The sequence below is a fragment of the Muntiacus reevesi genome, chromosome 3, assembly GCF_963930625.1.
Source record: "Muntiacus reevesi chromosome 3, mMunRee1.1, whole genome shotgun sequence".
NCBI lineage: Eukaryota > Metazoa > Chordata > Mammalia > Artiodactyla > Cervidae > Muntiacus > Muntiacus reevesi.
The window spans coordinates 108,718,957-108,859,290 of NC_089251.1; the positions used below are offsets into that span (position 1 = coordinate 108,718,957).

The window sequence follows — 140,334 nt, forward strand, 5'->3', positions numbered from 1 at the left end:
TCCTTGAAGTGGAAGCTTCTGAAGCTGTATCCCTCCTCTAAGTAGCCTCCTATCTGCTCATACCTTATTCATACCTACATTGTCTTATACAGACCCTCCTCCTCTCATCATTCAAGTTCACTCATTTATGGATTCACCAAACAATTAATTAGCACCTCCACTGGGGATACAGAAACAGCGTAGTCACTAACCCTGCCGTCAAGGAGCTCTCAGTCTAGTGAGGGTGCCAGAGAGTGAAATGGGCCATGACAACTGTAGGTACAGAGCTGAGTGCATTGCTAATCTGGGCAGATCTGGGGGTGGGGTTTGGTAGAAGCTTCTCAGAGGAAGTGGTTCTCAAACAGAGCCCCAACTAGGCCAGGAGGCTGGGGCCTAGATTTTTGGGTACAGAGAGTGGCATGTTCATAGGCCCTGAAGCTGTAGTGGGCAAATTTGGGGAATCCCAAATCAGACAAGATGACTAGAACAAAGAGTGGGAGGAGGGAGGAGGCAGAACAAAGGCTTAAAATACTAAGAGCCTCAGGTTAACCCTGATAGACCATAGGCTTCATGAGGAGCACATGTTATTCTTCACTTAGCCTCCGTGCCAGTGAGGCATCTAGTACATAGCTGGTGCTCAGTATTTGCTGGAAGACTGAATGACTTGGAGTTCCTGAACACTGTCCAGAGGAGCCTGGAGGCCAGCAGGTTTCAGCCCTGGCTGCACATTCAAATCACTTGGGGAAGCTCCCCCCCACCCCCCGCCCCCCTCACCAGGGATCGGACTCCTGCCCCCTCCTAGTGGAAGTCCGGAGTCTTAACCATTGAACCGCCAGGGAAGTCCCTGGGGGAGCTTTAAAAACTAAAAATCTGTAGTTTTTAGGGCCCGACCCTAAACCAATTTAGTCTGAATCTCAGGATGTGGGCACTTGGTGCATTGAAATCACCTAAAAAATTCCCTGGGTGATTTAAATGTGCAGTCCAGGCTAAGAATCAGGGCTATGGGCCACACACCATTGAAATGTTCTACCCAGATCATACTAGCAGTCTGGAAATGCTTTGAATTGACAACTCCACGGGAAATGAGTGAAATTGGGTTTAGAGGTGGAAGTATTGACAATTTAACGATCCAGGTGAGAGACAATGAGAGCCCCAGCTAGCGTGATGTGAGAAGTAAATGGGTTTGGAGAGAGTTTAGGAAGATACAGTCAAGATCTGGTGGCTGGGGTGGACAGATGAGAATCTAGGATGGCCTCCTTTCTTCAGGTTTAAAAAACTTAGGTGAATACTGGGGCTGTTTCCTGGAATCTGAAATACTGGCACGCGCAGGTTTAGGAAGGGCTTCCCTTGTGGCTCAGCTGGTAAAGAATCCTCCTGCAATGCTGGAAACCTGGGTTCGAGCCCTGGGTTGGGAAGATCCCCTGAAGAAGGGAAAGGCTACCCACTCCAGTATTCTGACATGGAGAATTCTTATGGGCTGTATAGTCCATGGAGTCACAAAGAGTTGGACACGACTGAGCAACTTCACTCGAAAAAGCAAGAGAGTTCCAGAAAAACGTCTATTTCTGCTTTATTGACTACGCCAAAGCCTTCGACTGTGTGGATCACAATAAACTGTGGAAAATTCTGAAAGAGATGGGAATACCAGACCACCTGACCTGCCTCTTGAGAAACCTGTATGCAGGTCAGGAAGCAACAGTTAGAACTGGACATGGAACAACAGACTGGTTCCAAATAGGAAAAGGAGTAGTCAAGGCTGAATATTGTCACCCTGATTATTTAACTTTTATGCAGAGTACATCATGAGAAACGCTGGGCTGGAAGAAGCACAAGCTGGAATGAAGATTGCCGGGAGAAATATCAATAACCTCAGATATGCAGATGACACAACACTTATGGCAGAGAGTGAAGAGGAACTGAAAAGCCTCTTGATGAAAGTGAAAGAGGAGAGTGAAAAAGTTGGCTTAAAGCCTAACATTCAGAAAACTAAGATCATGGCATCTGGTCCCATCACCTCATGGGAAATAGATGGGGAGACAGTGGAAACAGTGTCAGACTTTATTTTTTTGGGCTCCAAAATCACTGTGGATGGTGACTGCAGCCATGAAATTAAAAGACATTTACTCCTTGGAAGGAAAGTTATGACCAACCTAGACAGCATATTAAAAAGCAGAGACAATACTTTGCCAACAAAGGTCTTGTCTGGTCAAGGCTATGGTTTTTCCAGTGGTCATGTATGGATGTGAGAGTTGGACTGTGAAGAAAGCTGAGCGCCGAAAAACTGATGCTTTTGAACTGTGGTGTTGGAGAAGACTCTTCAGAGTCCTTTGGACTGCAAGGAGATCCAACCAGTCCATCTTAAAGGAGCTCAGTCCTGGGTGTTCATTGGAAGGACTGATGTTGAAGCTGAAACTCCAATACTTTGGCCACCTCATGCGAAGAGTTGACTCACTGGAAAAGACCCTGATGCTGGGAGGAATTGAGGGCAGGAGAAGGGGATGACAGAGGATGAGATGGCTGGATGGCATCACCGACTTGATGGGCATGAGTTTGAGTAAACTCCAGGAGTTGGTGATGGACAGGGAGGCCTGGCGTGCTGCGATCCATGGGGTCGCAGAGTCGGACACGACTGAGCGACTGAACTGAACTGAACTGAGCAACTTCACTTTCACTTTCTTGGCCTTGTAAACCTAACGGGCCTCTATAAATAGCTGTCTGCTCCTTTACTGGCCTTCTGACTGTTAAGTCCCGAGGCTTCCCTAATCTCCTCGCATCTTGCCTCAGGCCGTGAGGAATTCTAGCTACTTTCTTCTTTCCCACCTTCACTGTCCACCTGAGCTTGCAAGGAGGGGTGGACCATACTTCTTCCACAAAATCTGACTGCTGGCATGTCTCTTTAGTTCCTCTCCTCCATGCTGCCCCAAAGACGTAATCTAGGCCTAAAAAAACTTTAAAAATTAGAGTGGAGCATGGTACAAGAATAGGGGAGAGGTTTTCCCTTACTACTATCAAAGTAACACTCATTTAAGAACATTTGGAAAAAATTTAATCATGCCCATATAGATCCAGTCACTGCCATCATTGGGGTGTTTCCTGCCCCCTCCCCCTTTTTTGGCTAGACATAGATTATTTTGTTATGTTCTTTATATAGTTGTAATCACACTGGTTCATAAACTGATTCGTAAAAATTATGAAGCAGCTTAAGGGAGCCAGCTTGAGAATGGTGCACAGAAAGCAGTAGAAAAAATACACCCAGTGGAGGGAAGGCCGTGGAAAACAGGCCTGCTGGTGTGGTGTTGGGAGTGTGCGCTAATCGAGCCTCTCTGGAGGGCAACTTGACAACATCTATCTAAATCTTACACATGCATGCCCTGAGCCCGGTAACTCTACTCAGAATGCACAAATTTAGGTGAACAAGGATATTTGCTATATCACTTTTTGAAGTAAGGAAAAACCGGAGACTGATGCTTATAGGGAGATAAATGAAGCGAACCATGGCATGTCCACAGACATGGGAGACCATGCTCATTTGGAAAGAGCTCCATGGTGTGCTGTTAAGTGGGGGGAATACTTGACAGGATGGTATGTGGTATTCCATTTTCTTGTTAAAGGCCAGCACTAAATGTTTGTCTCAAAAGGGGAGGCCCTGAACTGTGCGTTGGTGAGGCCCAGATCTGGGAGGTGAGGACTTGTTCTGACGGTGCTCCAGAGGCCTGTCAGCCTCGCCCTGAGACTCAGGCTCTTCAGTGAAGGACCAGGTTCAAACCCCTGTTCTGCCTCTTACTACCTGTGTGGCCTTTGACAAGCCATTGCCTTCCTGTGCCTCCATTTTCTCTTAAGTAAAATGGAAATAATAACTGTTCCTATTTCATAGGGTTGCAGTGAGAATTATTAGTTCATGTACAACCCTTAAAATTGCTTAAGTAATCAAGTATGCTTAATCAATACTAGCTAAATCAGAGATTCCTGAGTTTCCATTCCTGCTTCGCCACCCTTTGGGCGAGTTTCTTCACTTCTCCGAGTCCTGGTTTCTGGCAGGGTGGGAAGGATTTGGGTTGGGTTGTGTTTTAGTCTCTCAGCATATCCAGCTCTTTGCAGCTCCATTAGATGTAGGCTGCCAGGCTCCTCTATCCATGGAATTCTCCAGGGAAGAATACTGGAATGGGTTGCCATTCCCTTCAGTAGATCTTCCCAAGCCAGGGTTCAAACCTGGGTCTTCCGCACTGCAGGAAGATTTTTTACTGTCTGAGCCATCAAGGCTTTAGATTAATGGTATGTAAATATCTTGCTGAGGAAATTGTCTCTGGATGTGGATCCTGGCCCTGTTGCAGAGTTGGTAATACCAGTTGCTGGATCTTCTGCCTGGGCATGTGTCTCCTTCGATATTCAGTTGAGGGGGAGCATGCTTCGGGGCTTGAAGTGATGGAAGCGGGTGCAGCAGCGCCCGTGGGAGAGTGGGGGTATGCAGTGGGAGGTGGGGTTCAGCTGCTGCTTGGCCCCAGCCGCATATTGCCCTGTGGACTGGCCAAGCACTGTTAGCTGTTAACCAGTTTTCGAGAGAAGTTGTGAAATCTCTGATTTTTAACTCTTGGCAATTAGCTCAATTTTGTAAACACTACGAGGGCAAACAAAACATGGCAGCAGACTAGATGTACCCCACGAGCTGCCGCTCTGCTCTGTCTGCTCCAGCTCTTCTGTTCTTGGATTAGCAAAACTTACTGAACGCCTGCTCCACCTGTGCTCCTCAGCACCTGGTCACGCGTACTGTTCTGCAACCTCAGGTCTGTTGGCCTCGTATCGCTGTGGAGAAGGGCATGGCAACCCACTCCGGTGTCCTTGCCTGGAGAATCCCATGGACAGAGAAGCCTGGTGGACTACAGTCCATGGGGGTGTTGCTGTCAGGTACTAATTCGATCTGGTGGGTTTGAAATGGTATTTCATTGTGGCTTTAATTTGCATTTCCCTGATTACTACTGAGGTTGAACATCTCTTTATGTATCTATAGAAGTGTTTTCTTTCTCAGAATTGTTGTTTCAAGTTTTCAGATCATGCTCTAGTCACTGATCATTTTAGGGCTTCCCTAATGGAATCTTGCTCTTGAATAACATCACGCCCACTAGACTGGACTCCTTCTAGCTTTGAGGCTGTCTGCACATCTTGAGGGCCCGGCAGCAAGCACGCTGCCTGCTACACACAGGGTAGGAACTCAGTAAATATTTGAATGAATCAGGCCCCGTTTCAAGCGTATGATGTTTCTTTCTTTTTATTTTGCAGTTCCAGGCACAAATAATATTGATTTAGCTATCAACTTGTTCAACAGGCACACCTCCCCCAGTCTGGTGAGAAGACAGATGAAGAGATTTGTCTGTGTCTTGCCCCTTTAAAACCAGGAAGTAAAAAGAGGAACTTGGAAACAAGTAAAAAGACTTGCCTTAAGGGAACAGTGATTCTTGTAGGTGATTAGGGTAGTGTTTGCTGAAGGAGGTACTGGAGCTTAAAAGAGGGAGAGATTGGAACTCTGATAGCCAACTGCTTAGAAATTATCCTGACCGGAGGCTGAGGACGATAAGCCTTCGGTAGAGTGCTCACTTGGTAGCACGGCGTATTAACATGTGGAATTGAACATACCCTTTTCCCCATGTCGTAGAGGGTCCGCCCCCCTTTACTGGTTTCAGTTTTGAAGTGAAGCCTCTTGTGTTCAAGTGGGAAGGGCACTGTTTTCATAGTCCGAGACCTGGATTTCAGTCCCAGTGGTTCTCATTACTTCACCAAACCTCAGCTTCTTTTTCTGTTAATTGGCACAGTAATTTAAAAAAAGGCTGTCCTTTAAATGAGAAAATACTTAAAACATTCATTTCTCCTAACAATACTAAGATTCCCATTTGGTTTTCGTTGTGATTACCATAACTAGTCTGCCTTCCTGCTAGGTGAAGGGATGTCTTATCTGGTGGTTAGGGATCTAACGCATGTTTGTCTCTGAATCAATCTGCCTGTCTTGGGCAACGCTGTTCCCAGGAGTGGTCTTCCTGTGGATTTGCACATTGAGTCTGGTCTCTGTGGTGGCGGTCTCTCTGATTCTTGGGTACACAGCTGCTTTTCTAGAGAGTAAGTTCCTTGAGGGCTGCAGGGCGGTCATGCTGGTTTGAACAGGGTGGTTCTGCATGGATGGTTCTGCCTCTGTACTCCGATGATCTTTTCTGTCTTCAAGGTAGAGAAATGCGCCAGCCTCATACCCCTTTAAGCAACAGCCGCGGGAAGAACTGGTGGATGTGTTTATCAGTTTGGGGTACCTTGACCAAAACCGGGTGCGGGGATATACACACTCTGAGTTCCGCCTGTTCCCTCGTCTCCTTCCTTTTCACCCTCCGCCTGAGCCATCCCTCCATCTCCTCCAGAACTGCAGACCCCCTCAGACCTCCAGCCCCTTTGCGCCTGCTGCTGCCTCACCTGCAGTGTCTCTGCATTCACTCCTCACCTAGCAGATTCCTTCCTTTTCATCCTTCAAGGAGGTCTAGGTCAAATGATTCCTCTCTGAAGCTTTTTTTGGTCTTCTAGGCAGAATCAGGCCTCCCTTCTTTATAGATCTCCATTTACTCACTCACTTGGTTGGCTGCAGATTAATTGAGGGGCTACTGTGTGCCAGGCAGAGGCTACAGAGATTCATTTAAAAAGAGTCCTTGCTCTAAAGGAGTTTATAGGCTAGCTGGAGAGACAGACACACGTGCTGACTGCATTAGGGAAGCCTGAGGGGCAGTGCCTCCCTTGCTTCAGGGGACGGATGGCAAGGAAGGTTCCTGAAGGTGGTGACACCGGAGCCCTAAGAGTGTGGGGGTGTCCAGGGGGAAGGACTGGCTTGGGCAGAGGCACAGAGTTGAGAAATGACTTGGTGTGTGCAGAACAGTGGCAAGCAGTTGGTTATGTCGGAACACAGGCAGGGGCTAGAAAGCATAATGCTTTCTCGGGTTATTTTTGTTTGTTTTTAGCTCTGCACTGTTTGTGGAATCTTAATTCCCTGACTAGAGATCGAACACCTGCCTTGGCAGTAAAAGCCTGGAGCCCTAACCACTGGACTACCAGGGAACTCCTAGGACTTTGTAGGCTGAGCCATATGAAACTGTCATTTTCATAGGTCAAAACAAAAATAGCTATCATCAGTTTCATATGGCTCCAGCTGATATGTTCCCTCTAGGGTTCTGGATCTTAGGGTTTCCCACACTTCTGTCATTCCTAAACCACCTTCATGATTTTTACTGCTGTGTGTGTTCAGTCACTCAGTTGTGTCCAACTCTTTTTGACCTTATGGACGGTAACCCGCCAGGTTCCTCTGTACTTGGGATTCTCCAGGCAAGAATGCTGGAGTGGGTTGCTATTTCCTCCTCCAGGGGATCTTCCCAACCCAGGGATTGAAACTGTGTCTCCTGTATCTCCTGCATTGGCAGGCGGATTCTTTACCACTGAGCCACTTGTGAAGCCCAAGTGGGTACTACTGAATACCCAGTTAATTTTTATGTAAAGAGGTTCACTCTTTTTTTTTTTTTTTTACTTAAGTAAATTTATTTAGAAGGAAATGAAACTTCATATCAAAATTAAAAATTGTTACTTGACATAAGAAGTTAGCTGTACAAAGAAACTCAATGAAAATAAAACTCTTGCTAGGTCCTTGCTCTGTGTAAAAATGTCCCCTTCCACAAATAAAAGGAGTCTAGGCAATTGTTAGAGAAGTGTTCAGAGAGTCTGAGAGAGCAGATGTCTTTTAAGAGCCCGGAAGGGTTCAGGGCAATAGAATTTTAGAGGAGTAGACGGAATCAAAAGATATTGGGGAATGAAAATCACCAGGATTAATTAAATGTGACAGGAGAGAAAAGAAGAGAAAAGAATGACTTTTAGGTTTCTATCCTGGAAACTAGGTGATGGCACCAGATATGGATGTGGGAAAGAATGACTGAGGAAGAAAGGATGATGAGGTCGGTTTTGCACATTTTGCATTTGCGATGCCCTTGGGGCCACCTAGATGGAAATGCCCACAAACAGCCAGGATGAGGGCTCAGAGCAGAGCCTCTGGGCACAGGCAGTCCTCGAGACTGAGGACATGAGCCTCTAACAGACCAGCCACGGGGCAGCTGTCTTGGTGTTGGTGCTTCCCCAAATTTCCTCCCAGGCTAAAAACCCACCTTTGCCCTCCTCTAGGAAGGAGTAAATGGAAGTCCGGGGCATCAGTGTTCTCAGTCACCTTGGTCTCAGCAGCTCCTAGCTCACCAGAGGAAAGGAGGAGATGTCAAGTTCTGTCTTGAATCTGCCGAGCCATGGGGCCACGGGGGACATCAATGGGGAATGTCCGTCCAGATAGATCCTGCTCTCCATTCAGGCAGTCTAAAGTCTGGGACTGTATTTGGGAATAACCAGTCAATAGCTGGTGATGGAAACCCTGAGAACAGATGAGAATGCCCAAAGACAATATAGTACCATAATAGTAGTGGGCCCAGGACTAAACCTGAGAGAAGAGTGGTGGGAGAGGAAGCCATTACAGAGACAGAGGAGGAGCAGTCAGAAACCTTCAGAGTGAATCAGGAGAGGAGTGTCAAGGAAGCCAACAAGTGGAGTTGCCCAGAGAGGAGAAATCACCATGTCAGAAACAGCAGAGAGGTCTGCCATGGGGAAGACACCTTCAGGTGTTGCAGTTGGGATTTTACGGATGACCTTGGAAAAGTTATTTTCAGTAAAGTGGTGAGAATAGAAACCAACATTCATATTGATTGAGGAAATGAACAAGCATAGACAGCAAACGTAGACTGTTCTCTGCAGGGGGCACATGACATACCTTTGTTATTTGTTCATGCAATAAATATCTACTGACTGCCTGCTGTGTGCAGGCACTGTGGTAGGTGATGATGAATAAAACAGTGAGCAAAAACATGGGCTTTATATTCTAGGGATGGAGCGGCAGACACTGTATAAAATAGAGTTGAGCCTTGAACATAGAGGGTGTGAACTGCGTGGGTCCACTTAGAGACAGACTTTTCCCAGACTTGTACTACCCTGTTTACCATGCAAGGTTGTTTGAGTTCACAAATGGGGAACCATGGATACAGAGGGCTGACTGGAAAGCTATACAGAGATTTTTGAGGGATGTTGGCACCCCTAACCTTCCAGTGTTGTTTAAGGATCAACTGTCTATTAGGTCTTGATAAGTGCCTTGAAGAAAAGCAAAGGGGTCTGGGTGTGTGTGCATGTGTGTGTGTGCTATTTTACATAAAGCGATGAAAGTCTCTCTGATCAAATGGCTGTTATAAGGCATTGTTGAGTTTATGGGTTTTTTTGTTGTTGAGTTTGTTTTAAAGCACAGTATCAAATAAATTATAGTCCTTAATTCTTGATATATTGTCTATAGTGTTAAAATAATTAATTGATAGGTTTTACCACCCCTCTACCCAACAATAAAATACACAGTCCTTACCATGGTCTCTAAAACCCTCCATAATCTGCCCTCTGCCTTCCTCACAAAATTCATCTAGTACTGTCTTTCCCCTTTCTGGGTCCATTCCAGCACCAAAGCTGAAGTGAAGGAATGAGTGAAGTGTGTCACTTGGATGGTGTCCTCCCAAATGGCCTCTTTGGCAAGGGAAAGCCGGTAGCTTAGGGTCAAAGAGCTTAAGCTTTGGTGCTGGGCACACCTGGCTTTGATTCCTAGCTGTGCCGCTTACAGGTTCTCTGACTTTGGGTAGGTCACACATTCTCAGTTTCCTTATCTGTGAGATGGAGATGATGTGATATCCATATTGCAAGACTGTTTTTAGGTAGCATTGATAGTTAATGCAAATTGCTTAGCATAATACATGGTACACTGTAAGCACCAAGAAATGGGAGTAATGTTACCATCCCTGCTGTTACCATTACTTTACTACATCAGGCCTCTCAGTTAACAGGTGAGGAAGCAGGTCTCACCAGAGGTAAGCAGTGAGTCAGAGAAGGGGGAGCGGTGACCGGCACCCAGTTGATTAGGCATGGCATGTAAGTCAGTATGAGCTTCTAAGCCGAGGAGACCTTGGTTCACGTTTTGGGTTTATCATTAACTGTTTGAACTAGTTGCTTGACCTCTCTGAACCTTGGGTTCTCCATCCTTAAAATGCCGCATGAGATGGTTGGAAAGTGGAGCGAGGACACATGTACAGGCAGTGGAGAGCAGGGCCACTTCGAAAGCGCTCAGCAAGCAGCGGTTCTCCCCACCTCGGCGGCGCTGCTGCTTTCTTCTGTACTTAACAGGTGGTTAGTTTGTTTTCTCAAAGAGATAAGGGAGACATGGACCCCTTTGAGAATCTGTGGATACCCAAACTCAGAAGGTTCCTGAACCTTTGCTAATAGTGGGGGTGAAAATGTAATAGGGCCAGACTGAATCCAATCAATCTCTCCTCCTTCTCGCTCCCTCTTCTCTTTTCCTTCTCTTTATTGTACAGCCCTATGTGTTCTGGGCAAGATGCCTTTATTTATCTCACACTTTTTCTAACAACTTCCTTCCAAGGGCATTCTCAGATCTTACAACTTCCTTCCAAGGGCATTCTCAGATCTTACAACTTCCTTCCAAGGGCATTTTGAGCAAAGACTGCACCCACACTCTCAGTTTCTGGGGCTAAGGGCATGGTGTCCATTAAGTTTCCAAAGCATGAATTTCCTTATCTGTAAAATGGAATTGTTGTTGTTCAGTTGCTCAGTTGTGTCTGACTCTTTGCAATCTCATGGACTACAGCATGCCAGGCTTCCCTGTCCTGCACTATCTCCTGAAGTTTGTTTAAACTCATGTCCATTGAGTCGGTGATTCCATCCAACCATCTCATCCTCTGTCATCCCCTTCTCCTCCTGCCTTCAATCTTTCCCAGCATCGGGACCTTTTCCAATGAGTTGGCTCTTCACATCAGGTGGCCAGAGTATTGGAGCTTCAGCATCAGTCCTTCCAATGAATATTCAAGACTGATTGCCTTTAGGATTGACTGGTTTGATCTCCTTGCAGTCCAAGGACTCTCAAGAGTCTTCTCCAACACTGCAGTTCAAAAGCATTGAACAAAAGTAAAATGGTGAGGGTTAATTAAGAAAACATTGTTGGTTGATAGCACTTTGCCAGGTATGTTCACACATAGTCTCATTAAGTCCAAACAATAATTTCATGAAGTAGATCTTTCATTCAACTCAGTCAACATTGAATGCCTACTATGTTCTAGGTAGTTTTAACCACAGTGATGTCTTATGGAGCTTACATAGTGGGAAGAGACTATAAAAACATGAATCACTAAATAAGGCAGTTTCAAATTGTGATAGACGATGTAACAAATGTGAAACAAGAGCTAAGGGAAGGTGATTAGGTTTCTACATGGATATAGCTTGTATAAATTCATAGTATAAGAGTATCAAAGTATATCCTTGTTACTTTTTAATTAAAAAAATTTTTTTTAATTTTTATGGTAGCTTTTTTCCCCTGTTAAATACAGATTCTCAGTGGACTGCTCTTAAAGGGCATTATAGAATGCTTGAGCTTGCCCTCTTAGACAAGAGGGCCTCAGTTAATAGCCTTAGTTAATAGAGAGTTTAATCAAATCGGATTTCAAGGCAAGTCTATGAAAGGTGTGGACTGTGGATCTCAGACACCATTCCCTGGAGCTGGCGGTCTTCGCTTGCATCACCAATTTGAGGAGGGCAAATCCAGTCTGTTAAACTCAGAAAGATGCCATGCCTAAGTAAAATCACCAGCTGAACATGTCTGAAGGATGTGAAACAAAGGTGAATGTAGTCAGTTGAGAAACATGAGCCCACTGAGGAAGAGAACCGTGGCTACAGCTGTGCAGAGCAAAACTGCCAAGAGGGAGGTTTGATGTAACATTCTTTTTACCAAGGCCATGATTTTTCTCTAACAATTTCTGCTTAAGAAAATACCTTCTTTATGTCAGTTACTTAATATGACATATTAATAAGAAAATCTATAAGGAAACAATTTCAGTCAGTTTAAGTAACTTGACTACAGTCAGCATTGGTAGTGGTGGGGATTGGAACTCAGATTGTCACTGAGCCCCAGCCCAGTGTCCTTTACACCCACCACCCACAAACCTCAGACGCTGCCCACTTGGTAAGACAGAGGAATGGCAGAGCCCAGGCCAGAAGAGGTCCAAGGGGAAAGCCCTCCATCCACCAGGATTCTTCACCCAACATGCAAGTCCAGCCCAGAGAATCCCACTGGACCTTTTTCCATGAAAGGCAAGAGCTCCTTTCTGCTATTGAAGACAAACTGGTTGGTTTTTATTTTTTGTTTTTGGGTTTTTTTTTTTCTTTTCTTTTCTGTTTTCCTCTTGTCATTCAGTGTTTTAAATGACTCTACTGCCAACCAGCCTGAAATTGTTCTTTTCCAAAATTAAAAGACTTTTAAATTGTGTTTGTTATAAAAGTAGAACATATTTGTTACAAAAAGTCAAGTGTGCATAGCAGAAGATGAGCCTGTCTGTGACCATTCCGCACCCCCCACTATAGCTTTAAACATGCCTTCAGAACATGTTTTGTTGTTGTTTTAAAAGATGGGTCTTTTACATTCTCTCACAAAGGTGTCTAACCTGAATGCTCTAACCCCCTCAGGTTTTCAGATGACACTCTGGACTGGCCTTAAGTTGAATAGTAATTAGCTCAATTTACAGGGACGTCACCTGTATGCTAGGTGTTGCTGATCCAAGATGGGCAAAACAACGGCAGACTTTAAGGAACTCACTCTGTTCCTTAAACCAAGGATGAGATGGTAATCCCCCAGTGAACATATACAGAGTAGCATTTTTAAAACAGGTTGAAAACCTTCTTTTTAATCAGAATGACAACATAATTAACTGATGTGAGAAGTAGGCCAGTATTCAAGTGCAGGAGTCCTTTACTTTGCAGGTGACCCTGCCTCCTGCGGGGACAGATGGGTCGGGGGCACTCTCTGCAGCAGCATGCTCCCATCCTGGTTGTTGAGCTCTCTCCCTGGGTAGATCCTGTGCCAGTGCCCTAAGTGTATGCCAGGTCAGTTAGTCAGCAATTCTGCCTCAGGAATGGGCCCATGTATCCATCATACCAATGTTACATTTTCAAAATGGAATGCATTTAAAATATAAATATAAATTAAGCATTTCCTGTGCAGGAGAGGGAGATTTTAGGCCTGGGACTAGAATGCAAGGCTCCTCACCGCGTTTGATGAGTTTTTCCTTTCACCCTGTGATTGAGTTCTAGAGTGCCGAATGAGTATTAATCTTCATGGGCTTTTTATCCATTGCTGACTATGGGGACTGGCTGGTGCTGGGCAACAGAGATTTAAAGTTGGGTAGCTCAGGGAGTCCCCGCGTTCGGGGTCCAGTGGTTAAGGCTGTGCACTGTCACTGCCAGGAGCCTGGGTTCAGTCCCAGGTTGGGGCTCTAAGATCCCTCAAGCTGCATGTTGCGGCTTAAGTAAAGTTGGTCAGGTCAGTCACCTGCACTTTGTGCTGAATAAACAGCCCAGTGACAAAACAGAAGAATAAATTGACAATTTACACCCAAAAAGGGTTAGTTGCAGAGGAAAGGGCCTGGAGCAGAGGGGTGGATGGCTTCTCAATTTAGTGAATCAAAGCTCATTGGAAGAAACAACTTATGTCATTTCTTTTACTTTTCCTGGAGCAGAGACCTGAAGAGCCGCTAGGCTTTCCCAGGTTGGGTGAGGAGTCAGGCTGGGTACATTGGGGAATTGCTGGTGGTGATCAGATTAGTTTGTAACCTGATCTGATCTAATCAAACAAGACATAATCAATGCTGGTATTTTAAACCAATTTTCAACTGTTTGAAGTGAAAGTCCCTCAGCCGTGTCCGACTCTTTTCGATCCCGTGGACTGTAGCCTGCCAGATTCCTCTGTGGAATTCTCCAGGTCAGAATACTGGAGTGGGTAGCCTATCACTTCTCCAGGGGATCTTCCTGGCTCACAAATCAAATCAGGGTCTCCTGCATTGCAGGCAGATTCTCTACCAGCTAAACTACAAGGGAAGCCCCTTCAACTGTACGTTGCTGCTGCTAAGTCGCTTCAGTCGTGTCCGACTCTGTGCGACCTCATAGACGGCAGCCCACCAGGCTCCCCCGTCCCTGGGATTCTCCAGGCAAGCACATTGGAGTGGGTTGCCATTTCCTTCTCCAGTGCATGAAAGTGAAAAGTGAAAGTGAAGTCGCTCAGTCCTGTGTCGGACTCTTAGCGACCCCATGGATTGGAGCCTACCAGGCTCCTCCGCCCATGGGATTTTCCAGGCAAGAGTACTGGAGTGGGTTGCCATTGACCCTCCCTTCAACTGTTTAGTAGCTCTTTTTAGCCATGATAATAGTTTATTAATAGTTAAATTTAGTGCTTCTGGGATGAGGGTAAGAACCCTCAGGGATGGTGTCTTGGACTGGTCTGATTCACGCCCTACTGGTTTAGAGGAAATAGCCATTGGTTCATTCAAGAAGTATTTATTTGGTACTGGGGTACCAGGCACTGTTTTGGGGTGAAAGTGAGACATGGCCTGTTGTTACCTCTTGTAGCTAAATTGTTTGACTTTTAACGAATCCCTTTCACACTCTGGGCCTCAGATCCTTGACCTATTCAGAGATATGCGTTCACAGTGAACCTAGACTGTTTAGATTCAAATTGCAGCATCACTTTTTTGCTGTTATGTGACCACGGGCAAGTTAACTTCATCCCCCGGAGCTACGGGTTCCACATCTGTAAAGTGGGGATAACGTGACTCGTTTCATTGGGTTGTACTGAGAGTGAAATGAAGCTAACTCAATCACTGGGCTTCAGTGCGCCCAATCAAGAGTGGTCACTAGAGTTAATCCTCGCTGATTTCATTAGCTGCAGACCCACTCAGGAACTACACACAGGTGCTACTTAGGGCGTGCCTAACCGCAAGTACGGGCCCGGGTTTATAAAACCAGGGTCCGGGGCTGCGGTCTACATTCCGCCTCGGCTGGACATCGCGGCGTGGTCTTTCCGGGGACTTGGCTCCGCGCTCCCGAGGACCAGAAGCGGGGCTGCCCAGCGGCGACCAGTGCGGAGCGCCCGGCGCGCCGGGACCAAGCGACCCGCCCCTCCACGCCGGCTCCCGGAGCGCTCGGCCCCGCGGGCGCGCGCAGTGGACCCCGGTCCCGGGCCGCGGGGGCGGGGCCTGCGGCCGAACGGCGCCCCCGACGCACCTCCCCGCCCCCCGCCCCCCACCTCGCTGAGGCCCGGAAGGGACCGGTCGCGCTTCCGTCTCCGCCGGGATGCACGGAGGGCGGAGCCGCAGCCCGAGGACGCGACGCGAGCCCAGTTCCGGCGAGGAGGCCGCGCCAGTGACAGCGATGGCGGCGGAGTCGGCGCTGCAAGTTGTGGAGAAGCTGCAGGCGCGCCTGGCCACGAACGCAGACCCGAAGAAGGTGAGCGAGCGGGCGGGCGGGCGGGAGCGGCGCGGGGCGGGCGTTGGGCGCGGCGCGGCCCGGTAACGGTCGCGGGCCCGGGCGCGGCCGCGGGGGGCTCGGACCCGCGGCGCGGTCCCCGCCGGGCTGCGGCCTGCGGCGGGGAACTTCGTGGCCGTCCGGCAGCTGCCCACGCGGTGGAGCCCGTAGGGCGGCCGGCCTCGGCGGGCCCGGGCCGGCTTGTGCCGGGCCCGGGAGCCCGAGGGCTGCGGAGGGCCAGGGGCGCGCTCCGCGCGGACGCCGCGTGCCGGCGGGGCTCGCGGAGCCCTCCCCCGGGCGTCCCGGGCCAGCTGTTTTCCTGTCGGGAGAGCTCCCCGCCCGGAGTTAACTCCTGCCCGCTCAGCTCCTAGCTCTGCGCGATCCGTCCCCTGATTTCTTCCCGTCTTTTTGGTGTTTGTTGGGGAGAAAGGGGTAGCGGGTCGTGGTTCTCTGCCTGCGCCTGATGGAACCTAGGCTCGGTGTGTGGTCTCTGCGTCTTTAAGACATTTTTAAATTTCTTTCCGCCTTGATAATTAGAACGTGGACCCTTTTTTTTTTTTTTTTTTTTGCTTTCTCAGTAAATCTCTTTCAAAGCAAAAATAAACCTCATGTCACCCTAACAAAAAACTTAGGTTGTAATAGGAAGGGGGGCGGGGGGAACAGGGTTAGAAGTTGCAGCTAAATTTTCCTTTTTCTTCTGGCATTGCTAGAAAGGTAAGGGCTACCGTTTCTGGCAGCTACGAATGATGGGCAACCATTTTTAATTGTGCTTGGCTAGTTTTAGTCCCTCTCCTTAACTGTTTCCATAAGTTAAATGCGTTTTTTTTTTTTTTTTTCCCTCCGACTTTTCTTCTCATCCAGCTTCTCAGTGTCTGGGTGAGGGTCCGTTGGATGTTAGGTTGGTTTTTTTTTTTTTTTAATTGAAATACAGTGATGGAAACACTCAAGGTGTTTGACATTTCTGTCAGCATTGTAGCTGCTGTGTACAGTCCTTAAGAGTTGGATCTGTAAATCCCAGAGTGCCTTTTAAAGAGGAAATAATCCAGGGAGTCATTAGAGATAAAATGGTGAGATTTGAGTTCTCATTTATTTGCTAGCCATAGACATTTGTGGGGGGGGGGGGGGTTGGAATGTTCCTTGCTAAGCCACTTTCCTCACCTGCTTCTTCTAGGACAGTACCAAAGGCGGAAGTGCTCCCTAGGGGTTAATCTCCACTCTGTACAGTTTTTCTTGATGGGTCCCTTTCTCTTCACCTTGTTGTCAGTCTGTCATAAGTGGGTTTTTTTTCTGTTTCTGAAGGCTGTATCTCATTATCAGACCACTTGCCTCATGCATACCTAACTCAAAGATCCACTTCTTCAGGACGACATTTGAGCTTTAAGTCTTGTGAAAACTGAAATGCTTTCACTTGTTTTGTGTTATATTTTCTCTCCTGGCTTCAGTATCTAGTGGACAGGCATATTTACAAGTTTCTTTTTACAATAACCCTTTGTGGGCTTCTAATCAATGGTCATTATTTCTGAGTACTAGCTTGTTTTCCCCGACACTGTAGGTTTGTTACTGACTTTTTCAAACCTTAAAACATTATGTAAATCCCCTTATCTCCCCAGTTTCATCTTCCATTGGATTTAAAAAAAAAAAAAGAAGGCATCATGTTAGTATCTATAGCCATTTTCCCACTAGAACTTAAATTTTGAAGTAGCTTTTCTAGTTGTTGACGTGAATGAAATTTCAAAGTAAGAAAAGGTTTGTTTGACTTCTCAACCTATTCCAACTAGGAGTGATTGTGAGTGTCTGGGCATAGACACCCTAAACTTCTGACTTTGCATTATGAAGATCATTTTTGCAAAGGGCACAATAGTTGGCATTCACAAATGAGCTAATGCAGAGGGAAAACTGCAAGCTGGCACACTGGCCTTCTCAACCTTCTGTTAACCCAACAAGCTCCCACAGGTTGTTCTTGAAATTGCAAGATGATTATATAGCAGTATTGAAATTTGAAACTAAATCTTGATTTCAAAACCATTATTAGCCAAAGGGTTGATTCCACACCTCTGTGCATGGATTTTCCAGTGTTAAACATTTAGATGTTTGACTATAACTCTGTTTTCACTTTAAGCCCATGTATAATCTAGCTTACCAGGGGGAAATGTATCAGACAAACCAGGGTCACTCGGTTCCTATTGTTTAAGTGGAAACCGTTTTCATGGCTGGTCAAGTTACTTGTCACATGTTATCCTTTGAACATGGAAACTACCAGGAACAAATTTGAAGGCAAGTGGGGAGCAAGGGGTCAACACTACGAACATCTCTAGCTCTTTGGGATGAAGTAGTATGCAAAGGACAACTGAGATTCCTAAGCATGGACTGTGCAAATGTTTTCCGTTTCTTAATGACTCCTTATCAATTCTTGCAAACTACAACTGGTCCCTCAGTTTGGTTACAGCAAGTTTCCACCTACCTGAGGATGCCCCAAGAGCTTTACCTTTTTAATGCTTTGTTCTTCTTTGAACCTCATTGAAAATAGAGAGGCTCTGAAGCCATGTTTCCCTTGGCTTGGGCTAAATTGGTTTGAATGTCTCCAGGGTTTTAGTTTTGTCTGCTTTTAAGTGGCCCCTTCTAACCGAAAATGAAGCAGAAAGACAGACAGGATTTACACTTCGAGTTAGTGCTAGCCTTCAAGATGAACACACCTTCAGTGACTTCTAGCCCCATTCTTATATGTGGCCTTTACAGAGGTCCTCGTAGTGACCTCCTTTCCTCTGCAGACTCTAAACTGTCTGACATTGTTAACACTAGGGAGGGACTCTTCTGCTCTGTGTCAAGTGTGCTAAGAGGCAGGTTTTCTTTTCCTATCTTCTAAGGACAGTGTTTTTTTTTTTTTAATGGGGCTTTGTAGTATTGAGTTGGCCAAAGGGGTTTTTCTGTAACATTTTACCAACCCAGTGCCTGCTGTGTTAAACACATTTGACTGACTTGCTTGTTAGGCAAGTCAGCTTAATCTCACTGAGCTTAGTTTCAATATCTGTAAAATGGGGAACATAAAGTCCATTTTATAGGGTTGGTTAATGAGAGTGAAATGAGTGAACAGGTGTAAGAACTTAACATGGTAGTCAATGCATAACAAATAGTATTCAATATATAAATGCCTTCCAGAGAATGGTGTTAGAGGAGACAATCTCTTTTTGATCCCTTCAGATATTCTAAATTTTCCTTTTTAAGAAAAGGATTTGGCAGGAATCTTTGCACCCATCACTTGGGTGACAAGAAATACACGTACACTTTGTCCTGAGTTGGACGGTGGTGGTGATTGAATTGGAAGTAGAGCATAGTTCGCTCAGCTATGAAGGTGAAACTCCATAGATGCACTTGGCTTCTCAGTTATTCCCAGTCAAACAAGATGATCACATGTGATCCAGTTGCTCTGCCTAGCAACTCTGTTCAGTAATTATTGAAGTAGAATGACCAGAAAAACATACTTGCTACTCCACCTAGTAGCAACATGGCATACTAATTATAGCTTGGGCTACACATGTAAAAAGAACAGATCCTGTTATCAGATATTTAAATATAAAGGCAGTCATAGTTAGTCTATTTTGAACAACGTGTACTTTTCAGCACTCCTTGAATGTAAATTTATTTATATATACATAAACCTTGCCTAGAGAATGGCATAGCAGTCATGACTTTGGGTAGAAGCCGAGCAAGTAGGAACTGGCTGAGAATGTCTGGTAGAAGATTAAGGGTAGCTGTCTAACGAATGGTCAGTTGATGAATGAAATGATTAATAAGCATTTATTGAGCTCTATAGCATTCCAGGCACTAGGGCTACAGACATGGTTTGAATCCTCACAACCTGTGAAGTAGAGACAGGATTCAGTTCCTGGATTCAGTTCCTGTTTTGCAGATGAAGTAACTGAGGCTCAGAGAGGTCAGTGACTTGCACAAGATCACCCCGAAAGAAACTGGCAGGGGCACACTGAAGCCTGTCTTTGCCTGAGATTCTATCTCAACAGCTCTGCTATCCTGATTGTGATCAAGTTCAGGAGACTATACTATAGAAGGGATATGCGGCCGAACCCAGATTGCCTCTCCAGTCTACCCAGACGTTTTCGTTCACCATTTGCAATGCAAAGCTCCGATTCTAGCAACTTGAAATTGGTCTTAGCTTCCCACTTAACATCAAAAAGCAAACAAACAAAAACCCCAATTCTGTTAAACACACTTTCTCTGGAAATGTGATTACCTTTTCCTGTAGAGACCTCTTTTTACTTTCCTCCATGAGTAATTTCCTACATTCGGCACCTTTCTCAGAAATTCTAGCTGGGGCAGAACAGTAGTTGTTGATGACTTATGTTAGAACTGATAGGTCTTCCCTTGGTGTTGCGTAGTGGTTGAAAGCACAGAATCTAAAGCCACAGACCTGAGTGAATCTTGCCCTACATGCATCCTGGGACAAGTAATTTTACTTTATTGAGTCTGTTTTCACTCTTGTAAATAGGATAATAACCATACTTCATACTGTATAACAGAGTAAGCACTTTGCCATTAGATATTATTCTTTGATATTCAGGGAATAATTATGATTTTATAAAAATTAATGTGTATTTAATTTCTCTCTGCAGCTACTGAAATATTTGAAGAAACTCTCCGCCTTGCCCATTACAGTAGATATTCTTGCGGTAAGAGCTGTGTAATTTTAGGTATTATGCAACTGTATCCCATCCCCTTCGCAATCGGAGAGATTATACAGTAAGATTAAGACCATGGGCTCTAGAAGTGAAGGAAACCAGACACAAGGTTACGTATTGTGTGGTTTTATTGATAGGAAATGTCCAGAGTAGGCAAATCCACAGACAGAAAGTAGTTTAGTGATTACCAGGGGTGGGAGGAACTGGGTTTCTTTTTTGGGTGATGAAAATGTCCTAAAGTATTAATTCAGGGAGTTCCTTGATGGACCAGTGGTTAGAACTCTGTGCTTCCACTGCCATGGGCCTGGGTTCAATCCCTAGTTTGGGAAATTAAGTTTCCACAAGTCGCACAGTGTGGCCGAAAAAAGTATTAACTCAGACACCAGATGCAGTACTCTTAGGGCAGGGTCTGACACCTGCCATGATCACTCTTGTTATTATCTGTAAAGTTCTAGAAGTGCCTTTTGTCTTATAATCCATGGGCTTGACTTTTTTTTTTTTAACTATTTATTTTTGGCTGTGCTGGGTCTTTATTGCTGTGCACAGGCTTTTTTAGTTGCTACGAGCAGGCTTCTCATCACAGTGGCTTTTCTTGTTGTGAAGCACAGACTCCAGGGCGAGTGGGCTTCAGGAGTTGTGACACATGGGCTGAGTTGCCCTGAGGCATGTGGAATCTTTGGGACCAGGAATCGAACCTGTGTCCCCTGCACCAGCAGGCAGATTCTTAACCACTGGACTACCAGGGAAGTCCCTCCAGAAGTGTTCTAATTTTGTGTTTTCCTCTTCTGAATTTACTTTGCTTTGCTACTGTGTATTTTTAGAGGTTTGGCGCGTTGACACGAACTAATTTTGTACTGAGACTTGTATGTTTTTTGGAATGAAGTATTGGTTTGTTGGAAAGTAGGAGGCTTTATTTCTTTAGAAAATTGTGAGCCTAGTTCCACAACCTTCTAACAATTCCTTTGTCAACTTTGTAGGAGACTGGAGTTGGAAAAACGGTAAACAGCTTGCGAAAACACGAGCACGTTGGAAACTTTGCCAGGGACCTAGTGGCCCAGTGGAAGAAGCTGGTTCCTGTAGAACGGTAGGAAAAGTGTTTTATTCCTTCTCTGCCTTCTTATTTAAAATATTTATTCTGCCTCAATTATAAAAAACAACCCATGATCATTAAAGAATATTATAAAATATTTAAAAAATAGAAGAATAAATTTCTCTTTTTGGTACTGCCTCATGGCTTATGGGATCTCAGTTCCCTGACCAAGGATTGAACCTTGGGCCACGGTAGTGAAAGCCCAGAATCCTCACCACTAGGCCACCAGGGAACTCGAAAGAATAAAAATTTCTAAATTGTACCTTCCAGAGATCAGCGTTATTGACATTTTGGAATGTTTCTTTCTAAGCTGGTCTTAAAAGTCATTTTTATACACTTGTGAATAAACTGACATATTTTACTGCCCCATTTTAATGTAACAAATAAAATATTTCCCTGTGTTGAAAAGCTTTTTAAGCATTTTCATGTACACAAAATACTTGATCTTCTTTGTAGCCTGTAGTTAAATTCATCATATCCCATTTATGGAATATTTGAGTTTTCTCAGTTTTAAAACCTAGTTGGTAGAGAAGGAAATGGCAACCCACTCCAGTACCTTTGCCTGGAAAATCCCATGGATGGAGGAGCCTGGTATGCTGCAGTCCACAGGGTCGCAAAGAATCAGACACAACTGAGCGACTTCACTTTCATCATATTATCTAGTAATTCCACTCTTAGGTATAGAAAAAATGAAAATGTATCCACACATTGTAAACAGGTGTTTATAGTGGCATTATTCGTAACAGCCAGAAATCAAAACAAGTCAAATACCCATCAAATAATAAACAAAATGTGGCATATCCAGACAATGGAATATTATTCAGCAGCTAAAAAGAAACTGGGTACTGATACATGCCATGACGTGGGTAAACTTCAAGTGAAAGAAGCCAGGCAGGAAAAGCCACATGTTGTGTGATTTCATTTGTATGGAATGTCCAGAATTGTCAAATCTCTATATGGAGAACGTAGATTAGTGGTTGCCTAGGACTGGGGGGTGTTGGGAAGAAGTGGGAGTGACTGCTAATGAATTTGGGGTTTTGGGGAGGAGATGATGAAAATGTTATAGAATTGATTTTGTGGTAATGGAGGTACTACTCCCTGACTATACTAAAAACCACCGAATTGGTGCACTTTGTGTGAATTGTATGGGGTGAGAATTATTTATCAAGTTGTACAAATAAAACTTTATTTTTCTCCTTGAAAAAAAAAAAATCAACCTAGTTGGGTATCTTTAAGCAGAACCTTCTTTCCAAGCCCTTGTTTCTAACTATGTAAATTCTTCATCTCTTTTGTGAGTTCAGGTTCTGTGACTTTGTCCTGTGACCAAGGATTACCCTGAACGTTTTCTCTGTTTTTTTTTTGTTTTGTTTTAGAACCACAGAGCCGGAGGAACAGGACTTTGAGAAGAGCAGTTCTCGGAAGCGCCCCAGGGATGCCCTGAGGGAGGAGGCGGAGATACAGGGGGACTACCCGGAAAGCTGGAAAGCCTCCAGCAGCCAGTCTTACAGTCCTGATAATAGACAGAAGAAGCACAGAAAACCCCCAGAGCTCGAGCGGCCTCACAAAGTATCTCACAGTCATGAGAGGAGAGATGAAAGAAAGAGGTACCACAGAGCTTCTCCAGTTTACTCTTCAGACCATGAGTCTTCCGACTATGGCCATGTTCAGTCCCCTCCACCATCCACCAGCCCTCGTCAGATGTCTTTGGACCATTACAGATCCCTGGAGGAGGACCATGAGCCCTTTGTTCCCCACCAGAAGCCTGGCAAAGGCCATAGTAACGCCTTTCAGGACAGACTGGGGGTCAATCAAGAACGACACCTGGGGGAAGCCCAGGGGAGAGAGAGCATGAGTCAGAGCAAGGAGCACAGATCTTCCCATAAAGAAAAACGTCTGGCAGATGCCAAAGGAGACGAGAAGTCTCTGAGCAAAGAAAAATCACACAGGGTCTCCAAAGAGGAAAACCGGAGGCCGCCCTCCGGGGACAGCACGAAGGAGAAGCTGCCCTCTGGCGCCAGGAAAGAGAAGGAGAAGGAGGGCAGCACCAAGAGGAAGAGCTTACCCCACCTGGAGCTGGCCTCAGACAACCACCTTAAAAAGCCAAAACCTAGAGACTCCGAGAAAACCAAATCAGACAAAAACAAGCAGAGTCTGGAAAACTCAGACGTAGGCAAGGGGGCAGGAGACCTGTTGCCCAAGGCAAAAGAGAAGGTTTCTAACAACCTGAAGACTCAAGAAGGGAAAGCCAGACCTTCGCATTCAGATAGAAAGTCGGTGGGTGCCTTCCCTAAAAGTGAGGAGGCAGATACGGATGATGAATTCGAGAAGCCCACCATGTCTTTTGAGTCATACCTTAGCTATGACCAGCCCCGGAAGAAAAAGAAAAAGATTGTGAAAACTTCAACCACGACTCCCAGAGAAAAAGGACTTAAAAAAAATGACTCAAAAAGCACTAGTAAAAACTTGGACTCAGTTCAGAAATTACCTAAGGTGAATGAAAACAAGCCCGAGAAGCTTCCGCCAGTTGGAGCCGACTCAGCCAAGCTGAAAAAGGTAACCCCTGCGGCCCCTTCCACCCAGAGCACCTGGGCCTGCAACCCCACTGCTGATTTGCTTGGCTGGCTTTTCCGTGACTTGCTGAATTTCAGTCTGAAATAATGTCCTCCTGGCCTCTCTGGTCACCAGGGTCGGTAGAAGCCGAGAAAAGTCTTTTCTGAGGCATTCCATCGCGCTGGGCCCATCTCTGTGTCTCCTGACTTAGGTGGTGTCAGGCATGGCTGCTGCCTCTCCTCCGGCTGCCTGTGAAGTTACTGCCACGTCAGCACCGCTGGGCATCGAGTGCGGGAACGAGCTGTGCTGGCAGAAAGGGGCTCTCCAGTCACTGGTCTCTTCTCTGCAGGTCCCCAGCGATGTGTTGCCAGTATTACCTGACCTCCCATTACCTGTGATCCAGGCCAATTACCGTCCACTTCCTTCCCCTGAATTGATGTCATCCTTCCAACCAAAGCGAAAAGGTAGTTTGCTTTGTCTTTTGTTGTTGTTGTTGTTAAGGAAAAAGTGATATAAAAAATTCATGATCTGACCTCATGAATGGTGCATTTTCTAAGAGCGCAGGTTCTGGAGTTGAATGGCTTGGGTTTGAATCCCAGATCTGGCCTCAACTACAAGTTATATGATTTTGGGTAATAACTTAATTTCTTTGGACTTCAGTTTTATACTCTGTAAATGGATGTAATAATGATATCTGCCTATGAGGTGGATTGAAAGTGATAATGCTTATAAAGCTCTGAGCTCTGCGTTTTTGCACAGAGTAAGTGTTTATTAAATCTTAGCTGCTGCTACTAGCAGCCTTCTGTTCTGTACATTCCACAGGGGCTTAAAAAAAAAGTCTAGGTTTTTTCTGTTTTTGTCTTTCTTTTTAAGGTTAGTTTCAATAGCAAAAGAATTAGATGCTACCTAGGTGTTCCTTAGTAAGATACTAACAGGTGGATCATAGTTCATCCATACAGTGGCATCATATGCCATGGTTTTTGTTTTTTATTTATTTATTTTTTTGGGGGTTTTGTTTTTTAAAGTGGAAAATCTATATATTGAGGTGATTTTCTAAAATTCAGTAAATGACAAAATGATAGTATGTTATTAAAAGGAATAAAATAAATATTAGCTTGTTTTTGCATAGACTTTCTGGAAGGACATAAGAAACTGGTGGCATTGGTTGCCTCTAAGAAAGGGAACTGGGAGGCTGAAGAATGGGGTGGAGGGAGAGTTTACAATGATGAGCCAGTACCTTTTTTTCTTTTTTTTTTTAAATCTTTTGATGGCACCATATGGCATGTGAGGTCTTAGTTCCCTGACCAGGGATTGAACCTGCGCCCCCTGCATTGGCAGCTCAGAGTCTTAACCACTGGACCACTAGGGAGGTCCAGCTTAGTGCCTTTTATAACTTCCATTCCTGTTTTTCTTGCCTTACAGCACTCTCCTCACCCCAGGAAGAGGAGGAAGCTGGATTCACCGGAAGAAGAATGAATTCTAAGATGCAGGTCTATTCTGGCTCCAAGTGTGCCTATCTCCCCAAAATGATGACCTTGCATGAGCAGTGCATCCGGGTGCTTAAAAACAACATCGACTGTAAGTCACATGCTCCGCTCCTGCTCTTAGGCACGTTGGGTCACTGGGTGACTTGACTGCTACTCAGTCCCTTTTTCCCTCGATTCTCTTCAGCGATCTTTGAAGTGGGAGGTGTCCCATATTCTGTCCTTGAACCTGTTTTGGAGAGGTGTACACCTGATCAGTTGTATCGAATAGAAGAGTACAATCACGTGAGTATCCTGCTTGGATGGCAAGAGGGCAGTTTGCTGGCTTGTCTGAAAAAACAGGTTTGTCTCTGATTTGCCACGGTGATGGGCAGGCAGCGGTCGTAGCACTGTTCTGGGTTTGCGTATGGGCCTTTAAACAAGCAGAATGTCAGCCCCTGCCCCTAGCATCTTAAGTAGGCCTCTTAGGCTAGAATCAAGGTGGGATTAAAAGGTGGGAGCGGGGAGAGGTGGACCATTTCCCACATGTCCCTTGAGCTTTCCTAGATACAGAAATCAAGGGAAGATTCTAGAAGCACAGCCCTTGGGATCCAAGGCAGGGATAGAGCTATGTTCACCAGACATCTGAGTGTCAACACGTAAGATTGAGTGTCTTCTAGAGGCAGAGATCTATCCCCAAATCCTCCTAAGGCTGGAGATACTCATTTGATTGCATGAGCTATCCCTCTTTGATCGAAAGGATCTGTGACATCTCCTAAGGTGGCCCCTGGCCATGGCAGTTCAGTGTAGCGCTGGGGGAATGCTTGGACTGCACTTCACCTCAGTTCCTTCCCTGCACAGGAAAAGACTGATCTTAAACTAATTTTGATGTTGTCTTCTCTCCTAGCCCCACAACCCCCGGCTGCAGTTAGTAGTGCCTTGTACTTAATATTTTAATTCAGTGATTCTGTTTTTTCTTAGAACTATGGTGTTTTACTGTACTACTACTGTTACTGTGAGGACCAAAATATTGTTAGGAAACTGGTCACCCTGGGTGATTAAGGATGGAAGAGGTATATAAGAGTGCATGCATGTAAATGATGTCTTGGTTCTGATTTTAGGTATTAATTGAAGAAACGGATCAATTATGGAAAGTTCACTGTCACCGAGACTTTAAGGATGAGAGGCCGGAAGAGTACGAGTCATGGCGGGAGATGTATCTGCGGCTCCAGGATGCACGAGAGCAGCGGCTCCGAGTCCTCACAAAGAACATCCGATCTGCACACGCCAACAAGCCCAAAGGTACGGCTGCAGGCCGGATCCGGCAGGAGAGCGAGCCCTGTGCTCCGGTCATGTCAGGGCTGTGGCGGGCTCAGCCAGGGTGGAACCTCTGGCCCCTAGCTCTCTCGAATTTGCAGAAGTGGGCAGAGGGTAAGGTGTTTGTTCTGCCACTACCCATGCTACCCTCCAGAGGGCTTTCCAGGGTTGTTTGATTATCCCCTACTCTTGGAGGCCCTTGAAAAGCCTTTGTCTCTTAATAGCATAGATTATTAACAGTAGCGTCTCAGCTCAAGAAGGAAGGTATTAACCTCCATTTATCCACAGGCCGACAAGCAAAAATGGCCTTTGTCAACTCTGTGGCCAAGCCACCTCGTGATGTTCGAAGGAGGCAGGAGAAATTTGGAACAGGAGGAGCAGCTGTGCCTGAAAAAATCAGGTAAGATCTCTGCTCCTCTGTGGTTCTGCCTGCTCAGGGAGAGAGCTTGAGGGGCAGCCCCAGGGCAGGAAGCAGTTCATTTTGGAGGTGGGGGAAACGTGAGGCCAGAGTGGGTTCTGGAGGCTGACTTTGCCCCATTGGGCCCTAGCTCCCTGAGCCTCAGCTTCCGTGGCTGCACTGTGGCCTGGATGATGATCCCCTGCCCCTCAGAGAGGTCAGGATTACATGGAGAACAGGGCCTGCCTCTGGGACACATTCCCTAAGGCTTTCCCTTTGTCTGTTTAAACAGAAAACGTATCACTGCAGTGACTATGTTATCTAAGTACGTTTGCATTTTCAAAATACAGATTTACACCGAAACAGTGAAAAGTTAGTCAAGATTATCATTCACCCTGAAGGACTACCATGTCACTTCCAAGCCATGAGCAAAATCTAGGTACCAGGTCCACTGGTCAGAGCCACAGAACTGAGTCCGCGGACCAGCCCACCTCAGGCTGTTTGTGCCGAGGGTTGGTTTCTCCTGCTTTTGACTCTCAGCTTTGCTCTGTGTCGCAGGATCAAGCCAGCGCCGTACCCCACAGGAAGCAGCCGGGCTTCCTTCAGCGGTGGCAGCAGCAACAGCTTTAACGCCAGCCCCGAGGAGCCAGCCTACGACGGCCCGAGTACCAGCGGTACCCACCCGGCTCCGGTGCTCAGCAGCACGGTTTCCTATGATCCGAGGAAACCGGCCGTGAAGAGTGAGTGACCGGGGCTCCCGCTCAGACATCTCAGAACTGGCTGTGGCTCATGCTAGTGTCGGAGCCCCTTTCACGTCGCTAGTGCCGCACCACCACTGCGGCTTCTGTGTGAGCTGCAGCATGCGTGACACCTTGCACGTGGCTGGTCTAAACGTCAGCGCCTCCTTCCCCTGCCTTTGTTCATAGGCGTGTTGTGTGTGTTAAGTTCTGAGCGTAGTGCATATTCATTTTGGTGCTCTGCTTGTTTTTTTTTTTCAGCCTAAATGTGAACTTGTTTCTCTAGGCAGCAACATGGAGTTAAGAGCTGAATGATTTTGTTGAAGTTTTATAATCTCAGCTTCCAAGTATTTATTTTTTATATCTAACTGAATCTAGTTCATGTTTTACTAACTTTACTACCATAGATGATCCTAAGTATTCTACAGGAGTGCCTGACTTAAGCATTATTCTGCACTGACTTCAGGGCCCACAGGAGGGTGGGAGCTCTGGCAGGGCTCAGGCTAACCGGTTCAGAAGCAGGCTCGTCCTTCTTAGGTGGTGTTTGCACTTAGCTCATCTCAGGCCTGTTGCTGCCCAGGACAGACAGGTATGAGAGGGGGCTTTCTGCTGGTTTGGGTGTTGGTGAAGCAGAGTTAAATTGCGGCTCAGAATGGCCTGGCAGGGATTGAACCCCAGTTCCTCCACTTACTGTAGAGGGGCCAGCCTGAGCCTTGGTGAGTTGTGAGACTTAGAGGGAGTGATTGCCGCGGCCCTGGCAGGTGCTCGGGAACCATTCGCTTTGGGCTGCTCCTTGCATCCGTTCGTCTGGCTGTGCAGCGCCATGAGTAGCAGGCCTCTGGTTTGCTTAAACCACTGGTGTCTGGTGTCCAAACTGCCACGGATCTGAAACAACTGCCTTGTCTCTCTTTTCACAGAAATCGCCCCAATGATGGCCAAGACGATTAAAGCTTTCAAGAACAGGTTCTCCCGGCGATAAACCGAGGACTTACCTTGGAAATGAAATCTGGGGGGAGGAATACAAGGACGGTGGGGGTTGGGGAATGGAACTTCGAGAGGAGACCAGAGCCTTTCACTCCGTGGAAGCTTTCAGTCCCCGAGACCTGCGCCGTCAACGGGCGTGTGCCTGAGCCGGTGTCCGCAGCCGCTGCCTCCTTGCTGGCGAGCACTTCAGCGTTCTGAAGACGTGAAGCTTCGCTCTCACTGAGGATTCTAAGGTCAACTGTACCTTCGTTGTTAATTAGCTTCTTTGTAAACTATAAGACATAGTTTTAATTAATAAATATTGCCCCCAGATTGTATTTATATTACCTCCCCCCTGCCCCCAAGTTTTCTGTTCTGCTTTGTTTCAGTCCTCTTCCACACACTTAGCCTTTTATTTTTAGGGTTCTTTGTTAGAAGCCTAGTGGAAGTCTTTCTCCTTTCCCGGTTCATCTCTCCTGAGCGGACTCCGGTCCAGAGAGAGACCTGGGCGTCCCCGGAGTCTGTGTGGGGCCCGCTCCGCTGCGGGCTGCCTGTGCTGGAAGGGGAGCCCCGGCCTGGAGACCGGACGTGTGCAGGGCGGCCCCCCTCCCTCTGGGACCTATTTCAGTGTCGCGCTGCAGTCCTGCCCCTCCTCATCACATAGTATTTATTAAGGGACATTCTAGAGTCTCCCCCCCTCCTTTTTGCCAGGTCCCGCTTCTTATGAGGCTTGAGGACACAGAACCCCAGTATTTTTACAGTTTCCAGTTTCTAATTCAAAACTTTAGACTCCTTTTTCCTCCCTTATTTTTCCTTCTCCCCACTGGCATGGGGCAAAACGCAAACACCTGGCTGGGCTTTTGTGGGCCCCCAAATGCAACTTAAGAGTTTTTAAAAACCAGCACTTTAATCTCTTACTCCCTGTGAATTGCTGAATGGTTTTAAAAAGTAATGCTGTGTTGGAAATCGGTTTTGTTTTTGCCTTTCTTTAAGATCATGTGATTGAAAGAGCACAATTTGCTATGTATTGTAGAAAACTTTGCAGCTTGAAACTCTCTACTTTTTGAGTCTTTAAGCTAGAATTTGGAGGAAAGGACCAGTTTAAGGAAAGGGTCTGAGCCACGGGGCATCGACAGGTTTGGAAAGGGAGAATCTCACTTTGGAGTTGACATAGGAGGAAAGATTAGAACTAGGAGGACAGTCAGTGTTCTTGGCTGTTGAAGGGCAGTGGCCTGTAGGAGCCCCATCGGTCGTGGCCCTGGTAGAAGTAGATCCTGCAAGTCGGAGATGCCCGTCCTTTAGCAATCTGAGAAGCAGGTTGAGGGTGTGGTTGGTGTGGCAGCCCTTGGAGCTTGGCAGTGGCTGGTCCCTTTGACAAGGTCGCTCAAAGCTCAGAGTATGGAGTCCACGGTTTTTAACCATCCTGTAGACCTCAGGCTCATGCTGAAGATTGCAGAGCAACACAGCAAGAAGTCTGCGGCAGAAGCCGCATTGTTCAGCGTGCACTGCTGCGCAAGGTGCCTGAGGGACGCACGTGTTGCTGTGTTTTAATTTGATGTATTTTTGAACTGGGTAAAAGCACCCTTTCTCTTGATCATACGTATTACCATTCCACCAGTCCCCCAGCCCACTCCCCAAATGTGACACTAGGAAGCCTCTTCTTTAAAACCACATGAGCACCTGAGTCAGGTGCCAGACATCTGTCGCCTGGGATAGCTTCCTCTCCGTGTCCACACCTTGAATTTGTCTCTTTACCTGCGTGTTGAAGTCTCTGCCACTGAAACCAGTTTTCCATATTTGATTCAGTTGTGTGTGATTTGATTTCCTTCATTAGGAGTCTTTGGGCAGAGAGGGAATAAAAGACACACCCCAACATCACTTTGGATCACCCCTGTTTACACAGAGCCAGATCTTCCTCCCGCCCCCTCTAAGAGTGTCTGTATCAGGGATGTGACTTGGTGGGAATGGTGAGGGAAGAGGAGAAACCGAGTTTCCAGACGCTCGCCTCTCCTGGGTTGTTGAAATGGCCGCAGAGCAGACACAGGTTGATGTTGAACCTTTGGTCTCATTTGTGGAAACTTGTGCAATTCCTTTTTTCTGTGCTACACTACACACAAATCACCAAATTGCAAATTAACCCATTGTGGTCCTTGGTGTAATGAACAGTTTCTTTGGGGCTTTTTCTTTCTTTCCGGGAAGTGGGAGGGAAAGGAGCAAGGTATTATCTTGCTCTTCATTTGTATTTTGGTCCCAAAATGTAAATACAATTTTCTATGTTACTTTTTTGTGGTAACTACCAAGATGAATATTTTAATTAGATAAGTTATATGAAAAGAAAGGAAAATTCCATGTCTAAATAAAAAAAAAACAGACAGACACCCATGTTCTGTTGTCTTTCTTCCGTTCTCCCTCATCGTGTCAGAATGGTAGTCCGTCACAGTGTCTGGTTCCTGGGCTGCAGGCAGAGATCTTAATACCTGGGCTGGGCCTTAAAGGACGTTGGATTTCTGTCTGAACTGTAGCACAGCTCTTCTGGGAGAGGGGTCTCCCAGCGGGGAGAACCCTATGAGCAAAAGCAGGCAACTCAGATAAAAGTGAGCACTTAGTTCAGAAGCTCTTCGCTGGGCTGGGGAACTTGCATATTCAGTCACACAGCAAATACTTCTATTGCCCCCATTCTGTCACTGCGTAAGACAGACACGGCCTGCCTTCATGCAGCATTCATCTAATAGGGGAGAGAGTAATGAAATAACACCACAAATTGTATTTTTCTTTTTTCTGGCCACACCACACAGCTTGCAGGATCCCAGTTCCCTAGCCAGGGATTGAACCCAGCCCCTCAGCAGTTAAAAGTGCAGAGTCCCAACCACTCGTCTGCCCGGGAATTCCCCAAATCATTGTTGAAAATACAGATTTCTGACCCCGCTACAGAAACCTGAATTGGCCAGAAGTATGATCTGGGAAAAGGTACTTTTTCATAGGCCTCCCTCGAGTTGTATGAGTAGCCTGGTCTGGGAATGCCTAGTACAATGGGAAGACAATGCATGAACTTTGGAATAAATCAGATTCTGGTTTAAATCTGGCTCCACCACTCTAGCTTTGTGAAATCTCTTTGAGCCTCAGTTTCCTCATCTATGAAATGGGAATAGTGACCCCTCGCAGGAATTCTTATAAGGATTAAATGAGCAGTAGAGCTCAATAAATTTTGGTGTCCGTCCTTCATTCTCTCTAAAGGTGGAATGAAAGGCAAAGTTTTCTTTCCAGTTGACAGGAATTAAAGTTTTAGGGTCACAAGCTAAGCACTATTCTGAGGTCAGTTAGTCCTTCCTGATAATTGAAATCTTAGCCCCTGCTGCTCCAGATAGATTAGTTCAACTTCTCTGTTTCGGACTCCTGTCTCTTCCAGATCCCTTAAACCATAGCCCCCACTAACCACCAAGAAGGCAGACACTACCTAATTTCTTGTTATCTCAGGAATCAAATACCAGGAGTTTGTAAGACAGAAGTGGTGGGAACAGAAGGAAAATGAGCTGTTAACCCAGCTCCACTTGATTGTTTCCAGGTAGAAGGCAGGGTCCTGTGTTGCCACATCTTACAAGTTTTAAATAAAAGACAGAAATCTAGATATCTATGTAAAATTTCCCAGTTTCTAAAACCCTGTGTCACAACTAACTATATGCAATACTTCAGAAAACCTATATATGAAATACAACTTTCTGTTTAGAAATGGCAAATCTAAACAGACAAATTACCGTAGAAGAAATAGGGAAAGTGGTTGCAGTATTTGCCCCATAAAAAAAGCTCCAGACCCACGATGTCATAGGGGAATTCTTTCAGCTTTAAAGATCAGATAATACCAAGGTCACTGAAACTACTGCAAAGCAAAGAGAAGAGCTCCCCAAGAACTTGGGGCTTGGCTATAGTACAGTAACAACTAAAATCCCAGTGACTCAAAACAACCAAGCTTTGGGGACTTCCCTGGTGGTCCTGTGCTTAAGAATCTGCCTTGCAATGCAGGGGGCGCTGGTTTGATCCCTGGTCTGGGAACTAAGATCCCACATGCCCTGGGGCAACTAAGCCCATGGGCTGTGACCACTGAAGCCCTCATACCACAACTCGAGAGTCCATGCACCACAATGAAAGATCTTGCATGACAAAATGAAGGTCCTATGTGCTGAAACTAAGATCTGAGGCAGAAAAATAAATATTAAAAAGTTTGTTACTCAGTGTCCCTTAGGGAGGCCTTTCAAAGTAAGTGAGGAATACTGCACTGGACCCTAAGCTGTGTCCAGAGGATACATCCGTCGTTTCCATCACATTTCACTGGCTGCACCGGAACTCAGGGGTACAAGGAAGTGCAATCCGTCCGTACACCTTGATGCAGAGCACCAGAAATATCTGCTGACTCCAAAGGCAGTCATAGTAGCCTGGACTCGGGTGATCCACAAGCCCACCAAACTTTGGGTCCCACACTTCTGAGCTTCAGCAGGTCAGGTAAGCTCTGTGTGTCTCAATATTTTCCTCCAAAAATGAGGAAAATACACCAACCTAATAGAGCTGTCGTATAGTGACTTAATGAGATAAAAACATGTCAAGTGCTTCGAATAGGACCTGGCACATAAAAAGAGCTCAAAGCATGTCAGCCAGGACATGGATGATGAATTAGGGGGAGTACCCAACACGGAAGGACTTCCCACCTGGCGCAGTGGTGAAAGAGTCGCCTGCCAACGCAGGAGACCATCCCTGGGTCAGGAAGATCTTCTGGAGGAGGAAATGGCAACCCACTCCAGTATCCTTTCCTGGGAAATTCCATGGAGAGAGGACCCTGGCAGGGTACAGTCCATGGGGTCAGAAAGAGTCGGACACAACTTGGCAACCGAGCACGCACACGTTCACATACACACACAGCTAGACTTTCAGCTCAGCGCCCCCGCCTGGTCCAATGGGAAATTGCGATTGCTAAGCGGGGTGGCTTAGGAGGAAACCAGCTCTTGCAGGGAGGGGTAGCCTAGCTCTGAACTGCCTTTTGCTTTGGCAAGCAGATTATTTACCATTGGGCACCTGGGAAGCCTGAAAGTCTGGTTAGCAATAAGCAATCAACACTATTTAACCTTTTCCTACCTAGCAGATGTTGTTTCGAACCTTTCTCATACATCATTTTATAAAGCCCTCATAATAAAACACTATAAGGTAGGCACTCTTATTATTCCCTTTCTATATATGAGATTTAAAGAAGCTAAGCGACTTGCCCAGCAGGCCATACCCAATATTTGTAGGACTGGGGCAAGAGGACAAATAAGGAAGCTTTGCAGCAGAACAGCTTCAAAGTCAATGGGGGTGGAGTAGCCAGTACAGGACGGTAGTGCGTCTGAGGCTGGCTACGGATTTCAATGCAATCATTTGCCTTCACTTGTTCATTGTCTGGCTTTTGCTTCTACAGATGCTGCTTTTTATCTGATTCAGACAGACTGTGAACATATCTTTTAAAAATACTTTTCAAATTCTTCATAAGGTATAATTTTGATGACTGCAGATTTTCCTGTAGTTTGTCAAATTAATAAAGACCATATGACTTCCCCCCAAAAAGTTATAAATGGAAGTAATGAGCTGTTCAATAAAATACAGCCTAGGGAATTCCCTGGCAGTCCATTGGTTAAGGTTCCAAGCTTTTACTGCTGCGGGTCTGGGTTTGATCCCTGGTGAGGGTCCTATGATCCCACAGACTGCATGGCCTGGCCCCAAACAGCCAAACAAACCAAAAATACAGCCTATTGTGCCACCTTGACAAATAAATACCTTAACGATGACCTGGGGGCCACATTTAGATCTCTGAGCCTTTGGAACTCTGCACTAGAAGGTCATAGAATGGGAAAAGGCAAGGCCCTAGCCCCACCCCTCTTTTCATACCCCTAAATCTGTTTCCCTGCAAGGCGGCTTGAGCACAGATGTACAGGTGTCCTAATCTGCATGCTCACATTCTATGGTAGCGTTTCTAAATTGAAAAGGTCCATCAGGTATCCAGCACAGCATCACATCAGAATACTAGGGACCAAGAGGAGATCTTAAGAGCTTCCAGGGAGGAAACGCAGGAAATATACACAAAGAATCAGAATGACACTGTATTTCTCAAAGCTAGGAGAAAACAGAATAATAGCTTCAAAATCTTAAGATTCCATCCTCATCCAAATTACCAACTAAATATAAGGGAAGTTTAAAGACATTTTCAGGGGTCACTTCCTATGTATGGTAGCGTGGTAGCCACCTACAAGAGGGCCTCTAATAGGTTCTACCTCTTGGTATTCACACCCTTACGGTGTTTCCTCCCACATGGAATATGGCTGACCTATGGAACCATGGAATACTGCAGAATGAACAATATGTGATTTCTAAGGTGAGGTCACAAAAGACACTGTATTTTCTCTTGGATCACTTGCTGTGGTGAGAGCCAGCCACCATTTCAGGAGAACACTCAAGCAGTCCTATGGAGTGGTCCATAGGAAGAACTGAGGTCTTGTGCCAACAGCCTGCACCAGCTGGCCAGCCGTGCAAGTGCACCATCTTGGAAGTGTATCCTCCAGCCCCGGCCAAGCCTTCAGAAGACTTGAGTTTCATGAGAGAAGAGACAGACCCCCTCCCCACACCAAGCAAAGCCACTCCCAAGTTCCTGACTTGCAGAAACTGTGAGATGGAGGTTAATTGTTGCCTTAAGATTAAATTTGGCAGTGATTTGTTACATAACAAAAGGTGAACAGGAGTATACTGGGGGCAGAGGAGGAGGGAGCCACAGTATTTTGCAGTTCTTCCAATTAAAAGGTAAAGTCTATATCTCAACTCTTGAATTTGGATTTGGCCAATAAAACTTGTTTTTGCTGATGGAACTTTAACAAAAACGATAGAAGCCGGAGGTTATGGAATGCTTGTGTAATTGGCTCTTCCCTCCTGTGCTCCTGGAATTCAGTAACTGCAGCAATGTGAGTGAGCTCAGGTAGCCTGCTGGAGACCCCTGGTCATCACCTCAGCTAACAGCTCATGTCAACAAGAGATGTGAGTGAGGCCATTCCGAACTAATCAGCCCAGCCAGCTTGCCCAGAAAACAACTGCCCTGGTGATCTGCAGAACTATGAAAAACAGTAAATATTGTTGTTTAAAGCTTTTAGGTTTTGGGGTGATTTGTTACACAGTATAAGCTAATTGATACATGTTTGTTTATGTATACCTTTTTGTTTCAGGAAACCAAAGGAGGCTCAAAGCCTAGTTTCTTCTCAAACTTATCTGATCTTGGGCAAATTAGTTCATCTCTTTCAGCCTCAATTTTCCTCACCTTCAAACTGTAGAAAATACCGGGCAACACTCCCTATGTCTTAAAGATCATGTGACAAATAATTAAGATGAACCACCTGAACTACCCTGGTCCCTCAGCTGGTAAAGAATCTGCCTGCAATGTGGGAGACCTGGGTTCGATCCCTGGGTTGGGAAGATCCCCAGGAGAAGGGAAAGGCTACCTACTCTAGTATTCTGGCCTGGAGAATCCCATAGATTGTAAAGTCTATGGGGTCGCAAACAGTCAGACATGACAGACCAACCTTCATTTCACATGAACTACATGGGCTTCCCAGGGGGCGCTAGTGGTAAAGAACCCAATATTCACTGGAAAGATTGATGCTGAAGCTGAAGCTCCAATACTTTGGCCACCTGATTCAAAGAGCTGATTCCTTGGAAAAGACCTTGATGCTGAGAAAGATTGAAGGCAGGAGGAGAAGTGGACAACAGAGGATGAGATGGTTGGATGGCATCACCGACTCAATGGACATGAGTTTGAAAAAACTCAGGTTGATGGTGAAGGACAGGAAAGCCTGGCGTGCTGCAGTCCACAGGGTCACAAAGAGTCGGGCACGACTGAGCAATTGAACAGCAGCAGCAGCCAAGGCAGGAGATGGAGGAGACCTGGGTTCGATCCCTAGATTGGGGAGATCCCCTGGAGGAGGGCATGGCAACCCACTCCAGTATTGTTGCCTGGAGAATCCCCACGGACAGAGGAGCCTGGAGGGTTACAGTCCATGGGGTCACAAAGTGTCGGGCATGAGTGAAGCAACTTGACACACACGCATACAAACTACATAATGTGCTTAGCATGGCACAGGGTGCATGATAAATCGGTAAAGGATGACAAAGATGCAAATGACAGCAAAGAAGACAAAAATGGGCAGAAGGGCAGGGTAAGGCCTGGGTTAGTCCTGCAGTGGGACACAGTCTTTCCGAAGAAGGACTACAGAATGTATCATTCAGTTAAACAAGTATTTGCTAAGTGTTTAGCACATGCTGGGCCCATCCCTGACATTGTAATATAAAAGCAGGAATAGGTCATGACATTGAGCTACCTGAATCAGAGTCAAGCTTGCCTTCACAAAGAATTGAACTAGGACATCAAAATATTTCTGAATGGAACTTGAGGAGATGGATATTTGGTGGCTGCCCTCAGTCTCGTCTGGATGCTTCAGAGCCAGAAGTGAAGGGCAGGGGATATTCACAGGATCCCTTAACTCTCCCTGCATCCTATCTTTCCCTGTCTCCACCAAGGAATAAGAATGCATTTCACCCCAAAACCAGAATTACTCCAGCTCTAAACAGTGCTTTCCACTCTTGATTTCAACCTGAAACAGAGCAGGACTACAGTCCTTGCCCCCTGCCATGTCCTCAGCCTGCCTTTTGTCTGTGGAAAAAAACTTTAGCCAAAGAATAAGTTTAATCAGAGAAGTGAGAAAATGCAGAAACATAGAACAGTCAAAGAAGACCAAATAATGTAGTCGTGAAGCATATTCAAGGACCTTTACTTCCTTCTCAAGAGCTATAGATAATATCCTGAGTCATATCCTATGAACTGTCTTATAGATACTGAAACCCTCACCAGGTGGAAGAAGTTGACTACACGATGTCATGACATAAGTGGCCATAATTCCAAGAAATGGCCTCAAGAAATGCAAACAAACTGACCTTGGAACTGAAGATTAACTGTACCTAAAACAATCAAGATGACACTGGTTGGACTAACAATGACCAATTTGAAGATGACTGTCAGAGCTGACTGTGCTGTTTCTGCATGTAGCCCCCTCCCTCAGTCTAGAAAAACTCTTGTCCTTTGACTGTCCAGGGAGCTGGGGAGTCAGCCTTTGGATAGACATTTGCTAAAACCCAGCGCCTTCCATTTCAGGCATCCAAAATAAAGCAAACTTTCCTTTCCACCAACCTATATAATGACTTCTAAGCAGCAATCAGCCGGACCTGGGTTCAGTAACAAACCCACAAGATGAAGAACATTTTAACTTGCACCTGAGTATACAAATCTGAAACTGAAACAAAAGTTCCATAAACTTAGACTAAAATGTGTAATACATTCTGAGTTTTCAATTCTATTCTATTTAGTTTTTAAAATGCTGGTCACAATCCTCCTAAATGGATTTTAAGACATTAATGGGTCATAACAAGCAGTTTGAAAAAACTGCTCTGAAATGTCATATGAGGAGGGGACTTAAAGGTCATCTAGCCCAATCCTTTTACTTCACAGTGGGTAAACTGATACTCAAGAGAGGTTAAATTAATTGCCCCAGGTCCCACAGCTAGTAAGTGGTACAGCTTGGATGTGAACCAAGATTTGACCCGACTACTGAATTCTTACCATGTGTCAGCAACTGCGCTGGGTTCTTGAAGTGCAGTATTTCATTTAATGCTCACTGTGATCGTATGAAACAGATATTACTATTGCCACTTTACAGATGAGAAACGAAGTCTCAGGATGGGGAATGTGACTCACTCAGGCTTTCACACGGTCAATAACAGGCCCGGGACTTGTTTCAGATTCAGCTGTCCATAAAGCCTGTGGTCTCCAACACGAAGCCCACTGTGAGGAAAGTGATCATGTAGGTTCGAGAGCTCTAAGCGCCTAAGCCTGTACATGTGAGGCAGTGATAACGTTGGATTCCCTACTCTTCAGGGCCTTAGCACTGCCATCACCAGCTCCTCCAAAAAACGCTGGTGGGTAAAACGAAAAGAGAACAGGTTGTAGCCTATGGAGGAGGATTCGAAACCCGGCCTCACCATTTACTCGGAACACCAGCGTAATCTCTCTGCCTTTCCCCCACCCCCCCCCCTCCCCAAGTTTCCACATCTGTGAAGCTGGGAGAGCAATAGCATCCATCTTCAGGACTGAAAGAGTCAACGTGAAATTCCCAGGCTTGGGAAGCGCTTTAAGCGAACGTCCACTCCCTCCGAGCCCCGCCCCCTCCGAGCCCCGCCCCCTCCGAGCCCCGCCCTCTTTTACCCACGCGCAAGCGCCGCACAGGGGGCGCCTTTTACGACGCGTCGGCAGCGGCGCGCTTGGCGGCCAGAGCGAAAAGAGCGAATCGCGGGGAGCGCCGGCGCCGGCGGCTGGCAGGGCCGAGGGGACGCGCGGGCGGTGGCGTCGCCATGTCGCACGGCCACAGCCACGGCGGGGGCGGCTGCCGCTGCGCCGCCGAACGGGAGGAGCCGCCCGAGCAGCGCGGCCTGGCCTACGGCCTGTACCTGCGCATCGACCTGGAGCGACTGCAGTGCCTCAACGAGAGCCGAGAGGGCAGCGGCCGCGGCGTCTTCAAGCCGTGGGAGGAGCGGACGGACCGCTCCAAGGTGGGCCTTTGGGGGCCTGGGCGGGCGGCCGAGGCGAGGCAGGGACCTGCGCGGGGGCTCAGGCCACCCGGCTGCTCTTTCAGCCTAGTTCCTGAAGTTAAAAATAACCGCGGCCCGATTGCCAGGCGCTTTCCCGTGCCCTTCTTCCAGCCCTTTGAGAGGCGAACAGGGTTGAATCTCCCCATCTTGCAGGTCGGGGAACTGAGGCCCAGAGACGGGAAGGGGCGCTTTGCTTTTACATGGCCAGCATGCAGTTCCAGGGCTTAGGAAGGGGTTAGTGAGGGAGCATGTCCACGAGGGCGTGTTCCCTACCGTTTGCCCACTGGTCCCGATGGCTGCCTGATCGACTTAATCACCTGATGAAGACCAAAGACCAGTCTTTGGGAGATGAAGCACGTGATCCTATCTAGAGCATTTACCACTGTGGGGTTGCAGAGCCATTTGAAAGCTGTGGACCGCAGAGGTACAGATCTTTGCACACAATTTCAGGAGCCTGTTCGGCCCTGGAATTTAGTATGTGCTGGAGAACAGAGGGAGGATGACTATTTATTTGCATTGCACGCCAGTTGTAGAACAGGGTGGAAGATGCCTGGAATTGTGGGCGCTCAGCAAATATTTGTTGCTTTCTCCTCCTTCTCCCCTGCAGTTTGTTGAAAGTGATGCTGATGAAGAGCTTCTGTTTAATATTCCGTGAGTATCTCCTTGCCTCAGGCTAAATAGGCTGAACCCAGTTGCCTTATCAGGATTCATTCAGTGGTTATATCCAGAACACACATCTGTTTCTAGAAATGGGCTAAATTACTGAGGTGGGTGTGTGAGTAGGAAAGGATCAAAACTTTTCCTGGTGCAAAAAAAGACACATCTGTTAAATCATAACTGAGAGGTCAAGGTAAATTTCTTAGAACTGCAGAATGCCAGAGGCAGACAGGATCTTAGAAATTATTTAGTACAAGTCTGACATGTGAGTAAACTGAAGCCCAGAAAGGGGAAGGGTCTTGCCCAGGGTCACACAGCTCAGCAGAGACTCAAACTCAGGTTGACAACCCTCTTTTTTTGCATTCTGGCAGATTTACAGGCAATGTCAAGCTAAAAGGCATCATTATAATGGGAGAAGATGATGACTCACACCCCTCTGAGATGAGACTGTAAGTGGCAAGGGTCTTGGCCCTCAAGAAGCTCCTGTCCCTTTTTCTCTGGTCTCTGATAGCACTTTATTCTAGATTGGCTAAATTTTTTCTTTTTACTGGGCTAAATATCCCCTCCTCCTCTTAAAGTCGTGTATTTGTTCTGCATCAGAATACACTAATCTCTTCCTGAATTAACGACACTTTTAGATTAGGTATCTTTTGGACCAGCAGCTTGTCTCTCTTCCCAGTAGTTGTTGCGGCACCATTCATTCAGAGAGCATCCTCTAAATGCCAACTGTTGATGACTTTGCAATTTTCTTAATAACCCAGCTGCAGATCTCAAATTATCTTTAAGGACTCTACTCTTGGGGTTAGCTTCAACGTTTTCCCTTACTGTTTCGGACAATTACAATCTTTCTGTGTGTTTTGTTGAGATGCAATGACTCCATCTGAGTTTGCATAGCCTTTAGTTAGCAAAGTTCAGTATGTCTTTTGTAGCAGCTTCCCACGTGGCATAGTGGTAAAGAATCTGCCCTCCAGTGCAGCAGACACATGGGTTCGATCCCTGGGTTGGGAGGATCCCCCTGGAGTAGGAAAATGGCAACCCACTCCAGTATTCTTGCCTGGAAAATTCCGTGGACAGAGGAGCCTGGTGGGATACAGTCCATGGCGTTGCGAAGAGTCGGACAGGACTGAGCAAATGAGGTATACACACACGCATACCTCGTTATAACACTGAATCAGGTGATACCAGAGCTGGTACTCCCTCCTGACAAATTGCCTTATTTCAGTGCAGGCTTTCTAGAAGAAGGGGGACACCACTTGTGCTGGAGAAACAGAAAGCAGAAGAACTTTACATAAAAAGTTCTGAAAAATCGATCAATTTAAGTGAAAGATTTAAGAAATGGACCTTATTTTTGAATGTTAGAAACATGAATTGGAAAACAAACCCACATATTTAATGATTTTAAGGAAATGAAGTAGGTTTGAGTTGATGCTTTTTGAGACTCATTTACTTGGGAGATGGATTGGCTGGACAAGACTAAACATCCGTGCTGCATTCTGGTTAAGTGTGGGCTCTGGAATAAACTGGAGTTCAGATTCTGGCTGTACCACTTGCTAGCTGCTTGTATGCTAGGGCAGTATGCTTTTCTATATCTCGATTTTTTCATATGTAAAATGGTAATAATAGTCTGAACCTCTTAAGATTGTGGAGAAATGAGCTGTAACATATAAGAACTTAGAAGAAATCTGGAAGGTAGTATGTGCCTGGTTTTGTTTCTGGTGTGTGTGGGGGGGGTATTTGGCGGCTCCATTGCACAGCTTGTGGAATCTTAGATTGAACCCAGGCCTTCAGCAGTGAAAGTGCAGAATCCTAACCACTGGACCACCAGGGAATTCCCTAGTATGTCCCCAGATTTGCACCCGAGGTGCAAATACTTACATAGCCCTCCATTCTAAGCACTTTGTACTTTATTAAATCTAAGATATCTTTGATTATAAAATGTACCATTATTTTGTGAACCAATGATAAAGAAATACGTAGCATCTGTTCAACTATGACATGTCATTGACACATCCAGGAAAGTTAAATTGAAGCTTAAATCAGTGAAATTTGAACACAGACTAGTTGTTAGATGATATTAAAGAATTATTGCTAATTGCTAAATTGTTAATTGTAAAATAGTATCATAGGTTTTTTAAGAAGTCCTTACTCTATAAAGATATATACAAAAATATTTATGAGTGAAATAATATGTTTGGGATTGCTTTAAAATATCAAACATAGGGATTTTCTTGGTGGTGGAGTGGTTAAGAATCGGTGCTTCCGCTGCATGGAGCATGCGTTCGATCCTGGTCAGGGAACCAAGATCCCACATGCCACTTAGTGAAGCCAAAAATAAATAAGTTGGAAAAAACAACAATAACAAAAAAGCCCCACCAAAAAACAGTCATCTGACAGTTTACCCCCTCCCCCCCCAAAAAAGGATCAAGCACAAACAAAATGGGGGTGATAGGCAAAATTGGCATAATGTTGGTTATTGAAACTTGGTAAAAAGTATATGGAGATTCATTATATTTTTCTCTTATTTTTGTGTATGTTTGAAATTTTCAGTAGTAAAAAATTTTAACAAGTGTGTCTCTTAGAATTGGTCCAGTTTAACAATCCACATCAGCTGTATGGGATATGTACTATCACTATTCCCGTTTTACAGGTGAGGATCTAAGAGAGAGGTTAAATCACTTGCCCAAAATTACACAGCTGGTCAGTGACTCAGGCTTTAAACTTAGGAAGTCTGGCTTCAGAGCACTGCCTCCCGTAATGCTGCTCATAAATGCTTACTGTTGGTAGTAGTACTATGCTGTGCATCATTCTTAGAAACACTTCTAAGCAAACATTTGCTTTCTTATATTACATGCGTTTTGCTGTAGCTAATATCTAGACCCATCCCATGTGGGTGTGTTAATAAAACACTATAGAGACTGGGGTGTATGGCTCAGTCTTTTAGAATTTGGGAGTTATAGAGGAGACTGTTCTTTCTTAGATATGTCTTTGAAAAAAAATTTTTTTTCCTCAGCAGTTTTACTTGACTTTCCAAAGCCCATTGTGAGTTAATGGCCTTGTATACCCTTTTCAGAATGGAAATCCCCTGGCTGTATTTTTTTAAGAATTGTAAGGTGACTCGGTATATAGGATAATTTTGGACAGAGAGAAAAGAGTGAATGTTGGATTGCCTGATCTTATCTCCTAGCTGTATTTAATATGTTTCTGCCCAAGTATTTTTCCCCGTGAGTAAGCTGTTTTATTGAACGTCCTCAGCGTGGTCTGAATGTGCTGAGCTGCTTATTTTCTCCATGCATTTGCTGCCTGTGGCCAGTTTGAGCTGTCTCTTTGTGTTTTGCTTCTCATGTGATCCTAACCCACTCAAAGATGTTATTGGCTTGTGTTGCAGTTCTCAGCTCTTTTCTTGCTGGGTTAAAGATATTTGTATATAAATGCCAGTAAAATGTCATTTCCAAAATTTTATCTCCTTTCGATAGAACTGAGGGGAGTCAGTAGGAAGTTTAGAGAACCTGACAAATGTGATAGTGCACATTTCTGATTTTTCTCCCCTTTCCTTTCTCAGGTACAAGAACATTCCACAGATGTCCTTTGATGATACAGACAGGGAGCCAGATCAGACCTTTAGTCTGAACCGGGATCTTACAGGGGAATTAGAGTATGCTACAAAGTAAGCACTGGGCCTCTCTTCCACTCTCTGGCTTCTCCTGAGAATAGCAGGCACTCCCTTGTTTGTAGTGAGCATCTGTGCCTTAGCGCTTACTAGGCTTGCAACTTGGTTTTGGCCGGTCTCCTGCTGTCTTAGCATCAGAAACAAGTTAAAACAGTGGAGAATCCTGATCCTAGGCTTGGTCACATTTTGGCAGAGTTTCAGTGCAAGCCATAGACTTGTTAACCTGGAATCAATAGACAGATATGAATGAGCAACTAGCGGGGTCTTAGGCAAGATGTTTTCAGAATTGCTCTTCGCATAGTGGGCTTACAGCAGCCAAGTTACATGTGACCACATATCTCTTCACTGATTTCTCTCTTTTTGGGGCTTGCTTGCTTTCTTTCTTTCTTTTTTTTAAATTTTTTTTTATTAGTTGGAGGCTAATTACTTCACAACATTTCAGTGGGTTTTGTCATACATTGACATGAATCAGCCATAGAGTTATTGAGCTTGCTTTCAAATCCCTGTGTAGCCGCACAGTGGGGGCAGTATTATTTTTCGTCCCTATTGCCTTGGACAAGATCTGGCCGATTTCAGTAAATGTTCACTGTAAAATTGCTTGTCCAGAGGAGAAGAAAGACGTTGAAACCCCACGATTATTCTCTGACATTTGCCTGAGTTTTACCACAAGATGGAGCTGGAATTGACATTTTTAACATGGTGGCGAGCAGGCTCATTGACCTCTAATTGTTGTCTTCTCTCTCTGATCCTTCATCCTCTAGAATTTCTCGTTTTTCAAATGTCTATCATCTCTCAATTCATATTTCAAAAAACTTTGGAGCCGATACCACAAAGGTCTTTTATATTGGCCTGAGAGGAGAATGGACTGAGGTAAGATGGGGTTGGAAATGTTTTTGCCCTTCCATAATGTGCACATTTGTAGCTATAGGCTGTGTTAGTAGGAGCTTGAAGGAAAGGAAAAAGAGCAATTGAAACATTGATTACTTTGAGTCTCTATAATATTTCATGGTTTCATCACTGTAAACTATGTCATTTGACAGGCTATAGGAATTTTAAGAGGGTTGAAATAATACAGTTGATATTGATTTGGTTTTTCACCTTAAAATTCTTTCCTTAACATAATAACTTTCCTTGTTCCATGCACCAGAGATATGGTGATAAACAAGATAGACAAGTTCTTCTCATGGTGCCTCCATTATAATGGAGAAATGAATCTTCTAAGTTACAGGGTGAATCATTGATTTGATCTTACTCAGGCTTCTCACGGGCTTCCCAGGTGGCTTAGTGGTAAAGAATCCACCTGCCAAAGTAGGAGCTTCAGGAGACGTGAGTTCAGTCCTTGAGTCGGAAGATCCCCTGGAGGAGGAAATGGCAACCACTCCAGTATTCTTGCCTGGGAAATCCCATGGACAGAGGAGCCTGGTGGGATGAAACAGTCCATAGGGTCACAAAGAGTCAGATGCAACTGAGCACACAGTGCAGGCTTCTCAGGATAAAAAGCATCAGAATGGGGAAGAAATTAGAGGATGGTGTCTAGAAATGAACCTGAATAAGGACTACTCCGGTGTGTGGTCTGGGAAGTGGCCAGCTGACCCAGCCTCTTAATTTTCTTGCAGCTTCGCCGACATGAGGTGACCATCTGCAATTATGAAGCATCAGCCAACCCAGCTGACCACAAGGTCCATCAGGTTACCCCACAGACACACTTTATTTCCTAAGGGCTGGCCAAGACTCCCACAGAGGTGTTGTGTTGGTGAAGAAGTATGACATCCTGTTGGGAAGGACAAAGAGAGATGGGGCTCCAAAGAGAGTTGGCTGCCACAGCCTCTGCCAAGCTGTCTTTGGGGCTTGCTGCAGAAACCTGGCCTATGGAAGACCTCACACCCCAGGAATGGTTGTGTGGGTGCCAAGGGACAATCGTGGTTCTCTAGGGCCCTACAGAAATTGGGTCTTGGGCTGGTCAGTACCTGGCAGCCGTGGATAATGCCTGCCTTCCCAGTTTATGTGGCCATGGGATCCCAAGTGTCTTGTTGCTTTGTGGCAGGATTATTGTGTGACTTGTTTTTAAAATGGAAACTGTTCCTGGGCTGCAGTAAACTTTCTGAAGCCTCAGCATTGTGTTTGCATTAACCATCAGGAGGGCCTCCAGCTAGAAATACTTGTCCCTGCTTGCTCCTTCTCCCTGTCATCTTTCAACATTATTGTCAAGTTGCCCAGCTTGGAGTTGTCTGTCATGCACCAGTGTCCCATGTTATAGCTTGAAGAGCAGAAATCTGATGTTGCTTAATAACTTGAGAGGGTCTTTTTTTCCCATTGCCCAGGTAAGCAGTCTGAGGAGAGCATTGTTGCCGTGTTTGTGGGTATCCTGGTCGGGGTAAGATTGGGACTCTGATATGCTTCTCTTTGGGACATCCTTAATGTTTATCAGCTTTTAACTAGTGTTGTAAGCCCAATGGCAGAATTTGGAAATCTCAGTTCTTCTGTTCATGGCTTTTTATTCACTGTGACTAATCAGCTTCCTAATAAATCCTTGCCAGACTTAATGTTTGTATATTCTTTTGTGTTCTTGGTAGTAATTATGAAACCTTTGTTGAGAACTGTATGAAATTTTGAAATCTGTTGTGATTCTGGACTAGGTAGATCATAAGTGCCACAGTTGTATCAACACTAGATTAGTGTCTCCAGGAAAGGTCAGGCCGCGTTCTGTATAGTAGGGTGAAAACACTCCTACACCCACTAACCCACATTTTGTAAAGAAGCTGAGGTTAAAACCTTTACATTTAATTTCTCACGTAAGGAAGTAACTTGTGGGGTGAAGTTTACAAAAATAAGGGAGAACAGATTCTCAAGCTCATCAGAAGAAATGATGGTGAGGAAATTAAGTGAGCAGCAGATACGGTCTGAAAGTGTCTAAGTTTTGGACTTAAGTTTTGAAAGTCAGTACAGCAGTTGGACTTAAGTATCTTAAAAGAGATTTGAAGTAGTATTTTCTCCCTTGCAGAAAATAGAAACACTTGATAATGGGAATTAGTGTTGAATTTGATTCTCTTGAGAGAATTCCTCTGAATTGGCCCACACAGTTGTTAGCCTGTCCTGGGGAAAGTCTGCTACCACCAAGCCTGTCAAGCCTCAGAATTTCTAAATATGCAGTCTGAAATCAACCTGAATGCAAACATTATTCTTAATGCACTGAGTGTAGTACTCTACCACAGGCTCTCTATGTCACTTGGGTCATTTGGAGATAAAAAAGAGTGGGTATGTTTAATTTGGAGTAGGGGGAAAATAAATGTTAGAGCAGACTAGCCCTTCATTAATCCCACTGATTAAAGCACTATTCATAGGTAGCCTCTGGGGCAAGGCCTCTGAATTTGAGCTTCCCTTTACACGACTGAAGTGACTTAGCAGCAATAGCAGTTGAAGAGTTTGCTCTAATTGCCACAGTGTCTCAAGTGATTGGGGTGCAGGAGGAATTGTTTATTTTTCCACAAGCAGACCCAACCAGGAGTCTGGGAGAAGGGGCAGCTGTGTTGTCTTCATCCACTCATTCCCCTTCCAGTCCTGGGCCCTTGGCCTGCTGTGGACCTCTGGACCCAAAGTTTTCCTGTTCAGGGCCATCTCTGACCTGCTGAGTGCCTAAGACCAAAGCCCCTCTTAACTTGGGAAAAGTGCTTTGCTGAGCTTCCAGATACTGTTTTCTTTCAGTTCAAAGAAAAACCAGTGTAGGTTACACTGGGCAAGTGAGTCCTGAGCTGCTGAGGGCTGACTCATTTACTGTGTGCGGATGTCCACAGGCTCCGTCGGGGACGTGGTCCTTCAAATTAGCTTGCCTCCCCTTCCAGCCTTTATGTGGCCCCTGAGTCCTGCTCCATCTTACCAGTGCAACAAGGAGCAAAGAGTGACCTCGGTGGTCCCCACTGAAACCCCTTTCGCTAACAACGAGCTCACCCACGCGAGTATTTCGGGCACTGTCTGCATGCCATAGCTTGCCGAGGGCAGAGCTCAGAGAACACTTCCGATTGCTGACCAGTGGTCCCGGACACTGCTGATGCCAGTGTTCTTTTCCCAGGGTCCTTTTTAGAGTCATTAAGTCCTCACACTGTGATTTTACGCTGTATAAAGCATTGCCACACGACCTCATTTGAGCCTTAACAGCAAAGCTGTGAAGCAAGCAGGGTGGTTATTACCGCCGTTTTATAGCTGAGGAAGCAGATGCAGAGGCAGCAAAAGAGTAATCCTGAGATTGCTGTTTACTTCCCTCCCCTGAGCCTGTTTCCTTATCTTTAAAAGTAAGACCGGAAGACCAGACACTCTCAAAGGGTCTTGTCAGCTGGAGTGTATGACTCCATGATCCTGGGATAGGACCAGTGGTGAGTACCCCAAGACCATAATGGATGGGAAGGTGGGAAACGACGCTTGAGAATGCCTTTAGCCTCAGGAAGACTGCCTCTCCTTCAAAAAGGTTTCCTTTAGGAGACCGACGCATGGGTGGTGGTAGCAAGTGGGAATCACGGGTGCGTCGTCTAGACCCTGAGGAAACTCCGTGGCCTAATCACGGAGAATAGTCCCACCGTATTCAACATGGCAGCCCTCATTCGAGGAAACCCTGACGCCCACTTCCGGGTTCCGTAGCGCTGGCCAGGCTACTTCCGGCAGCGCGATGGCTGGGTTCCCGGGACTCGAACGGAAGTTCCGGCGGGGGCGGCCGAGGGGGGGAAGAGTGTGTGTGTCTGTGCTGGAGAAAGAGGAGAAAATCGCCCGAGAGGTCTTGAAACCCCCCAGGGAGTGGAGGTACCCTGATCCGGGGCCAGCAGGCAGGGGAAGGGCACTGGGGTGGCCTCGGCTTCACCACGAGGGTCTTGGCGAGAGAGGAGGGGCAACCGCAATTGTGAGGGATGGGGGTGGGGAGTGAGGTGCGAAGAGGCGCCGGCCGGTCTTGGGGAGTTTCGGGGTAGAGACGGGGAAGAAGGTGGGGTCCGGATATGACGAGAGGGGCTTCAGGGTCGGAAGTTGGAGAATCCCACTGTGGGGCGGGGTGGGGGGGGCGCTCTCCAGGGTTAAAAGTGGAACGCCCCTGTGTGGGCAGAAGCGGGTCCGGCATCCGGATACAAAATGTCACTGTGAGGCTGGCGACCCTCGGTCAGAACAGAAGTTCCCATTGTGGGGAGTGGGAGACCCTGAATCAGGGTGGAAGTTTTTACTGTGGGGAGGAAGACCCCAGGTCGCGGGGGTTGGGGGGAGGGAAGGCACCACTCTGAGAGGAAGGACCTAGGGTGAGAGGTGGAAGTTGCTCAGTGGGGGAAGGAAGGGAATCCCAGCTTGGGGCAAAAGATGAGTTCCTGTGTGGGAAGAGGGACCCCGGGGTCAGAGGTGAGGAGGGATCCTCCTGTGAAGAGGGTCCGAGGGGTCCGAGGGGCAAGGTGGAAGCCCTTTGGTAGGGTGGGAGGGGTGGACACAGCCAGGAAGGGTAGGCACTTAGGCTCCGGTAGCAGAAGCTCCCGGGGAGTTTGGAGGATGCTGAGGATGGGGAGGAGCCCGCCAGCTTGACATTCTTTTGTGTGTTTGGGCATCCCGGAGCGTGGTCGAGCTGTGGGGAGACCTGTTTGGGAGTGGTGGGCAGCAGCAGGTAGCCTCTTTCGGGGCGGGGAGGTGTGGGGGCGCGTGGAGGGCGTCATTAAGGGGGTGGGTGGTGGATCAAAGTGTGTGTTCCTCCTGCGGACACGGGCAGCCCGAGGGGCTCTCAGAATGGTTGAGGAGGACTGGATGGGAGGGGAGTTGGACAAAATTGTGTGGAGTTGAGGGTGGGGGCCTGAAGCCTCTTTCCCTGGCATTTTTCTCCCCTTCATTTCCCAGTAGGGCTGGGAGGAGGGGATCAAGGGCTCTAGAGAAGGGAGGTGACTGTAGAGCAAGGAGAGGAGGCAGTCACCTGCTGAGGGCTGTCCGGTGGGGAGAAGGCTGCAGGGAGCCCTTGGCTCCCCTCCCACCAAGGCTCCTGAGCCCAGCCTCTGCCCACCTCCAGCCCAAGCTCCGGCTATGTGGGGGGCCAGACCTAGGGCTGCCAGGGTGGCTGCCTCTGCTGTTCTGCCCTGGAACGAAGGCACACTTCCTCCCCACTCAGCCCCAGGACTGTGTGGCCTGCCTTCCCTTTGTGCCCAGGAGATAGAACCTAGGGGGACTGAGGGGCTCATGGCCCGGGTGTGTGTTTCTGCTGCTGGGTCAGGATGCTCTCCCCTGCCTGGCCTTGCCCTTGACCACTGCCCGGCATTTACACAGGCCCCAGCCGTGGAGCCCTGCAGTGTATGTGTGGTAACACCATGTCTGTGCCCCTGCTCACCGACGCTGCCACCGTGTCTGGAGCTGAGCGGGAAACAGCTGCGGTAAGGGTCCTCTCCTACCCCACGCAGCCCCCGGGCCGCCTGGGGAGCTGCCTGGAGTGGGTGTGGGGAGGATGGAGGTGGCTGTGATGAGGGGGGGCGGCCCTGCAGCCAGGAGGCAGGGGGCTGCTCCCTCAGGACCCCTGCCCCCAGGTCCTCGGGGGTGAGGGAGGGGTGACCAGAAGCTGGAGGACAGAGAGCGATGGCAGGATGATGACTGCCCTCTTCCCCTTCTCTGACCCTCTTCCAGGTTATCTTTTTACATGGACTTGGAGACACAGGGTGAGTGAGCTGGGGAGGGGGTGTTTCCGGGGAGGCCCGCACCCTCCTCCTTCCCTCTCCACATCGGCGCCTTTTCTCCCTTCCCTCCTACAGGCACAGCTGGGCTGACGCCCTCTCCACCATCCGGCTCCCTCACGTCAAGTACATCTGTCCCCATGCGTGAGTGTCACCCCAGCAAGGCAGGGACTAAGGAAGGGGGGTGGTCCTGTGGTCCCAGGCCTCTTCTCTGCTGACAGCTGCATGCTGGGGCTTGAGGCCCAGAGCGGTCCGAAGGGCCCTTTTCAGCCTTCATTCCTGTGGAACCCCCTGGGAATGGGGCGTTCAGCCCCAGCCCCCAGCCCAAGGCCTCCTAGACCCAAGACTCCTAGGACCAGGATCCCCCATGTCCCCCCTTCCTCAAGTACTCACCCACTGAGCTGGAACCCCTTCACACCGAGTGCTGGGCTCTGCTTCTCCATCGCCACTGCCGATGCCCCAACCACAGCCTCCGGCCCCACGTGGCAGGTTGCCTGGCAACACCTTAAACACAGGCCCTGCCCGCTGGGAGGTTCCCCAGGGGCTGCCCTGCCCCCTCTCAGGCTGTCTGCTGTGGCTGCCTCATCCCTCCTGCACATGACGGTCCTCCTTGCTGTCCCTTCGCAGGCCTCGGATCCCTGTGACACTCAACATGAAGATGGTGATGCCCTCCTGGTGAGCCTGGGGAGGAGCCGAGGGAGCTGCCCCGGGACCAGCCCAGGCCTCCCAGTGGCTGCCAACGCCTCTACTCCTCCAGGTTTGACCTGATGGGGCTGAGTCCAGATGCGCCAGAGGACGAGGCTGGCATCAAGAAAGCAGCAGAGAACAGTAAGGCCCCAGCCCCTCCTCGGCATCCTCCCTGTCCCCCTCGGCCCCCCAGGAAAGTGCTGGGCAGAACCTCTTGTCTGGCTCCCTTCCTGGAGTCCCTCCAGCAGCTTTCCCCCCACCCGGTTATGCCCCCTCCCCCCAGTCAAGGCCTTGATTGAGCATGAGATGAAGAACGGGATCCCTGCCAATCGGATTGTCCTGGGAGGCTTTTCACAGGTGAGGGGAGAGAGAGGGGTGGGTGGGTAATGGGTGCTGAGCTGTGCCCTCGTGACCCCCTCATTCCCTCCTTTCGCCAGGGTGGAGCTCTGTCCCTCTACACAGCGCTCACCTGCCCCCACCCTCTGGCTGGCATTGTGGCATTGAGCTGTTGGCTGCCTCTGCATCGGGCCTTCCCCCAGGTGAGCGTCTCCATGACCCTGCTCCTGCCCTCTGTCTCCTCGGGGCTGGGGGGATCATGCCCAAGCCCCGGGCTTTGCCCTCTTAAGTCCGGTTTGGCCCATAGGCAGCCAACGGCAGTGCCAAGGACCTGACTATCCTTCAGTGCCATGGGGAGCTGGACCCCATGGTTCCTGTACGGTTTGGGGCCCTGACAGCCGAGAAGCTACGGTCTGTTGTCACACCTGCCAGGGTCCAGTTCAAGACATACCCAGGTGTCATGCACAGCTCCTGTCCCCAGGTCAGTGTGGAGGGACTCCTTCCTTTCCCTGCCCTCCTCCCTCCGGCCAGGCGCATCTCACAGTCCTCCTCACCCCCAGGAGATGGCAGCTGTGAAGGAGTTTCTTGAGAAGCTGCTGCCTCCTGTCTAACCAGAGTTGCTGTCCCCCAGCACAGTCCCCCCGCTTACAGGGGGTACTTGGCACGCGTGGCACCATCTTGGATCTGAGCCGGTCGAGCCCCTTTCTCACCTTCCTGGACCCATCCCCTCTTCCCACAGGCCTCTGGGGCAGACAGGTCAAAGCCTGGCCAGGCCCTCCTTCCTGGCTTCAGCCCCCTGTCTGCTACAGGGGGTGGGCTGCTTTCTTATCCCATTTCCCTGGAGGTGGGGGCTACCCCCCTGGCAGCAGTATTGGAGGGGCTGTAGGCAGCGGGAGAAAGGGGCCCAGCCGCTGACCCACTCACTCAGGACCTCACTCACTAGCCCCGCTTTGGGCCCCCTCCGGTGACCTCAGGGTTTGGCCCATGGGGCCCTCCCAGGCCCCACCTCCTCCCACCTCCCCCAACTGATTCTGCCCAGATAATCGTGTGTCTCCTGCCTCCACTCCAGCTGCTTCTCAATCATGAATGTGTCCATGGCCCGACCCCTGGCCGCTGTGGGCTCCCTGCCCCTGCGCAGGAGTGTGGGTGACGGGGCCAAGCCTTTCGAGGGGGCCTCCCCTCGGCCGTTCTGATGTGGGGGCTGGGCCCTGCCTCCCCATTGCCCCTGCCTCCCGCGGGCCTGGAGCCTGCCGGGCTGGACTGGGGCTCAAGGTCTCCCCCAGCCGCCTCACCCCACGTTGTCCCCACGCTAGGTCTTGGGGGAGCTGGGGAGGAGTCTTGTGTCTCGTCTTCTGTCTCCATGTAGTTTTGGGTGTTTTTCTTGTCGTGTCCTGGATTCCGATAAAATTAAAGAAATTGCTTCAACTCTCAGGCCTCGGCGATTCTATCCAAGGGGTAGAATGTGACCATGTGCAAGTATCTGTTCCAGTGTAGGAAAATTGTTTATTTTAAATACTCTGGGATGCTCCTTCATAGCCGTATAAATTAGTGCCTGGGAGGAGGGGCTTGGTGTCTTCAGGCCCTGCTGACACCACTCAGCCTTGGTGGTCCACATGGGTTCCTGGCCCCTGTGGCACACAGATCCCCGACACCTGGTCATTGGAGACCCTGGCCTCGGGCCTGGTGGGCTCAATGGGCCCAGCTGGGGTCCGAGGTAGTGGAGCCTCTGGGGCCCCTGGGTTCCTGCCAAAGGCTGGAGAGCAGGCAGTTGTTTCTCTCCCTTTTCTGGTCTGTGAGAGGCCAGGGTCTCAGGCCTGGGAGCCAAAGCCTGAAGGATTCTGCTTCTGCCAGCGCCATAGATCTTCACCTGGAACGGGATGAGGTCCGTGCTCAGGGGCCACACTGAATGCAGGGCCCGCAGTGTCTTGGGCAGCCCAGGATGGGCCAGCCCGGACCCCAGTAGCCCTTTCCTGGCCCCCGAGTCTCTCCCAGCGGTCAGGCAAGCACCCAGGGTAGGGGTTCGGGCGAGCACTCACACATCCTATCCAGCCCTAGGGTTGCTGACCAGCCCAGCTCCTTGAGGGCCAGGCTGGGGTTGGCATAACAGGCAGCCACGTCTCCTTCACGCCGGGCCACCACCTTGTATGGGATCTGCAGGAGAGGGGGTGGTTGTAGTCTAGCTGAACCAGCCCTGGCATCACCCACCAAGTTGCTGACCAGCTCTCCAGAAATGGAAGTGTGGAGCAGGGTCTCGCTCTCAGGCATCGAGGCCTCAGGCAGGCTTGAGTAGACAGTGGAACTCGGGTGCCCATCAGGTATGTCAGTGCGAGGGGCTGGGTGGGGCAGGGTGGCTGCCAGCCTACCTTCTTCCCGGAGGCCTTCTCCATGGCCTGGACCATCTGTAGCACCGAATAGCCTGTGCCCGTGCCCAGGTTGTAGATCTGCCCAGGAAAGGAGGGCAGAGATTGCGGTGGGGGTGGACCGACTTCCCCTCTGCGGCCCATTGATCCCGGCCTCTGTCTCTGTCTCCCCCACTTCTCCCTTCTCCCCCTACCCGGCAGCCACACTGCTCCTTCAGCTTCCGCAAGGCCGCGATGTGGCCCTTGGCCAGATCCACGACGTGGATGTAATCCCGGACGCCTGCAGAGGAGGACGCGGTTGCGGGGAGGGGCCCCTTATGGTCTCTGTCCCGCCCCAGCCTCTCTCGTGGCTCCTGGGCTCACCTGTGCCATCCTCCGTGTCGTAGTCATTGCCAAAGACATTCAGTTCCTCCCGCCGCCCAATCGCCACCTGGGGTGGAGGTCAGCTTAGCTCTTCCCAGACCCTCACCCATGGAGCCGACCCTCTTTCCCTTCTCCCTTACCTGGGAGACGTAGGGCATGAGGTTATTGGGGATGCCCTGCGGGTCCTCGCCGATTCTGCCTGAGACATGGGCGCCTATGGGGTTGAAATACCGCAGCAGCACTGCATTCCAGGCCTGTGGGATGCAGGTCAGACAGAGGGGATTGAGGTGCAAGCTGTATGTCCCACCTGAATCCAGAGCCGCTGCCCCCCGCCCCACTCCTTGCTGATTCTCTGTCCTGAAAGGCCTGAAGTCACCTCCGCTTCCTGAGCCCCAGCTTTGGCTTCAGGGAGGGTGGCTCAGGACCCCATCCTAGGCTCGGGGCAGGCTGTGAGGGGCCCGAGAGCAGGGCCCAGGCTGAGGCAGAAGGGGCCCTTACCTTGTCCGCCTGGCACAGGTCCCGGATCATCTCCTCAATGAAGAACTTGGACTTGCCATAGGGGTTGGTACAGCCACCTGTGGGGTGGGCCTCGTCCAGAGGCAGGTATTGGGGGTTCCCGTACACGGTGGCCGAGCTGCTGAATACCAGGTTCTTCACCCCGTGGGCCCTCATGATCTGCCCGAGGAAGAGAGGCGTCAGTGGCCCCTGCCTCCCCCAAGGCGGGTGGGGCCGAGGCATGAACTCTCGTTTACAGAAGGGGAGACTGTGGCTGAGAGCTGAAGACATGTCCAATGTGTGAGCCAGCTTGGGCTCTCCCACCGTGTTTGTACTGCCTGCCTGGCCCGGGGCCCTCCCGGGGTCTGTCCCCAGCCCAGGTCTCACCTCCAGAAGCTGGATGGTTCCCGTCAGGTTGACTCTGTAATAATCCAGGGGCTTCTGCACTGACTCGCCCACAGCCTTGAGCCCCGCAAAGTGGATGACCGCCATGAAGCTGTGCTGGAGGGTGGCAAAGCTGGGATCAGACGTGGCTGACAGGCCCGGCCCTTGGCAGTGCCCACTGCTTGCCTTCCTGCCAAGCGCCCACCTTCTTAAAGAGACGTTGTAGAGCTGCCTGGTCCAAGATGTCCATCTCCTCAAACTCCACAGAGCGGCCTGTCAGCTCCTGAACCCGCCGCAGGCTCTCAGGCATGGAGCCCCCTCCTGGTTGGGCACACAGAGGCCATCAAAATCAGAGGCGATGGGGAGCTGGGTTCCCAAGGGACTGGCCATGCATACACTCCTTGGAGGTGGACGTAGAACCCAGGGTTTCCCTTCCGTCCCCCCGGGAGCCCCAACCCCCCTCCCCGTCCCCCACTCACCACGAATGGCGTTATGGAAGTTGTCAATGACCATGGGCGAATAGCCCGCCTCCAGCAGCTCCAGGACTGTGTGGCTGCCAATGTAGCCAGCCCCACCTGTTACCAGCACTTTCTCTGCCATTATGCCCGGCTCAGGACAGAGACCCAGAAGTGGCCGAAGTGGTCCGCTCAGAGCCTCCTTCAACCTGGAGTCTGGTGTCCAAAGGGGTGGTGTGTCCTAGTTAATAGGGTGGATCTGGAGTCAGCCCTGGTTCAAGGTCGAAGAGCATCACCATCTGGCCTTAGGCCAAGTTCTCTCGGCCCTAGTTTCCGTCTCTATAACATGGAGTTTATAACTGTACCAGTATGTGGTCACGTAATGGTCAGATGAGGTGATTCTAAAGGCCCCTCACACGGTGGAGACGCATACACAGGCGCCATAACTTCTAGCCCTAATTGACCGGGGGTTGGGAAGATGGAACCTGAGTCTCCACACTGCTTCCCTGAGGCGTCTGGGGACTGGACAATTCTGGACAGAAGGAAACAAGGCAAGCGGCACTGGACTCCCAAGAGCCCAGGAGGAGGTCTGTCTGCTCAGACCCAGACCTCCCTCCCCAGTCCCTCCGCCATCACTGGGTACAAACTGGCTCCTGGTTCGGTGACTAACACCTCCTGGGGTAAGCACCCTCTCTCACAAAGGTCAACTGGGAGAGGCAGGAAATACAGCAGATGTCCTCAGGGTGGGTCCTCTGCCCGGCGGGCTGAGCCCAGCTCTGGGGTTGCAGCACTGGAGTCCTGGAGTGGGCCCCTCCCCCAGGTCGGTCAGGCTGGTTCAGCCAGTGCGGATGGCACTCCTGGCGCTAAGAATCCCGCCTAATTCTAGGCGGTACTCAACAGGGTGGTGTAGACGTGGCTTTGGCTCCAGATTTCACTGCCAGGTGTGCACCGCCGCCCTGAACAAACTCCGCGGGCAGAGACGGTGGGGGGATTGGCGGGGGAGGAAGTCCAGACACTGAGGCCTTTCACTGGGGCAGCCTGGCCCGCAGCCGCCTTCCTCCAAGCAGCCTTAATTCTGTTCTGGGTTCATACAGCTCCTAACCCACTAGACTGAACGCCCGCTGCGCGCCAGGGTCTGTACTGGGCACTTTTGCATTATCTCCCTGAATTCCTCCAACGTCCTAATGATGCAGGTGTTCTTACTGCCAGTTTACAGAGAAGGATACTAAGGTCAGAGCGGTTAAGTAATTTGCGTAAGTCACACAGCCAGTGACGGCGGGTTTAGAATCTGGATCTAGTCCCGCCCCTCTCCAAACAGTTCGGCCCCTGCCCCCGCTGGTTCCCGCCGGACTTTGCCCTAGACGTGGAAGCCGCCCCCGCCCCACCGAGCACCAAACTGTGTGCAGGCCCCCTACAAATGGTGGCGGGGGGCCCCAGGGAGGCAGGAAGGCCGGTGAGGTTGCCCTCCCTCCGACACGCGGGGTGATCTTCGGTCAGCTGTTGCCTCAGTCTTCCTCATCCGTAAAATGGAGGGGAGGGGGCGCAGGGCCGTGAGCACTCGAGTGCCCTAAAGTCTCAGGCAGGGGATTCGGGCGGTGGCTGGATGGGGGCAGAACTAGGAGTTCCCCCGGCCGGGAATGAATGAATCCTGGCCGCCCCATCCAAGGCAGCGGGAGCTGGGAGCCGCGGGGGCGAGCCCGCCTAGGCGGAACTCTGCCCTGAACGCAGCCCGGACCCCAGAGACTCCCCCGCGCTCCCAGCGGACCACCCGGCCCCTCGCACACCCGCTCGGCCCCACCCCCCACCAGCCTCCCAAACCTGCTCCGCACCACGCGCCCCGCGCAGTCCCGAACGGCGCCGCCTCCCGTGCTCCGTGACCGGTCCCTTTAAGAGCCGACGCTCCGCCCTGGACCCGCCCCCGTCACGCCCCCTAGAAACGTGTCGGTCGGGAGCCGGCAGTACGGGGAGCCGGGTGGACCAAGAGCGCCGCGGCTCCAGGACGCTTGCGCGGCAAGTCCGCAGAGGGCGGTACGGACCGGTGCCGGGGCGGTGGGCGGAGGAACGCGCGGTCGGCACCTGGAGCCCGGGAGACCTGGCGTACCCGCCGGTCCCGAACCCTGGAAGCAGGCGCTGCGCCCCGGGAGATGCGGCTGGTCGGGAGCGCCCGGCAGCCACCCTGCAGCGGGAGCCACAGCCGAGCGCGGCGCGGAAGACCGCGGCTCCACGCTCGCCGCAGGTTTCCCACCTTTTGTCAGTAAGCCTGGCGTGAAGTAGATGGCTGCGTGGAACGGAGAGGCAGGAGGGGCGGCGCCGACGGAAGGGAGTGGGTCGGGGTTTCTCACAGGCTGCCGTTCTGGAAAATCTAGTTTAAAAAACCCGCCAAAGGGCTGGAGGGAGCCGAGAGACTAGAACGCGAACTACAGCGCCGACTGCGCCCAGCCTTCACGCACACCGTGGCCCCCAACCTCGCGGAACGGTTTGCACCTTGCCTACCATAGTAGACTGGAAAATAGTGTTCTGTTTCTCTTTAAAATAAAGGGAGGGCTAAGGAATGGTGTGTATAAAGGTGTGACATACTGAATGAGGAGCTTCCCTGGTGGCTCAGATGGTAAAGGGGACCCCAGTTCCATCCCTGGGTCGGGAAGATTCCCCTGGAGAAGGAAATGGCAACCCACTCAAGTATTCTTTCATGGACAGGAACCTGGTGGCCTGCAGTCCGTGGGGTTGCAGAGTTGGATACGACCGAGCCATTAACATACACACATGCTGAATGAGGAAACTCGCGCGGAGGAAGAAATGCACACGGGGTCCCACAGCCTGGAGAGCCCTGGGCCTGCTGGAGGCCAGCAGGGATGCTGACTGGTCCGCTGGTCCCCGGGGCGCCTAGAGCTGCGCCTGCCTTGGCCCAGAGGACCTTGTGCCACAGATAGCCCTGGTCACAGAGCCAACGGCCTCAGAAACAACTCCCCAGGGATCCCTGGTCGGTGCTGAGTAAGTCATTACCACCGATTTCCCCAGTTCTCAAAGCGCAAGGAGGGAGAAAATCCAGAGGGCTGCGTTTTCCTCCCAGAGGAAATGTAAAGATGCCCCCCCCCCCCGCCCCCGCCCCCGCCCCCGCCTCTCATGTATACACACATTTGAACGAGAGAACACTGGAATGGTTCTCATTAAACCTTTAATTACGTAATGTTTTCAACAATCATGTTCAATGTGGAGATTTCCCAGCGGTGCTGGAGTTGGCAGGTGGCCACCACAGCCGCTCAGCCTTCACCCCTTCACCAAATGCCCTCTGCCCGCTCGCTGAGGGAAAAATTCCTCCAGGCCCCTTTGCCCTACAATCACAGAACGATGGCCCTCAAGAATATGGCAGCAACAAGTTGTGGAGAGTGGCCAGCTGGCAGGTTCCACCCAGAGATGAGACTTGAGGATCAACCCAGGCCAGAGAATTGGGTTCCCAAGAGCCCTTTCAACTCCTGGGCCTTTGGGTCCAGGTGGAAGGAGCACTCCAGCTGCCCAAACCTCTCACTCATACTCAGGTCAGGCAGGGAGGGCCTGAAGCCAGGCAGCTCCTGTCCACCTCCTTCCTTCCAGGAGAGACCCATGTACGGAGCTGACGGTGAAGTACCTGCTCCGGTTGATTGCATTCCCATTTCCACATGACCATCCATGATTCATCCACAGGAGTCCCTATTCCCACACCATCCCCAGGGCTTCGGGGAGCAAGTGGCTCACAGTTTACAGGTAGCCTGAGCCACTTTGGAGTTGGTTCTTCTGTTCAGGGCTTGACAGATGAAGGCGCCAGCTTCCAGGAGCTTCTGGAGGTTCACACCCTTTGAGAAACAGGTCAGAGGATGCGGTTAAGTCACAACCTGCCCTCAACACCCAGGGAAACATCCGACTGGACAGAATGATGCTGAGAAAGCGAAGGGGACGACAGCCATGCTCTCGTTCCTCTGACGGCGGGACACTGGCTGGCTGTGAGGTGCCGTCCTCCTGGCATGTGGGGCTCCCCTCTGACTGCCCTCAGTGAGGGCATGGTTTGGGGCGCCGCCACCCCAAAGGGAGCTAGTAGTCCTGTTCGGTAGTCCAGGGTCTGGCACAGGCCAGGCCCACAGTGGCCAAACACTGCGTGTGAAGTCAGGGTCACGAGGCAGAGAAGTAGGGGTAGAAACACCAACTAAAAAGGCCACACCGAAAACCTCTTTATATTACTAACAGCAGCTCCTATTTACTGCTGTGTACTACTTGCTTAGCTCTGGGCTACAGTTTCTTACTTATCCTATGAGATAAGTGCTGTTATTTATTCCTATTTCTTAGGCCCGAAGTGCTGAAGTAGTCTGTCAGGTCACACAGCCTGTGAGTGGCAGGACTAGGTTTTAAACCCAGTCCTGTCTGATCTCAAAACACAGATGCTATAGCGCTTCCGGCCCACACTGCGGGCCCTCACTGACTGACAGAGCCCTGTGCGGGGGTAGGGGGGTGGGGAGAGAGCACGCAATTCTATTACCCTCATTTTTTCCAGAGGAGGAAACAAAGGTCCAGAGAGAACTGACTCATTTCAGGCCGTGGCCTTGCCCCTTCCAGGGCTCCTTCCTTGCACCCTGGCGCCGCCTCGGGTGGAACTCTCAAACCCACGCCAAGGGCCTGGCCTTCTCATAGCCCCCATCGGCCACACTCTGTTATCTCAGATCACAGGACAGAAAGGCACCCTTCCCCTCTTAACTGCACCACCACCACCAAATCCCGGAACAAACCCAGCAGCTGTCCTCTGGCTTCGGGCAGCGCTCCGGTCAGTTCGGGGCTGACCACCAGGGGGCAGGCGGGCTTACCGTCTGAATGCCCAGGCCGGTCAGCATGTAGACCAGGTCCTCGGTGGCCAAGTTTCCCGACGCCCCCTGCGCATAGGGACAGCCTCCCAGTCCCGCCACGGAAGAGTCCACGACACTCACTCCCATCTGCAAACAAGGACGGTGGAACACGGCTGTCACTGTGGGGGGTCTGAGCCTACCAAGCCGGTCCTGGGAAACCTCCCTCTCAGTGGCTGCCTGAAATTCCCCTCAAATTATTCTTTCCTTCAGTTTATGGAAATCCCACTGAAAGAAACTGTTCCTCTTTTTGGTTCCTAAAACAGTGTGTCTTTTATGCTACACTGTTTACTCTGCCAGGAATCTCTTCTCCTTCCTTTCGTGGTTGACTCAACTTCTCAGCCTAAAAGCCGCCTCCTCAGAGACGCCCTTCCGGACCGCTCACCTAAAGTAACCCCTCCAGCTGCTGAGGTTTCAGACTCCTGTTTTCCTGTGCTCATGTACTGCCCCCTCTCCTGCACCCCACGTCAGGCCTCTGACCCCAGGGTCGCTTCTCAGTCGCTCCCCCTTTCCTAGATGACTGTTGCATTTTCTCTCCTTAAGCCTCAACGCTGAGAAAATAAGACCCAGAAAGTCATAGAAGCATCTGGCTTAAAGACATGAGCCTCAAGGAGAGAACATGAGATACAAATGGGTAAAAAAAAAAAGGCAGCCCAGGGTTGCTCTAGTAACCTAAACACTATTCTAGACTTCCTGCAGCAAGGCAGCCTGTGGTCAGACACCCAGAACTTTCTAAGGGACTCCTGGGCCATGGGACCCTTGTTCTGGGCCAACCCACAAGAAGCTAACCTCAAGAGAAACGCAATCTGAGGTCACGGTCCAGTCTGGGCAAAGAGCATCAAAGTGCTCTCCCGAGCGGTCTCTGCCTGCTGCCCCCCACCCACTGGTGCACGCATGCGTACTCACAGCCGCGTGTGCCGTGGTGGGGCCAGGGCGCCCCGGTCCTCCCGACCCCGCCTTAGTCTTGGTCACAGGCTGCCTGGTCACCTTTCCGCTTCCCTTTTTCAACTGCTCAGCTTCATGTCCTTCAAGGCGCACTGAGGCCTTCTCTGGGGAATCCTCTCTGCCCACCCGCACCCCCGGCTGGGATGGGGGCCGCCCTCAGCCCCACGGCATTGTCACAGGGCGTTAGGATCACCACCTCACTCTCCACTGCCTCTCCTGACAGATGCAGGCACTTTCAGGGCAGGGAGGCATGTCTGTGTCCACCGTGGCCAGCCTGGCGCCTGGCACACAGGTGTGGGCACGCAGTGAAGGCTTGCTGAAGAATAAATGAAACACAGCTGTCCCGCCACCCTGCCCTTTGGGAAAACGTGTGCCTTTATGCGAGGACATGCCCTGGTTACCTGCAGGGCCGTCAAGGTGTTGGCCAGGGCCTGGCCGTAGGTGTCATGGCAGTGGACGGCCAGGGCTGCCACGGGCACCTCATGCAGGACAGCGGACAGCATGTCCTTCATGGCCCCAGGGGTGCCCACGCCGATGGTGTCCCCCAGGGAGATCTCGTAGCAGCCCATGGAGTACAGCTTCTTGGTGACCTGGGGAGACAAGCGGGCTTGGAGGACCCCGATTCCTCACGCCGGGGTCCTTGGCCTACGCAGAACACCTCCATGTCCGAGGCACCAAGTTCCTCTCGGACCAGAGACTCCTTGCAACTAACTGGGGGTGTGACTGATAATCCTCACTCTGCTCATCAGGGGACAGACACTGAGGAGCAGCGCGGGCCATCCGTGCAGGCCCCGGGCTCTAACCCCGGTGGCTCTCCTCCGAGGGTCTCCAACTCCAGCTGGTCCCTCCCTCACCACCTTCACACACGGAGTCAGACCCGGGGGCAGCAATGAGGAGAATGATTCCCTTCACGTGGTTCTATCTTTGGTAAGAAGATGTGTGAAGTCAGGGGTCTGAAGTGCTAGTTCTATAAGAGAAGGACCTGGCCATGAAAAATTCAGAGCCCATCCGTAAACCGCTAAGGTCATAGCAGAACCAGGGCGGGATCTGCTCCACGAAGAGATGCTGCCCTCCGCTCCTCTGGGGAGAAGGGGGAGGAAGGATGTGGTGGGGCCAAGGATGGAAATGATACTCAACAATGGTCTGGGGGATAAAGGAAACAGTGGGCCCCCTCCTCCACTGCCCACGCAGGCAGAGTGACAAGGAGCCCGTGGCAACTGGTGGGCGGGAGAGGATGCAACAAAGGCGGCAGGCGGCGGAGTGACGTGATGCCGAAGTAATGCCCCAGTCTTGCTGCTCACTGGCTGGGGAACCTTGGCAGCAGACCTCAATTTCCTGAGCTGCAATCTCTGTTCCTAAAAAATGAGGACAAGCCTTTGGGGAGGACTGGGGGAACGGGAGGCTGAGGTCTGGACTGCAGCGGCCACTCTCAGTAAGGAGTGGCTACTGTTAACCATTGCTCACTTCTGGCTGCTAGCTGGTGTGTAGGAAGAGCAGGGGGGCTTTGGAGGCAAACAGACAGGGGCTGAGACCGCTTTCTCCACATGCAATCTGCATGGCAAGTCAGTCAGGGTCAGTTTCCTTAACTGTAAAATGGAATAACAATAATTCCAGATGTACACGGTGATCTGTTTGTTTTGTTTTGGCCGCTCAGTGCTGCATGCAGGATCTTAGTTCCCCAACCAGGGATTGAACCCCGGGCCCGTGGCATTGAGAGCATGGAGTTCTTACCAAGGAATTTCCTGCAGGGTGCCTTTAACGACAAAATGACACAAGTTCTTGGGCTGCTCGAACTCATTTCCCATCCTGTGTTCTCAGTTCAGTTGCTCAATTGTGTCCTGACTCTGTGACCCCTATGGACTGCAAGACGCCAGGCTTCCCTGTCCATCACCAACTCCCTGAGCTTACTCAAACTCATGTCCACTGAGTCAGTGATGCCATCCAACCATCTCATCCTCTGTCGTCCCCTTCTCCTCCTCCCCTCAATCTTTCCCAGCATCAGGGTCTTTTCCATTGAGTCAGTTCTTTGCATCAGATGGCCAAAGTACTGGAGTTTCAGCTTCAGCATCAGTCCTTCCAATGAATATTCAGGACTGATTTCCTTTAGGATGGACTGGTTGGATCTCCTTGCAGTCCAAGGGACTCTCAAGAGTCTTCTCCAACACCACAGTTCAAAAGCATCAATTCTTTGGCACTCAGCTTTCTTTATAGTCCAACTCTCACATCCATACATGACGACTGGAAAAACCATAGCTTTGACTAGACGGACTTTTGTCGGCAAAGTAATGTCAATGCTTTTTAATATGCTGTCTAGGTTGGTCATAACTTTGCTTCCAAGGAGCAAGCATATTTTAATTTCATGGCTGCAGTCACCATCTGCAGTGATTTTTGAGCCCCCCAAAATAAAATCTCTATTTCCATATCTATTTGCTATGAAGTGATGGGACTGAATGCCACGATCTTAGTTTTCTGAATGTTGAGTTTTAAGCCAACTTTTTCATTCCCCTCTTTCACTTTCATCAAGAGGCTCTTTAGTTCATCTTAGCTTTCTGCCATAAAGGTGGTATCAGCTGCTTATCTGAGGTTATTAATATTTTTCCCGGCAATCTTGATTCCAGATTGTGCTTCATCCAGTCCGGCATTTCGCATGATGTACTCTGTATATAAGTTAAATAAGCAGGGTGTCAATATACAGCCTTGATGTACCCCTTCCCCAATTTGGAACCAATCTGTTGTTCCATGTCCAGTTATAACTGTTGCTTCTTGACCTGCCTACAGATTTCTCAAGAGGCAGGTCAGGTGGTCTGGTATTCCCATCTCTTGAAGAATTTCCCAGTTGGTGGTGATCTACACAGTCAAAGGCTTTGGCATAGTCAATAAGACAGAAGTAGGTGTTTTTCTGGAACTCTCTAGCTTTTTCAGTGATCCAATAGATGTTGGCAATTTGATCTCTGGTTCCTCTGCCTTTTCTAAATCCAGCTTGAATATCTGGAAGTTCACGGTTCACGTATTGTTGAAGCCTGGCTTGCAGAATTTTGAGCATTACTTTACTAGCATGTGAGATGAGTGCAATTGTGTGGTAGTCTGAACATTCTTTGGCATTGCCTTTCTTTGGGATTGGAATGAAAACTGACCTTTTCCAGTCCTATGGCCACAGCTGAGTTTTCCAAATTTGCTCACATATTGAGTGCAGCACTTTCATGGCATCATTTTTAAGGATTTGAAATAGCTCAACTGGAATTCCATCACCTCCACTAGCTTTGTTCGTAGTGATGCTTCCTAAGGCCCACTTTACTTAGCACTCCAGGATGTCTCCCCAAGCACAAGAAGGAAGCCCTCTGCAGAGGATCCTCACCTCAGTCATCAGCTTCCACTGGAAACTGAGTCAGAGGCTTCCACTCTGGGGTAGAGGGCAGGGGCTTCAGAGACTCCCTGCCAGGCTAGGAGGTGGCCCCCCGCTGGGGTGAGTGCAGGGCTGGGCTCTCAGAGGGTCTTAAGGAAGGAGCTGAGGGAACGAATGAAATCAGTACCCACCAGGAAAGGGTGGCAAGAGTACCCTGCACACTCAGGGGCCGGCATGGGAGCCAAATCCTCGTGAACCTGCCCGTCCCCTGCCGGACACACACACACACAGACCTCAGCGACTTTAGCAGGCGAGATCTTCCCTTCGTAGGGACATCCAAGCACACAGGAGACGTACCTGCGGGAAAACAGGAAGAATGGTGTCAGTACCTGCGGGAAAACCAGAAGAATGGTGTCAGCGTGCCTGCGCCCTCTGGCTAACAGGGCTGGGGCAGGCTGGCCGTTTGACACAAGGCCCTGGTGAGCCCCACCCAAACCTGAGGCCGGCAGGAGGCCGATGGGCAAAGGCCGATTCCATGCTGGTGAGCCAGACGGTGGCGCCAAACAAAGGCAGTGCCGCTCAGCGCCAGGAGTGGGCAGCGCCGCGCCACGCAGGGAAGGGAAGAAGCCAACAGGCCTGCGGGTGAGGAGGCTGATGATGCCCGGGTCTCAGGAAAGGCAGCCAGAGACCAGCCACGGGGAAGGAGAAGCTAGAGCAGCCAGCTGACCGCACAGGGTGAGGAGAGCAGAAGGTGGGCCCGGGTGGGGCTCCCCTCAGGAGAGGACCAAGAGTGGATGAAACCGGAGCGGGCACAAGAAAACTGGGCTGGCCTGAGGCCCAAGGATCCGTCTCCGGTGAGCTGCCAGGGGGCGCGTACACACGTTTATTCAGCTGGTGTTTACTGAGCTGCCCGCGGTGTGCCAGGCACTGGAGAAGTGCAGAAGGCCGAGAAGGTCCCCACCGCCACGGAGCTCAAGGTTTCAAGTGAGGGAGACGGATGATAAATCAGGGATCTCGTAGGGGAAGGAGGTAATCTCAGAAAGTGATGTGCCGTGGAGGAGAGACAAGGCAAGCGTGGCAGGAGCACCCAGAGAGGCCGACAGCAGCGAGGACGGCCCGGGAAGACCTCTGTGAGGATGCGGCACTGGAGCTGAGATGGGCGAAGAGGATTGTTCCAGGCAAAGAACCAAGGCAGCGGCCCCAGGATGGAGGCGCTGTTTAGTCGCTCAGTTGTGGCTGACTCTTTGCGACCCCATGGACTGTAGCCCGAGAGGCTCCTCTGTCCATGGGATTCTCCAGGCAAGAATAGTGGAGTGGGTTGTCATTTCCTTCTCCAGGGGATCTTCCCGACCCCGGGATTGGAGCTGCAGCTCCTGCACTGGCAGGCAGATTCTTTACCGCTGAGGCACCAGGGAAGTCCGATTTAAGAGGAGGTGTGTTCAAAACAGACAACAAAGGACAGAAAAACTGAGGAGTGGGGAGCAAGGGGCAGAGAGGTATAGCAGGGGGTTGGAGAGGAGGCCGCTGGCCTGAGCATGGGGTCTTGTTGAGCTGTGGTGAGGAGTCTGGATCTTGAGTGTAGACGGCTTCTGAGCCCACTCTTCCCACTGAGGCAGAGGCCCCATTAAGATCTTTTAGAGTCTAACAAACGATGCTGCATATTAAGAGGCAGAATGTTTGCTGGATAAATAATTTCAGACTCAAACAACTCAGTGTATTTTGCCATCTTCATTCTCCTTACTCTCCAATAACTACTGAGCATGGAAAAGCTAAAAGAAATGCTGAGGAAAGAGCACAGACTTGGGAGTCAGGCAGACCTGACATGTCCTTGCTTTCCCACCCATCCATCTGCCCATCAGTTTCTGAGCCCCTACTATATGCTAGGCCCACAGCTGGGAGACAGCACACGCCAGAGACTGACGGAGATGTGGGCTCTGCCTTCATAGAGCACAGAGTCCACTGGGAGGCGGGAGGCAGCGGAGAATGCAGCAAGCGGGTAAGTGCTATGTCAGAGGATGTCCAGGGGTCTCTGGAAGCCCAGAGGAGGGGCACCATCTCCACCTGAGGGAAGAGAAGCAAGCTCTTAGAGGAACTGGTAGCAGGAGAGGACCTGAAGATGAGCAGGAGTAAGCCCTGGCAAGTAGGATGTAGAAGGAGGGTGCTCTGAGTCTACGGAAAGCATGTGCAAAGGCCCAGGGGCAGGAGAGAACTGGCCCATGTGACAAACGGAAAGATGTTCCCACTGGCTGAATACAGTGTGCAGAGGAAACGGGGCCGGAGGGGAGACGTGAGCTGCAGAGAGTGGCAGGGGCAGAACTGCGTAGGGGCCTGTAAACCAGCTGAAAACTCTGCAGTTGATGAGGACTGACACTTTCAACTGGGCAGTGATGTGATCAGACGCGCATTCTGACTGCAGTTAGTTGTGACCTTACAGCAGACTCTTCATCCTTCTGGAGCCTCAGTTTCATCATCTGGAAGTGGGGAGAGTGCCCTCCGTGCTGGGTGACCGAGAGGCTACCGTCAGGTAATACCTGGACAACGCCTGGCACTACTGCCATTAAAGATGTGATGCTGGGGACACCTCAGAGGCCGAGGGGATTCCTCGGGGATGTGTGACGAGCTGGTGGTGGAGCCAGGGTTACGCTGACCTCCACAAGCCCTGTGAAGGACCCTGTCATGCTAGATTCGTGGGGTGAAAGGATTAAAAAATCAGGTTTGGAGAAAGCACTTGCCAGGATTTCTTCCGACCCCATTTACTTGGGAAAAGACATCTGGGTGTGGAGCTCTGGCTCCCTGCACCCAGGATAAGGAGCCTGTGAGGGAGGTCGCTGGAGTCAGAGGCTGGCCCTGTTCCAGAATGCTCTGAGGAAAGGAGAGGCAGCGCCAGTGTGGCCAGACTCACCCCCGCACAGAGATACTGGCTGCCCGAGCTGCCTTCAAGATTTCGTCAAACCGCTGCAAACTCTCATCTATGGAGCAGTTGATGTTCTTCTTGGTGAAGAGCTCAGAGGCGGCTCCAAAGATGGCCACTTCCTTGGCTCCGGCAGCAACCTGCCAACAGCCAGGTGAATTCCTTTCAGCGTTTTTCTCTTGAAGGAAGACCCACCCAGAGTGAATTTTATGATATATGAGTACTACTGTAAGTTGAATTGTGTCCCTCTAACCCCTAGTACTATCCTGGAAAAGGTCAATCCTCAACCCAACTCCCAAAAAGGGTAGTACTAAAAGAATGTGTTAACCACTGGACAATTGCACTCATTTCCCATGCAAGGAAGGTCATGCTTAAAGTCTTAAGATAGGCGGGAGAAACATCAATAACCTCAGATATGCGGGTGATACCATTCTAATGACAGAAAGCAAAAAGGAACTAAAGAGCCTCTTGATGAGCATGAAGGAGAGTGAAAGAGCCAGCCTAAAACTAAATTAAAGAAAAGAATTAAGATCATGGCATCCAGTCCCATTACTGCATGGCAAATAGGAGGGGAAAGGTGGAAGTAGTGACAGGTTTCCTCTTCTGGGGCTCTAAAATCACTGTGGATAGTGACTGCAGCCATGAAGTCAGAAGACGATTGCTTCTTGGTAGGAAAGCTATGACAAACCCAGACAGTGTGTTCAAAAGCAGAGACATTATTCTGTCAACAGAGGTCCGTATAGTCAAGGCTATGGTCTTCCCAGTGGTCATGTACAGTTGTGAGAGCTGAACTGTAAAGAGGGCAGAGCGCCAAAGAATTGCTGCATTCAAACTGTGGTGCTGGCGAAGACTCCTGTAAGTCCCTTGAACAGCAAGGAGATCAAACCAGTCAATCTTAAGGGAGATCAACCCTGAATATTCACTGGAAGGACTGATGCGGAAGCTGAAGCTCCAGGATTTTGGTCATTTGATGCAAACAGTGGACTCACTGGGAAAGTCCCTGATGCTAGGAAAGACTGAGGGCAGAAGGAGAAGAGGGTGTCAGAGGATGAGATGTCTGGACGGCATCACTGGTGTGATGGACATGAACTTGGACAAACTTCAGGAGATGGTGATGGACAGGGAGGCCTGGTGTGTTGCAGGCCATGGGGTCACAGAGAGTCGGACACGACTGGGTGACCGAACAGCAGCAGCAACCCCCAGAACCTCAGAATGTGACCCCGTCTGACAGCAGGATCACCACAGACAGATGCTCAGAGTTAAGATGAAGTCACACTGGTCTCCACGCCATAATAAGAAGGCGCCCGTGCGAAGACAGAGGAAAGGCCGGCAAAGGTAGCGGCGGATACTGAAGTGATGCGCCCACAGGCTGAGGAAGAGGACTGCTCATCATCACTGGAAACTAGCAGAGAGGCAGGGAAAGATGCCCTCTCAGGGTCCTCGGAAGGAACCTACCGCCACCTCATGTGGACTTCCGGCCTGCTGATTGGGAGAGAGAACGTTTCTGTTCTCTTTCACCTCTTTCAACGAGTTTTTGGTATTGTGTAATGGCAGCCGTAGGAAATTAATACAGTGAATCATATCCCAATAACAAAGAAACCTTGGCCTTCCCCCAAGGACCAACACTGCTGCTGCCGGCACCACCCCGGAAGTCACTTTTGGCCTAAATTCAGAATCAACATCTCCAAAGAAATTCTCATCTGAAATAATAAAAAGTTGGTAGATACTAGCAACTACCTCTAAATCTTGTGGACAGCTTGCTTACCTCTAAAGAGATGGACTATAGGAACAAGAGTGAACATTTATTAAGCACTCACCTTCTACCTGGATCTTGCTAAGCAATTTATGTGCATCCTGTCCTCTGAAATCCTCACAATGGTTAATGGTAGTACCTACCATTAACCTTATTTCATGGGCAGAACGTGAGGCTCAAAGAGGTTTAGCAGCTTGTCAAATCAGAGCTGAGAGTGGCGGGGCCAGGACTGCCCCCGGGTCTGATGGTGCCCACCACCACTGGAGACAAGTCGTTTAGACAGAATCCTGGACAGAGATTGAGGCCCAGGGACAAGACAGGGGGCCATGCCATCCATCTCATTTCGGGGGCATTCCCCAACCAAAAATGAGTCTCTTACCGCTGCCTGGAAGCCTTTGAAGTTTGGGGTCAGGACTGGGTAGTTGATGCCAGGAAATTTCTGGATGCCTTTCAAGACTTCAGCATGGTCAGCCATCTGGGAGCCAAAGAAGACAATGCCAACTCACCACCAAGGCAGCAGAGAGCTCGGGCAGAGAAAGCCTCTTTAACACAAAAGCTCTGTTCTCCAGGACCCTTGGAGAAAAGAGGCATTCTGCAGAGCTGAGTCTCCCAAGGCTTTCACTACTTGTTTGACAGCTGATGAGCCAGAAGGCGCCCTGGCACGGGTGAGAATCCCAGTTTCCCCATGTGGCTAACACTGTCGGCTCTACATGAGCAGCACCAGCGGCAATACTTCTAGCCACTCGTTGAGAACATGCTCCAAGCCCAACCCTGGGCTCAGCTCTCTATCACCTAACACTCAGCTGGACCAGGATCTTTCTTCCCACTTGACTGTCTCTGTGACGCAGGAGTTGCTCGTCTTCCCCTTTTGACAAACACAGAAGCCACATCTCTAGACGGGCCTAGAGATTCTAGACTTCTAGAGTCAGAGACGTCACCTTGAACCTCGGCTTCACCTTGCCTCACCAGGCAAGGCAGGGCATAGCCAAGACCGAGTCTTCCTCCCAAGTCGCCCTCCTCTGCTGCACATGTTACATGAAGCACTGAGAGCTCGCAAAAGCGGAGACCTGGAAACCTACATTCCTGACCTCCATTTACTTCCAATGCATCTGAGATAGGCCTGCAGTTTGGGGCTCACCTGGGGAACCCATTTGGGAGATACGAAGCTGGTGGCTTCTATGACAGGGAGTCCTGCTTCAGAAAGCATGTCTATTAGCTTGATTTTCACTGGAGTAGGTACAATATTCTGTAATGCAGAGAGAAAACACCAGAAAAAGATAGGCTGGCCCAGTTAGTCATGAAATGGTCTCAGAATGCAGTCAGTTCAAAGCTTTTTCTACAGCACCCACTTCACTATCTCAACCTTCAGACACTAACCTGAATTCACATGTAATCCTGCCAATAGGTGCAGTACAGGCTTGTCTTCCAGTTCTACAGACAGCATTTTGCAGTGGAAGCAGTTTCTTACTTGAAAAGGAGTTAATACTTACAATGGAAACAATATTTGCCTGTCATATGGGCTTTTGAACTAAAGCTTTGTTACTTTATGACCCCATCAAAAACAAATTGAGACCAATGCGCCATGGCCTGAAAGGGCAGAGATGACTAACTCTCTGGGTCCTATGAGATGTGGCCTCCACCGGGCCACACCTGCCTCCTTCCATCTCTCAGCTGGCACAGCGTCTCATCCTCCCATGCGCCACTACTTCCTTTCCCTCCCACGCCATGTCTAGCTGCTCACCAGACTGTGGATTCCTATTTCCAAATCTTCCATCATTATCCCATGTAGATTACGCCACGGTCTTCCTCTACCAATTCATCCCACACAGGAATCCTTTTAAAACACAGTCTCCATTATCTCACTCTCCTGCTCAAAAGCTTCCCCTGGCTGCCTAGTACTTACAAGATTGGGTCCAAAATCCTAAAACCCCCAAGTCCTTCTCACCAGGTCCCTCCACCTTCAATTTCTCTCCCACTGCTTTAATTTAATCCATTCCACAAGTAACTTTTGAGAGCTCACCCTGTTCCAAGGAATGTGCTAAGAGCTACAGATACAGTGGTGAGCAGAACAGACACAATCCTGCCCTCAGAGAGCTTACAACTTACTTTTACAACCAACATTCATTATTAAAGGTAGACTAAGCATGCTTTAAAATTTTTTAAGGTTTTTTTTAATTAAAAAATAATTAACACATGATTATTTCAGAAAAACATGCCAAAAATAAAAGAAAACCACCCTAACACCTGCCAGAGATAACACTTTGAATACCCTGTATACGTAACTTTTAGATCTGTTCAGTCCAGTACATTAGACATGAGCCATATGTGGTTATTTAAATGTAAACTAACTGAAACTACATTTTAAAAATTCAGGTCCCCAGCCATACAAGCCACAATTCAAGTGCTTAACAACCACATGTATCTAGTGGCTACTGTATGGGACAGCTCAAGTCTACAACATTTCCATCTTCATAGAAAGTGCTATCACACAGCACTGTTCTAAGATCCTTTTCTCTGAAGAAAAGGATCTTCAGAGATGATCCTTCAGAGATGTGTGTATGCTTCCACACATACACAAACTTTTTTGTTTATATATAAGATTAAATGTATATGAATATATATATTATACTATATATATATACACACAGTATTTTATAATCTGCTTACATCACTTAATATACTCCTATATCATTAACAGCTTCACAGTATTCCATTTTATGAAATCATTAATGTATTTGATCTAATTTTCCTCATACTGAACACACTGGTTATTTGCAACTGTCCTGCTGTTACACCAGGGTTGTAATGGACATCCCCAAGTTAAATCTTGCATGTGACCTTCATAACTTCCTTTGGACAAATCCCCTGATGTGTCATTGCTGGATCAGGCACACCCTCACCTTTCCTCCACACTCCTGCGGCACTTACCATCCACCCTCAGGGCCTTGAGGTGGACCCAGGGTCACAACACTTGGGGCTGAACAGTCGCAGGTGCCTGCCTGGCCTCCCCGACGGGCCCAAAGTCGGGTACAGCTCTGTACCCACGACATGGAACTCTCAATACCTGTAAAAACTCTTTTGGTTGATTTCCATCTTTACCTTTTCATTTTGTAGTCCATCTCGAGGACCAACTTCCACAATTTTCACTCGCTTTGGGAAAGTACCCACAGATGAGGTGCTGACCTTTGGTTTAAAACAGGAAACAAACAAAAAAAAAAAACAAAAAAAAAAAACAGGAAACAAAAAGTAACAGGAAGAGAGTGTCACAATTCTCCAGGGGGACCAATCAGAAAGAATGTATCCATCCTCTCATTGATACTGAGACTAGAAGCAATATTTCTCAACCTTTAATCCATATTTGCTCTGTTTTAGAATCAAGAACAAAAAGAATATTTCACTTAGGAACAGAGTAAGAGATTCATGCTCCCCGTACAGGACCATTTCCAACCACCTGACAGCTGAACATTTGGATTGTTCTGTAAAAAAAACTATTTGTACCTCTCAAACTTAGAAGTCCCAAACAGAACTGTCTGATTTCTCCTAAAGCCCAGTTTGACTTGAACCTTCCCAGGTGGTGCTGAACCCTCCCAGTGGTAAAGAACCCTGCCAGTGCTGGAGACCCAAAAGACGTGGGTTCGATCCCTAGGTCAGGAAAATCTGCTGGAGAAGGAAATGGCAACCCACTCCAGTATTCTTGCCTGGAGAATCCCATGGACAGAGGAGCCTGGTGAGCTACAGTCCATGGGGTTGCACAGAGTTGTGGGCTGGCAGGCATGGAAGAGGTTCTGTTCTGTTATGATCACAGGGTGGGTGGTGACAAGGGGAGTGAGTCTGAGAGGAGGTGAAACCTTCAGCAGTTGAAGATATTTAAAAAAACGGCCTGGAGTCTCCTCTGTATAAAGTCTGCCCTATATAAAGTCTTCTATAGAAAATCTTCTCCTCCTCACCACCAAGTAATACGAGGTTTTTTCTACATTTCCTCTGTTGTTCTTAGTACTACTTATTACTGTTTAAATTAATTTCATTTCACCAGATTTAATCTGGATAAACATACTGCAGTAGGGAAGGGGACGGGGTACTGGCAATCTACTTGGTGGTGGTGGTTTAGTCGCTAAGTCGTATCTGAACTCTTGCGACCCCATGGACTGTAGCCCGCCTGGCTTCTCAGTCCATGGGATTCTTCAGGCAAGAATACTGGAGTGGGTTGCCATTTCCTTCTCCAGAGGATCTTCCTGACCCAGGAATTGAACCCGGGTCTCCTGCATTGCAGGCAGATTCTTTACTAAATGAGCTATGAGGGAATACCCTAGCAATCTGCTAAGGATCCCCATTCCCGAAACCTTTAAGGAAGGAAATATTCCTGGCTATCAATCAGCCGGAACTTAACTTGTCCAAACTGGCCTTGGTTTAGCCAGCAAAGTTTCCTAAAGACTAAGGTGACGAGCCACTGAATTTCATGAAGTCAACAGGCTAGGTTGGAAGGTCCCTGCAAACTGAATCTCCCTCCAGCAGGGATCTTCAGCCTCTGCTGGTACATTACCCTAAAAGGATCCCAATAGAATGTAAGCTCCAAGAGGCAAGAACTCTGTTTTATTAATTGTTCTATTTCCCTGAGGCCCTGAGACCTAACAGGGACTCAATAAATAACTGGCGAATGTTGTTAAAAGAATGTTAAGCTTGTTTCAAGTTCCTTTTATAAGAACAGAATCAACTTGATCCTATAACACACTTCATCATAAGAACTCTTCATATACTAACAACAAAACAATTCACATTTATGAAGCATTTACTATTTTCTAGGCACATAAAAGAGCCTTTTACATATTAACCCATATCATCCTCTCAACACCTTATTAGGTAGGAACTATTAAAGACCCCATTTTACTATGAGAGATATGAAGTTCAAGAAGATTAAGTAATTTTCCCAAGGTCACATGGTTAGCTAGTTACTGAGCCCATATCTGAACCCAGCAGTGTGGATCTAGAGTGCACACTCGTAACCCCTAGGCCACATTATCTCTGCCACCCTGGTCCCCCCAGTTTTCTCTTGCCTGGGTTAAGTGTTAGTTGTTCAGTCATGTCCGACTCTTTGCGACCCCATGGACTGCAGCCCACCAGGCTCCTCTGTCCATGGAATTCTCCAGGCAAGAATAGTGGAGTGGGTTGCTCTCCAGGGGATCTTCCCAACCCAGGTGTTCCACATTGCAGGCAGATTTTTTACAGTTTGAGCTACCCTGGGTTGTCTGGGTTAAACACCTAGTTAATTCCCTTTGTACAGTTCTGCATAGAAATAATCCCCTCTAACCACACAAATCCGGAGCCACAACCTCCTGAGCTATGGTACCTGTATCAACAGATAACACTGACTAAAGTCCAGAGCTAACTTACCGCCATCAGCACCTCATTTAGTCCCTATATGATGGGGGACTATCATATATCACTCTCCCAACTCCAGAGAGGAAGAAATGACCTCAGAAAGACCCCAAATCACACAGCTAGGAAGTGAGGAAGTTTGGACTTAAATGTCCCATTCTGACATCAAATCTATGCTAGTAACCCCATGGAATGCCTATCACTACCATCTCATTATAATAGGAATTTTTTCAAAGAACATTGACATTCACCATCTCATTTAATTTTCTTAACTTCTCAAGTTGGACTTCACGGATTTATTTGTAATGAGCGATTGGTGGGGGAGGGTGGTCTAGTAGACACTTAAGTGGCTTTTTGAGAGCCCCCTACCGGCTTCCCCACTGCCAAGACAATTTAATTTTTACCATTACACAGTTTTAACTCCTTCTAAACTCTAAGGCAACAAGTGACCTATCACTTACTTAAAGCTAGAAGAATGTCAAATGCTTTAGTTCCATTTTCCTTAACCTCCAAACCAACCCTGAGAATTTTTTTTTTTCATGTTAAAGGTCAATATTACTGGAATTTAGAGATTTGTCACTCAACCTAAAAAGTAGCTTCAGAACCGCTGGGGCATCACAGCTTGAGCCTTAACCAACACAATGTATTCAACTCTTAACCCAATTAGGTCTCCGACACTTTCCCTCCACTAACTAAGCTTGGGAGAGAAGGGGGAACATCAGGATCGAACTGGCCCAAAGTACAATTCCAAGGGAATCACATCCAGCAACACGCGATCCAAGTCCTGCTCGGCTTGCTGGAACGGCTCCCCAAGCGTCCCCAAACGCAACAAGAACTAGAAACGGAGACGGACAGAGGGGGATGCCCTGACTTTTTCCACTCGAGCTGGCAAGGTATTCTTGAGTATTCATGACCTTAAGGAGGAACTTGAAGAAGTCTGAAGCTCTATGATAGAAAGAAAGATGCCAGGGTCACCAAGAAGAACCCTAGTCAGGGAAGCAGGGCGCCTGGGATGGCGTTCCAAGTCTCCACGACCCGGGAGAGTAGCTCCCCATCTCTGGGCGTTAGTTTCCCATGCCTTTCAAGGGATCTGGGCGGGTCAGAGAGTAGAGTGTCCAAAACTTCAAAGACCTCCCAACTCCGGCCTAAAGAGCCGTTCAGCTTCGCCTCTCAGAGAAATGGTATTGATTTTTTTTTTTTTTTTTTAATCTTTTGTTTGCGCAGAGCTGCCCGTGGGATCTCAGTTCCCCTACCAGGGATCAAACCCCTGCACCCTGCATTGGCAGCGCCGTCTTAACCCGCTAGACCACCAGGGAAGTCCCAGGCTCTGGCTCTCCGGGAGCAGCCGGTAGGGGCCAAGTCCTAGACCCTTGACACCCCTCACGGTGTCGTCAAGACCGCCCCTGGGCGTGCCGGGGCACTTACAGCCCGGAGGGTCGCCAAGCCCACCAGCCTCCGCGGGAGCGCCTTCCTCACTGTCGCCATCTCCGCCCAGCTTCCACTGCGGCCTTCAGCGGAGTCCCACGTGACCACTGACGGCCCGGCGGGCATGGCCCCGCCCACGGGGCGGGGCCTCTGGAGCTCCGCGGTGACGCCGTGTGCTGGCCCCGCCCCCAGTCTGTCCCAGTTTTCTGTTCCCTCTCGGCAGTTTGCTTAGCCGTCATTTCTGAGCGCCTTTTGTGCGCGAGGGAGAAGTGAAGACTCTATAAAGATGAACAAAAATTAACCACAATCTCTGACTTAATGAGTTTTTGTAATCTGGGAGGTGTGGAAAGACGGATGTGAGCAATCACACGCACAGCTGTAGAATTACCTTCTGCAATAATGAGACCAAGCATTACTATTTTGCCACGCGCTGTTCTGAGTTATTTGCATGTATTAACTCATTCATCATGATCTTAAGGACTTAAATGCAGGCGGGCGCGGGCGGTCGACTCCGGAGAGAGAAGCATTCTTTGATTACATACCTTGAAGAATAAATAAACTTTACCTAGGTAAAGCAGATACAGGAAAAGCTTTCCAGACAGAGCACGGTGAATGCAAAGGCCCCGAGGCAAAGAAATTGAATGCTTATGAGCGGTGTTTTTCTAAATAATATCAATTTAGTGGGTACTTTTTAAAAGAAACAGAAAATATCAGAGTGCCTTGTATAAGCAGGAAAGCTAAGTAATGCTTTACAAAGCTTCTGTTTGTTATTACAAAACAAACTGGGTTGCACTGTTAAATACATTTCTTACTGTACGCTGCAATTAGAAATGTTTGAAAACATTGTTTTACAAAGATGAAAGAAGGCCAGAATGACTAGAGAGCAGGCAGAGAGAAGAGGTCTTCTTACTCAGATGGGAGTTATTGGCAGGGACTATACCACAGGGCTTTGGCGAACTCCTTAATAACAGCTATCTTAATAGCAACGCATTGAAAGGATTTTAAGCAGGAAGATACACATTGTGCAAATAGGCACTGAGGCTACTGAGTGGATAAGTACATTCACTGACTGGCATTCTTGAGAGAGGCGGGGAAGTCACTGTCCTTGTTTTCAAGGGACTCAGCTTTTAGCTAGGGGAAAATAAGACATGGTAAGTGTTTTGTTATGCTTCCACAGCCCCCCAAATTTCCTCCATCATAGCAGTTAGAGAACTGACAGAATCCTCAAGCCTGCAGCTAGAGGGCTGAAAGTGAAAAGTGTTAGTCATTCAGTCCTGTCTGAGTCTTTTCAACCCCAAGGACTGTAGCCTGCCAGGCTCTTCTATTCATGGAATTCTCCAATCAAGAATACTGGAGTGGGTAGCCATTTCCTTCTCCAGGGGATCTTCCCCACCAAGGGATCAAACCTGGGTCTCCAGCATTGCAGGCAGATTCTTTACTATCTGAGACCCCAAAGTACTAGATGGCATTTAAAATAAATATGACTTTCAAGACCTGTACACTGGAAACTACAAACCATTGCTGAAGTTGAAGAAGACATAAATGAAAAGATATCTGTGTTCATGAATTGGAAGATTTAATATTGGTAAGGTGTTAATACTACCCAAAGGTGATCCACAGATTCACTGCAATCCCTATTTAAATCCCAGTGATGATTTTGGCAGAAATAGAAAAGAAAATTCCTACAATTCATAATCTCTTTGGACAGCAAGGAGATCAAACCAGTCCATCCTAAAGGAAATTAACACTGAATATTCATTGGAAGGACTAATACTGAAGCTGAAGCTCCAATACTTTGGCTATCTTATGGGAAGAGCTGACTCATTGGAAAAGAGCGTGATGCTGGGAAAGATTGAGGGCAGAAGGAGAAGGGGACGACAGAGGATGAGATGGTTGGATGGCATTATTGATTTGTTAGTATAAGTTTGCACAAACTCTGGGAGACAGTGAAGGACAGGGAAGCCTGGCATGTTGCAAAGAGTTAGACACGACTGAGAGACTGAACAACAATAACAACAATTCATAAGGAATCTCAAGGACCCAGAACAGTCCTTAGTTTAGAAGAAGAACTAAGTTGAAAGGCTCACAATTCCTGATTTCAAAACTTACTGTACTAATTAAAACAATGTGGTACTGGCATAAATGAGGACATACAGACCAATGGAAGGGGTTAGAAAGCTCAGAAATTAGCCCTTGCATATATGATCAAAAATTTTCAACAAGAATGCCAAAACCATTCAATGTGGAAAGAAGAGTCTTTTCAACAAATTGTGCTGAGAAGGTTGGATAACCACATGCAAAAAAGTGAAGTTGAATTCTTTCCTGATGCCATATACAGAAATTAACTCAAAATGGATGAGTTAATTTAATGGACTTTAACTGGCTATTCACTGTGGAGTACATAATACCAGGTATATGGTTAGCATTAAATATTTACCCTAAGAGTAATACTAGCAAATGTATGAGACTCTGTCTAGGGTCACTAGATTCCTGCAGTTGGAATCATTTCATTTTTTATCACTTTTTAAATTTTTATAAATTTTGTTGGCGTATAGTTGATTTACAATGTTGTGTTAGTTTCAAGTACACAGCAAAGTGAACCCGTAATATAGACACATCTACCAACTCTTTTTTTAGATTCTTATCCCATGTAGGTCATTACAGAGTATTGAGTCCCCTGTACTATACAGTAGGTACTTATTATCTATTTTATATATAGTGGTTTCCATAGATTCCTTATCTATGGTACATAAGCCACAAGGCCACACCATGCTGTACTGTCAAATCTCTTACGGATTTTGTACTCTTAAGCAATATTTCAAAAAGCCTCATTTCAGCCAGGGTTCTAGAAGGAGTGTTTGTGGGAAGTGAGTGAGAAAGAATCTTATTTTAATTCAAGATGTAAGAAAAAGAACAACTGGAAAACTCTAAGTAGAATGAAGGACAAAATAGAAGGTAGAAATTTGAATGACATAGGAAAAATATTACAATTGAAAGAGGGTCGTCCAATTAAAAAAACAAGAAAAGAAAACTGGCTCTTTGAGACCAATAAAACTGACAACATTATGTGACCACGTTGGTCACACAACAAAAAGCATGAGTAAAACGAAAGGACAGAATTAAAGACATTACATTGTGTAATGTACAAGTTTATGGACAATAAATCTGAAAACTTTGTTGAAATGGATTCCCTAGACTATTATAGCTTTAAAAAGTAGATTGAAAATAAAAGAATCTTTACATCCACTAGGATGGCTATCATAAAATGGACAGATAATAAATGTTGGCAGAGATGTGGAGAAATTGGAACCTTCATTACATGACCAGCGGCAATGTATTATAAAAGGTGCAGCTTCTATGGAAGACAGTTTGGCAGTTCCTCAAAAGTAAAACATAAAACTAACATATGATCCAGCAATTCCAATCTTAGGTCTATACCCAAGCGAATTGAAAAGTAGGAACTCAAAGAGAAAACTTGTTCATCAATGTTCTTAGCAAAGTTGTTTACAATATTCTGAAGGTGTAAACAATTCAAATGTCTATCAACTGATGGATGAATTGGACCTCCCTGGTGGTCCAGTGATTAAGAGTCTACCTGCCATTGCAGGTTCGATCCCTGGTCTGGGAAGATTCCAAATGCTGCGGGGCGAGTAAGCCAGTGCACCACAACTACTGAAGGCCACGGGTCCTGGAGCCTGTGCTCCTCAACAAGAGAAACCACCACCATGAGAAGTCCACACATTGCAACTAGAGAGTAGCCCCCACTTGCTGCAACTGGAGAAAGCCTGCGCACGGCAACAAAGACCCAGTGCAGCCAGAGATAAATAAACAAAATAAAAACTGATGGATAAAGATATGTGGTATATACGTGTAATAGAATGTTGTGTGTGCTGAATGAGTGCTAAGTAGCTTCAGTCGTGTCTCACTCTTTGCGACCCTGTAGACTGCCAGGTTCCCCTGTCCATGGGATTCTCCAGACAAGAATACTGGAGTGGGTTGCCATGCCCTCCTCCAGGGAATCTTCCCAACCCAGGGATCAAACTGCATCTCTTCCATCTCCAGCATTGGCAGGCGGGTTCTTTACCACTGAGCCACCTGGGAAGCCCTAATAGAATGTTCTCTCCGCTCTGCTTAGTTGCTCAGTCATGTCCGACTTTTTGAGACCCCATGGGCTGTAGCCTGCCAGGCTCCTCTCTCCATGGAGATTTTCCAGGCAAGAATATTGGATTGAGTTGCCATACCCTCCTCTGGAGGATCTTCCTAACCTAGGGATTGAACCCAGGTCTCCCATATTGCAGGCGGATTCTTTACAGTCTAGGTTATTCAAACTTAAGAAGGAATAAAATTTTGATACATGCTACAACATGGATAAATCTTGTAATATATGCTAAGTGAAACAAATCAGACACCAAAGGACAAATATTGTACACTCCCACTTATATAAAATATTTATTATTTTTGGTTGTGCAGCATGTGGGATCTTAGTTCCTTGACCAGCGGCATCACACGTCCCATGGTGGCCACCATGGCAGGATTACCTACCATCAGAATATTCCCAGCCTATTAACAGGCTATGGGAGTCACTTTCATCAGCTTTCTAAGATAAACACAGTGAAAGAATAAATTGCCAGTTTAGGACTAGATGGCAGAGGGGAGGAACTGGCCTCCCAAAGGAACTGGCCTCTAGACATGCCTTGGGCCACAATCTTGTAAGGGGTTCAATTCATTCTTCACTGCAAACTGTCCTGGCCTGGCCTGGCCTAGTAATCTCAGCACTGAATTATTTGAGATGTTTGAATTGAAGACAGACCCAAGGAGTTCAACTTACTCCTCTCCACTGAGGAAGATCCTCCATAGTGGACTTATTAAGGACATCTGACCCAATCTGGAAGGTTTAAGAGTTGGGAACACACCTTGAGCCTCCATTTTGCAAGGGGGTCCATCCACATGACCGCACAGCAAACCATCCTGGCCTGTGACACTCCCCTGGGCTCTTCCATTAAAGGAAACAGCATACCTCAGATCTCTGTTTTGTAAGAAGTTGGATCTACTCATCTCCGTTGTAACCATTTCTGAAATCTGGAATCCTGTCCTACAGCATGGATTTACTCCAGACTTTAAGATTGATCTAGGGACTTCCCTGGTGGTCCAGTGGCTAAGACTCCAAGCCCAATGCAGGGAGCCTGGTTTGATTCCTGGTCAGGGAACTAGATCCCACATTCTGTAAAGATCACATATGCTGCAAAAAAAAAAAAAAAAAGATCCTGCATGCTGCAATTAAGATCCAGAGCATATTAAAAAAAAATGGCAGGGTGAGGGGGAGATGTGACCTAGAGTTATAGACATAGTCTGGAGCTCAAGTTTGTGTGGAGTTGTATCTTCTGGTCTCCATTGGAACTATCCTGGAATCAAGTCCAACATCTCGGATTTACTCATTACATTGCATGCAATCCTGAAGACAGAGTTGGAACCCTTCTTTGGGATGAAAATTTTAAGAATTTGAATCCATTCATCTTCATTAGAATCATCCTGGAATCACACTCCCCCAAGCATTCCAGAGGTTCAGTATCTACTGGAAAATTTATAAGTTGAGGACACACCTGTGGCCATGACTTTGCTAGGAATTGGATCTGTTCTCAGATTCTCCATCATGGTTTACTGGGGACTCTCCATACAGTCAGAGAGACTGTGGTGTCAAAGAGTCCAAAAGGTCCCAGGGGCCACCTGGAGCCATATTGTTGCCCCTCCATCGTCTTCTGGGGGAAATTGTGGTTGAAAACCTAAGAGGCCGAAGTTGGAACTTCCGCTGTTGAGTCTCTTGCACAACTTTTGTAAATTTTGTTTTAGGTGATACTTTGTATCTGTTAAGATAAACATATTTTTCATTGTTTTCTATTTTTTGTACTGTAGATGTGCAATTGCTTTTTACTGATGGATCCAATGATCTACTAAAGTATCTTATTAATTCTAATAACATTTTTTCGGCCACATCCCATAGGTTGGTTCCAAATCGGGAAAGGAGTACATCAAACCTGTATATTGTCATGCTGCTTATTTAACTTACATGCAGAGTACATCATGAGAAACACTGGGCTGGATGAAGCACAAGCTGGAATCAAGACTGCTGGGAGAAATATCAATAATCTCAGATATGCAGATGACACCACCCTTATGGCAGAAAGCAAAGAAGAACTAAAGAGCCTCTTGATGAAAGTGATAGAGGAGAGTGAAAAAGTTGGCTTAAAACTCAACATTCATAAAACTAAGATCATGGCATCTGGTCCCATCACTTCATGGAAAATAGATGGGAAACAGTGAGAGACTTTATTTTGGGGGGGCTCCAAAATCACTGCAGATGGTGATTGCAGCCATGAAATTAAAAGACACTTGCTCCTTGGAAGCAAAGTTATGACCATCATAGATAGCATATTAAAAGGCAGAGATGTTACTTTGCTAACAAAGGTCCGTTGAGTCAAAGCTATGGAAAACCAGAAACTGGAAAAATTCAGTAGTCATGTATGGATGTGACAGTTGGACTGTAAAGAAAGCTGAGTGCCGAAGAATTGATGCTTTTGAACTGTGATGTTGGAGAAGACTCTTCAGAGTCCGTTGGACTGCAAGGAGATCCAACCAGTCCATCCTAAAGGAGATCAGTCCTGGGTGTTCACTGGAAGGACTGATGCTGAAGCTGAAACTCCAATACTTTGGCCACCTGATGTGAAGAACTGGCTCATTGGAAAAGATCCTGATGCTGGGAAAGATTGAAGGCAGGAGGAGAAGAGGATGACAGAGGATGAGATGGTTGGATGCCATCACCAACTCAATGGACATGAGTTTGAGGAAACTCCGGGAGTTGGTGATGGACAGGGAGGCCTGGTATGCTGCAGTCCGTGAGGTCGCAAAGAGTTGGACACAACTGAGCGATTGAACGGAACTGAACTGAACACAGCTTGTGGGATCTTGGTTCCCCTATCAGATGTAGAACCTGGGTCCCCGCAGTGAAAGCGACAAGCTCTAATCACTGGACCACCAGGGAATTTACCTAATTCTAATGATTTATTTGTATATATTCTTTGAAGTTTGCTATGTGAGCAATCACATCATCCAAGAACAATGATCGTGTGGTTTCATTTTTTCTGATTCTTAGATTTCTGTTTTCTTTTAACTTGTTTTACTGCATCTATGAGGACCTTCCAACCCAAACAACACTGAATATTAACAGTGACACTTGACACCCCATCTCAGTCCTGGTTTACAACTTAAAGGTTCGCATGGTATTCATATTTTTCTATTTCTTCATTATTTAGTCTTGGTAGATTTTGTGTTTCTAGTTGGTCCACATTCATGTAGGTTATCCTATTTGCTGGCATACAGTTGTTCATAGTTCTTATAATTCTTCTGTAGAATTGGTAGTAATGTCCCCACTTTCATTTCTAATTTTAGTAATTTGAGTCTTCACCAATTCTTAGTACACTTAGTTACAAGCTTGTTATTTCAATTTCTTAAAAAAGAATCAATTTTTGGTTTTGTTGATTTTCTTTATTGCTTTTATATTTTTTGTCTATCTCTGCTCTAATCTTTGTTTCCTTCTTTCTGCTAACTGGTTTTAGTTTGTTGTTTTTCTAGTTCCTCCCATTCTACAGTTAGGTTGTTGATTTGAAATCTTTCTTCTTTTTTTGGAATGTGTTTATACCAATAAATTTCCTACTCAGCACTGCTTTTTCTGGGTCCCATAAGTTTTGGTATGTTGTCTTTTTGTTTTCATTCATGTCTAAGTATTTTCTCATTTTCTTTGTGATCTCTTTGATAGAGTTACATTGTTTAAGAGTGCATTGTTTAATTTCCACAGTTTTGTGAATTTTCCAGTTTTCCCTGTTATTGATATTGAACTTCATTTGTGTGTGTGCCTAGTCGCTCAGTCGTGTCTGACTCTTTGCGACCCTATGGACTGTGGCTCACCAGGCTCCTCTGTCCATGGAATTTTCCAGGCAAGAATACTGGGATTGGTTGCCATTTCCTCCTTCAAGGGATCTTCCCCTCCCAGGGATCAAACCCGAGTCTCCTGTGGCTCCTGCACTGGCCGACAGATTCTTTAATACTGAGCCACCTGGGAAGCCCCACAGCTTCATTTAGTTGTGGTCACAGAAGATACTCTGAAAAATATATATTTAATAAATCTACTGAGACTAATTCATGGCCAAATAGATGCTATTTTTTTTCCTATCTTTTTTTGTTTCTGTTCCTCAGACTCAATAATTTCCACTGTCTTACTGCTGTTCTTTCTTCTGCCTGATCAAATCTGCCCTTGAATTCCTTTAGTGAAATTTTCATTTCAGTATTTTACTTTCCAGTTCCAGAATTTTTGTTACATCTTCCTTGTATTGATATATTCATTTCACACATACATCCTTTTCTTTACTTTCTCTGTATTTTCCTTTAGTTATGTGAGCATTTTAAAAAGAGTTCTTTTTAAGTCTTTGTCTGGTATACCTGCCATCAGGTCTTTTCCAGGAAGTGTCTGTTGATTTACTTTTTTCTTTTGAGTGGGTCATACTTTCATGTCTCTTTGTATGTCTTGTGATTTTTGTTGTTGTTGAAAACTGGACATTTGAATATAATAATGTGGCAACTCTGGAAGTCCAGATTCTCCTCCTTCCCCAGGGTTTGCTGGTTTTTTTGTTATTGTTGTTGTTGCTGTTTTTGTCCATTGCTTTTTTCCTTGTTGAGTGTTGTAGGTTATCTCTGTGCCAAGGCTCAGTCAGAGGTGTAAACTTAAGGTCTTCTCAGGCCTTTTCCTGACTCTTTCCACAGGCAGACATGGTCACTTTCTAATATCTCCCATATGAGCAGTTGTTGGATTTCCTAACCTTTAATGTCTAGCTTCCAGAAGGGGGAAAAAATGAAACTGGGGGTGGGGAATGAGCACCAGCCCTTTAAGTCCATTGTAAGTTACTTTAGCTATTAGAGGAGAGGTTTGCAACAACGGGAAAGGTACAATGGTTTGTCCACCTCTCACCTGTACCTCTGTGATCAAAAGCAGCAGTCAAGAGCACAAATCCTCCCCCACCCCCAAACAAAAAGAGCCCAAATCCCTGATATTGGATGACAGAGTCCTTTTGCCCACCTTGATCTCATACACTATATGCAAGTTGTTCCAGGAACACACGCACAGCTGTGTACTCCATGATTAGGGATGAGGGATGGGTAGCTGAAACTGACCAGAATTAACCTTAATTTACCATCCAGGTATTCCTCTGGAAATTGCAAGCCTTCAGTAGCTTCCAGTTTCAAAATAGTTACATCAGACAGATTCTGCCAGTGCAGTTGTTTTCTAGGTGAGGAAATAGATTCTTGGTGCTTCCTCTTTGCCATCTTCCTGGAACCCTCTCTAAAGCAATTTTTCTTAAAAGCTACATTTCACAAGTTTCACTGCATAGCATTTTCATTATCATTCTAAGAGATTTCTAATTTTCTTGTGCTTTCTTTGATCAATAAATATTTAAAAGTGTGTTTTAAAATTTTTAAACATATTAGTTTTTCCTTCAAGTTTTTATGGTCCTTTATGTTACGGACATATGACAGAGTCTTTATGATATTACTTCTTTGGTATTCACATTTGTAAATGTTTCATACACATATGCTTGAGAAAAAGAGATTTTCCGTAAATATAGGTTAAGGGTTTCCAAATATATCTAGTAAATAAAAGAGATAGAAACCTTTATTAGATCTGTGACAATTAAAGAGACTGAGTGGATGCATGCATGTGTCAAGTGCCCTGCTGTGCTGTGCTTAGTAGCTCAGTCATGTCCGACCCTTTGAGACCCCATGGACTGTAATCTGCCAGGCTCCTCTGTTCCTCTGTCCGTGGGATTCTTCAGACAAGAATACTGGAGTGGGCTGCCATGCCCTCCCCCAGGGGATCTTACCAACCCAGGGATCAAGCCCAGGTCTCCCGCAATGCAGGCGGATTCTTTATCATCTGAGTCACTAGGCAAGTCCAAGAACACTGGAGTGGGTAGTCAATCCCTTCTCCAGGGGATCTTCCCAACCCAGGGGTCACACCTGCGTCTCTTACGTCTCCTGGCAGGTGGGTTCTTTACCACTGATGCCACCTGGTCAACTCAAAAGAATGGGACTAGAAGTGAGGAACAGAAGAACCAAAGGGATGACTTTCTTTGCTCTGCATTAAGGAGACTTGGCAGATACCACCCCTTCTACTTTTTTCTTTTTAAACAGAAACATAAGGCTGTAAGCAGTCCATATAGAAACTGGAAGAAGAAAGCTACAACATGCTTTTTAGTAGAAAATGATTTGACATACAAATTTATTTATTTGTATTAAATCAAGGCAGAATCACATTCATTTTCTTCACAGAATCCCTGTAAACAGACTGAATGTCAGAGCTCTTAGTTTGCTTTGGAAACTTCTAAAAAGCTGACTATTAGCAGCCTTGGAAGCATTTTCCTTCCCCTCGAGGCTCTCCTGCTCTTGGGGGCAGATGGGAGTAGCTGGTGACAGCTGATGCTAAATAAATAGCACATAGTGGAGTCTGCCAAATCCTTTTCAGCACCTCCCATAGGCACTGGGATGACTTGGCTTATTCTTGAGGTCATTTGAATAAGCAATCAGGTTATGAAACAGAGGAGGAGGGAAGTTTCCATTGCAGATAATTCCCAGTGTTAGGAATGGATGAGCTTAACTGTTCAGTCTCTTCTATTGATCAGAGAGATGCTAGCACTGGATCTCAGATCTTTGATCCTGTGAGACATCAGTGTAACATAATCCATTCCATTTATTAAAATGTGTTGGAAAAGAGATGTATGAGTAGAGAAGAGTCATTTATTATAATGATGGCAATATAAGAGGAAAATCAAAGTGCAGGCGGTGTCCCTTTCTTCTTGAACTTCAATGATCACTTCACTCCTATCAGCTTTATGGTCCAAGCAAACTCAGTTGGAAGAGCAGAGGGTGGTAACTGGGGCAGGAACACGAGGAGACCTTTACCTGGATTTGGGGACCACTTCAGATCATTTTGGATTCCCAGCATCGTTACCTGCAGAAAGCAAAAGGGAATGGGAAAAACACGAATGCACTGATGAGCACAGAATATGGCCTGAATATGGTGGCAAACAACTGCCCTGGGCCAGGGTGGGGAAGACAGTCCAGAAGGGAAATGAAAACAGGAGAAACCTGGGGAGGAAGGAAGGTTTACAGAAGGCCCGCCAATTCCTTTACAGAGAGCTACATCTCCGACAGGACTGATGGAGACTCTTTACCTCTGTGGTTGAAGTAGTTATGGGGGATATAAGGCTTAAGATTCCATCTTCTGGCCAGTGCAGTAAAATGGCATAAACAGCTAATCCTTTAGAGGTATACCTGGGAAAAAAGAAACATCATTGTCAAAGATACCTGGCTTATTATCCTGCCACATGACCTTATATATTCCCCTTGCGATTATCTGCCAATTTCAAGCCCTCCAGTCTGTCATTGCTGCTAGCAAGCAAATAACTCGAAACCAGTTAGGGTTTGGGCTTCCCTGTCGCCGAGACAGTGAAGAATCTGCCTGCAATGCAGGAGACCTGGGTTCGATCCCTAGGTTGGGAAGATCCCCTGGAGAAGTGCATGGCCACCCATTCCAGTATTCTTGTCTGGAGAATCCCATGGACAGAGGAGCCTGGTGGGCTGCAGTCCACGGGGTCGCAAAGAGCTGGACAGGATAAGTGACTAACACTTTCACTTTCTCCCCCCCCCCCCCCATTTTCACTTTCTTTCAGCATGGTGAAATCTCAGCACAACAGATTTGTCTTGGGAATTTCCCTGGCGGCCCAGTGGATAGAGATAGACGCTTTCACTGCCATCGGCCTTGGTTTGATCCCTAAAGATCCCCCAAACCACGTGGGATGACCAAAAATTTTAAATTTTAGAAAGGAATTCAAATTTGTCTTCATTGCACATCTTGCCCTTGTTATACCCTCAGATGTTTTCATATGGATTTAAAATTGAAGAAAGATGAATAATGAGGAAGATGGCTTCAGTATGGGTCACTAGTATGAGTTAAAAAAATGTTTTAAGAAAACTTAGAACCCCATACAGAGAGGAAAGGGACGATACCGCCCAGAAAGAGTCTTCCAGGGCTGCATTATTCCCACAGAGCTTAACCATGCATGCTGTGTTTAGTTGTTCAGTCATGTCCACCTCTGCGACCCCATGGACTGTAGCCCGCCAGGCTTCTCTGTCTACAGAATTCTTCAGGCAAGAATACTTGAGTGGGTAGCCATTCTCTTCTCCTGGGGATCTTTCCAACCCAGGGATTGAACCTGGGTCTCCCTCAATGTGGGCTGATTCTTCACCATCTGAGCCTCCATGGAAGCCCATGCTTATAGAAAAGGGTGAAAAAAACCACTAAACAGAAACTCATCCAAAACAGAACCATGAACGTGTTTCTCCTGATGCAAAGCCCCCAGCTCTGTGTTTTAACATTTGCAGACGTCTTTCATTGAGCAGTTAGTATGTACCTGGCACTCTGCTGGGTACTTTATATACGTTAGCTTATTTAATTCTAACACTCTAGGAAGTTAGGTATCATCACCTCATTTTGCAGTTGGAAAAAAAAAAAAAACTGAAGCCTGAGATCAAATAACTAGATCCACAATACCAAATATGAATCATGCCTTCTTCTCTTAGTAGATTCGTAATTCTGGGCCAATGATTACTGCCCTGAACCTGCTTTCTCCTTGTAACCTGGGGATAGTGACATTATCCACTCAGTGAGATTGTTGAGGGAAGTAAATGAGGGGAAAGAATTTAGGATGGAGTCCAGCACATGTGGGTGCTGTACAAATATTAGCTATGACTGTTTTTAGGGGTTGAGCAAATTGACTGATACTTTGTAGCTCTTTCTTTCTTCACCAAACCTACCACCTCCCTCACTAGTCAAAGATACCCTGGGGCCTAAAACATAAACATAGGCACACATTTAACTTACCACACAGAGTTCTTCTCAGATTGTACTCTCCATGGTTTGGAGGCATAGATAGCCTCTCCATTGATGCTCAGCCACTTCCCAACAGCAAGTAGCCTTTCTTGGAAGATGGGAACAATCAGTCCATCTTTGGTTGGTCCGATGTTGAGAAGATAGTTGCCTCCCAAACTTACTGTCTGAACTAGTTCCTGGTGGGAGCAGAAAACAAGGAAATCCCAGCTCTGAATGCCAAGCCTGGCTGAATGCTTAAAACACACAGATGAAGGGAAGAAGAATCTAGGCTGGTTTCCCTGTGTTTTGTGAATATCCTCTATCTTTTGGAAAAGACAGTATATTTTTGTCATTTTCATAGCAGGATAGGCTTACATGAGAAAATTGAAAAATTCTGCTACAAGGTTGAGAGATATATTAACTTGGATTCCAGGGAGTGATCATGGGCTCTTACCCGTGAGCTGACTCCTGCCATAGTGCCATATGCAGAGGGAAGTGTATCAGATATCAGAAGCCCAGAGTGTCAGCCAGGGAGCTGAAAACAAAGCACTTGGCCTTGAAAGGATTCTGTGGAGCCAGCCAGAGAGAATACAGAGATTAGAGATGAGAGGTTTAGAGCAGGTGCTATGGAGACTCTGGGTGGGGGGGTGGGCGTGCAGGGAGGTGTGGAAGAGATCTGATGAATTTCAGGATACCCTGGGCTATATAAATGTTTATGTTGCCCCTTCAGGAAAACATGCTGTAAAGAGATACAGTCTTTAAGATTTCTGGGGTGGGATGCATGTGTGTGTGTGTTTACTGTGACCCCATACAGTAACACTTCAAGGAAGTCCAGAAAAATTAAGGTTACATACAGAAAATTTTTAAAAGGAGGTTTTTTTAGAGTATCCCAAAGACACCACACCATTAACTTTTGATCTTTCCTTCTGGTCTTTTTCTTGTGCAGTTACTTCTATATTGTTGTGATACTACATAACTTGTCTTTTCATCAACCCTGTAAGCATTAATCCATATTACGTCCCAAATCTACTGAATTATTCCTTGATGGTTGCCAGGAATTGAAACAGCCCAACGCCAATCTGACGGAGAAGGCAATGACACCCCACTCCAGTGTTCTTGCCTGGAGAATCCCGGGGACGGGGGAGCCTGGTGGGCTGCAGTCCATGGGGTCGCTAAGAGTTGGACACGACTGAGCGACTTCACTTTCACTTCTCACTTTCATGCACTGGAGAAAGAAATGGCAACCCACTCCAGTGTTCTTGCCTGGAGAATCCCGGGGACGGGGGAGCCTGGTGGGCTGCCGTCTACAGGGTCACACAGAGTTGGACACGACTGAAGTGATTTAGCAGCAGCAACGTCAATCTGAACATAATCCTGGGGAGAACACCTCTGTCCAGAACTCTTCTGTAATTAGACCTGTCTCCCTAGGACAAGTGTTATGAGTATGTTCAATAACCCAAACGGGTTCCCACGGCCCACATGTCTATCCGGAGTGCTTCCACCACTCTTAGTCAGAAGGCAGACTAGGACTGCAGTCAACAAATAACCACCTCTTACCGAAATGATTGTGGATTCGCTTGCAATGTCAGCCATCTCCATGTCGCGACGGTAGCCCCAGGACCGCTGGTCTATGGAGGTGCACATCTCCCACTTGTGATCTGGCAAGGTCTCCGGCTGGAATTTATCTTTACAGTTGTAGTATCCTCCATGGTGACAGGAACAGTTCTGACCCCATCGGTCATTTACTACGACCTCATCCTAAAGGAGGAAGGAGTACTGAGGTCATCGGGGGTAAAACTATCTAACTCAGTTTGATAAATTAGGTACCTGTTTGGAAGCAAGGAGCAGGCTCAGTTGAGCACAGTAGTTCTCAACTGGGGGAGACTTCAAGGGCGAAATCTAGAGACTTTTTTTGGTGGTCACAACTCGGGGTGGGGCTACTGCTTTCTAGTGGGCGGAGACCAAGGATTCTTCTAAACACGTTACAAGGGAATCCCCTGGCCTCCGGTGGTTAAGAATCCCTACTTCCACTGCCAGGGGGTAGGGGTTTGATCCCTGGTCTGGGAACTAAGATCCCACATGGTCGCATGGTGTGGGAAATTTAAAAAAAAGATTGTAAACATCTTACAACACAGAAAACTGTCCCTTCACAAAGAAATATCCAACTCAAAATGTTATTTGCAGTTAACCCTGGTCTAGCAATATGTAATGTCAGAACTGGAAGGGCCTGTTTAGATTATCTAGTAAACCACTGATTCTAACAGAAGAGAAATGCAGAGGAGATCTGCCCGAGATCACATTCCCAGGCAGAGTTTCTGAAAGCTGAGACTATGAATCTGGTTTCTGAACCCAGCCAAGGATGCTTTTCACTATATAACCCTGTCTTTCTTTACCTAAGTAAGGCAAAGTCAGTAATCAAACATTCTTTTCCTTCCCTCAACGTTTTGCTGAACTTCGAGAAATCTTTACATGAAATCACTTAATGTCAACGTTTAATACTACTGTGAGGCTCATACTGGGGTATCCAGAGAAAACAAGTCACAGCTCTTGCCGGGGTCCAGCCCCAGCAGGATCCAGGGGAACCCTCAGGATGAACAGTGTCGGCGAATGAGAGAGGGAGGGAGACAAAGCCCAGGGCTGAGTCTGGAGTTTATTTTTGCACGGCCCCTTTATACCCTTAGCAACATATTTTGGGGGGGGGAAGTGCATGTTGCTTACACACAGGGCATCTCAAAACATTACAGCAACTTGACCTTCAACAGAAACAGGACGTCACCCACATAGTTTTCGTTCACAAGAGTCTTTCTTATCATTTGGCCTTCAGGTCTGCTAACATTTTATGGCTTGCACCTGGTGTGACTTAAGCAACTTCAGTAGCCAACCCTGTTTTTCTTATAATTAATCTATTTTCTTTCTAATAAGCGTCATCTCTATGGGAACTAGATAGGATTACATTTTTACAGAACAGAAATGCAAAGGACTGCAGAAACAGCAGATATGGCACAAAACAGGCTCTTAGTCTAAAAGTTAATTACCTGCAAGAAGTCGCCAGCTAATCTCTATCTAAACTATTTTCTATTAGGCACATTTGGGGCTATAATATTTGTGGAGCTTTTCTCACCCCTCGAAGGGGCCTATGCCTAATAGTTTCTTTTGTTAGCGTACTGTGCTTAGGATGTTTAGTACAATCAAGAGCATTTTTTGCAATGAGAGCACACATTTATCAGACAAGCCAGAATGCCAGCAAAAGGGTTTGAATTGAAGCATTTCCTTCATCTCTGGCCCCTTCATAGGGTACCAGAGTCCAGGACATTTATTAATTAGGGTTTTAAGTTGGTCTTTATTCAGTGAAAGAGGAGCAGGAGAGCTCTCGGCAGGCAACACAAGAATCTCCAACAGGGCAAACAAGAACAGCAGCAGAAAGTGGGGGAGGATCAAGGGTGGGGTAGAGGCTGAGGCCAACCTGGAGGGTCCCTTATCCTAGACGGCCTTGCCTGTCAGGTTTTTTCCTCGTGACCTCGTCATGGATGGGGTCCCGGACGGCCTTGCCTGCCTGCTCTTTTCTTCATGATCTCGTCACGGGCGGGACCTCCCATAATGGCTCCCGGCAAGTTCTTGCCCTCACAGATCCAGCAGCGACTAGCTGAGACATATACATGGACAGCTATGATGTGACATCACATCAGCGTTAGGGAATTCACCTAAACACCAGTTCAGGAGTGTTTCTTGCTTCTTCCAGGGAAGAATATAAACTGCCAGGAGCCAGATTTAGTTTACATTCCACCAGTACTCACTCTGTGTCTAATTGGGCCAAGGACTGTTCCTGGAGTTGGGGACGTAGGCGTGAACAGACCCAAATTCTTGCCCTCACAAAGGGGATGCTTCAGTGAGGGAGACATAGTAACGAGGTAAATGGTATCTGAAATATGTTGGGCCAGGTAAGTGGTTAAGAGAAAGATAAGGCAAGGAAAGACACATAGCGCGGTGGGGGCATGCTGCAATTTTAGATAGGGTGGTGGGGAAGGTGTGACCTCCCAAGAAAGCCTGCAGAGAGGTCAGGAGTGGGAATTACAGACAGCAGAGGGGTAAGGAGCAGGGTCTACTTCTCCTAAAAGTCATTTCCTAACATGAGTATATGACAACCCTCTTTCCTAACGTGTGAGAAAGCCCTCAGAACAAGAGTGGGCAGAACAGGGTCTGCGGTGTCCCACCCGAGGAGCCGTATCTAAGCCACCCCAGCCCGGGGACCACTGGGGAAGAACCACCAGATCTCACCACTAGAGGTCCCCACGCGGCCCGAAAGTTCCAAAAAACCAATCTGAATTTGCTTCCATTTGTCACATAGGATCTTTCTTCCACTTTTCTGAACTTAGTAATATTTAGCCAGAGACATCCTAAGAGGTTTATGAACCTACCCAGATAGCTCAGTTCAAACTGGTCTTAGGTTTTTCTTTAAAATTCACAACAAAGCTAGAATCTAAGATTAAGACTTCTGCTACTTTGTGTCTTGAAATGTGAACGATAAACGGGCAGCTATTGTGCAGTGCAATAGGTTGGTTATGATGGAGACGACAAGGTAGGTGAAGTTTCCTTCCAAATTCCTTAGAATTTGGATCTCAGGGAAAAGAAATTTCCCTATATGAGTTAAACTACACAATCAACATAGAGTAGCTGAGGTCATAGATATTCACATTTTATTCCTATCATCTAACAAGTTTTGTATATTAATCTTTTGGGTGGTTTTCTTATTTACAATGTCTGTTTGCTTAGTTTATTTTCTCTATGGTGGTCTGGGGCTTCTCTATACTATTTCTATCCTACTACTTAAATTCAAGAAGCTTGAAAACTATCTTGTAAAAATCAAGAATTAAAGGAGAAAAAGAAAGCTTAAAGGAAAACAGCTTAAAGAAAGAAAAAGGAAGGGACAAAGAAAAGAATTAAAGGAGAAACTTTAACATCCATTAAAATCCCTTGTCCCTACCACACCCATATCAATATTGCTCTTTATTTATTTACTTACACTTAAAGTCTTTATTGAATTTGTACAATATTGTTTCTGGTTTTATGTTTTGGCTTTTTAGCCTCAAGACACATGGGATGTTAGCTCTCCGATCAGGGATCAAACCTGGACCCCTTGCATTGGAAGGTGAAGGCAGTCTTAACCACTGGATCTCCAGGGAAGTCCTGAGATTAGTATTTATTACTGTCACTGTTGTCATTACGGTTATTACTCCAGATCTTGGCTCCTCACATTGTGTTTTATCATAACAGATAAATAAGAGAGGTCTTTTAATCACATACCTTAACTGGGCTATCATTGTAGAGCCAAGCAAGAAAATCTGTAGAGTTCCAGTAAGTATCAGGACATTCCCACTCTCCATCAGACCAAATCAAGTCAGGTTTATACCTGAGAGACACACAATTACAACAAAGTTTATCAGCTGAATCCAGTCACAGTCAAGTCTGACAGATCTATCTTTGTCACACATATTTAAAAATTAATTTCCTCCTATTTTCAAAGTGCCACGGTGCAAAGAAAATGGAAAACTAAAGAGATGAAAATGACCACACACACACACCCCTGAGCTAACACAACCACAGTTTAATACACAGCATTTTGGTATACTTTTTCCCAATCTTTTTTTTCAATGTCTTAAACTAAAAAGCAGAGCTGTAATCAGAGTGTATACAATTTGATTTCCTTCCAGAAACTAATTCCAATGAAAAGGGTAGTGCTCCAGAACTATAGGATTACTGTTTCTGCTTTTAAGATGTGTTAAGATCTTGAACTGTTCTGTCAAATGCATTTTTGGGCATAACTACCCAGAGCTTTGATCATAAAAATCTATTGAGTTCACCTGAGCCACAGTCGCATCTTTCACATATTACTACTCTGAACCCTATGAGTGTGTGTATTTATACCTCTAAGGTAAGCAGTATTAGTCCCACTTAAGAAAGCAAGAATGTAATGCTCAGTAAATTTGTTTTAGGTGCAAAGCTTGTAAGTAATAGGAGCTGTAACCCATAGGTAAATCTGCCTGTTAGCTAATCCTGCCCTGTACTCTGTAAACGCTTAGGTCAGCAGGTTGAGTCCAGGAAAAAGGTTGCCTAAGAGGAGAGAGAAACACAGATGGTGTGTGTTTTACTGTGCACTTTAACTCATTAACCTCATTCATTCTCACAACACCCTGTGATGTATAAACAGGTAAAGAAACTGAGCCATAGAAAGATTAAATAGTTTGTTCGAGGTTATAGTCAGTAAGAAAAAAAGAACTGGATTTCTGACTTGAAGCTTGTGCTGGTTGGTTTCTTACAACTGTACTGTTTCCTTACAGCTGTTAGCTGGATGCAAGGAGTTTTGTCCTCTTTTGGTCTGCAGTGAGCGTCCAAGCACAGACGGCTGCCTCTTTATCTTTAAAGTCCACCATCCTCCTAAGGGTCCCCAGGAGCAAGAATGGCAAATGCAGAATAAAACGTGATGAAGACTAGTGACAAACCCCAAAGTGAAAGTCATCATTTTAAGGATAATTAAAAATAAAGCCACTATTATCCTGTACCAGGCATAGTGATAGAAACTTTTCACATATTATGCTGAGCCCTACATAGAAGGCATTATTATCACTTTACCGACTGAGAATCTCAGGCTCAGACGAGTAACCTGTTTAAGGCTTGTAAGGGAATTCCTTGGCGGCCCAGTGGTTAGGACTCTGCGCTCTCACTCCTGAAGGCCTGGGTTTGATCCCTCGATCCCTGGTCAGGGAACTAGGATCCCACAAGCCACACTGCTCTTGTGGTCACTGTTGTTGTTCAGTGGCTAAGTCATGTCTGACTTTTTACGACTCCATGGACTGCAGTATTGCCAGGCTTCCCTGTCCTTCTCCATCTCCCGGAGTTTGCTCAAACTTATGTCTATTGAGCTGGTGATGCCATCCAACCATCTCATCCTCTACTGTCCCCTTCTCCTCTAGCCCTCAATCTTTCCCAGCATCAGGGTCTTCCAGTGAGTCCAATCTTTGGAGCAGGTGGCCAAAGTATTGGAGCTTTAGCATCAGTCCTTCCAATGAATATTCAGGACTGATTTCCTTTAGGATGAACTGGTTGGATCTCCTTGCTGTCCAAAGGACTCTCAAGAGTCTTCTCTAGCACCACAATTCGAAGGCATCAATTCTTTGCCGCTCAATCTTTTTCATGGTCCAACTCACATCTCTATGTGACCACTAGAAAAACCATAGTTTTGATTAGATGGACTTTTGTTGGCAAAGTAATGTCTCGGCTTTTTAATATGCTGTCTAGGTGTCATAATTTTTCTTCCAAGGAGCAAATGTCTTTTAATTCCATGGCTGCAGTCACCACCTGCAGTGATTTTGGAGCCCAAGAAAATAAAGTCTGTCACTGTTTCCCTTTACTTCCCCATCTACAAGCCATGAAGTGATGGGACCATGACCTTAGTTTTGTGAATGTCTAGTTTTAAGCCAGCTTTTTCACAAGCTGCTTCAGTTCAGTTCAGTTCAGTTCAGTTCAGTCGCTCAGTCATGTCTGACTCTTTGCGACCCCATGAATTGCAGCATGCCAGGCCTCCCTGTCCATCACCAACTCCTGGAGTTTACTCAAACTCATGCCCATCGAGTCAGTGATGCCATCCAGCCATCTCTGTCGTCCCCTTCTCCTCCTGCCCCCAATCCCTCCCAGCATCAGGGTCTTTTCCAGTGAGTCAACTCTTCACATGAGGTGGCCAAAGTATTGGAGTTTCAGCTTCAACATCAGTCCTTCCAATGAACACCCAGGACTGAGCTCCTTTAGGGTGGGCTGGTTGGATCTCTTTGCAGTCCAAGGGACTCTCAAGAGTCTTCTCCAACACCACAGTTTAAAAGCATCAATTTTTCGGCACTCAGCTTTCTTCACAGTCCAACTCTCACATCCATACATGACCACTGGAAAAACCATAGCCTTGACTAGATAGACCTTTGTTGGCAAAGCAATGTCTCTGCTTTTTTAGATACTATCTAGGTTGGTCATAACTTTCCTTCCAAGGAGTAAGCGTCTTTTAACTTCATGGCTGCAAGCACCATCTGCAGTGATTTTGGAGCCTCAAAAAATAAAGTCTGACACTGTTTTCACTGTTTCCCCATCTATTTCCCATGAAGTGATGGGACCAGATGCCATGATCTTAGTTTTCTGAATGTTGCGCTTTAAGCCAACTTTTTCCACTCTCCTCTTTCACTTTCATCAACATGCTCTGTAGTTCTTCTTCACTTTCTGCCATAAGGGTGGTGTCATCTGCCTATCTGAGGTTATTGATATTTCCCCCAGCAATCTTGATTCCAGCTTGTGCTTCTTCCAGTCCAGCGTTTCTCATCATGTACTCTGCATATGGATCATTGAAAAAGTAAGAGAGTTCCAGAAAAACATCTATTTCTGCTTTATTGACTATGCCAAAGCCTTTGACTGTATGGATCACAATAAACTGTGGGAAATTCTGAAAGCGAGGGGCATACCAGACCACCTGACCTGCCTCTTGAGAAACCTGTATGCAGGTCAGGAAGCAACAGTTAGAACTGGACACGGGACAGTGGACTGGCTCCAAGCAGGGAAAGGAGACGTCAAGGCTGTGCACTGTCGCCCTGCTTGTGTAACTCCTATGCAGAGTACAAGCTGCACGGCACCGCCCAGAAGATGCCTGAGGGTGACAGGAGCCAGGATTCAAACACAGACCTGCCAGGTGCCAAACCCTCTGTGGGGCCCATTAGCCCATGCTGCCCTTCTCCAAGCTCCTGACAAAGAAAATGGTACGGAAGGAGGAAACTGAGGTTCTGACTTACTACCATCCTCGTTTTGTTTCAGTTTGGAAAGGCAGCATGACCAAACTACAGACGTTTCGAAAAGCAAAAAGGAAAAAACATGCTTTGTCTTAACCCAATGATTACTCATTATTACTTTGATGTCTTCTAGAGTTTTTTTCATATCCCACCTGTACCCCCTTCCTCTCAACAGTACAAGCAGCTCAGATGCCATTGATAAAAGTCATAAGGCTAAAACAATTTCGGTTTTGTACCTGTTAACAAGGTCATAGAGCTCTGGCATTGTTTTTGCATGGACGAAATACTGTGTTTTGAAGCCATTTTTCTTATCACGTAGGTAGAGAGGATGGAACCATTCTAAAAGTGAGTGATACAGTCCATAGCGTATGTTCCTTAAACAGAAAAACAGGACAGCAACTGTCATTAAGCAAAGAAAAGATACTTTAAGAAAAATCAGTTGCCAGCATTTTTACATCTCAGTGAAATTTACCCATAGGGCATACATGGGTCAGGACCTACAGCCAGTTTCTTAAATTATTTCATCATTCACTTAAGCAAAATGATTGGCTTCCTTTGTTTTTGATGATACAAATAACAAATTAGGCTTCCCAGGTGGTGCTGGTGGTAAAGAACCCATCTACCAATGCAGAAGATACAAGAGAGACAGGTTCTATCCCTGGGTCAGGAGATCCCCTGGAGGAGGGCATGGCAACCCACTCTAGTATTCTTGCCTGGAGAATCCCCATGGACAGAGTAGCCCGGCAGGCTACAGTCCATGGGGTCACAAAAAGTCGGATACAACTGAAGCGACTTAGCAGATAACAAATCATTTTTTTTTTTTTAACAAATCATTTTTCTACATAAATTACCTTAACATCAAATTGCTATTTAAACCATTTTCTGTCTCTTAAGTCAATTATCTCAATAACATACAGTCCTTTTTTTTTTTTTTTTTACATACAGTCCTATTAAAATTTTTTTTCTGTTACTCATAATACATATTGAATAGATACTGGAAAAGAGAGACAAATATCAAGAATATCCAAAATCTGATCACTCAGAAAAAATCAGTAGTATCATTTTCTGTGCAGTTGAAATTAATGAATATAGGTTTATTGTTTCATAGAAGATTTACTTATAGTCCTTAATATACCTTAAACAAAAATGGTTAAATTTACCTATTTTCATACACAATAAAACTTGTTGTGAATAAAGAAGAGTGAATGTTTTGGAAATGCTATAATACAAGAAGTAAAGATAACATTTGCAATGGCATAGATGAAGTAGAAAGAATTGAAGAATTTCATCATGTGATTCAGGGACTAAGTAGATATAGAGAAGCTGAAAGTCAAGGTTCTTAGAGTCCAAATCTAATCAACATCTCACTTTTAGAGCAGGACTACTAGCAGAGCTCAATATTGGGAAACGGAATGTTTCACAGGTGACATAAGTCAGCAAATGCTTTCTTAAATGACCAGATAATATTTGAGACTTTGTAGGCCTTGCTACCTCTACCCCGACTCCGTAATTAGAGCTTGAAAGTAGCCGGAGACAATGCATAAGTGAATGAACACAACTGCATTCCAACCAAACTTTATCTATACAAACAGTCAGCTGGTCTACCCCTTAAATAGGACATTAAGTTTGCCAAATCACAACAGAGCTGAGTGGGCCTGACAAAAACACCACTTTTCCTCCTTACAGACAAATATACTCAGAACAATAGGGTCCAAAATCAGAACACCTGGGTTCAAATCTCACTTCTGCCCCTTCCCAGCTCTCTGACCTTGGGAAGTTACATCTTAAGTGGCAGATATTAGAAAACATTACCGAGAATCATGAGTGACGCCTCACCTCCCTTTTTGTTGCTTTAACTACCCTCTTCAGGTCCCTCCCTGAACTACCATCATCTAAACCTTCTAGGAAAGCCTACAAAGCTCTGGGTTGACAGCTAAGGAGGACACAGATGAACACAACCCTGGCCTCTACCACATACTAGAAAAGGCCCTAGGCTGGAAGGCTTCCCAGAAAGAATCCTGTGAAGAGCACAAGTGCAGCGCTGTGGTCTATGCTGGGTATCCCTCACCTAACCAGAGAGGGCCACGAACTTCCCTGATGCTGTCACTTTTGGTCACATGAAAACTGCCAAGGTTCAAACACTGCCAGTGCAGGGCCAGAAGCCCTCCCATGTACTGGTTAAATGCAAACTTAGAAAACACAGAAGAGTAGAGAAGGCACGGAATACTGGCCAGTTAGATCAAAAGTGATGACGGAGTGACTGTCTGTGGACACGCACCTCTTCCGGATGGCTGTTCCCAACTCACCAACCAAATCACGATGGGGCCCCACATCCTTAGAGTTCCAGTTCCAAGACACAGGACTTGGCCAGTTTGTGTAGCCTTCATGATGCTTTGTCGTCAGGACTACATACCTGTGGACAGTGAAACCATGAACAAAGGAAGTGGTCAGTGGGCCACCAGCACCAACTTACCTGGCATGCCTGAGGCTTTTAAAAATGGTTGAGGGAACTCAACTACAGGAAATGTACAGCTGACCCTTGAACAACGTGGTGGTTAGGGGTGTGCTGACCCCTGTGCAGAAGAAAATCCATGTGTAACTCTTGACTTCGCCCTAAACTACTAATAGCCTACTCTTGACTGGAAGGCTTACCAATAACATAAACGGTCGGTTAACACCCATTTTGTATTTCATATGTATAATGTGCTATATTTGTACAATGATGTAAGCTAGAGAAAAGAAAATGTTTTTAAGAAAATCATAAGGAAGAGAAAATACATTACAGTACTGCACTGCATTTATATTTTTTATTTTATTGGAGTACAGTTGCTTTACAATGCTGTGTTAGTTGGAGATAGGGCTTATGTACTGTATTACCGTAAGTTTACACCGTCTGTTTACAAGATGAACCACCTGTCAGTACCTATAGCAATACTGTCTCACATGATACAAAACACTGTAGACGTTACAGTTATTACTAACACTACATATCGAAGCTGGAAAGCTAATGTGAAAAAGCCATTCATATTTATTTGTAGTTATAATGATTCATCCATTGATAATGAAGCAACAGCAACACGATTGCTTTATAGTAGCCTAGTGCAATCAATATGATTGCTTCATGATAGCCTAGCTTATACACTAATGAATGAATCATTATAAAATTTTTATGGCCTGTGGTATTATACTCATTCAAAATATGGGATGGGAAACATTGTACATTTTTTTTAAAGTCACTTGAATGTGATGATAGGTTTTTTTTTTAATTATTTAATTGGAAGCTAATTAGTTTACAATATTGTAGTGGTTTTTGCCATACACTGACATGAATCAGCCATGGGTGTACATGTGTTCCCCATCCTGAACCCCTCTCCCACCTCCCTCCCCATCCCATCCCTCTGGGTCATCCCAGTGCACCAGCCCTGAGCACTTGTCTCATGCATTGGTTGAGTTTTGCTGAAAGTTTTAATTTTGTTTTAGGTTTGAAAGATTTATTAACAAAACAAGCTGCTGGTTACATACACAATAAACAATTTCAAAATTTAATAGATAATTTAACTTAATTACAACATACAGTTGTTAAGAGAAAAGAAACAGAAATGACAGAAGTAACAGTGTACATATCACCAAAATGGGCGACCAACCTATATCCAGACTTGAACAGAGCTGGAAAGTCCTGAGTAACAGCAATCTGGAGTCCCACCTGGGAAAAGGGTCCGAGGCAGTGCGTCCACCCTACTGTGAGACTTAAAATTGCAGATTTGGGGGCTCCTGTTTATAATCTTAGGACACAACTGATATCATCATCAGTTTGCACGCAGATCTGGTTTTCCTTTAACTTTTACAATGCTGTTTATTTCATCTTGTGAGTCACAAGATTTTCCAGACCTCCAGGAGCTCAGGAAATTCCAAGAACTGCTCACTCTCTTATCCAAGGTGCTGCCTGACTTCCTGGTAACAACTGGTGTGCTTACAGGCAGGCATGTATATAGTCCAGGTAGGGTCCAGGCAAGGTTAGAAGTTGGTCAGAGCCTGGTGTCTTGCTTCTGAAGGCTGAACAAGACTACCTCCATTTTAATTTCCTTAACAGTCTGATACACAGGTATTTAATTATGAGAGGGGACTGGAAGAGGGTACATACGGAATGGTAATATAATTCTTTGAAAGCAAAGTTTTAAAAAAGTAAGGAAAGATATTATTAATTTTATATTAAGTATCGCTTACTTTCTGCTTATGTAAGGATTGGCTATTTACTTCCATGTCAATCTTGCATGTGACAATCTACAGATGAACACTTAAGTTGGTGACAGCAATGATGATGACACAAAATGTTTTATACAGTTCTTGCCATTGAGTTCTCAGATCTCATGAAGACACTTACACACTTACACAACAGATAGGTTTATTAACTACATGGCATAAGGATTATTTACTGTTCATTAAGTGGAAGTGGATCATCATAAAGGTATTCACGATGAGTACACTGAGGAGGAAGTGGAGGGGTTGGTCTTGCGTCTCAGGGGTGGAAGAGGTAGAAAAGGAGGAGGTGGTGGACAGGAAGGCAGGAGAGGTGGGCATTCAGGGTAACGTTATGGAAACATCTCATATATTTCTGACTGTTAGACCTCACTTGCCAGTGCAGGAGATGCAAGTTCAATCACCGGGTTGGGAAGATCCCCCAGAGAAGCAAATGGCAACCCACTCCAGTATTCTTGCCTGGAGAATTCCATCGACAGAGAAGCCTGGGCTACAGTCCGTGGTGTTGCAAAGAGTTGGACACGACATAATGACAAACCAATGACAAATATGATACCAATCCTCCTTCCACGGTTTGCTTCAGTTTCATATCATATCATAGAAGGGTCAATGTGGTAAAAGAAGTCAAAAGCTGTGTTGAATAATCAGCATCCTTCTGCCAGACTGTCTAACGTCAATCTGTTTTCTGGCACTGCTTCTTCTATGTCTTATTCCTTATTGTCTGGCACTTGTTTAGAAGCACTCACCTCCATCAAACTGTCTTATGTTATTTCAAGTATGAGGTCTACCAGTTCCTAAACTTTTCCAAGACCCATATCTTAAAACCCTGCACCTCCTCACTCCTTTCCCCCCACCCCCATATCCACATCTCTTTCATGATGTCCTAATTGGCTCTGTTGTAAATCCTGTGAAGTCATGCACAACATCTGGACAGTTTTCTCCGGCAGGAATTTTATTGTTTTGGACTTCATAGCTTTTTCCATAACAACAACGGCATCTTCAATGGTGTAATCCTTCCAGACTTTCATGATGCTATCTATATTAGGGTTCTCTTCCATTGTGTTGACAATCCTTCCCATCGAGTACCATGTGTAATGAGCCTTAAAGATCCTTAAGGTCCACCATGGGGATTTCCCTCATGGTCCAGTGGTTAAGAATTTGTTGTGTAATGGGGGACGCAGGTTCGATCCCTGGTCAGGTAACTAAGATCCCATATGCCCCGGAGCAACAAACCCCGCATGCCACAGCTGGAGAGTCCATCTGCTACAACTAAGACCCAATGCAACCAAATAAATCAATCAATTAATAAAAAAAGAAAAGATCCTTATGACCCCTGGATCTGCAGGTTGAATTAGAGATGTTGTGCTTGGGGTAGACCACTTCAATGTCTTTGCTGTTGAACTCTTGGGGTTCTGGGTGGCCAGGGCATTGTCCAATATTAAAAGAACTTTAAAAGGCAGTTTCTTTCTGGCAAGGTACTTCCTGACTTCAGGGACAAAGCACTGATGGAACCAATCCAGAAAAAGGGTTTTCGTTATCCAGGCCTACTTGCTTTACAACCAAAAGACTGGCAGTTTGTGTCATCTTTTCCCTTCAAGGCTCACTGATTAGTAGGTTTATAGAAAAGGACAGTCCTAATCATAAACCTGATTGCATCTGCATCAAACAGTAGTTAGCCAGTCCCTTCCTGCCTTAAATTCTGGTGCTTACTTCTCTTCCTGACTAATAAATGTTCTTGGAGGCATTTCTCCCCCATTGGAAGGTCCACTTTAATCTGTATTAAAAACCTGTTCAGGGGTTTTCCTGGTGGTAAAGAGGTTAAGACTCTGCACTTCTACTGCAGGGGGAACACGCTGCCCCTTGGTCGGCCAGCTAAGATCTCGCATGCCATCTGGGGCCACCAAAAAACAAAAGGGGGAAGAAAAAAAACCTGCATAGGCAGAAATCCTTTCTCCTCAATGATTTTCTCAGTGGCCTCTGGGAACTCATGTCCTGGTTGGTAGTAACTACTTCTCCTGTTATCTTGACATTTAAAAAGCCAAACCTCTTTAGAAAATTATCAAACTATCCTTTGTTGGCGTTAAATTCTCCAGCTTCCTTAGATCCTTCACCTTCCTTTTGCTTTAAGTTGTCATGAAACGACTTTACTTTTTTCCGAATCATTTTAGTGTCTCTATGTATGCCTTTCTTACAGCAATCCTGCACCCACATCAAAGCTGCATTTTCAATATGAGATAAAAAGATATTTTGCAAGAAGCGCAAGGTTTTTCACACCTTATGGCATAGTTGCAACGACAGCTTCATTATTATTATTTTCTTTTTTAACGCTGGATTCATTTATATTACAAGGGCAGTGGGCAACCGCAGCTGCAGACCTCAATCTACAATACATATCAAGCAATTCAACTTTTTCTTGTAATGTTAATTTTCTCCGCTTCTTGGGAGCACTTCTGGCATCACTGGGGGAGCTTTGTATGGGTGTCAAGGTGTTATTCAAGGTTTATGATATTGCACTAAGCAAGATGAAAAATACTCGAGAACATGAGAGATGACTTTTTACTGCAATAGGCAATTTACCAGAGGGATAAGTGCTCATGTGAAAATGATTAGCATCACTTGGCATCTTAAGTGGACACAACAGTTGAGTTCACCAACAGGACACCAATAGGAGGTGGGTACAAAATTATGACAGTATGTACTGCGATTAATTTTATGCATTTATGATTTAATATGGGCTTCCCAGGTGGCGCTAGTGGTAAAGAACCCATCTGCCAATGCAGGAGACCTAAGAGCCAGAAGAGCCTGGCGGTCTACAGTCCATGGGGTCACAAAGAGTCAGACACGACTGAGTGGCTGAGCAGACACATACAAATGGTAAAATAAACTAGTATCTATATATTTTACGCATTTGTAACATACTCTTTTCTTAATTTTTGAAATTTCTAAGTTTTTTCAAATTATAACAAATCTCCAAATATTTTTCCAGCGAAAACCCTTTTTCTGGATTGGTTCTATCAGTGCTACATCCCTGAAGTCAGGAAGTACCTTGCCAGTAAGAAACTGCATTTTAAAGTTCTTTTAATATTGGACAATGCCCTGGCCGCCTAGAACCCCAAGAGTTCAACAACAAAGACACTGAAGTGGTCTAGCCCAAACACAAAGAAAAAATTTGAGGAAAAAATTTGCATATAAGTGGACCCAAGAATTTCAAACCTGTGTTGTTCAAAGGTCAACTGAACTTGTATGAGTGATACCCAGGGAGTTGCATCAGTCACAACACCCCTTGGGTATTGTTCCAGGAATGAAAACAAATTTGAGGAAGCCACAGTCCTTAGTTCCCAGACAAGAAGGAGACTAGGAAGGAAAGAAGAAAGGAATAGGTAAGGGAAAATATGTATACACTGGCTCTCCAGTTCTGGAGCTCTTCTGTGTATTAATGTTAAGCATTGAAAAAAAAACAAAAACCAACCCTTTGCCCTAAAGGAGAAAGAAACCTCTACTGAAAGAGCAGATGATAGAAAAGTAAGGTGTTTATCAAGCCCATATCAACTGCCTCTCATTTACAGAGGTGACAAAAGGCCAAAAGAAAAAGGGGAGAAAAGGCAAGTGTTGAAATTATAATCAAATCACTCAACATTTCATTTACTTTTATCGCAGAAAAACAGCTGGTGCCCAAAAGGATGATTTAATCCCCGGCTGATGTGGGAACCTCAGGATTTTAAAGTATTTCAGTCCTCTCTATGGCATATTCTTCTTCTACTTTTTAAAAACAGGTTTTTGAAAATGTAAAAATCTTTCTCAAGAAACTTACAAAAAACCAGGCAGAGGACCAATCCCTCTAGTCATGGTTACAGACCCCTGGTGTGGTGGAAAGAACCTTCATCTTAGGGTCATGGGATTTGGAGTCCAGGACATTAGTTCCCTTCCTCTATCTGGGCCAGTCATCTTGTCCAACTCGGACACATGACTGACGTGACTTAGCAGCAGCAGCATCTTGTCCATAGTAGGGGCATTTGACCTGGACAAAGGATATCTCCCAGATTTTAACTTCTTCATTTGAAAATTATGGATTTCTAAGGCTTCTGGAAGACAGTGAACTCCTCCTCAGTTTAGTCAAGCCTTACATTCCCATGCATTTAATTGCAAACACTAAATATCAGTTGTAATTTCTCTTTAGTATATGAGGACTTAAAGTCCAAGAGAAACTAAAACCTGGGTCGTCTGAGACAAGATAATGGTGGAAGGCTGCCCTAAGCCAGAGGCTGGGAAACCCACCTGCCTTCTTTCTAAATCTCCTCCAAAGCACTGCTCTCTCAGCCGCCAAGCTCATCCTTGAAGCTGAGGGTCACCATTCCTTGACTTAATACCTGCAACATCCTGCCTTCAAGGATGACTCCTTCAGGACGGGCCCCAGCCTTCAACAGCCTTGGGAGTCCTAGCCTCCCCCCATCAAAGCTCTACACTTTCAGTTCTCTCAACCATTCACATGCAAGCTGCAACAGTTCTCAAAACAATTTCATGAGCACTCTCTATGTGCAAGGCATTGAGAAGAGCAGATGGCACAGAGTCTGTATTGTTGCCCAAATACACTGGGCACCAGAACTTCCTTCCCTCTGGGACATACTAAAGCTGAAAGAAAGAACACAATTCCTGGGTACAGCCAGGGAAGGAGGCCGTAGGGAGGTAAAAGGCCTTGTTCAAGTTCACAGTTGAACTAGGATCAGACTCCCGACCTCTGGCTGAAAATCCTGGAACCTTGACTGTCTTGATGACCCGCAGGGGACTGACTTTAGGTATTACCTAGCTCAATCCTCCCCCATATTCAGGTCTTCCCAAGTCCACCACCAACCTGAAACCTTTATTTCCTTCTAATCCTCAACCTTAAGATCTGGCGTGCCACATACAATTCTGTATCCTTCGGGGGGCAAAACAAAGTACCCGCAACATCTGCGGTCACAGGGACACCAGTGTGATCCGGCAAGTCTCCCCGCCTCCTCCCCGCCCCCACCCCGCTCGATTCCCACCAGCCTAAGGCTGGGTCAGCTCTCGCCCGGGTAGGGGCTTCCCGCCCGCTCCCGCGGCGGCGTCACTCACTTGGCCCCGGCGGCCTCGAAGAGGTCAGCCCAGCTGTCGGGGTGGAAGAAGCGCGCCGTGAACCTTGGCCCGAAGTCGGCGTAGCTGAAATCCGGCGGGTAGTTCTCTTTCATGAAGCTCTCGTACTGCGGCAGCTTCTCGCCCTGCCAGTGCCACCAGAACCACTCGCTGCCCCAGGCGGGCACCGAGAACACGCCCCAGTGCACGAACACCCCGAACTTGGCTTCATCGAACCAGGCCGGCAGCGGCCGGGAGTCCAGACTCGGCCAGTCCGGGGTGTAGCGGCGCGGAGGGTCGGTGCAGCGCCGAGGGTCGGTGCAGCGCGGGAGCCCCACCGCTCCGAGCACCAGCACCAGCTGCAGCAGAAGCAGCAGCCCGGCGGCCACCACCCGCGACCTCATCGCGGGATGCGGCACAGCTGACTCGGTGCCGCGCCACCCACCTCTTAACGCGCAGGTGCGGGGCAAGCGGTCCCGCCCACCTTAGTTCCTGATTGGCTCGGAAGGGAAAAGGGGGTGGGACAACCCGGGCTGCAAGGCTACCGGGAGTCTTTCCTCCGGGTGGGCAGGTGGTCCCTGCCACCCTCCGGCGCTCAAAGGGAGAAAGAGGCAGGGAGGCGTTGATGGCGCTCAGATGACCACTGATTGAACACTTCAGAAGAGAATTCATAGCCTCCAAATAATAAAAAAAAAATTTTTTTTAATAATTAGGTCATGGTGGGTGGGGTGAAGAAACATGATCTAAGGATGATAAGGAGGTAGTTGCTGAAGGTTGCTGATGAGTAAGTGGAGGTTCAGTAAAGTACTGTTCTTTCTACTTTCTTAGATGTCGGAAATTTTCATAATGAAACATTTAAAAAAAAACCTGAAAAAAAAAAAGAAGAGAATTCACTGTCGGGTGAAACTGTGGGCGGGGTGTGTGTGTTAAATGTACGGTGTGTGCAGAGAACAGAGTGGTCCACGTTGACGATAGTGTTGTGAGCTGTTTGTTGTTGCCGTTTAGTCACTCAGTCGTGTCCGACTCTTTGCGACCCCTTGGACTGCAGCATGCCAGGCCTCCCTGTCCATCACCAACTCCCGGAGTTTACTCAAACTCATGTCCAGTGAGTCGGTGATGCCATCCAACCATCTCCACTGTCGTCCCCTTCTCCTCCTGCCTTCAATCTTTCCCAGCATCAGGGTCTTTTCAAATGAGTCAGTTCTTCGCATCAGGTGGCCAAAGTATTGGAGTTTCAGCTTCAGCAGCAGTCCTTCCATTGAACACCCAGGACTGATCTCATTTAGGATGGACTGGTTGGATCTCCTTACAGTCCAAAGGACTCTCAGGACTCTTTTCCAACACCACAATTGGAAAGCATCAATTGTTTGGTGCTCAGCCTTCTTTATGGCTCAACTCTCACATCCACACATGACTACTGGAGAAGTAATGTCTCAGCTTTTTAATATGCTGTCTAGGTTTCTCATAGCTTTTCTTCGAAGGAGCAAGTGTCTTAATTTCATGGCTGCAGTCACCAATCCGCAGTGATTTTGGAGCCCAAGAAAATAAAGTCTATCGCTGTTTCTATTGTTTCCCCATCTATTTGCCGTGAAGTGATGGGACTGAATGCCATGATTTTAGTTTTTTGAATGTTGAGTTTTAAGCCGGTTTTTTTTTTTAAATTTTTCAGTGGGTTTTGTCATACATTGATATGAATCAGCCATAGAGTTACACGTATTCCCCATCCCGATCCCCCATCCCACCTCCCTCTCCACCTGATTCCTCTGGGTCTTCCCTGCCCACCAGGCCCGAGCACTTGACTCATGCATCCCACCTGGGCTGGCGGTCTGTTTCACCATAGATAATATACATGCTGTTCTTTCGAAACATCCCACCCTCACCTTCTCCCACAGAGTTCAAAAGTCTGTTCTGTACTTCTGTATCTCTTCTTCTGTTTTGCATATAGGGTTATCATTACCATCTTTCTAAATTCCATATATATGTGTTAGTATGCTGTAATGTTCTTTATCTTTCTGGCTTACTTCACTCTGTATAATGGGCTCCAGTTTCATCCATCTCATTAGAACTGATTCAAATGAATTCTTTTTAACGTTAAGCCGGTTTTTTCACTCTCCTCTTTCACCTTCATCAAGAGGCTCTTTAGTTCCTCTTTGCTTTCTGCCATAAAGGTGGTGTCATGTGCATATCTGAGGTTATTGATATTTCTCCTGGCAATCTTGATTCTAGCTTGTGCTTCATCTGGCCTGGCATTTTGCATGATGTACTCTGCATATAGGTTAGATAAACAGGGATAAGGGACTCTTTGAGTTGTACTATAGAAGAGAAAGGGCTTTCTAGGTGGTGCAGTTGTATAAAAAGAATTCGCAGGCCAATGCAGGAGATGCAAGAGATGCGGGTTTGATCCCTGGGTGGGGAAGATCCCCTGAAGGAGGAAATGGCCGCAGTCTGTGGGATAATAAAGAGTCAGACATGACTGAGTGACTGAACACACACATAGAAGAGAAAGTCAGGAGGAAGGAATACCAGATGGAAGAGCATTGTCACAACCCTGGCAGAAATGGGGGCAGAAGGACGATGGGAGAAAGCATTATCAGGGGAGAGGTGGGAGGAAAGTGGGCGCTGAAAGAACAGGTCCTCCCATCTCTGCCCCTATAATGCTTCCTCCCATCATCCTTCTGCCCCTCATTTCTGCCAGGCTGTGACAATGTTCTTCCATCTGGTATTCCTGCCTCCTGACTTTCTCTTCTATGTGTGTTCAGTCGCTCAGTTGTGTCTGACTCTGCAATCCCACAGGTGTGACTATTTTGCCAAAATTTGTCTAGTATGTATTGAAGGGCCTTCCATGGTGGCTCAGATGGTAAAGAGTCTGCCTGCAATGCGGGAGACTGGGGTTTGATTCTAGAGTGGGGGAGATCTCCTTGAACAGGAAATGGCAACTCACTCTAGTATTCTTGCCTGGAAAATCGCATGTATGGAGGAGCCTGGTGGGCTACAGTCCATGGGGTCGCAAAGAGCCGAACACGACTGAGTGACTAACACACACGTACATGTCTTGAACTTAATTTGGGACTTTTGAGGCAATTCAAAGAGCTTGACATCTACTTAGAAAATCAAGATCTATGCACAGGTGGACTCAAAGGAATATTTTTAGAGAAACAGAATGAGAAAATTGAGAGCCTCAGGCCTAAGCAGTTTCTCTGGGAACCTTGTCTGGCCGGAAGGTCAGTAGATTCTACAGCTGGTAGATGCTGTGCATGTTCAGATAGGCAGTGAGGTCATCAGGTGTGGGAAGTCTAATGACCACCCCTACTGCACACTTGGTACCTCCATTATCAGTGAGAGAACTGCTGCAGCTTGGAGCTGGAAGGAACTCTGGAGATCTTTGACACCATCCTGTTCTTTACTCTTCTTCCCATTTTAAGAAGAGGAAACTGAGACCCAGAGAGGGGATTGGAGTTGTCCAAGATCATGTAACTAGTTTGGATCAGCAGTGGGACCAGAACCCAGGTCTGCAGACGCAGAACCTGTGTCTCTCAAATGCTACTTCTCTCTTGTACCCCAGGAGGTGCAAAAGAGCCTGTCAAAGCCTGTGTTGACAGAAGCCAGCACTTCCTCATTCTAGGAGTGATAAACAGAATGGCTGTTGCTCAGTGAACAACCATTTTGTCTTCTGTTACTTCCTTTGCAAGGTTATGTTGTAATATTGTCCACAACAGCAAGCCCAGACACTTAAAACAACAATAAAACATTCGTACATGACTTCTAGTGATTAGGCTGAGTAATAGTCTTTGATGCTACAGAGCTCATCTTGGGGAATATAAAATAGGACACCATGACCTTTATTCCTCCTTAGCCTCATAGCAAAACGTAAATCTGCAGGCACAGGTGAGAGGCATTGTAACAGCCCGGAAAACCTGGAAGCTGGGAAACCTAGGTTTCTTGCAATAGACACCACCTCGTTGGGTCTCCTTGGGCAGGTCTTGTCCACTGCCTGGGCCCATTGCCTCATCTAAACAATGAGTTCTTAGTGATATCTGGGGTCCCCCTTCTCCCTTGCTCTCCCCTTCCATAAACTGTGCTTCTTTACTTAAAGCAGAAATAGGGTGTGATTGTGAAAGGAGAGAGGAAGAAAATGTGGAAGTGCATTTAATTCAATGATTTTTAAACTCTAGTTTTATTCATTAAACAAATATTTACTTATCAACTTATGCCAGGCACCTGGGCATTTTTTTGGCTGAAATGAGATAAGACCCCATCAATGAATAAAGAATGGCGTGTCCCAAGTTTGCTGCAGCTGCTGCTAAGTCACTTCAGTCCCAAGTTTAAGGAGTCACATATTCACCTTTAAAAAAACCATCCCATTTCTTTACATTACAAAAAGATAGGTATTTGAGTTGAAAAAAAATCCTGTTTTCCTAAGTGCAATTAAAGCTTTTCAGAAGCAGTTCAGGGCCACAAATATTGACCAGCTCCCTTAAGACGTTATAATGGTTCTTCAAGGAACCCTGGGAACCAAGAGGTGAACAAGGAGCTCATCTTGTGGGGGAAGACGAGCCCATGACCCCGCTTAACACAGTCCATGAGGTGGGGTGTATTAGGAGGTTGGGCTTTGTCCTTGGGGGCTGTACAGGGTGAAGAGTGTCCCCCAAAACTTCATGTCCACTCAAATTCTGTGAATGTTCCCTTCTTTGGAGATGTCATTTGTTAAATTAAGATGAAGTCATGCCTTAATCCAATGAATGGTGTCCTTAAAAAAAGACACCAAGATAAAAGACCTAATTGTAAGACTGGAAATAAATAAAATAAATAGAAGAAAACATAGGCAGAACACTCTTTGACATAAAACATAGCCCTATTTTTTTACAATCTGTCTCCTAAGGTAAAGGAAACAAAATAAAAAATAAATAGGCTCTAATTAAACGCTTTTGCACAGCACAGGAAACCATCAGCAAAATGAAAAGACAACCTACTGAATGGGAGGAAATATTTGCAAATGGTATGACTAATAAGGGGTTAATATCCCAAATGTATAAATAGTTCATACAACACAATATAACAAAACAACCTGATTGAAAAATAGTCAGAAGACCTGAATAGACATTTTCCCAAAGAAGACATATAGCCAACAGACAAATTTAAAGAAACTCAACATTGCTAATTATTAGAAAAATGCTAATCAAAACTGCAATGAGATATCACCTCAATCTGTTCAGAATGGCTATCATGAAAAAGAACACAAGTAACAAGTGTTGATGAGGATGTGGAGAAAAGGGAATCCTCGTATACTGATGGTAGTAACATAAATTTGTGCAACCACTGTGGAAAATAGAATAGAGGTTCCTCAAAAAACTAAAATACAGCTCTCACATGATTCAGCAATTCCTCTCCTGGGCATATATCCGAAGAAGATGAAAATGCTAATCTGAAAGGATACCTGAGCCCCAATGTTCATAGCAGCATTACTTACAGTAACTGGAAGCAACCTGAATGCCCATCAACAGATGAATGGATAAAGAGGCTGTGGAATGGAATACCACCCAGTCATGAAAAAGAATAAATTTCTGCTGCGTGCAACAACGTGGATAGACCTGGAGGGTATTATGCTAAGTGAAATAAGCCAGACAGGGAAACAGTGCATATGTTATCACTTATGTGTAGAATCTGAAAAACAAACAAAAATGAACATAACAAAACAAAAACAGACTCACAGATGTAGAGAACAAACTAGTAGTTACTGGTGGGGAAAGAGAAGCGGGGAGGGACAAGTGGAGTTGGGGTTAAAAGGTTTGAACTACTATGTATAAAATAAATAAGCTACAAGGATATATTGTACAACACAGGGAATATAGCCAATATTTATGATAAGTTAATGGAATTTATTTGTCTAGAAAAATGTTGACTCATTGTTTTGTACCTGAAACTAATGTAGTAATAACACTGGAAATCAGCTATACCTCAACTGAAAAAAAAAAAAGACAGGCAGCAACAAAGAGTGGGGAAAGGCCACGTGGACACTGAGGCAGAGGTAGGAGTTATGTTGCCACAAGCCAAGAACACAAGGAGCTGCCAGAATTTGGAAAAAGCGAGGAAGTGTCCACCCCCTGGGGGCTTCCCAGGAGGCTGAGTGCTAAAGAACCCACCTGCCAATACAAGAAACGCAGGTTTGAACCCTGGGTCAGGAAGATCCCTCGGAAAACGAAATGGCAACCCACTCCAGTATCCTTGCCTGGGAAACCCCATGGAAAGAGGAGCCTGGCGGGCTACAGTCCATGGGATGGCAAAAGAGTTGGACACGACTTAGCAACTGAACAACAACAACATCCTTCCCGGGAAACTTTGGAGAGAGTGTGGCCCTGCTGACACTTTGATTAGTTTCTAGAGTCCGGAACTGTGAAAGAATAAATTTCTGTTGCTATAAGCCCCTCAGTTTGTGGAAAGTTGCTGTAGGAAGTTAATACTGGGCATAAAATGAAGTATATTGAGACATAATGATAAGGTTGCAGCAGTTTGATGTTATGAAAATTCAATATTAGTATTAGATTTAATAAGTCATATTATTACTTATACTTTATACGTATTTGTCACTGTTAGACTTATTATTATTGAAGTCTGATTATTATTTGGAGGCTTATTTATTATTACTATCCGAATCAAGCAGAATTTGACTGAACTAGGCCAAGAAGTTAGTGGTAAAGAGGGTAGGCTTAGCAGTCAAACAGAACTGGGTTGAAAACCCCAGCTTTGGGTACATATCAGTAGTGTGATCTCAGTCAAGTGATTTTTGCCTCTTAGAGATTGTCCTCTTTGGTAAACTGAGGCTACCAAACCCTCTTTATCAGATTATTGTGAGACTGAGATTCCTCATTTAAAACACTTAGCCCAGGAACTTCCCTAGTGGTCCAGTGGCTAAGATTCCGCACGCCCAATGCAGGGTCCTGGATTCAATCCCTGGTCAGGGAATTAGATTCCACATGCTGCAACTAAGAGATCCCCAGTGCCACAAAGGAGATGGAAGATCCTATGTGTCTCAACTAAGACGCACCACAGCCAAATAATTTAAAATACATAAATTATTTAAAATACATAAAAGCACTTAGCCCAGTCCCTGGAACATAGTAACATCTCAATAAATGCCAATCGACTCATGACCAAAGCACATAGTAGGTCTACCCTACCTAAAGTTGCCTCAATTAATCTCTCTTCCATGACCTTGATGATTTTTTTCATTGTACCACCAGTAATCATCAACTTTCTTTCTTCATTGGCTCTATTCCCAGCAGAATGTAGAATGTGAGCCCCATTAGACAGGAGCAGAGTCTAATTTATGACTGGACATCCAGAATCTAGCACAGAGCCTAGCATGTACTGGTGAGATGGTTGGATGAATGAATGAATGAATGGTGAACACCTTGTCTTGTAAATATTAAATGAAGACACAGTCATTACATTTCCTTTTATTCCATCTGTAGCCCCTAATAATTGCATCAGAATTCTTATGCATCCTCCTTACCATCAACAATTTTTCCTGCCTACTGCTTTAAGCCCCTTTGGTAGGAATCCAGCCTCCCTAATAATGTAAAACATGGGTATCCTGGGATCTTCAAAAGCATGGGGCTGAATCCTTGCTGGAGCTGATGGACTGTAGGACATCAGCCCTATGCCTGGCACATAGTAAGGGAATTTCCCCCTCCTCCCGCCTGCTCTGTTTATTATTTATTCTAGGGTTCGGGTGGTAGAGGAGACAAAAGGGCTGAATTGAGGGATGGCTGGGAACAATTTGGGGAGTTATAAAACCTATGTGAATATCTTCCTTTTTCTTGGAGTTGGATTAGATTGGCACACTGCCTGCTTCCAGTGGTACCACCAAAAAGGACTTAGCAAGACCAACAGAATTCTCTGAAGATTCTGCATCTCAAGCAATCCCAGCCTCCTCTGTATTCCCCAGGTCCCTAGGAGACACTGTGATTGTGAGTGGGGATTATCAGGGTGTCAAAGAGGGCCATTGCCCCAATAATAAGATGCTCTGAACTGGAGGCTTCTCAGTCACCTCTGCAAGAGATGGATAGACATCCTTGATCCTCATCACATTTTAATTCTTGGCCCTCTGTGGGAAGGGTGACCTTCAGGTAGGGCCTTTCATAGTTCTAGAACCAAGGAGGCCCCTAACAATTAAGCAGGAAGAAGGGCTGGCCAGCTATCCCATCTGATATCCTGAGATCCCAGGAGAATGATCCATTCTTCCTAGATCTCCTCCAGGTCCCTCACTGCTGAGCATAAAAGCTCCACCTGGCTCCTGGGGTCTCTGGAGAATTCAGGCACGAAGCTGTCTTATTGGGAAGGTGGTTCTGACCTGCACTGAGCCTGTCCCAGGCTTCCTGCCTCTTGCCCCCTGCCCACCTTGCCACCCCTCACAGGGCCTGGCTATCCAACAGACTGTGATCAGGTCATGCAGACAGGCATGACCAGGCTGCCTCCCAGAGGTCAGTACCAACACTCCGTGGAAAGGGCTAAGTGTCCAGGCCTCTAGGGCTGGTTCAAGTCAGATGAGAGGATCAAGGCCACTCTTCCTCCTCCGGGGAAGTGAAATGACTTCTGACTTGACTTATTTCACACTGTGAAAGTGATCACATCAGTGATCAGAGCTCATCAGGTCAGGATAGCTCTCTGGAATCTAGCCCCGGAGTGGTTTTCACATCAGCCTCTGTCTCAGTGACTGAGGACCTGGGGATTTCTCCTTTTCCTTCTGGCCCGAGGCCCCTCACGCACTTCTTCCAGTGGGCCAGACGGTGGTGGGCAGAGGACCGGATCTCCCCACTCCGCAGGGCATAGATAATGGGGTTGACCATGGAGTTGACAAGGCAGAGCAAGGAGCAGAAGGCGAAGACCTTCCTGACCTGGTCGCTTAGCCTGGCAGCCAGGCTGTAGACCATGAGAGCCAGTACCGGGAACCAGAATATGAAGAGCACAGCCAGGAGCATCCCCAGGGTCTTGGCCAACCGCACATCCAACCTCATCCGGGCCATTCCAGACAGATGTCTGTCCCGGCGCTCAGCCAAGCTGGCTACGTGCTGGTGGGCCTTCCACAGGACGTGTGTGTAGGTGTAGATGATGCCCGAGAAGAGGACGGCAATCAACAGGAGCCAGCTCAGCAGATAGTCATTGGGGATCAGGGGGAAAAGCTCAGAGCAGGGCCTGGGACAGCAGGTCCATCCCATGAGGGGCAGGTAGGACACCAGTGCGGCGAGCACCCACATGATGCCCAGGGTCACCAGTGCCCTCCTGCGGGTGAGTAGAGCTTTGTAGTTAGGCGGGTAGCGCAGACAGAGGTAGCGGTCGATGGCAGTCAGCAGCAGGCTTCCTAGGGAGGCCGTGAAGGTCAGAGTCACGCTGCCGATCTTCAGCAGGAAGACAGCTTTGGAATCCACGCCATCGAAGACGTGGAAATGTATAAAGCTGGAGGCAAAGACCACACTGGCCAGAAAGTCGGCCCCAGCCAAGCTGCCAATGAACAGGTAGGAGGGCTTCTTGCGGAGCCGGTGTGAGGAAGCGATGAGGTAGAGAACAACCAGGTTCTCCAGAGCACTCAGCAGGCCCAGGAGGGTGCACAGCACTGCGATAGCTATCTTTTGGGGACCGCTTAGGATCATGTACTCCTTCATGGGGTTGAAATTCAAGCCATCGATGGAGCCATTGGCTGCCTCTATCTTCCGGCATATCTCCATGGGATGGGTCCCTGGGCTTCTGCTGGGCTTGCCAAGAAGTCTTTGCTGTAGCACAAAAAGAAGAGATGAGCCTTTTTTAATCAGTGCAATGACCTCACATGATCACTGACTCTAGCCAAACTCTTCACCCGTGTGGCTGGATCATATTTGCTGCTCTCTGCGGCATCCCTAGTGTCTCAGATCATAAAGAATCTGCCCGCTGGAGAAGGAAGTGGCAACCCACTCCAGTATTCTTGCCTGTAAGGGTCCATGGACAGAGGAGCCTGACGGGCTGCAGTCCATGGGGTTACATGACTGAGCATGTGTGCACGAGGGTGGTGGGAGATGGGTTGGTAGCAATAAAGTGGTAGAACTAAAAAAAAAAAAAAAAAAACTGCCTGTGATGCAGGAGACCTAGGTTCCGTCCCTGGATGGGGAAGATCCCCTGGAGAAGAGCAAGGCAACTCACTCCAGTATTCTTGCCTGGAGAATCCCATGGACAGAGGCGCCTGGCAGGCTACAGTCCACAGGCTTGCAAAGAGTCGGACACGACTTTGTGGCCCACACTTTCACTTTGTCACTTTCTCTCTATTTTACCCTTTCTCCATCCTAGTGAGGATGTACTAGGTCTATACTGGTTGTCTTAGGAGAGGCATGTGGGAATTCAAGACGTTGAAAAAGTGAAAAAAGTGGTCAGTCATGTATGACTCTTTGCGACCCCATGGACTGTAACCTACCAGAGTCCTGTCCATGGGATTTTCCAGGCAAGAGTATTCCAGGCAAGGTTGCCATTGCCTTCTCCAGGGGATCTTCCCCACCCAGGGATCAAACCCAGGTCTCCCGCATTGCAGGCAGGCGCTTTAGCGTCTGAGCCACCAGGAAAGTACATCAAGAAGCCAAGGTGGCCTGCAAACCATATGATCTCATATATATGTGGAACTAAAAAAAAAAACCCCAAAACTAATTCAAAGATATACAGAGACTAGCTTGGTGGTTGCCAGAAGCAGGGATTGGTGGGAGGGTGGTGTGGATGAAATGCCTGAAGGTAGTCAAAGGTACAAGCTTTCAATTATAAAAAGGTCTTGGGGATAGTTACTAATACTGTATTTGAAAGTTGCTAAGAGAATAGATCTTGAAATTGCTCATCATAAGAAAAAAATTGCAACTGTGTAATAATGGATGTTAATGATTTATTATGGTGATCATTTCCTAATACGTACAAATATCAAATCATTATGTTGTACACATGGAAACAGTATTATGTCACATGAGAATTATACCTCAATAAAGTAAAATAAGAAATAAAAGTGACCTGCAAGCTTTTTGGCTTTAAGCAAAAAACTACGCTAAAGACTTCATTTTGAAAGTATGGAACTCTTCTAAGGGTCAGAAACTGAAAGGAGGGCTTCCCTGGCGGTTCAGTGGTAAAGAACCCGCCTGCCAATGCCGGAGACACGGATTCAATCCCTGATCTGGGAAGATCCCCCATGCTGGGGAGTAGCTAACCCTATGGTCCACAACTAGAGCCTGTGCTCTAGAGCCTGCGAGCTACAACTGCTGAAGCCTGCGTGCCCTAGAGCCCATGCTCCACAGCAAGAGAAGCCGCCGCACTGAAAAGCCCATGCACTGAAACTAGAGAGTAGCCCCATTCTCCACAACTAGAGGAAAGCCTGCAGAGCAATGAAGACCCAGAAGAACCAAAAATAAATAAAGTTATATTAAAAAAAACTGAAAGGAAATCAAAACCAAGAAAAAAAATGGAATCCAGAGTGATAAAGTGGAGGGTATTTTGCATTTGTGTTTTATTTTGTTTTGTTTGCCAGTTTTGGTAAGTAAGATGCTGAAGGTTTAACAACATTTTAGGGATGGTTGGACAAGACTTGGGTTTCACACCAGTAGAAATGCCAGATAAAATATAGGAGTCCAGATAAATTTGAATGTCAGATAATGAATCATCTTTAGTATAAGTATGTCCTAAGTATTGAGAAAAACAAACAGGGCACCCGAATATTGTAAGGGACATTATTAGAAAGCAAATTTTGAATTTCTCTAGAGGGATATACTCTCTTATCCAGGTCACACAAAATTTCCACATATAAAGGCCCAAGGAATTTGAGCTCATGATGCAGAATTACAAAATGCACAAGTAAATATGAAGAAGAGTTAGCAGAAATGTCATACAGTAGAATTAGACTTCCAAGAACTTCATATAACTCTTTGGTTTATGTTATAGAATATATATAAGCTTTTTCTTTTTCTTGAAGCACGAGATCTTAGTTCTTGGACCAGGGATCGAACCCATACCTCCTGCACTGGAAGCATGGAATCTTAACCACTGGACTGCCAGGGAAATCTGAATATGTTTAACATGACTAAACAATAAGGAATCAAAACCATGATTACTTAATGAAAGGCTAGGCAGATTTGAAGAAGAATCAAGTAGAATTTCTGGAAGTGAAAAATGAAGTCATTGAAAACAGAAAGCCTTAAGAGGAGGTGAAAGATCAGAAGAGATTAGCCAGCCAAAAAGCTCTGATCTAGAAAGTGGATCTGAGGAAATTTCTCAAAAGGCTGCACAAGGAGATAGAGAGATGAGAAATATGGAAGAATGGTTAAGAGACAGGAAGGAGCGAAAGAAAAGTTTTAAAATATAGCTAATTGGAGTTTCAGAAGAGAAGAATAGAAATTGGTGGAGGGCTTTGGGAAGGTCATAGTCAAAGAGATGCTAGTGGAGAATTGCCCAAAATTCTCCTGGACAGTGAGCTTCAAGCAGGTTTTTTTTTTTTTTTTCAAACTGTAGTTGATTTACAATGTTGTGTTAGTTCCAGGTGTACAACAAAGTGATTAAGTGTATATATGTGTGTATAATTTTTTTCCAGATTCTTTTTATATTATTATTCTATAATATAATATATTGTATTATATAATATATAATTTTTTCCAGATTCTTTTCCATTATAGGTTATTATAGAATATTGAATATACTTGCCTATGCTATACAATGAAAAAAGAAAAAGAAGTGCCAGTTGCTCAGTCCTGTCCTGATTCTTTGTGACCCCATGGACTGTAGCCTGCCAGGTTCCTCTGTCCATGGAATTCTCCAGGCAAGAATTCTGGACTGGGTTGCCATGCCTTTCTCCAGGAAATAAATAAATAAAAGTCAATAGTCTTTTACAATAAAACTTCAGAATACCAAAGACAAAGAGAAAAAAATTAAAAACAATCAGAGATAAAAAAACACAATACCTGCAAAGGAATCACAATGAAATTTAAAAGCAGATTGGCCAAAAGAGCAATAATGATAGCCAGAAGATAGATGGCAAAAAGCTAGCTGTCACTCAAAATAATACAAACAGAGTTATTCACTAACAGAACTTCAGTGAAGGAAGTCTAAAGGATATGCCATCAGAAGATGGAAATTCTCCACAGAGGGAAGGACAGAAAGACAAGAAGGAATTGTGAACAAATAAGTGGATAAATGTATGAGTAAATAAAAACAAATGTCTGTATAAAGCAATAATAATATAATAATAATAGTGACTGAGACTGATTTGGAGGGTATAAAAACAGTGTAAGTAAAATTGTGAATGACAGTAATGTAAGCATAGAGAGAGGAATAGAGTTGAAGCTTTATTTAGGAAGTGAGTAACGGTATTGAACTGCGGTGCTGGAGAAGACTCTTGAGAGTCTGTTGAACGGCAAGGAGATCCAACCAGTCAATCCTAAAGGAAATCAATTCTGAATATTCATTATAAGGACTGGAGCTGAAGCTGAAGCTCCAATACTTTGGCCACCTGATGCGAAGAGCCAACTCGTTGGAAAAGACCCTGATGATGGGAAAGATTGAAGGCAGGAGGAGAAGGGGACGACAGAGGATGAGATGGTCGGATGGCATCACTGACTCAATGGACATGAATTTGAGCAAGTTTCAGGGGATGGCAAAGGACAGAGAAGCCTGGCATGCTGCATTCCATGGGGTCACAAAGAGGCGGATACGACTGAGTGACTGAACAACAACAAACGGAAATGATCTAATTTAGACTTTTAAAAATCAGGCATCAGGACTTCACTGGTGGTTCACCTTCCAATGAAGGGGGGCAGGTTCAATCCCTTGTTGGGAAGCTAAGATCCCACAAGCTTCATCTGCCAAAAGGCCAGACATAAACAATAGAAGCAACATTGTAACAAGTTCAATAGAGACTTTTTAAATGGTCCAATAAACTTTAAAAAAAATCAGGCATCATCATGGCAACTAAAAATGGTCACTTACCAAGAGCATTGCCAGTGAATGAACAGCAAAGGCATTTGCCATCTGCCTCTACAATTGAACCCCTGCTGCTATAGCTGTTGACCTTCAACAGCCCCTGAGGGAGCTCAGGGTGAAGTGAGGCGCTCTGTGCTCCAGGGAATCTGGTGGGACAGGTCTTTAGATAGTTGGATGTTTTTAGGAATGGATTTTATGATCTCAATCCTTGCATCTCCTCTTATCTAGGGAAGCACTAAATCCCTTCATGGTGACATCAGATAGATCCTCATAGCTAACAAAAAACCTTTTGCAAAATGAGTGCTTCATGGTATTGAACTCCTCCTTCTCTAGAACCTAACTCGGCTTTGAATCTAGTGATGTCTCAGCGATTAGTTTGGTGGCTCAGAGGTTAAAGCGATTGCCTCCAATGCGGGAGACCTGGGTTCGATCCCTGGGTCTGGAAGATCCCCCGGAGAAGGAAATGGCAACCCACTCCAGTATTCTTGCCTGGAGAATCCCATGGACCGAGGAGCCTGGTAGACTTGAGTCCATGGGGTCGCAAAGAGTCGGACACGACTGAGCGACTTCACTTTCACTTTCTCCAGAACCTTATATATTGCCTTTCCCCCACTGCCGCTTTGGAGAAGTCTCTCAGAGCTATCTGAGATGCTGCCTCCTGGGCTGCAGTCCTCATTTTGTCCCAAATAAAACTTAACTTGCAACTCTCAAGATGTACGTCTCTTTTAGTGAACAGTTATGGCGACCACGAAGGGACCCAGAGTGGACTTCCTTCCTGGACTCTACCAGGAACCCGAGTTTTGGTAGCAGCTGCGGCCCGTTGCGTCCATCCGCCTCCTCGGGGAGCGTAGACGAATTTAGGCAAGTCTCTACTAGTTCTCAAATCTCCTGTTTTGGTTGAGATTCTGAGTTTTATTTGGCCGTGGAGGAGGTTACCTGCCCCCTTCCAGTAGGAAAGATACTGGCAGGGGGCCCGGGTGGAACATCTGGGGCATATCCACTCATGTTCTAGACACGAGTGGGGCTTGGATGAAAGATACCGAGAAATCCCCACCCAGGCAAAAGATACCGGGTGGGGGCCTGGCTGAAACATGCCGGGGGAATTACCCACCCAGTGGAAAGGTACTGGGTAGAGGGGCTCAACTGGGGGAAAAAATCCAGGAACACCTAGGACTCGGCTGAAAGACGCTGAGGTTGCCCCATTGTAGGGGACTGAATGGTCTTAGCTAAGTGGTTAAGTAAGAGGCTGATCTGACACTTTTCCTCAGTTCGACTGCCATTATAGAATTTGTCAGGATAAAAATGAGGAGACTACATGAGAGTTTTGCTCCGAAGAAAAGGGACAAGACTCCTCCCGGCCAGTTTCGGTTTTCTCAGGTGACTGAGAAATTTACGGGAGTGGTGGAGGCCTAGTCCTCATACTGTGCAGTGGTCCCATAGGGAAATCCACTCGTTAATTAAAATACTTGCTCATCTGGGGGGCACACAGAAGAACTGGCCATTCAGCGACCTGAACAGCCACGGTGGTCTTAGATTGCCGGAGGCAGAATCCAAGACACGAGCTGAAACGGCTCTGGGGTGACTCCTGGAGGAGTTAAGCTTACAAGCAGCACATGGGCCCACTACCCAAGTTTGCCAGTGATTTTTATCCCTGATAAATTCAGCTTAAAATGGGAAATGGAATCTCTCAAAAACAGAAACAGAGGGGTGTTAGAAAACCAGCCTCTGACTAACACTCCAGCCAGATTCATGTACAATTCCTACGGAGGTCATACTTGCAAGTACCTAGTTAATTAAAAAAAATTATACTAAAAGAGATCTCAACCTAAAATGGCCCAATTGGGGTTCTTTTGATATTTCAAAATTGATATTTTTGCATGCACAATTAGAAAAGGCTGGCCAGGCTTACTTTGACTGGTATCTAGAAGCATCTAAAAGAGGAAATGATAGAGTAACTTCTTCACAGGAAACCAACAAGAAATTGCTTGAAACTATCAGAACTGAAAAAGGCTGCTAGCCCTGACTCGGCCAGGCCGCAGGTCTAGTGTAACTGCGAAGTCACGTTTGGCATTTATGCCATTTGGCTTTTGATTTCTGGGCATCTCTTTGCCTTTTGTTTCAGAGTGTGACTCCTGGCAGGTGAAGTTCTGGTTTGGTTTGGTTTGAGTGTGCAGACATGTGGTACATACTGCTCCAGCTAATACGGGAATTGCTCACTCTAAGGTTCCACACTCCCCCTGGGAACCCCTTGGAAAGACAAAATTTTTTTTGACTAGTCAATCTATAGCTATAACAAGAAAAATGTCCTAAAAATATTAGATCTTTATTGACAATAGGATAGGAAAATGAACTAAGGTTCCCTTATGTCCAGGACTTCCTCCTATAATCAACAGCCTGGGGCTGATCAAACTAAGACCTCCACTTCCCTAGAGGGACAATCCCTGCTGAGACCAATCTGCACTTGTTACAAGGGCCAATTTGGGCACTATCTGGTCTAAATTCTGGCTATAAAACTATGATCACAGAAAAATACTATTTTTGACAATGTGGTCACAATATTCTTTAGACTCCGGAGAAAACTTGAGGAAAAAAATTATCTTTTCAAGAATTCTTGCCCTGAGGAAATAACTTCTCCTATACCTTTAGACCAGAGCTCTCTGGATCACTCTAGACCATCTCTAATTTCTGAAACCAAAAGGGGAAAAAAAAAAAAATGGGAACAAAGCCTTTTAAAATCTTATTCCAACCATTTTTTTTTAAACAACTAGTATTCATAACTGAGTTTGGGAATTAAGCAGAGTATTTTCATTGTATGTAGGTTTAATATAAGTTAAATATTACTATATCTGTTACAAGTTTGTCAGCAAGGAAATTACCTTGAGTGAAGAAACTTCTAAAAAAATGTTAAGAATAATTATTCTTTAGGAATGTCTGTCTAAAATAGTCTCTCCAGATTGGGGTAACTTGAACTTCTAAGGGTTGTGCTAAATTAAGTGTTGGAAGCGTATTGAATAGCTAAGTCATTTCCAAATAAAATAAGATTTTGAAACATTTACAACTGAACACTAATTTCTTCTTACAGAGAAACTAAAGAGTTCTGGGATTAAAAATGAATGATGTTTGGGGCCATCCTAAAATGCTCTCTCTAAGAAAGCAAAAGTTTTAGAAATTATCACTGGTATTTATGGTCACCAATCTATAAAATGCTAATATAAAAGTCAATTCTTGGTTGCTTAAGGGAAGTAAGAAGTTCGTTTTCAGTAAAGAAGGTATGAGGAATGGAATTGCATTTTGTGAAGGGAAAAGGAAGTAAGTCTGACTTACAGGTGGCTTTTTAGGATGGAAGAACACAGTAATGGATACAGGAAGTGATAAGGTTTGTGAAAAGTGAGCCATGAAGAAAGAGTTTTGTACATAGTCAGGACTAAGTTTTTCTTTCTCTCTTAAATGATCTGTTCTAAAATCTTTTATCGTTACTTTGACTAAGTGACTAGCTATTGTTTCACAATGAAAATTCTATCTGACTGAGTTCTAAACCTTTTTGTTGACAAAACTTCCTAAATCATTCTAATGAAAAAGATTTCTAGCTAACTTCTGGATTCTTCAGAGGGCCCCTGAAACATCCCAAAGAGAGATATTACACTAATTTTGCTCATTTTGTATACAGAATTACATGGGGGAATGTTGTCAAGTGAGTAATAAGTCTCAGGTTATATTATATGGTAAATGTTACTAATATAGATACCCTAGAAACTGTATGGAGTTCCTAAAATTCTGATATGTTTGGGTAAAATGTTATCAGGCATAATTCTAGTTACTATCTCTATATTGTCATAGCATTAACCAAGTTTTGCCTCTTCAAGAAGATTTATAAAAAGGACTTTTGAATAAATACCAGTTTCTGAACTGAGTAAGGATTCTAATAGAAAACCTGCTGACTTCACAAAAGGACTGAATGAACTGGTAAATATGCTTATAACTTTTATGGTTTCTATCTGAAAAATTACTGATTTGAATCTGTGTTTTCCAGGTGTAAAAAAAAAAAATTTCCCTCAAACTAATTATGGCAGTAATTTGGTAAAGTTATATTTTATAAACAAATTGAAACATTTATCTTTTCTCTCTGTCTGAACCCTCCAGAGATTGGAAGCTCTTAGTTTCCAGTAACTTTATCAGATAAGTCAGGAAGGTTATCTCAATAACAGGTACAGAAATCTCAAGGGATTTTGGAGACCTTGAGAAGGGAGGAATTTACTTAGATCTGTTAGGCAAAATCTGTGATAAGCCTTTGGCATGACTTTCCTAGTCCTGAAAGATTTTATTTTAAAAGTTCAGTCTGAGACTATGAAAGTCTCAGCAAAGCAAAAAAGTCTATGATCAATTTTGGTTATATAAATCATGCCAAGTTTATTGAGACCAGACCTATATTACAAACAGGTCTTAATTAGGTTATATTTGGTAAAAATGATGGTGATTTTAGGGAGAAGGGGCTTCTTCCATGGTGGCTCAGATGGTAAAGTGTCTGCCTCCAATGTGGGAGACCCAGGTTCGATCCCTGGGTTGGGAAGATCCCCCTGGAGAAGGAAATGGCAACCCACTCCAGTACTCCTGCCTGAAAAATTTCATGGACAGAGGAGCCTGGCTACAGTCCTTGGGATCACAGAGTCAGACACGACTGAGTGACTTCACTTTCTTTCTTTAGGGAGAAAGAGATGTTTCAATGAATGTTAAATCCCCGTTTGTTAATGGAGGTCTGTACCTACTGAGACTCATTTCCTGGGTAGTTCTTTGCTGTTAGGGTATAGTAATGTAAAGTTTAACTGAATTATTGAAGGACACTCTAGGGCTGTTTCTGAAGCTTATCTCAGTAAGTAATCTGTCTCTGGATGAAGATCAGATGCCTCACACATGACCTGCAAACAAGACTGGAAGAAGACATAATTTAAGGTACTCTCTCTAACCTGGATGGAAGGACCTTTCTATCAGGTACTCTTAACTAGCTCATGCCTAATGAAATTGAAAGGAAACTGACTCAGGTTAACTCCCACTTCCAAAGGCCCCTAAGCTGGACTGGCCTATAGAGAGGCCTACTGACCTCAAACTCACCTTAAAACGATGCTCAAACAGAGAAAACTACACTACACCAGGACAAGAAGACGATGACATCAGAAGCAGACAGTTTGCCCAAGATGCTGACTTGTGTGATCATTTATAACGTTTTCTTGATTCCCTGGACTTATACCTATCAATCAAATGTTTTCTATCATGGTTTAAACTATGCTAGTTTAAAACTCAATCCAATTGTTGGTTTGTGGCCAATTACCCGTGCCTAGTACTCCTGGGTTCCCTTGGTGGATTTCTGTTCTCTAGGGCTCTGATTGGATACCCCCTAGGAAATTTATTTTAGATAAGTGTTCAGTCCTGTTCTATCTATTCATAATATTACTAGATGGGATCCTCTCACCTGGCCAATTAATAATACCTGCTCTGATGCTGGCCATAGATTTAAGTTTTCTCTTAGGGTCATTTAAACTCAATCGAGGGATCAGCTAAGTCTCAATAAAACATTAACTTCTCATCTATTAAGAGGAAAACTCCCACAATTATGGGGAGGATGTACATGGTTAATACCAGGCTATTGTCATTTAAGTTTAAAGGCTCCTCTATGTTGGGAATGGTTAAATCATACTAAAAATGATCAACCTTGTAATTATGAGACAAGGCTTGGTGCTTTATGAACTATGCCTCTTATTACCCTTAGAGAGTGATTAGTATGGAACTCAGTGGATTTGTGGCACTAATTTATGGCCTTGACATCTACAGGGATGGATACGAAGCTGTAGTCTGGAATTCCTATGAATTTAAGATCATACTTGTTAACAAATTAGAGGTAACCCCAACCAATCTATCATTGGTATGATCCCAGTGGGTCAAAGATCTGTATTCTACTAGTGTGACCATTTATCAGCTTTTGTATGTGTGTGTGTACCTTCAACAGGGTTGGAGGATGTAATTGATCATATCTAAGCCTTAACAACTTTCATAAGCTTTAAATGATAGTAATTGGGCTATTAGCCTATTGACTTCTGAGATCTCTATGATGAGAAAGGAAGTGCTACACAACCTCAAGGCCTTACAGCATCTCAGGGAGATGTCTATACTGTAATTCAAAGTGAATGCTGTATTTTCATACCTGGTAAATCCTTTCAATGTAACACATTTGATGACCCAAATGAAAAATCAGATTTCTGCTTTAAGAGACCCATTCCCTAGTCTTGACGATCTTAAAAAAAAAAAAGAAACTGGTTTGGTGTGGGAGACTCATGGCTAAAATATTTACTTTTAATTCCACTAATGTTATTAACTATACCATTTGTATTTTGCTTGTTTCACAAGATTATTATTTCTTGTATAATAAGTGTATGACTGAGCCTCCAATGAAAATGATGACTAGACTTGAAGCAGTTGATCAAATGTGTAGCTCAATATATGATCAATGATTGTAATAGTGTAACTCGAGCTATGAAAAGATGGAATGGGAGGAAATACTGTCTTGGACCATAACTAGAAGACAGGTGTCCAGAGATCTTTGACTATTAAGACCTAGTCCAGTAACAGCACATTGAATGTCTTATCAACAAACACCTTCTTCAGAACTGGGAACGAGCCTTCCTAGCAACACGGGACAAAATGGTCATGAAATGCCCCCCATAGTATGGTCAGATTTATGACCACAAGGGGGTCAGGTCAACTACAAATTGTCATTTACCAAGAGCATTGCCAGTGAATGAACAACAAAGGCATTTGCCACCTGCCTCTATGGAGACTGAACCCCTGCTGCTACAGCTGTTGACCTTCAACAGCCCCTGAGGGAGATCAGGGTGGGGTGAGGCGCTCTGTGCTCCAGGGAATCTGGTGGGACAGGCCTTTAGAGAGTTGGATGTTTTCAGGAATGGGTTTTATGATCTCCATCCTTGCATCTCCTCATATCTAGAGAAGCACTAAATTCCCACACAGTGACATCAGATCCTCATGATTAACAAAAAACCTTTTGTAGAAGGAGTACTTCATGCTATTCAACTGCCCCTTCACCAAAACCTTATATATTGGCTTTTCCCAACTGTGCCTTCGGAGCAGATTCTCAGAGCTATCTGAGATGCTGCCTCCTGGGCCGCAATCCTCATTTCCCTGCAAGTAGAACTTAACTTGCGACTCTCAAGTCGTACATCTTTTTTTACTCGGCAAGCTAAACATCCAACTCATGAAATTAGACAAAGAGCAACAGCAAAAATACAGAGAAGGTGGAAGGCAGAAATAATAAGAGCAGAAACTGATGACACTGTAAAGCAACTGAAAATAAGAAACTCTGACAAAGACCGAAACTAGTTCTTTGAGAAGATCATAAAACAGACAGACCTCAGGTAAGATTCCTCAAGATAAAGAAGAGAGCCTCCGAATAAGAAAAATGTCAGGCATGAAAGAAAATGGTCAATAATCCTTTGAACAGATGTTTAACCTCAACAGCATCCACAGAAAGGCAAGTTTCGCTACCATCAGATCAGCCAAAAAATGAACCTGACAACACTGAGTATTGGAGAGGTGTGGAAGGCAAATGGTCAGCGCTGTGATGGGGGGGGAGGGGGGAGTTGGCGCAAACACTGTGGTGAGCAGTTTCCCAAAATCTAATGAAGCTAAAGAGAGTCACTGCTCTGGATTGCACCAATTCCGCGCCTGAAAATGTTCAAGACTGTCAATTTCAGCATTTTTGAAATAGCAAAAAAAATCACCACCAACCACAAAAGTCCATCAACTGGAAAATACATAGCTAAGTTATAGTACATGCCTACAAAGAACTACATAAAGCAGTGAAAAATGAACTAGAACTAAACGCATCAACAGGGGTAAATCTTACCAACACAACTGGAGCCTGAAGTCCAATCCCTTGGGAGAATGTAGAAGTTTTGTAAAGCAGATAAAGGGAACTGGAAGATAATGGCAGAGGAGCTAGAGAAGTAGGAGGGAGGGCAGGATTTTTTCTGGACTAGACTAGAAATCAACACCTTCCCTGAGGCAAAGCGAAAAAGCGTGTTCCTCTCTGTAGATGTCTTGTGTATTCTTTACTGGCTGTTTTTCGGTCTCAAAACATTAAATAGTAAAACACTAAAAAGTAGTTATTCTTGAAAAGTGGGAAAGTAGCTACATTAAAACACAATAGTATTTTATAAAGTTTAAATATTTTACTTAACACTCAAAACAGAATTTATTATAATTTTTTGGCACCCATTTAAATTTTGTTCCCCCAGTGAGACCCTACTTCTGGTCCTGTTAGAGGTTCTCAGGGGGTGGGAGGTGGGACAAAAGATGTCTGTGGCTCTCTGAGCAGTGGTTTCCTGGTGTGTCTGAGTGGGAAGACCTTAGCCACATTTTCATATCTTCCCTCACAATAACCTCCAGGGTAGGTATGCTTATGCTCACTTTGTAGAGGAAGAAGACTTAGGAATGATAAACTGTTTGGGCAACCTGGACTCAATTTCCTTATTTATAAAATGCAAATAATGTTGGTAACCTTATTATAAAGATTTGGTGAATTAATACATAAAATAGGGGACTTTGCTTGTGACCCAGTGCTTAAGAATCTGCCTTGCAATGCAGGGGACGCAGGTTCGATTCCTGCCGAGGGGCAACTAAACCTGCAATGCAATGAAAGATCCTGTGTGCTGAAACTAAGACCCACTACAGGCTAGTAAATATTTTTTAAAAATATTTAGAAGTATAGAAGAGATCTCTATACTTTATTGAGTTGTTCCTAATTTGTAACCTGCTCAGTATGACTTAGTTATTTAAGTGTGAGAATTGGGGTTCACCAACTCAATGAACATGAGTTTGAACAGACTCCAGGAGATGGTGATGGACAGGGAAGCCTGGCATGCTGCAGTCCATGGGATCTCAAAGAATCTGACATGACTGAGCAACTGAACTGAACTGGGGTTCAACTCCAGTTGAACCATTGGCAGCCCCAGTTGGACTCAACTGTTTGCCTAACCATTCCTCAAATAGTTCTGCTCCAAACCCACACCCCGTGCTTTGGAGTCTTAATCACTGACCCTCCAGGGAAGTCCTAGCTCTGCTTTCTACCCTCCAGTGCCCCAGGGGTTCCTTTCCCGGTTCACCTTCCTTCTGGACTCATCTTTTATCTTGTGATGTCTTCTTCGAACCATAGTCACACACCACCCTCCCAGACTTACTCTGTGTATATTATAATCTGCTCTGATTAGTCTTTTCTCCAGCCAAATTAATAACTGCACCAACCAACATGCTATGCAATTTAACTTATACAAAATACTTTTTCTCCACCACCATCTAATGTAATCCATACAACCTCTGATAGAAGAATTGTAGTTACTGTTATTGCATAGATAATGGAGGCTCAGAGATGTTAAAGTACTTGGAGGAGGACAGTTTGTCGAGGTTAGAGCCTGAGCATTATTTCTGGGTCTTCAGTGCCTTACACAATGCCTGCTATGTGGTCGATGCTCAAAAACTTCTTAATGAATGCAACCCATTTGGATGGAAAGGGGCTGTCTCCAATGCAGTAGATCCCAAGTAAGAGTGTGAAGGGAAAGGGGAGCACATTGGGTAGGTTCTAATCCTAGCCCGGTGACCTTATTCAAGATCCTAATGCCTCTGTTTTCCCATTTTTCATCTGTAAGATGGGTTTTTTGTGAGGATTTAAGTAAATTAATAAAATATATGGAAGTGCTTATTATTATTATTATCTTCAAATGGGATAATTCAACCTGCTTGGTGAAGTTGTTAAGAATAATGTGCCTATTGGATACAGTGGAGTTTTTGGTAGATTTTACTTGAAAGAAGGTGAGTATAAACCAACTTGCGGTCGTCATTATAATGACGAGAATACTGCTGGAGTGTGAATCCAAAACAGATATAGCTTTTAAATTTTAAAGCATTTGGTAAACTGTGGCTGAGTTTTTTCTGTTGCCAATAGCAAACTGCTTTTCCATTTATGGAGAATTCATGCCTTTCAAGCATTTTAAATATGACAATATTTATAAATGTGTGGTTTGGAGGAATTGTTTAAATTCTTTTTCCTAATTTCCTTTCTCTTCAGAATAGATTCTTTCAATAAGTAATTTGTAGTAATGACTGTGTTGACTTCAATTTTGGAGTGTAGTAGCTATGTTAAAGATTAACTATTTGGTCTTATTGAAGCCAACACAGAACTTGCTGCTGTGTTTTTTCTTCAATGATAAATAAAACACTTACAGAAAAAAAAAAAAAAAGAATAATGTGCCTGGTGCATTGTAAGAGCTTAATGAGTGGCAGCTCTTATAACCCAGTGTTTGGGTTTGTTTGTTTGTTTTTTAATTTTTTTAGAGAGCAGAATGCTTTTTACCCTCAAAGGAACCCATATTCATAAGTCAGGTAAAAGCTGAATTCATGTTACCTATGTCCTCTCTTCCAGGCAGCCCAGATTCCTCTGTGGAGCCCTCAGGCTCCAAGGAACAGATAGAAAATCTCTCATTTAATACACCTCTATCATTTTACCATCAAGGAAACAGTCTAAGGTGGGGATATAATTTTCTAAGGTCACCTGACAAGTCAGCACCAGAATGGGAACTCGAGTGCACGTCCGCGTCCCCCAAACAGCAATCAAATCCCTCGTGCTGTGCGCGGAGAAGTGACCCTACCTGGAAAAGCTGGAGAGGAGTCCTTCCCTGGGACTGAGGCCCTTTGCTGAATGTTGCCAAGGCCACCCCTGAGTGAGACCGGAAATGGTGCCAGCCGAGTTCTCAGCCCTGGATTGAATGAGTGAAGAGACGTGTAAGCTTTTATCAGCTCCCACACCCCCATTCTGCCACTGCTGGGTGCTTCCTCCCCGCGCCCCTGCAGCTCCGGTCCAACCAACTCCCTTTCCCTCCAACTCTCTTCCCCTATTTCCCTTAGGAGACATCCCCCTCGCCCCCATTAGAGAATGGCTTACCCCACGCAGAGTCCAGCCTAGAAGGGGGATGTTCTGGTGGTGGTGGCCAGTATCCGTGCCTCACTCAGGCTTGGTGTGGCCACCACCTTATGGTTATGGTCCAAATTAAGTAAGGGCAGGAAATGCAGACTTCTAGATGGAGGACCCAACAAGAAAACATCCGACAACAGGGTGCACAGAGCCACAGGAAACCCAGTTCCCTGTCTGCCTCCCCTCTGAGCAGAGAGAAATCTCTTTTGGAGTCAGAGCTTCTGTCTTCTAGACCAGCCTTCCTCCAGGGCGAAGACTGGTCTGAAAGCCCCAGACAGACAGAGATGCTCAATGCTTTGCTGCACGACACCACTGTTCCAGTTCCACCTCTGCCATGGCGGGTCATGTGACTTTGGGCAAGTCCCTTCAACTTCCTGAGCCCCTCTTCTCATTTGTGAAATGACAATGACAAGACTTGTCTCATTCTCCTTGGGAAAACCAAACTGGCTGACGATCCCCGCTGCTCCGGCCACCCCCGCCCCACCCATGGCTTTTTAACCATGTCCATGGGGAGGTTATGATGGGGCACCAGTCCTTTCAAAGTGTAGCAGAGGCTTCACGTCTGTGTGTGTGTTAGGAGGAGGAAAGGGTTCTTTTTCTTCCTTTTTTTAAAATCAGCTGTGTCAGTGGAGTTCCAAATATTAGGTTTTGGTTTTCAAAACCATTTTGTGACCTGACCTTGAACATATGTAATACGAAAAGAGAAACCACCTGGTGTATCGCAGAAACCAACACAACATTGTAATTATCCTTCAGTTAAAAATAATAAAGGGGAAAAAAAGAAAGAGAAATAACCAACCAAGTGCTTTTCCCACCATAGAAGAATGCCAAAGCCCCCAAACTGCATGACTGTCTTTCCGCAGAGAGCATGCCCGCTCTGCAGTGGGTGTGCAGGACCTGGAGTTCGGACTCCTGCCGAGTGTCTGGGAAGAAAGCCTTGAGAGTCAGGAAGCTGCTCAGAAAAGATGCGCCCGGGGGTTTTTCTGACCCAAACTGAAAGTGTGAAGTGAAAGAACATCACCCACAGCTGGCTCCTCTCTATGCTACGCAGAGAGCCCAAAGGCACCGGGGATCACAGGTGAGGGAGCAGGCCCTGGCCTTTTGATGGTGGCTGCAGTGAGAAGCTGAGATTGTAGGCTGGCAGCACGCTTTTTTTTAAAAAAATGTCAGACCACACTCTACCACATGTAGGACCTTAGTTCCTTGACCAAGGATCGAACCCACACTCCCCGCACTGGAAGGCAGAGTCTTAACCACGGGCCCACTGGGGAAGGCCAGGAACCATCATTTTTTATCTCTGCCTGGGAATGAAGAGGCCTGGGTTCCAGTCCCTGTTCTGCTACCAAGTGACTTTGGGCAGGTCCTTTCTCCTATCTGGGTCTTTTCTCATCTTCAAAGCAAGTAGATTGCTGGGTCACTTCTTAGGTCTCCTCTGGGAAACTCACCATGTTGGATCCCAGTATCACACAGGTTTGGCAACCAGACCTCTCTGGATTCAACCAGCCCTGAATTCAATTCCAATTCTGTACCTGTGGGCTGTGTGATGTTGGGCAAGTTACTTCACCTTCCTGAGCCTCTGTAAACCAGGAGAAACACTACCCATATCACATCACTGTGCAATCAAGTAATAGAAATTTACAAAATATATGGTGGCTTATAGTATGTGTCTAATTAAAGGCAGGAAATAATAGTTTATAGAATTCTTACAGGAGTCTGGGCTTGTTCGACTTTTGTCTGAGAACATAGGCATCTAGAAACTTCTTCAGGACTTCCCTGATGGTTCAGTGGTTAAGAATCTGCCTGCCAATGCGGGGGACACGGGTTCAATCCCCAGTCCAGGAAGATCCCACATATTGTGGGGCAGCTAAGCCCATCACCACAATGAGAACCCCGAGCCCTGCGACAAAGATTAGCCCCTGCTCGCTGCAACTAGAGAAAGCCCATGAGCGGCAACGAAGTGCAGCCAAAAATAAATAAATAAATAAATAAATAAAATTTAAAAGAGGAAAGAAAGCTTTTCATTCATCCTTAGGGGACACTTTACACCATGAAGGCCAGATTATCTTTTTTTCTTCCCAAAAAGAAAAAAAAAAAAAAAAAAACCAACCTTATTTGAGCTGCATAAATGATCCATTACTAATAGATCAGAGTCAGGCTCTCTACTTGCTTCCCAGCTGGCTGGGCTCTTGGCACTATACCCAACCATGGGAAGAGTGTCATGGGGCCTTCCTAACCCCTTTCTTCTCCTAGCGTCCCTCTGTGCTTGGTAGCACTTGGTTGCAATTGCAACAGATTTTTCTGGAGTTTTGGACGGCTATATTCCTTTGCCCAAACTTATTTATTTTTTCAGGCCCTATATCAAAAGTCACCTCCTCCAGGAAGCATTCTTTGGTTTCTTCTTACCGGTCCACATGGATGAAACTCATTGAGTCCTACTGCATGGATCACTGTCTACCTTTCATTATTTGTGCCTATTCCTTGTATTGCTTCCTGGACTGTGAGTTTCTAATTTTGAGAATAGAATCTGGGTCAGGGAGCGGCAGCATCTTTGTATCCTATTCCCCCTTACACCAAGAAGAGTCTGCAGTAGATTCTTGGTGGAGATCTTCTCATGAAGGGCCTGAGCTAGGCAAAGCAGCCCTATGCAGATGGAACTCAGCCCACGTAAGCAGGGCAATTCGATGGCCCCCAAGCCACCGGTCCACATTCCAAAGCCACAGTAGATATTGCCCATTGCCCCCCGTCTTCCTGAGCCCTAAGCCTCACTGTCAGCTTCTCACCATAGTGCTTCTGGCCCACAGATCCAGACTTCCGGAAAGATGTGGGAACCATAAGCAGCAGGTCAAAAGCAGAAAGCTAACTAGAAGGTTGGTAACTGTCCAGGCTCTTTAACCTTATAAACAGACCACCAGGATAGTCATTCCTAAAATGGATTTGGCAGGGGAGGTGGGACAGCACGTGAAGGAAGGAACTTAGAGTTTCTCCAATGATATGAATCAGAGGAGAAGGTTGTTGATGGGAGGCAGAATATAGAAACTGCTCTAGGACTCCCCTGGAGGTCCAGTAGTTAAAAATCTGCCTGCCAATGCAGGGTAGTTGGGTTCAATCCCTGGTCCGGGAAGATTCCACATGGCCTGGGACAACTAAGCCACAACTACCGAGGCCCGAGTGCTGCAACTACTAAAGCCTGCGCCCTCTTGAGCCTGCGCTCTGCAACAAGAGAAGCCATCACATCGAGAAGCCCCTGCACTGGAATTAGAGAGTAGCCCCCACTCGCCGAAAATAGAGAAAGCCGGTGAGCAGCAATGAAGACCCAGTGTAGCCAAAAATAAATACATCTATCTATCTATCTATCTATCTATCTATCTATCTATATATATATATATATATTTTTTTTTTTTAAGAGGAGAGATGCAAAGAGCTGCAAAGGGATTATTTTTCAAGCTGATTTCTCTAATATATTTCTCCTGGATTTCTAGCCCTTGAGCACAGGGCCCTGGTAAAAAGTAGCCTCTTATGTATCTTAAAATCAAGTTATTGAATGCATGAATGAACGTCTTTTAGAAAAAAAGAGGGTTTCTTCAGATTCTCATGTTTCCTTTTCCTCAGCTGCCAGGAAGCTCCTAGTTGAATGCAATACAGGCCAGCAGAGCTGGGTCATTCAAGATTGGTTCCTCATTTACTTCTTGGTCCTCTTAGTGGTTTCTAGCGCTTTGCTTCTATTTCCACTGCCTTAATTCATAACATAGGCCACCTCCAGTCCTTTTAGGAAGGAATTTGTAATTTATAGAATTGGGGCAAAAGATTATTGAGGTCTCCTCTATAATTTCTTTCTCAATGCCTATTGGTTGTCCCCGTGAGTCTGCCTTGTGGGGCTGAAGGATTCTCTTCCAAGTCTGCTATCTACACACCATTCATCATCCCCACCCAGGGTCCAACGGAGTTACTTCCTGCTATCTGGATACTCATTCTCCCTGGATCTTCCTTCCTCATCCATCTATCATCTCCAGCCTCTCTCCCAGGAGGAATTGAGATACATGAAGCCTGAGGCTTCTTTCCACTGTAGTGAAGGTTAAATGTCAAGACTTTGGAATGAATCATTGTAGGATTCAAATCCCAGCTCTGCCACTGATGGGCTGTAAGACCTTACGGCAAGTTACTCAAACTCTCTGAGCCTCAGTTTCTTCATCTGTAACTGGGGAAATTAATACCTGCATTCTTTTTAAAAAACTGTTCACAAAAAAAAAAAAAAAAAAAAAACAACTGTTCACAAGTTTATTGCTGAGTTGCAAAAATGCTACCCCTGTAATATCTGCATGCTTAATGTCCAGATGAGATAATTATTTAAAACAATTAAGCAATAGCTTGGCTGCCCAACTGAAAGACAGAGTGTGCATGTGATGTAGTGGAAAGAAAAGGATTCCAAGTTAGGAAGCAGATACTCAGTGTTTGAACCTGGCTCTGAAAGTGAAAGAAAGTGAAAGTGTTAGTCACTCAGTCATGTCCGACTCTTTGCAACCCCATGGACTATAGCCTGCCAGTCTCCTCTGTCCATGGAATTCTCCAGAAAAAAAATATTGGACTGGGTTGCCTTGCCCTCCTCCAGGGGATCTTCCTGACCCAGGAATTGAACTCAGGTCTCCTCCATTGCAGGCATTTTTGTTACCGTCTGAGCCGCTGAACCTGGCTCTGGCACTGGTAGTTCTATGGAAAAGTCACTAACTCTGTGTCGCCCCTGAACTGCCGTATGAAAAGAAGATGGAAGGGTAGTAGTGATGGGTCTTTGTATTGTACGACCACCCTCCCTTTGATATCTCATTTAAACCTGATCTTATTTTCCGAATTTTAAAAGGTGAAAGATTTATACAATCTGAAGAGAAACCAGAGTTTTTTTTCTGAATTTTATAGATGAAGAAATTGAGGTCCAGGGATGTTAAGAGACTGGCCGGGGGTTCAGAAATCTGTGCACTTATTCATTCCTCTGAAGACCCAGGGTCCTATCTTATTGTTCACATTTTTTACATCTTCCAGACCATTACTGGGTAAATTAACTAATCTGAAATCTACCCACAGAACAGTTTTGTTGAGTCTTTTCAATGTCTTCTTTTCAACTACCTTACACTCCAGCTACTTCCTTTTCAGAGAATGGACTCATAAGACCCACATTCAGAGTATATTTTATTTGACAGTTTGGTGGCTCAGAGGGTAAAGCATCTGCGTGCAATGTGGGAGACCTGGGTTCGCTCCCAGGGTCAGGAAGATCCCCTGGAGAAGGAAATGGCAACCCACTCCAGTATTCTTGCCTGGAGAATCCCATGGACAGAGGAGCCTGGTAGGTTACAGTCCATGGGGTCGCAAAAAATCAGACATGACTAAGCGACTTCACTTTCCTTTTTTTCGACAGCAGGGGAGGGCTCATGGTCATTATGATGAGTCAGGTAGCATTCCTTGAGCAAATGGGTTCAGAGTGGGCAAGGCCTTTGCCCCCAGTTTATAACAAGTGGCAGGCCAAGCCAGGACTTGAGCCTTTGTGTTCTGACAAACTCAAGTTGATAAAGGGGCAGGATCTAACGCATGACTCTGCCCAGGTGACACCGACACTGGCAGTCTTTTGTCTTTAATCCCAGGGGCACATCACATCTCTTTTCTCTTTATGTCTTTTTCCCCTGCTGACCAGTTTCACTCAGCCATGCCTCCATTGCTACCATTCTCTGGCCTAGATTTTAGTCCTGTCCCCATCAGCCTGGTGAAGTCCCAGTCTCATCTCTTCACCCCAACAGATCTGCCAGACAAGCCGAGATCCAACCCTGGTTCAGCTGACTATTAGCTTTGTGCCCTCGGATAAAGTCCTTACTTCATTCACTTCGTGCCCTCAGTTTCCTCATCTGTAAAATGGGAATAACATATAGTATGTATTTCTTTGGTGATGGTGAAGCAAGAGAACTAGCTGGGATGACATCATGCTTAGTACAATGCCTGGCACAGAGTTCGCCTGTACCTATAAGGCGTGTACATATTGTAACTTTCTCCTCTCTTTCTCAAGTTCTTTGTTAGCTGGCAATGAATGTGAAGACAGTGCCATGTCTGCTATGCCCTTGGGCTGTATGGGTGCAGAGGGGTGGTTCCTGGGAGGCAGGAACAAGAGGTGGGACAATGTTAAGGGCGCAGAGAGAGAAGACCCTATTTCCATTCAGAATTTTTGGAACTGAGCGAACAGGAAGCTGAAGATGTGCCTGGGAACCTGGTGGGTTATTAACCAGCCTGGGGCAAAGAAGTCAGCATAGGGACGTCCCTGGTGGCCCAGTGGCTAAGACTCCACGCTGCAATGAAGATCAAAGATCTTGTCTGCCACAACTAAGACCCTGCGCAGCCAAATAAATATTTTTTAAAAAAGAAGCAGCAGCCAGCACCCATCAGACTGAAATTATGGGGAGAGCCCTGGGCTAATGAGACGGGAGTCTGGATTCCAATCCAAATTTTGAGTGGAACTGTTGTGTAGTAACCTCAGGCAAAACAGTCCCCTTCTCAGAAAGTCCATCTGCACCAGGTAAGATCTCAAAAGCCTTCTCATTTGGTCCTTTCAATTTGTGAGTTGTGCAATTAACCTTGTGGGCTGGGGCAGGGCAGGGTGGAGGCGGGGAGTGGGTGAGGGGATTTGTCAGGTTGCGAAAGAGCTCAAGTGAGAAAGCCTCCAGCCGCAGTTCTCAAACTCTGTGGGCTCAGCACCCCTTTACCATCTCGAAAGTTGCCCAGATCCTCAAGGGCTTTCTTTGATACAGGCTACGTCTTTCAAACAGTGACTGGTTAGAAACTAAAGCTGACAACTTAAAAATGATATTTAATCAACCTGTTCCGTGTAAAAGAAATAACGTGTTTTTAATGCCAATAATTTTGGGGGGCAGATCTCTATGCTGCCTAGTGGCTGGACACTTGTCTCTGCTTCTGCATTCAGCCTGTTGTGATATATCATTGTGGTTAAAGTGTTTGAGGAGAGGGGGGCTGTCGCTATCCCCTGGGGCTTCCTTTGTGGCAGGCACTAGGTGGAGGCCTTTTACCTGTACGCCCTCTCTCTTTTATCCTGCCAACTGGTCTTGCGCATAGGTTGCCTTATTTCTACCGTTTTATAGATCAGGGAAGTGAGGTTCAGCTGGAGGAATTTGCCCAAGGTCAGACGGCTTGTAAGTGGCAGAGTCAGAACTCAAAGCCAGGATGCTATGTTCCACGTGGTGCCGGAACCCATCCGTGGAGCGGGGCGGAGGTCTTTCTCACACTCCAGGTAACAGTCTCTTCCCTGGTGTCCTTTTCTACCTCCCCTCCTCGGACTGCTTCCTCTAACCAAGGCCTCTGACGCCATCGTTAGGGCCAGGGCACTGAAAAGTCAGCTCCAAGAGGGCCGGGGCTCATCGTCCAGTTTGCTTCCTGCTGTGTCTCGGGGGCCTAGGACTCCCGGGCTCGTGGAAGCTGCTCAAGGAGCATTTGTCAGGTGAATTGGTTGAAGGAGTTCTCTGACATTTGTGAAAATCCCCAAGAAGAGTTCCCTTCTTCAAGATGCTCAGAGCAAGATTTTCCCTGGGGATCCAGTGGCCAAGAAACCACCTTCCAACGCAGGGGATGTGGGTTCCATCCCTGGTCCTAGAGGATCCCACATGCGGGAGGACCCCACATGGGGGGCAGATATGCCCCCCAAAATTATTGGCATTAAAAATGCATTATCTCTTTCACATGTAACAGGTCGATTAAATTTCATTTTTAAGTTGTCAGCAACGAAGTCTACTGAGCCCGTGTACCTAGAGCCCCTGCTCTGCCATGGAACAAAGGAAGCTACCTCAACGAGAAGCCCCCACACCGCAACTAGAGAAAGGCTGAGCACAGTAATGAAGACCCAGCACAGCCAAAAATAAATAAATAAGGAAAAAGCTAAAAAAAAAAAAAATTCCCTGCATAGATACAACCGATCCTTTTAAGGGGGAAGAAATGAACTACATATCAGCCAGAAGGGCATGCCTGGCGTAACATTTCAAAAGTGCCTCGCTAAGGATCTGTGGCAAAAAGACTTAGGAGAAACCTTTCAGAGCCTGACCTGCCTGCCTGGCACGTACCTGCCAGAGTGGGATCACAGGTAGGGGGTACCGTACCTTATGATGGTGGACCGAGCGCTGGGCTTTGCATGTAAACTCAGTCACTCTGCAC

General features: G+C 46.3%; 7 protein-coding genes across 12 annotated transcripts; 3 read left to right on the forward strand and 4 right to left on the reverse strand.

Moving 5' to 3' along the window:
* Positions 1–15,246: 15,246 nt before the first annotated feature.
* On the forward strand, positions 15,247–30,999 carry ELOA (elongin A). The gene is made up of 11 exons (XM_065930042.1): positions 15,247–15,399; positions 20,043–20,099; positions 21,086–21,192; positions 22,572–23,751; positions 24,098–24,212; positions 25,171–25,326; positions 25,420–25,517; positions 26,333–26,513; positions 26,817–26,928; positions 27,484–27,665; positions 28,580–30,999. The coding sequence occupies exons 1-11, from the start codon at positions 15,247–15,249 to the stop codon at positions 28,639–28,641; spliced, it is 2,403 nt and encodes an 800-aa protein (XP_065786114.1). The 3' UTR covers positions 28,642–30,999.
* A 7,965-nt stretch (positions 31,000–38,964) lies between these two features.
* On the forward strand, positions 38,965–46,190 carry PITHD1 (PITH domain containing 1). Of its 2 annotated transcripts, XM_065930043.1 has the most exons (6): positions 38,965–39,284; positions 39,931–39,974; positions 40,352–40,429; positions 43,540–43,644; positions 44,409–44,517; positions 45,264–46,190. In XM_065930043.1, exons 1-6 carry the CDS (start codon positions 39,087–39,089, stop codon positions 45,363–45,365), a joined length of 636 nt encoding a protein of 211 aa, XP_065786115.1. In that variant the 5' UTR covers positions 38,965–39,086; the 3' UTR covers positions 45,366–46,190. The 2 variants fall into 2 exon arrangements, with proteins under 2 accessions (XP_065786115.1, XP_065786116.1); XM_065930044.1 differs by lacking the exon at positions 43,540–43,644.
* Positions 46,191–48,324: 2,134 nt separating this feature from the next.
* Positions 48,325–52,769, forward strand: LYPLA2 (lysophospholipase 2). Its single transcript, XM_065927519.1, has 10 exons — positions 48,325–48,435; positions 49,918–50,021; positions 50,269–50,300; positions 50,394–50,459; positions 50,943–50,990; positions 51,073–51,143; positions 51,286–51,359; positions 51,440–51,541; positions 51,646–51,819; positions 51,899–52,769. Exons 2-10 carry the CDS (start codon positions 49,944–49,946, stop codon positions 51,947–51,949), a joined length of 696 nt encoding a protein of 231 aa, XP_065783591.1. The 5' UTR covers positions 48,325–48,435; positions 49,918–49,943; the 3' UTR covers positions 51,950–52,769.
* A 52-nt stretch (positions 52,770–52,821) lies between these two features.
* GALE (UDP-galactose-4-epimerase) lies at positions 52,822–57,307 on the reverse strand. 3 transcript variants are annotated; one of them, XM_065927520.1, is made up of 11 exons: positions 57,214–57,307; positions 55,420–55,636; positions 55,146–55,261; positions 54,944–55,057; positions 54,560–54,736; positions 54,202–54,315; positions 54,062–54,128; positions 53,893–53,978; positions 53,702–53,779; positions 53,375–53,489; positions 52,822–53,205 (listed from the first exon to the last, which is right to left on the reverse strand). In XM_065927520.1, exons 2-11 carry the CDS (start codon positions 55,538–55,540, stop codon positions 53,147–53,149), a joined length of 1,047 nt encoding a protein of 348 aa, XP_065783592.1. In that variant the 5' UTR covers positions 55,541–55,636; positions 57,214–57,307; the 3' UTR covers positions 52,822–53,146. The 3 variants fall into 3 exon arrangements, with proteins under 3 accessions (XP_065783592.1, XP_065783593.1, XP_065783595.1); XM_065927521.1 differs by having other exon boundaries at positions 57,225–57,293; XM_065927523.1 differs by lacking the exons at positions 53,893–53,978; positions 54,062–54,128.
* Positions 57,308–58,557: 1,250 nt separating this feature from the next.
* HMGCL (3-hydroxy-3-methylglutaryl-CoA lyase) lies at positions 58,558–76,105 on the reverse strand. Of its 3 annotated transcripts, XM_065930045.1 has the most exons (9): positions 76,011–76,105; positions 72,312–72,395; positions 70,351–70,458; positions 69,592–69,687; positions 67,451–67,599; positions 64,842–64,905; positions 61,607–61,795; positions 60,225–60,350; positions 58,558–59,225 (listed from the first exon to the last, which is right to left on the reverse strand). In XM_065930045.1, the coding sequence occupies exons 1-9, from the start codon at positions 76,068–76,070 to the stop codon at positions 59,124–59,126; spliced, it is 978 nt and encodes a 325-aa protein (XP_065786117.1). In that variant the 5' UTR covers positions 76,071–76,105; the 3' UTR covers positions 58,558–59,123. The 3 variants fall into 3 exon arrangements, with proteins under 3 accessions (XP_065786117.1, XP_065786118.1, XP_065786120.1); XM_065930046.1 differs by lacking the exons at positions 72,312–72,395; positions 76,011–76,105 and adding an exon at positions 70,590–70,610; XM_065930048.1 differs by lacking the exons at positions 64,842–64,905; positions 67,451–67,599.
* A 10,206-nt stretch (positions 76,106–86,311) lies between these two features.
* On the reverse strand, positions 86,312–107,591 carry FUCA1 (alpha-L-fucosidase 1). The gene is made up of 8 exons (XM_065930049.1): positions 107,151–107,591; positions 100,078–100,212; positions 98,036–98,173; positions 94,285–94,390; positions 90,541–90,741; positions 88,996–89,180; positions 87,287–87,386; positions 86,312–87,063 (listed from the first exon to the last, which is right to left on the reverse strand). The coding sequence occupies exons 1-8, from the start codon at positions 107,549–107,551 to the stop codon at positions 86,923–86,925; spliced, it is 1,407 nt and encodes a 468-aa protein (XP_065786121.1). The 5' UTR covers positions 107,552–107,591; the 3' UTR covers positions 86,312–86,922.
* Positions 107,592–115,798: 8,207 nt separating this feature from the next.
* On the reverse strand, positions 115,799–131,905 carry CNR2 (cannabinoid receptor 2). Its single transcript, XM_065927775.1, has 2 exons — positions 131,822–131,905; positions 115,799–116,914 (listed from the first exon to the last, which is right to left on the reverse strand). Exon 2 carries the CDS (start codon positions 116,867–116,869, stop codon positions 115,799–115,801), a length of 1,071 nt encoding a protein of 356 aa, XP_065783847.1. The 5' UTR covers positions 116,870–116,914; positions 131,822–131,905.
* Between the last annotated feature and the right edge of the window lie 8,429 nt (positions 131,906–140,334).

Bases quoted from the DNA above. Each gene is read 5' to 3' on its own strand.
- ELOA (XM_065930042.1), top strand. From the start codon at position 15,247: ATGCACGGAGGGCGGAGCCGCAGCCCGAGGACGCGACGCGAGCCCAGT. The intron at 25,327-25,419 runs GTAAGTCACATG...GATTCTCTTCAG, and splicing joins GCTTAAAAACAACATCGACT to CGATCTTTGAAGTGGGAGGT. The intron at 26,929-27,483 runs GTAAGATCTCTG...TCTGTGTCGCAG, and splicing joins GCTGTGCCTGAAAAAATCAG to GATCAAGCCAGCGCCGTACC.
- PITHD1 (XM_065930043.1), top strand. From the start codon at position 39,087: ATGTCGCACGGCCACAGCCACGGCGGGGGCGGCTGCCGCTGCGCCGCC. The intron at 39,285-39,930 runs GTGGGCCTTTGG...TCTCCCCTGCAG, and splicing joins AGCGGACGGACCGCTCCAAG to TTTGTTGAAAGTGATGCTGA. The intron at 39,975-40,351 runs GTGAGTATCTCC...GCATTCTGGCAG, and splicing joins GAGCTTCTGTTTAATATTCC to ATTTACAGGCAATGTCAAGC.
- LYPLA2 (XM_065927519.1), top strand. From the start codon at position 49,944: ATGTGTGGTAACACCATGTCTGTGCCCCTGCTCACCGACGCTGCCACC. The intron at 50,022-50,268 runs GTAAGGGTCCTC...ACCCTCTTCCAG, and splicing joins CTGAGCGGGAAACAGCTGCG to GTTATCTTTTTACATGGACT. The intron at 50,460-50,942 runs GTGAGTGTCACC...GTCCCTTCGCAG, and splicing joins AAGTACATCTGTCCCCATGC to GCCTCGGATCCCTGTGACAC.
- CNR2 (XM_065927775.1), bottom strand. From the start codon at position 116,869: ATGGAGATATGCCGGAAGATAGAGGCAGCCAATGGCTCCATCGATGGC.
- FUCA1 (XM_065930049.1), bottom strand. From the start codon at position 107,551: ATGAGGTCGCGGGTGGTGGCCGCCGGGCTGCTGCTTCTGCTGCAGCTG. The intron at 90,742-94,284 runs GTATGTGATTAA...TTCCTCCTTTAG, and splicing joins ACAATGATAGCCCAGTTAAG to GATGAGGTCGTAGTAAATGA. The intron at 87,064-87,286 runs GTAAAGAGTCTC...TGCTTTCTGCAG, and splicing joins TAACTACTTCAACCACAGAG to GTAACGATGCTGGGAATCCA.
- HMGCL (XM_065930045.1), bottom strand. From the start codon at position 76,070: ATGGCGACAGTGAGGAAGGCGCTCCCGCGGAGGCTGGTGGGCTTGGCG. The intron at 67,600-69,591 runs GTAAGAGACTCA...GGCTGTTGGCAG, and splicing joins TCAAAGGCTTCCAGGCAGCG to GTTGCTGCCGGAGCCAAGGA. The intron at 61,796-64,841 runs GTCTGTGTGTGT...TTGTCTCCCCAG, and splicing joins CGCCTGCTAAAGTCGCTGAG to GTCACCAAGAAGCTGTACTC.
- GALE (XM_065927520.1), bottom strand. From the start codon at position 55,540: ATGGCAGAGAAAGTGCTGGTAACAGGTGGGGCTGGCTACATTGGCAGC. The intron at 54,316-54,559 runs GTAAGGGCCCCT...TGCATCCCACAG, and splicing joins ACCTGTGCCAGGCGGACAAG to GCCTGGAATGCAGTGCTGCT. The intron at 54,129-54,201 runs GTAAGGGAGAAG...CCTCCACCCCAG, and splicing joins TCATGCCCTACGTCTCCCAG to GTGGCGATTGGGCGGCGGGA.